The sequence below is a fragment of the Balaenoptera ricei genome, chromosome 6, assembly GCF_028023285.1.
Source record: "Balaenoptera ricei isolate mBalRic1 chromosome 6, mBalRic1.hap2, whole genome shotgun sequence".
Lineage (NCBI taxonomy): Eukaryota > Metazoa > Chordata > Mammalia > Artiodactyla > Balaenopteridae > Balaenoptera > Balaenoptera ricei.
In genome coordinates, this window is record NC_082644.1 from 38,120,105 (window position 1) to 38,264,283 (window position 144,179).

The window sequence follows — 144,179 nt, forward strand, 5'->3', positions numbered from 1 at the left end:
GTCAAAACATCAAGAAGACATAACAATTATAACATATATGAATCTAATAACAGAGTCACAAAATACATGAAGCAAAAATTTATATAAATGAAGGAGAAATAGACAATTCAGCAATAATATTTGGAGTTTTCAGTAATCCACGTGCAATAATGGGTAGAACAATTAGGCAGAAGTTCAAAAAGGAAACAGAAGACTTAAAAAATACTATAAACCAACTAGACCTAACAAATATTGATAGAACACTCCACCCAGCTACAGCACAATACACATTCTTTTTAAGCATTCATGGAACATTCTCCAGAATAGACTGTCTGTTAGGGGAAAAAAGGAAGCCTTAATAAGTTTAAAATTATTGAAATCATACAAAGTATGTTCCTTGGCCATAATGGAATGAAATTAGAAATCAATAATAGAAGTAAATTTGGGATTTTCACAAACATGAGAAAATTAAACAACACACTTTTAATAACCAGTGTATCAAAGAAGAAATCACAAAGAAAATTAGAAGAAAGTTTGAGATGAATGAAAATTAAGACACAACATGCCAAATTTATGGAATGCAGACAAAGCAGTGCTTAGAGGAAAATTTAAAGCTTTAAATGTCTACATTTAAAAGGAAGATCTAAACTCAATAACCAAATCTTCCACCTTAGGCTAGAAAAAAGAAGAGCAAACTAAAACCAAAACAAAAATAAGAAAGGAAACATTAAAGATTAGAGTGGAAATAGATGAAATAGAAACTAGAAAAATAACAAAAGAAATACAAAATTGACATGTCTTTAGCTAGACTGTTCAATAAAAAAAAGAGAGAAGACTCAAATTACTAAAACCAGGAATGAAAGAGGGGACATCACTATCAGCCTTATAGAAATAAAAAGGATCATAAGAAAATACTATGAACAATTATATGCCAACAAATTAGATAACCTAGATGAAATGGAAAAGTTCCTAGAAAGACAGAAACTATCAATACTGACTCAAAAAGAAATACAAAATCTGAATACAGATTCTGCTATAAAATTAGTAATTGAAACACTTCCTACAAAGAAAAGACAAGACCCAAATGGCCTTACTAGTAAATTCTACCAAAGAGTTAAAGAGGAATTAACAATGCTTCTCAAATTCTTTCCCCCCCAAAAAATAGAAAATATGAAACACTTTTAAATTATTCTATAAGGCGAGTATTACCCTGATACCAAAACCAAAGACATCATGAGAAGAAAACTACAGACCAATATACTTCATGAATATAGGCATAAAACCCCTCACCTGATACTAATAAACCAAACCCAGACATTTATAAAAAGAATTATACACCACCACTAAGAGTGATTTACCTTAGGGATGCAAGATTGGTTCAACATATGAAAATCAACCAGTGTAGTACATCACATTAATAGAATGAAGAGCAAAAACTACATGATCATCTTGAAAGAGATTGACAAGATTGAACATCTTTTATGATAAAAACACTCAGAAAACTAATACAAGAAAGTGTCATCAATCTGATGAAGGTCCTCTACTAAAATTCCACAGCTAACATCATACTTAATGAAGAAAGGCTAAATACTTTCCCACCAAGATCAGGAACAAGACAAGAATGTCTGCTCTCATCACCTCTGGTCATCATTGTACTAGAGGCTCTAACAAGAGCAATTAAGCAAGGAAAAGAAATAAAAGCATCCAGATTGGAAAGGAAGTGAAATTATCTCTATTCACAGGTGACATGATCTTGTATATAGAAAATCCTAAAGAATCCAAACAAAAAAAATATTGGAACTAATAACTGAATCAGCAATGTTGCAGAATAGAAGATTAATATACAAAAATCAATTGTATTTCTATACACTATCAATGAACAATACAAAAATGAAATTTAAAGAACAATTCAATTTATAATAGCATAAAAGATAATAAAAATACTCAAGAATGAACTTAGTAAAAGAAGTGTAAGAATATACCCTGAAAACTACAAAGCATCATTTAAAAAATTTAAAGAACACCTACATTAATTGAAACACATCCTGCACTCATGAATCAGAAGACTTAATATCATAAGATGCCAATACTCCCCAAACTGATCTACAGGTTCAACATAATCCCTTTCATAATCCTAGCTACCTTGTTTTGCAGAAATTGATAAGCTGATGATCCTAAGACTCAAACAGAAATGCAAAGGACCCAGAACAGCCAAAATAACATTGAAAAAGAAAAAATTAGAGAACTCATGTTTTCCAATTTCAAAACTTACTACAGGGAATTTCCTGGTGGTCCCGTGGTTAGGACTCTGCGTTTCCACTGCAGGGGGCATGGTTCGATCCATGGTTGGGGAACTAAGATCCTGCAAGCCATGCAGCAAGGCCAAAAAAAAAAAAAAAAACTTACTACAAAGATACAGTAATCAAAACAATGTGAGGGCTTCCATGGTGGCTCAGTGGCTGAGAACCCGCCTGCCAATGCAGGGAACATGGGTTCGAGCCCTGGTCCGGGAAGATCCCACATGCCCTGGAGCAACTAAGTCCGTGTGCCACAACTACTGAGCCTGCACTCTAGAACCCGCGAGCCACAACTACTGAAGCCCATGTGCCTAGATCCCATGTTCCGCAACAAGAGAAGCCACTGCAATGAGAAGCCCACACACCACAAAGAAGAGTAGCCCCTGCTCGCCACAACTAGAGAAAAGCCCGTGCACAGCAATGAAGACCCAACACAGCCAAAAATTAATTAATTAATTAATTAATTAATTAAAAAGAAAACCAACAATGTGAGATTGGCATAAAGCTAAACATATAGGGCTTCCCTGGTGGTGCAGTGGTTGAGAATCTGCCTGCTAACGCAGGGGACACAGGTTCGAGCCCTGGTCTGGGAGGATTCCACATGCTGCGGAGCAACTAAGCCCATGAGCCACAACTACTGAGCCTGCGCGTCTGGAGCTTGTGCTCCGCAACAAGAGAGGACGTGATAGTGAGAGGCCCGCGCACCACGATGAAGAGTGGCCCCCGCTCGCCACAACTGGAGAAAGCCCTCGCACAGAAACAAAGACCCAACATAGCAATCAATCAATCAACCAATCAATCTTAAAAAAAAAAAAAAAAAAAGCTAAACATATAGATCAATGGGATAAAAGACCCATACATCTACGGCCTGGTTTATATACCAGAAATAAATCCATATATCTATAGCCATTTGATTTTCGACAAGAATGCCAAGGCCATTCATTAGGGAAAGAATAGTCCCTTCAACAATGATCCTGGACCACCAGATATCCATGGGCAAAAGAATAAAGTTGGACCCCTACCACACAAAATACACAGAAATCAACTAAAAGCAGATCAATGTCCTAAAGAGCTAAAACCATAAATCTCTTAGAAGAAAATCTTCCAAGAGGGGGACCCTTCATGACCTCAGATTTGACAATGCATTCTCAGATATGACACCAAAAGCATGAGCAACAAAAGAAAAAGTAGATAAGTTGGACTTCATCAAAATTAAAAGCATTTGTGCATAAAGGACATTATTAAGAAAGTAAAAGACAACCTGTAGAATGGGAGAAAAAAGTATATATATACACATCAGATAAAGGTTTAGTATGTGGAATAAATGAACTCCTACAACTCAACAGTAAAACAACAAACAACCTAATTATAAATGGGCAAAGGACTTGAATAAACAGATTCCTAAAGAAGCCATGTGGCCAAAAGGCACATAAGAAAATGTCAACATCATTAGGCATCAGGGAAATGCAAACTGAAAGCACAAAGAGATACCACTTCACATGCACTAGGATCACTATAATCAAAAAGATAGATGATAAGAAGTGTTGGCAAGGATGTGGAGAAATTTGAACTGTCATACATTGCTGGAGGGAATATAACATGGTGTAGCCATTTTGAAAAACAATTTGGCAGTTCCTCAAAAATAAAACACAGGGTTGCCATATGACCCAGGATTTCCACTCCTAGGTATAAACTTAAGAGAAATCAAAATATATTTCCACACTAAAACTTGTACACAGATGTTCATAGCAGCATATTCATAGTAACCAAAAAGTAGAAGCAATCCAGTTGTCCTCAACAGATAAATGAATCAACAAAATGTGTACACTATTCATACAATGGAATATTTTTCAGTCATTAAAAGGAATGTAGTATTGATATGTACTACAACATGGATGAAAACATTATGCTAAGTGAAAGAAACCAGACATGAAAGATCATATATTGTTCTTTTTAAAGATATTTTGGCTGTCCTGGGTCCCTTGCATTTCCATGACTCTTAGGATCATCAGCTCAGCCATTTCCACAAATAGAATAGATTTCATAGAAATGAAATCTATTTTGCAAATAGGCAAATCTATAGAGATAGAAAGTAGATTAGTGGTTGTCAGGGGCTCAATGAGTTGTCAGGGGGAAGAGAAAATGACCACTAATGGGTGCAGGATTTCCTTTTGGGGTGATGAAAATGTTCTAAAATTAGCTACTGGTAACGGTTGCAGAACTCCGTAAATCTGCTTAAAACAACTGAATTGCAGACTTTAAAAGAGTTAATTTTATGGTATATGGATGTATGGTACATTTCAATAAAGCCGTCATTTAAAAAAATCCAGTCCATCCTAGAAAACTGGGATGGCATAGTTATTATATTCATTTTTCTTTCTAGCCCTCACAATTTATAGCAAGATGCCTTGTACATAGAAGTGCCAAAAATACATACATGTATGAATGCATATTATTTTGCATTGTTCACAAAATGCTCCAAATATTAGTTGGAGTTTCTCAAGTGATTCAAACTCCTTGAAGCAAAGCCCATGTCTTAAATTTCATGAACATTCACCACTATTAGACCTTGAATGATTACACTTAGCCTGGAAATAGTTACAGTGGGTAAAAATGCTCAGCATCTTAATCCACCTGTAACTCATGATTGTTCAGGAGGCCATGCTGTCATGGGAGGACTCTGAAGTCAGACTATCTAGGTTTAAATCCAACTTCTATGACTTAATAATGGTATGATCTTGGATGAATAACTTAACCTCTGTGAGCCTTATTTTCCTCATCTGTAAGGACAGGATTAATGATAATATTGATAGTAACCACCTTCCAGGGCTGTGTGAGGCTTAAATGAGGCAAGGGGTGTAAAGCACTAATATGGCCTTATTATTCATTCATAGAGTTGCTCGACATTCACTGGGCACTGATTTTAATGCTCTGCTCTCAGAAGACAGAAGTAGGAGAAGACAAATCAATGCAGTGAAGTGCTCTCGCTTGGAAAGACATCCAAAGAACACAAGAGTGATTCCCAAGGGGTGAGAGACTCTGTGTGTATGTGGATGGTCAGAGGCACAGGGTATCAAGAAAAGTTTTATGGAAGAAGTACCACTCGAACAGAGCATTTATATAACTTTAAAAAAAGTATTCATTCCCCAGGTTGAGAGAAACAGGGAAATAGGACATTCCAAATGGATGGAGTGGTAAAAGGAAATCATCATTTATTCAGGGGGCTGTGATTAACTCAACACAAGAACAGATCCAAGGTGAGAGCAGTCACAGAAAAGGCTAGGGAAGCAGGAGCCAGATCGTAGAAGTCATTGTTTTCCCCCTCACTAGGGCAGACTGTATTTCCTGGCAAGCGGGAATCACCCCTCCCCTACTCCAGCAGAGTCATTTTCTTTGGTTGGTTTTCTTTCCAAAGGTCATAGAGAAAAACAGAGGAAAGACTGAACCTTTGAGACAGCTTGAGTATTTCCAGAGTGTTCTGGTAATGTCAATGCTGACAAAGCCAGTCATTCGTTGGCTGATCATCACTGAGCACCCAGAGGCTGCAGGACAATTATCAGGAGTGACAATTTTCCTTGATAAATGCATCTGTACTTTGCACAATTCCCAGTTTCCCTTGCATGCTCCCAGCATGCACTACTCCCACATTGGGCACCAGAGGTTGAAACAAGATGGCAGCTCCCAGAGGAGTGCCTTCAATTACCCACAACAAGCATCTGGGCATAAGCCCCCATCATAGGTGATTATGGCCACAGGTTAATCCAGCAGTTCCTCCTAATTAATAGCTTGGAGTATTGAAGAAGCCAGAAGTGACCACAACTCTCCACGTTTTTGGAAAAGCCCAGCTGGCTGAGTGTCAGCTTTCCGTTAGACCAAACCTTGGTGTGTTGTTTAACCACATCACCCTTTCCTGGAATCTGGCCCTTTGGCTGACACTCCTCTGTGGAGACAGAGTGTCCCTTTTGTGGTTCAGAAATACCATGTAGGCTTTTCTTCTGCCTCAGCATTCCCATTTCTCATTCTTTCGACTTCTTCCAATCTGTTCTTCACTTCTCTCAGAAATATGCTCAGTCTTTCCTCACTCATTTTTTCAGTTTATTTTCTTCAGACTTGTTTTATTTTTTTCTTTTTCTTCAAAAGACCTGATGTCCCTTTCTTTTCCTGCTCCTTGATTTCTCCATTTCTCTCTCTTTCCCTCTGCCCTCCTCCCTCCTTCTCTCACTTCCTGTCTTTCTATTTTTTTCTAAACTGACCTCAGATGAAAACAATAGATTACTCATATTGTATATTTCATAACACTCTCAGCAGGTTCCATGCATGGCCCTCTTTTATTTGGTTCATGTTTTTTCTAATTTCTTGTTTTTAATAATGTAACAAGCACCAATGAATCTAACAACTATTGAAACAAAAAGGGGGATCTCACAATATCCTACAGCAAAACATTTGGTAGCCTTCTAGCCTAAGCCCTGGCTCCCCCACCCAGGGTATCCACAATGCCGAATCCTGGCCATCATTCCTTCCTTTATTTTAATACAGTTTTATTGTTTCTACATGTAGTTCTAAAAAATGTCTTACTCTAGTTTTTTAAGTTTATGAAAGGTATGGTGCCGTTATCTACTTCTTTCTTTGTTTTAGCCTTACTTTATAGATTTCTTTTTTACTTTTTATTTTGAAATAAGTTCAAAGTTACAAAAAAGTTTCAAGGATAGTACATAAACCCCCATAGAGCCTTACTGATATATATTATTTATATTTTATTTATGTATTTGTTTGTTTGTAGAGAGAGAGTTATTATTCTCCAACTCATTTGAAAATAAGTTGCATATGTCTTGCTTCTTTAGCCCCTAACACAGGGGTCCCCAACCCCTGGACCATGGACCAATACCAGTCTGTGGCCTGTTAGGAGCCGGGTTGCACAGCAGGAGGTGAATGGCAGGCAAGTGAACGAAGCTTCATCTGTATTTACAGCCGCTCCCCATTACTCGCATTACCGCCTGAGCTCCACCTCCTGTCAGATCAGCAGCGGCATTAGATTCTCATAGGAGTGCGAACCCTACTGTGAACTGTGCATGCAAGGGATCTAGGTTGTGCGCTCCTTATGAGAATCTAATGCCTGATGATCTGAGGTGGAGCTGAGGTAGTGATGCTAGCACTGGGGAGTGGCTGCAAATACAGATTATCATTAGCAGAGAGGTTTGACTGCACAGAGACCATAATAAATCAATTGCTTGCAGACATATTAAAACACTATCAGTGAGTGGCAAGTGAAAAGAAGCTCAGGGCTCCCACTGATTCTGCATTATGGTGAGTTGTATAATTATTTCATTATATATTACAATGTAATAATAATAGAAATAAAGTGCACAATAAATGTAATGTGCTTGAATCATCCTGAAACCATCTTCCCCCACACACCCCTTCCTGATCCATGGAAAAATTGTCTTCCGGTCTCTGGTGCCAAAAAGGTTGGGGATCGCTGCCCTAACACATCAGTGTGTATTTCCTAAGAATAAGGAAAATCTCTTACATAACCACAAATGAGGAAATTTAACATTGATACTGTGCTTATATTTTAGCAACAGTCCATTTTTAACTATCCCAATACAGTAAGTCCCCCACATATGAACCTTCAAGTTGCGAACTTTCAAAGATGTGAATGTGCATTTTCATGTCTAATCATGTAACTTAGTTCAAGCGTCTGGCATTATCTGTAAAAGTTGGGTACCTAGGCTAACTTTATTGGATTTATGAGCAAATTGGACTTGCAAACACACTCTCAGAACGGAACTCGATCATATGTAGGGGACTTACTATAACAGCATTTACAGCAATTTTTTCAAGTACAAAAATCTGTTTCAGATTTGCACATGGCATTCAGTTGTGTGTCTCTAGTCTTCTTTAATCTCAAACATTTCCTCCACCATTCTTTACTCTTCATGACATTTAATATTTGTCTGGTATCTTGTTAACATCACTCAATTTGGGTTCTCCTGATGTTTCCTTTCTATTGCATTCAGGATACACTTTTTTGGCAGGAATACCACAGAAGTGATGCTATGTGCTATGTTCTCAGTAAATCACATCCAGAGGCCCCTCATTAGTGACTTTAGCTTTGATCCCTTGATTATGGTGCTACCCTGTTTCTCTAGATGATATATTTGCATATATTTTTTGGAAAATTACTATTTCACTTAATATCACACTGTTAAGACTCACCCACATTGATGCATGTCACTTTTCTCTCTCTTTCTCTCCCACACCCACCCACAGACACACACACCAACCTACACACACACACACATACACACACATTTGCTTATCTTCTTTCTTCCTGTCTTCAATTTTCCAGCCACATTCTTACTCAAAATCAATTTGGAAGTATACAACTCTTAGCTGAAGTATGTACCATCTCTTGTTCAATTACTACAGACTAAATCTCCAAAGATTGGTGTATAACGTGCCAAAGATATGTGCTGTTATGAAGATAGGTGGCTTAGCAAAGAAGCAGATACCAAAGAGATCATAAAGGGACCCTTCACCTTTTACTCACCCACCCAACTAACCTGTCGACGTTTATTAACTGAGTAACTATTATGTTCCCAGCACCAGGCTTGACTAGAAGGGGGCATATAAAGTACAAAACCACAAAGGGCTTAGAAGCCCAATATACACACACACACCCCACCAGCAGTTCACCGTGGACACCTCTCTCACGCTTCAAGGCTCAGCTCAAAAGTCACCTTCTCCATAAAGCTACCCATCCCTGCACCAACCCTAAGTACCTAACTGAGAACCTACTACTTGCCAAGCACAGTATTACATGCTTTCCTCACAGCAGTTCAAGAAGGCTCTGCCTTCTCATTTCAGCTCTCCTAATACAAACTATGTCCTTTCCGTGGTCTATTTAGTGCCACATTTTTCACAACTTTGTGCTTTTTATTGATGATTTCACTGTTTAAAATGACCCCCAAGCGTAGTGCTGAAGTGCTGTCCAGTATTCCTAAGTGCAAGAAGGCTGTGATGTGCCTTACTGAGAAGGTATGTGTATCAGATAAGCTTCCTTCAGGCATGAGTTTTAGTGCTGTTGGCTGTGAGTTCAATGTTAATAAGTCAACTATATATTAAATAAAGTCTCCTTAAACAAAAACATACATAAAACAAGTTTATGTATTGACCAATTTACAGAAATGTTGTGACCAGAGACTGTTAGGACCCTAATTCTGTATTTTCCCTAAGAGTAATGCTTTAGTGTCGGTAATTCAGTGTTCCTGGTGACTGTAGAAAATAATAATACTGTGAGTAATAAGAATCAACTGTAGTAGGTGACAAATAAATATATGATGAAAAGATGAAGGAAAGAAGCCATCTGTTGGAAAAATGACATTAACAGATGAAAAGTTGCTTCGTGAACCCACATGAAGCCAAATATACATAAATAGATTTTATATTAATATGATAAAGAAGTGCCAGAAAGTAGATTATCCTATAATAAGGAGAACATGCAAAGGGGAAGGGGTAATACATGTACATTTCCTACTCAATGGGAAGAAAATGTTCTGTGACAATTTCTTTCCAAAAGAATGAATATTTATTATGCAAATTCAAGTACATCTGGCTGCCGTGAATTTAACACTCCATAATTAATAACTTTCTGTATCTCACTGAGCACATTAAAAATCTGTATGTTTTACATTTGCAAAAATATAATAGCACCACATTTTTTAACCACAAGGGTTTTCAAGGGCCCACTGTAACTCTTTTCCAAAATTTTATTAATACTTTTTCCTTACTAAAGAACACAATGTGATTATCTCCATTTTAAAAAAATGCACTAGAATATTTATCTTTGACCTCTTCATAAAGCAAGGAGAAGAGAGCTTTCAATTGACTTTGTAAAGCACATTCTACACTGTTGCATGATGGGAGAGGACCTGACCTGACAGTTCCTTATCCACATGATTGTGGTAAAAGTAGACATAACATTATGGCTCAAACAGAACAAAGATGAGCTTACAAAGTACATGGTTTAAATAATTCCAGAGCTTTGGAACACAGATCTCTTTTTTCAAGACACGAATCTCATGTAACCATAATCATGATTGGCGGTGGGGAAGTTTAAAAACAGTGTCCCCCAAACCCTCCAGACTTAGTTATACCACAGCTAAATCAGGTGATTCCAACACATGATTCACATCCCACAAAAAATGAAATGTTTACAAAAACAAGGCTCCCAAAGGATGAAGTAGCCTTTTCTCAAAATCCATTCAAAATTTTAAGCCAATCTTTCTCTGTTTTGCTTGCCATAACTACCAGGTCTCCTCTTCTAAAATAAAAGGTTCATACAAACACACACACAATTTTCACATCTAAGTTTTAGCATTCTGACATATTTTAAAAGCAACTTTGCCTTAGCAGATACAGGTCACAAGTCAAGACTATTACTGTAGTGATTTGTATATACATATATATTTTTATTATGGAAATTTTTAACCATACACAAAATGGTAGAAGAAATAGTACAGCAAACTCCCATACACCAATCACAGAGCTTCAGAAATTATTAGAGATATTAGAGATATTTTTAAATGCAAAGAAAAAATTACACAGCATCATACCTTTTCCTGCCTACAACTACAGAAACAATAATATGACCACCAACACTGAATGCGTTACAGAATATGAGGTGTTTTACCTGCAAACACATTAAATTTTGACCCTGAAATGCCCAGGGGAGTAGCTGCATAGAGCAATTTTCCTAAATCCCTTGTATAATAAAATTGATGCTAAAAATTCACGTTGACTATAACATCTGATTTTTTAAAATATTTTTATTGTTATAAAGTTATGCATTTTTATTTTGTAAAGTTTGCAAACACAGTCACACAAATTTGCATATGGGTGGGTATTTTATGGTATTATGAAATAACTGTTCATTTTTTTTGGTGAGATAACAGTATTATGTTTAAGTAAGAGTATTATTTTTAGGAGATGCATTAATGAAGTAATTGAAGGAGAAATGTTATAATGTCTGCAACTTGCTTTTCAAATGATTCAGCAAAAACTGTATGTGTATGTGTGTGTGTATGTAGATCCAGGGTTGGCAAAATATTTCTGTAAAGGGCCAGACAGTAACAGTTTTAGGCTTTATAGACCAAAAGACAAAATCAAGGATATTTTGTAGATAACTGTATAACTAGTTATGATGTTGCTGCTTAAAAATGTAAAAACCCTTCTTTAATTTATCAGTGTTGTACAAAGACAGGTGACAAGCAAGATTTGGCCTTGGCCTTAGTTTGCCAACTCTAAATGTAGATAGACAGATACATAGATACATATAGATAGACAGGGTAAATATGAGAAAACTAACAACTGAGTCTAAGTACAGGGCACGTGGATGTTCATTGTATTAGTCTTTCAAATTTTCTGAATGTTTGAAGAACTTCATAATAAAAAGTTGGGGAAAATACAAATATATAAAAACACAATGAAAGTAAATATCATCCACAATACAAGTACCTAGATAGAGATTAACATCTGGTAAAGTAGATTTTATTTTTAGTTCTTGGAAGGTGTGTTTTTTCCTATAATGAGATCCTACTCCGTATAAAGTTTTATAGCCTGCCATTTTCATTCACCATTTATTCATAAGCATTTTCACATGTCATCATCATATAATGGACATATATATTCCACTGAACAAATGTTTTAAGATGTCTTAACTACTTCCTAATCATTGAACATTCAATGTGTTTCCAGTTCTTCACCCACAAAAATAAGAATTTTTTAGCTTTTCTTCCATTTTCTATTTTTTACTTTGAAAACTTTTAAAGCTCTGGAAAAGTTACAAGAGCAATACCATGAACACCATACACCTTCCACCTAGGTTCACCAATTGCTAACAGTTTAACACATTTGTTTTATCTCCCCTCTGTATATTTATTATTTTTATTGTTATTTTGAGAATCTTGATTATATTACTCTTAAATTTCTTACTAAAATATTTGAAGACCACTGAAAAGCTGATTTCCTCAGGGTTTCCAGTTTTCACAGTAAATGTCCTCTGAGACCTAACTGATCTTGAGTGGCAGAAAAAAGACTCAGAAATGTACATATATATTAACAAACCTAGTAGCTATTTTTAAGGACAAACTCAAATTAAAATGTTCACTTTGCCAACAAAAAGTTACATCATGTATTATTAGGAGTTAGATCTCTAATGCTTTACTTACTCTGTAAAGAGACACAGCCCCAAACACATTTTTCCAAAACGAGAATGTGACGTGTTAGTGTCATATTACACCTCTGTTGTAGTTTAATTTTCTCTTTATACAGATTTTTGCTCTGTCTCCATCCTCGTCCAGCTTTGTGGGAAAACTCACCAAAGCTGCTTTGAATGTTTTTCTTTGACTCCACTGCCACCTAGTGTGGAGAAAAAAGAATTCTGGGCTCTGTAAAAAAAATTGAATGTGTACTATCAATATTTGCTTACTTATCTGGATTCAAAGCCTGTTTTATTGCAGAATAAACTCTTGGGAACTACACCCACCATGGTCTTCTTGCTTTGCATTAAGCAACAATTCTACGAAAAACAATCATACTTCAAAAATTAGACTATATTTCACGTTATTGTGAAACAAGGTAGGAGATAAGGCTTGGTTTTCCCAATGTCCCTGTGGCCCATGTGGCTCTTTCACGCCAATCACATACTCAGGTCGTTAGGTGGTATTTTCCTTCTTTCCAGTGTGATAGGTTGGAAAGAGGGTGGAGAAAAGAGGGAAAGAAGGAGAAATTCAAAGGAAAAGAGGAGGAGAATGAGAGAGGGTCATAGATGATGGGAAAAATAATAATAAAGACACTAAAAAGACTAAAGACAGGATATAGATACAAGAAAGAAAATGGAGAGGGAAAGCAGTGCAATGTTAGAATAAGAGACACAGGAGCCTAGAAAGACAGGGAAATATAGGGGAAGATGCAAGGAACCAAGGCAGAAAGAGGAAAGAAAAGAAAAGGGGAAGGTGAAGGGTGCCAGGGTCAGGTGGTCGTTCATTGATCAGCCATGGGAGGGACCACCAGGCCAGGCCCGCACACCTTGGGAAGTTTAGAGATCTCAGTACCCCCTGACCCCACATCTCACCCCATTGCACACACACTTCTGCTCCCCGGCCCTGCTTCGTCCTTTCCCTGATGCCCACCGCCTCCTTTCCCACAGGACAACTGGGTTATCTGTTGCACAAGCTGTCCACCAGCACTGGAATGTAAGCTCAAGGAGGGCAGAGATCTTGGCCTTTTTTTTCTTCCTGTTATGTTTTCTGATGTATCCCAAGTGTTGAGAGCAATGACTGGTACATTATGACATGCATTTAATAAACATTTATTGAATAAACGAAGGCATGGGGGGCACTCTAGAAATGGACAAGAAGATGTATTTGTAACGTTTGTTTTGCTTTATGACAGTGATACCTTTTCTCCTGGGCAGATCACATTTTCATTCGCAGGTTACCAGCTGGTTTTCAACACATCCTGCTACAGACTGAATGTTTGTGTCCCCCTCAAATTTATATATTGAAACCTAACGCCCAATGTGATGGATGGTATTAGGAGGTGGGGCCTTTGGGAGGTGCTTAGGTCATGAGGGTAGAGGCCTCATGAATGGGATTAGTGCCCATATAAGAGACCCCACAGAGCTCCCTCGGGCCTCCTACCATATGAGGACACAGGGAGAAGTCTGCGACCCAGAAGAGAGCCCTCGCCCAACCACACTGGCACCCTGATCTTGGACTTCCAGCTCCAGAACAGTGAGAAATAAACTTCTATTTTTCATAAGCCATGCAGTATTTCATTACAGCAGTCTGAATGGACTAGGACACTTCCCTTCCGAGGAGACAAGCACTTCTTAGAAATTACTGGCACTCAACTCAACAGTGGTTCTGAAAGTCAAATTCTGACATCAGAAACAGAGATACCGATAGGAAACACGTAATAGAATCAAATCACCGTTTTAGAAACGACAAAGCAAACTAGAGAAGAGATAGGTCCTCACTTCAGGCTAAATCTTAGAAAGAATGTTCTAGAGCAAGAAAAGCAAGTTATAAAAGGTTGTTTTGTTTCTTGCTATTTAATATGTTTAAAATTTCTCCTTTTCCTACATTTTCCTCCTTGTAAATTATACTAGATGTCTTATCTTTCCAATACCAGGCTCAAACAGACAAAGTGATAACTGAATTACTGAACCTTATCAGTATAATAAAAGACTCTGAAAAGCTCATTTAAAAAATTGCTTAGGGGGGCTTCCCTGGTGGCGCAGTGGTGGAGAATCTGCCTGCTAATGCAGGGGACACGGGTTCGAGCCCTGGTCTGGGAAGATCCCACATGCCGCAGAGCAACTGGGCCCGTGAGCCACAACTACTGAGCCTGCGTGTCTGGAGCCTGTGCTCCGCAACAGGAGAGGCCGCGATAGTGAGAGGCCCGCGCACCGCAATGAAGAGTGGCCCCCACTTGCCGCTACTAGAGAAAGCCCTCGCGCAGAAACGAAGACCCAACACAGCCAAAAATAATAAATAAAAAAAAAAAAAAAAAAAAAATTGCTTAGGAGTTAGAAGATGACATGAAAAGACAGCAAAATCTTTAAGAAGGGCTATAGAAAGGGAAAGCTTAAGGAAGATGTTTTTCTATGTGAAATTTGAAAAATGTCGGTGTGACACTGGCACACTTCACTACACTATTTGGAAACATTAGTGGCAGCTGAATTCAGTACCCAAAAATCAATGAAAAAGAATGTTTTCAAGTATCTCGTGGATGGGTCTTCACTAGATGGAGATACAAAGGCTGATTTGAAAATCTGGTGCTTGAAGCATGCTTGTAAAATGATGCTGATTCTACAAGTGCTCACACAAATAGGTCTTGCCAGCCAGACACTAACATTGCTTTCAGATCGCACATCAAAATCTTCCAAGCATTCACACATACGTTATCTAATTTGGTCCTCCCAATATGTCTGTGGTATAAATGGGACCAGGTATTATCTTCAACTGCACCATTTTGTGGCTTTAAAGGAGGGAAGCTGGATTTACCCTATTTTCCCATCTCAGCCTCCCATGTCATGGACATGATAGTCATGGCAGCCCAGGACCAGAGGTCTCTCCCACCTTCCACCAGACCACTGTGTGTCCTGGAGCAAATATCATGGTGCTGCACATCCTAGTGGGTGAATGCACAAGGGGTTCTACAACTCAAATGGGACTTCTAAATAGTTTGGAGGAAAGAGCTGGCACAGTTTGGTCACCGTCTGTGACCATGGGCAAGTTAAGTAAACTCTTCGGACTTTGGATTCCTCATTTATAAAGTGACCATGTAGTTCTGTGTGGTCTTTAAGGTAGTGGATTCCAGACAATGAGTCCATGGGTCAGTTTGAAAAAAAAATTTTTTTTAATTTTAAGGATTAACATAGGCTTGCCAACCCTTTATGTGCAAAATAAATTCAAGATGTCGACAACTACAACCATCTACTCACCCCACCCCTCCTCTCACCCTCACTACAATCAGTGAAGAATGGACACAGAGATCCAAATGAGGACCCAAAACAACCAAAACAACTTTATTACGGGGCTGGTCAAGTGCCAAATGCTCCACAGAGTAATAGGGTGCCTCATAAAGCTGAATAAGGAGATGCTAGCTGGCATCTCTGGAGGAGCTGGGTTTAGCAACCACGCCTGACGCCAGTCAGATGCAGCGCAGCCTGTCAGGGAAGGTGACTCCTCTGCCTAGATGAGCTGGGCCCGTGCTCCCCACACCTGTCCTGGTGGCTGCTTCTGGGGGCAGCTCAGCTCCTGCCCCAGAAGACTCTGAAGCAGGTCAAAACAGAATGTTAAGATAACTTTAACGCCATATACATTATAGGCCAAAATTCATTGCTTTTTCTGTTTTCCATTCCAAATGATATTCCATTCAATACTCAACATCACTCACCAGAGATCTTGCAATGAACACCAGACAAAAGTCTAAAATACTCTAAATAACACAAAGCCAACAACACATAAATGCCCAAATTTTAACCTAAACTTACATCAACGATTACATTTCCAAAGAGGTTGAATTCCAAACAAACATGAAATCCTTTTACCTGGGTCAATTAAAGTCTGAAGACATTAAGGTTCAACATTTTCTCTCACTCAGATTGCTGTATGGTACGAATCTTCTCAAGAACACAATCCTGACAGCAGAATTGTCTCTTTCATGAGTGTTACAGACAGAAGATCATGGATCCCAGTGGCACAAAAGGCACTTTTAGGAGCAAGCCAGAGGTTAGAGGTACCATCCACATGCAAGCTTCCAATGGGATGGATCCTGAGAGAGGAGCCATGGAAACTGTGGGACTCCTGTATCTCCTTGATTGCCCTATCTGTGCTTCTCAGCTGAGGTGAAGAATGTATACCACATCTTCTTCCATTCCCCAGCTCTACACTCATGAAGATGCTAGGACACTCTGTGCATTTTTAGGCCATTCCCAGAACTATTGGTACAACAGATACCAGCTGCCACGTTGAGGGTCTGGCTCAAGTTCCCATAGAGAACAATCAGTTATATACATACAGTGGAATTATTAGCCAAGCTTAAAAAAGAAGGAAATTCTGACACATGATACAACATGAATCAGCCTTAAAGACATTATGCTAAAAGTGAAAGAAGCTAGTCACTAAAGGATAAGTATGATTCCTCTTATATGTGGTACTTAGAATAGTCAAATGCATAGAGACAGGAAATAGAATGGCGGTTGTCAGGATCTGGAGGGAGGAGGGAGTTATTGTTTCATAGGTACACAGTTTCAATTTGAGAAGATGAAAAAGTTCTGGAGATGAATGGTGGTCATGGTAACCCAGCAATGTGAATGTACTTAATATCACTGTACTGTACACTTAAAAATGGTTAAGATTGCAAATTTTATATGTATTTTACTACAATTTTAAAACTTTTAATCATAAAAAATCTCTTAGCCTGCTTGTGGAACTACAAACACCGTTGTACTATTCTCTTCCACGATTCTCTCCAGCCCTTAGCTATGCAGTGATGCCAGAAACAATGAGACCGTCAAAGCACCGAGGCTCTTCTGGTAAATTCTATAGCCAACCCAGCCCTTCTGAACTCTCCATTTTGGTTCATAGAGGAAGGCTCTTCCTCCAACATTTCCATGTCTAGGCCTATGCTGGGAAGAGAGCTTCCACTCCATGCTCTTGCCATCCAAAAGGAAGAGAAGCACCTAATCTGATGGATGAGCTGACATGCACAGGGTGTAGTTCACTGGTGGGCAAGGTCTGGGTGAGGGTTCACTGCACCTGTATGTCTCTTTGTGCAGTTAAGCAGGCTAAGCCCAGCCCACTCTAGCAAACCATAATTCTATCTCTGCTCCACCTTCTCTGCCTCTGACTGGGTGTGAGTCAGATCAGCCTTGTGGAGTGGACCTGGTTGAATTTGGTTGCAAGGGATGGAGAAGACTGCCCTCCGGACTGGATTTAGAGTGTTGCTGAGCCCTTGCCCAGCCCAGGACCAAAGTGATAGTTTGATCCCCATCTGGGTCTCAGTTTCTTGAGCCTCTTCTCCTCCGACAGGTGCAAGAGAAGCAAAACTTTACCTTTACCTATCTTAGGCTTTCAGCTGGGGCTCTTAACAACAACAAAAGAAAATTAACAGGAGAAAAACAAAGCATGCAGCTCACATCAGTCAGGACAAATCTAAATGAAGAATAACTCAAAGGGGTGGCTTAGAACCCTAGCTTATATAGCATCTTCAACCAAGAACAATAAATCTCTAGAGAAATTATAGGACAAAGGAAAGCAGTTTTAGACTTCCAAGAGTAGCAAACTGTGGGGAGGTAACTATATGGGAGGACACTAGTGGAGTAAGATTTGTTTGCAGATTCTTCTGGTGTCTCTGGGCTGATAAGAGTCTATCTCCAGTAAAAGGAGAATTTATAGGGAGTTCCCTGGTGGCCTAGTGGTTAGGATTCTGGGCTTTTACTGCTGTGGCCCAAGTTCAATCCTTGGTCAGGGAACTAGGATCCTGCAAGCTGTGCTAAAAAAGTAAAAAACTTTGAAAATTAAAAAAAAAGAATTTATACCCTGCCTTTAGGCAGAAAGCAGGGAGCTTTTCCTACATTTGCTGCTTCTTAATTGCTTTCAGCTCAAAACAACTTTTTCTGTCAAAGAGACATATTTTGGGGTGACATATTCTGGTTTCCTTCACAAAAAAGGGGGCAGCAAAGAAAAGGTAGAGAATGAAGGTTTCATTCCCCCCCAAATCAGAAAAGTAGAACAGATATTCTTTTTTAAAATCTCATTTTAAATTGACTATATTTTGCTTTATGCAAAAATCACTTTCTTGTTTCTTTGTTTTTCATTCTGTTCAAATGCTGAAAGTTTCCTAATTATCATCAGTCCATGAACATACATTTGAGGAACACTTGAGGAGTATTCCTCTGAGTACATTTTGCTCTAAAATTCTGTGATACTAATACTGTTGTCTCTGCTTCCACCACGCCTCCCAGAATCCCAGAAAATGAAGGGGTAATAAATTATGAGTGTGGAAACCAGGTTTTAATGCCTTACAAAATGCTTTATGCAGATAAATATTTGACAGATAAAAAAAATAAGGTCTTTTCTCCTGTGCCAGGGCAATACAGGACCTCATCTAAACAAACCATCTGTTTACCTAAATCCAGGGTCTGCTTGGGGGACACTCTTATGTAGATGGAAAAAAAAAATACCAGCAGTGACACAGCCCTGGGGCACACTGCATCAAAAATGATTTCAAAATAGGTACTCAGTTTATTTTTACTTCATGAGGCTGCCCGAAAATTCAGGTTTCTCTGGTTCATCTCCTTTGTGTTAGTATTTATTTATTAAAGTGAAATGATCATGTCTTTGTCATTTTATACACACCAGGAGTAAAGCTAAAAGTTACATTAAACTGCCTTCATTCCATGAAGTTCTCCAGGTATCTGGGTACGTAAGAACTCATCTATTTCTCTGACAATTTTTAGCTCATTCTCTCCACCATGTTCCCATGTAGAGAGGGAGAAAGAGAACTCTCTGTCCCCACCCCCACATGAAAAGCCATTCTCTCTTTGCAAGTAATTTTCTTTTCAGCTGACATGTCCTAGATTGTTCTAAAAAGAACAGCGGCATGAGAAAATACAAGAACAGATGATTCAAAGACTCCCTGGGAACTGCCGAGCCAGCTCCTAATTGCAAATGCAAGGGTAGGCGAAACATCTGTATTCTGAGTCACTCCATTTTTCTAGAAGGGAGGATGTCGTTAGCCCTCCCGCTGCATGAACCTCTGTGGTCTGTAAGTGGGCTCCAGAGCTGGTTCACGGTGTGCTAGATCTAGATCTAGAGACCGCAACTGAGCTCCCAACCCCCGACACACACACACAAACTCAACATATTTTGAAGTCATCTTAATTAATTGACCACCTGCCTCTGAGAGTTTTTAAGTCTGTATTTTTAATAATGAGTATGCAAAGCAACATGTGTGTGTCTGTGTGTGTTTGGGGAGGAGAAGGAAGTAAATAATCTTAAAAACCTACACAGGTTTCTGACCTTGATTCTCTAATGCCTGGAATGATACAAATTCAGGGATACGGCCTTTTGTGGAAAGAGATCCTAGGAAAAAGTGAAAAGGGAAGCAGATTTTTTTCTAGAAAACTATAAAAACAGTTATTCCAAAAGAGAGCTGGTTAAGGCTTTTTGATTAATGAATAACAAAAAGATGATGGCAAAAGAAAAGTAAGACACTGATGAGTGAAAACAAGAACTAACAGCAGTTAAGGCAGAGTCAAGTTCACCAATGTGTTTTTAGGCATTACTGTCTCTTCTGATGTGACTCCTATGGGGAAATTTCACTGTTTATACAGAGAGTATAAACAAATTTGTTGACCTAACAAAACATTGGTTTTCATTCCTCACACCTTCCTCCCCCAGCCATGGTAAACAGCTTGACATTTAGGCTCATGGGCTTTGGTGTGAGTCAGAGGTTCAAATCCTGGCTCTGCTATTCATAGCTGTGTGTCTTAGGACAAACTTACTACCCCCTCTAAGTCCCAGTTTCCACACTTACATGGGTAGGCACCAAAACCTCAGACCCTAAAGTGACAACATCACGAGACATGCTTGTACAAAATAGCTCTGGGTAAGGAAATGAAACAAAACCTGAAAGAAGAACTGAGGATGGCAGAAATACCTACTTTGAAAACTCTGACAGGCTCAAGTGATTGCAAGAGGAAGATGGCACATTACGATACGGACTCCCTGAATTGGCCACGGGCACTACCTGGTGATTCCAGATATTAAAATGGTCTGTCCTCAATCTGATTTTGCCCAAATGTCCTCAGAGGAACACTTGAGAATGTAATCTTTTCTATCTGATGGAAGAAATGGGGAGACAGATGGTGGCTGGAAGTAATTGTAGGAAGGACCTGAGATAGGACAGCAGTAGGAAGAACACGCCTTAGGAAGTATGAGAAAGTTATTCATTACCCTTGTTTCCTCTCATCCTCCCTTTCACCCATCTCTCCCCCAAGGCCATAGGCTAGAGCACTGGACAGTCTTCAAACTTGACCAGAAATGATACCATTCCAAAGTAACATAATAATGTATTATTTTGTTATTACTTACTTTTAGTAGCTAGTACTAGACTTCATCTTCCACGAGGTCTATCTTTGTTGGGAAAAGGCCTGGGTCAGTCCACTCAGAGAAGGGGAATACCTACGGGGTCACAGATGTTGGCTGGTACCATGGCTTCTGCAAAATTATCCTGCATGGGGTAAGATGCCTGTGACACTCCTGGAGTGGAAGAGGAAGAAGAGTCAGGAGAGAAGAGGAAATTGGAAGAGAGAGAGAGAAGAAAGAAGAGTCAGTGAAATGAAGGGAGGCTGGGTAGTAATGGAGGAGACAGCTCCTCAAATTCTCACGAATGCCACTAAACCCATGAAAGCTTACTGAGTTCAGAGGTTACAAAACAGGATACACATGCAGAATCAGGAGCTAGAGAGGCAATGTGATTAAACATACATGCATCTACTAAAGGCTCAAAATGTCATGAGCAGACATGGAAAGGTCAGAAAGACCTAGAGAAAATGAGAATGTATGAAAGTGGCATGCCAAGCCGAGGGAACTGCCTGGGTTCATGCATACCTGCAACCACGCACACCATCACTCATGCATCAGTATTGGTTGAACTCCTATTGTGTGCCGGGCACCGCACTAGGCTGTGGAACACCATGGTGACAAAACCAGAGTTCTTGTTCTCCTGGTGTTTGCACACTAGTGGGAGAGGCAGACATTGATCAAGTAATTGCACAAGGGACTTCCCTGGTGGTCCAGTGGTTAAGAATCCACCTTCCAATGCAGGGGATGCAGGTTCAATCCCTGGTCAGGGAACTAAGACGCCACATGCCACAGGGCAACTAAGTCCGCATGCCACAACTACTGAGCCCAGGCACCATGACTAGAGATTCTGCATGTCGCAACTACAGAACCCACGCACTCTGGAGCCTGCATGCCACAACTAGAAAGAAGACTGTGCGCCACGCACGTGCCACAGCTAGAGAGAAGCCCACATGCCACAACAAAGATCCTGCGTGCCGCAACTAAGACCCAACACAGCCAAAATAAATAAATAAATATTTGTTAAAAAGAATCCTCATAACAAGCTTTTAAAAAAAAAATTGCACAAACATTGGTAAAATTGTGATTGTGAGGAGTGCTATACAGAAGGAGCACATGATACTACGAGAGACTATAACAGAGAGATTGGCCCAGCCAGAGAGATCAGAGAAGCTTCCCTGAATAAGTGATCTTATTGATCTTACTGATCTGAGCATTGAGTGATGAGATGTTAACTGGGTGAAGAAAGCGGGGGAAAGCAGCCTAAGAAGAATATGTGTACAGGCCCTGGGGTGGCAGGTTTGAAGACTGAGAGAAGGCAAAGTGTGGCTGGGGAAAAGAGACCCCGGGGAGAATGGGCAGCATGACACTGGAAGGAGGGGAAGCAACAGGCCCCTCAGGGACTGCGGACCATGGGATGGCGTCAGTCTTTATCTTAAGGGCAGTAGGAAGTCATCATAGGGAAATTGACAGGAACCCCCAAGAAAGTCTGAAAAGGGCAAATGAGACCCCTGTTTACACTTTATTTCCACTTTCCTCGGCATCTCTACTGACTACCAATCAATGACAGCTTGTGTAATAGCATACCCAAAATCAGAAAAGTAAACATTTAATTAACTTTGTTAATCTAGTGATTTCATTTAAATAATTAGTATTTTAAAATGAATTTTCCATCAACATACAAGAAAAACTCCCAGTTCTGAACCACCATCAAAACACAAATGCCCAGTATGTAAATTCGTAATTCAGTATTTAGTCTTCCGTTACTTAAAGAATACTGAATTAGGAATCAAACAGCCTGAGTTTTAATTCTGACTCTGGCACTTATTAGTCACACGGCTTTGGGTTAGTCCCCAAACCTCTCTCAGTCTCAACTTTCCTCATCTATAAAATAGGGTAATAACCCTTGCCCAACGTACCTCACAGGTTAAAGTGAGAGCATTTTGTAACACCAAATAGATTATTATTAACCTTTCTCCAAATTGCAAAGGCAAATACACGACTTATCCAATCAGATAACGTTTTTTTTTAACCTCACATATCAAACTGTTTTGCAATATTGTTACAAAATGCTGCTTTATCTTGAAGGTCATTGCCCTCTAATACATTACAAAACTACTTGTGTACATAAAACCACCAAAATTCTTTGAAAAGTTTTTCCCTTATAGGTTATTACAAAATATTGAGTATAGTTCCCAATGCTATATAGTAGGTCCTTGTTGGTTATTTATTTTATATATAGTAGTGTGTATATGTTAATCCCAAACTCTTGATTTATCCCTCCTCCGTTTCTCCTTTGGTAACCATAAGTTTGTTTTCCATGTCTGTGAGTCTATTTCTTTTTTTTATAAATTTATTTATTTTTGGCTGCATTAGGTCTTTGTTGCTGCGCGCGGGCTTTCTATAGTTGCAGTGAGGGGGGGCTACTCTTCGTTGAGGTGCACGGGCTTCTTGTTGCAGTGGCTTCTCTTCTTCCAGAGCACGGGCTCTAGGCGCGCGGGCTTCAGTAGATCTGGCGCACGGGCTTAGTTGCTCTGTGGCATGTGGGATCTTCCCGGACCAGGGCTCGAACCCGTGTCCCTTGCACTGGCAGGCGGATTCTTAACCACTGTGCCACCAGGGAAGTCCCTGTGAGTCTATTTCTGATTAATTAGTATGATGATCTCTAGGTCCATCCACATTACTGTAAATGGCATTATTTCATTCTTTTCTTCAGCTGAGTAATATTCCGTTTTATATATATATATATATATATATATATATATATATATATATATATACACACCACATATTCTTTTTTTTTTTTGGCTGCATTGGGTCTTTGTTGCTGTGTGTGGGCTTTCTCTAGTTGCAGCAAGCGGGGGCTGCTCTTTGTTGTGGTGCACGGGCTTCTCACTGCAGTGGCTTCTCTTGTTGAGGAGCACGGGCTCTAGGCGTGCAGGCTTCAGTAGTTGTGGCGCATAGGCTCAGTAGTTTTGGCGCATGGGCTTAGTTGCTCCGTGGCATGTGAGATCTTGCCAGACCAGGGCTACAAACCTGTGTCCCCTGCGTTGGCAGGCAGATTCTTAACTACTGCGCCACCAGGGAAGTCCCAATGTACCACATATTCTTTATCCATTCATCTGTCGGTGGACATTTAGGTTGCTTCCATGTTTGCCTATTGTAAATAGTGCTGCATGTATCATTTATATTTACAAAAAAAAAAAAAAAGATAAACAAGAAGCAAATAAATTTGCTTATCTATGGGGGTTGGGGGAATGAAATGGAAGAGATGGAAAGGGGACAGGATCTGTCTGAATATAACTTTTATATAGTTTCGTATTTTGAACCATGTTAGCATTTTACATATTAAAAAAAATAAATTAAATCAACAAGAATGGGTGGGTAGGAGGCTCTGAAAGTGAAAGAAATGAATTAACTTGATTATAACCAAGTTAATAATACAATTACAAAGAAAAAAGAATTAATCCAAAAAACATCTGAACATAATAACAAATTATTCTGACTATACACTTTCAGTGGGATATATTCTAAAGACAAAAAAAATCTCAAACTTTACTTGGTAAGCTTGTTTTGGATAATGTTGGTGAAGTAATTCTGAAACTGTTTTGTGTATGTTGTAGAAATGAGCAAATGAGTAAATATATTGATGTTTTGAGGAAGCAGGGAGTTCACTGTGGGAGAACAAAGAGACAAATATGGAATGGAGGTAGAATTCTATACTACTGGATTGGATATCAATTAGAGTATCATTATGAACTCATGGATTTTAGAAAGTGTTTCTAGTACTGTCCATTGAGAGGACCTAAAAGCAATTTCACCCCAGAGCCATGAGCACACATGGCACCCAGGGCTTGTTTTCTAAACACCATTCCCCAAACCCTTTGGGAAAATGCATAATTTCAAGGTGAGCCTGGAACATTTTCTAGTGCCAGAAATTAAGGAAGTACTCAATACTGAGGAAGATATGTCAAAGAGATATAAGAACCTGTTTAAGGGGCTGCCACTTGCCAAATTTGGGACAATATGAGCATCAAAGTGAATAATGACAGGAATGGATTATAACACACTGAATAAAATAGAATCCATGAGTCTACACTGATTTTTTTTTTAATTTTAAAGTGATTAGGAGGAGAAAGGAAAGCCTTCCTTTACAGAAGAATGTTAACTGATAAACATAAAAGAGATGATAGAAATAGAAAGTCACTATTTCACAACTACCGTATTAATATTTGATTTCAGGAGAGAATCATCAGTGTATACTAAAACCATTGGGAGAAATATGGGGAAACAGGATCTTCACACAGTCCAAAATATCCCATCACAAGTCACTTATTAACTAAAAAGGGAAAAAATGAATCTTTATAATGGAGAAATACAGTAGATAACACCTTAATCAAATAATCCAACTGATCATCATTAAAAGGACATATTCACATCATATATCCTCTGTTGTGACAACTCAGATGTGTGATATATCACCTATTAGTATTCCTGCCAAAAATGTTTAACCTAAGTCTAACCATGAGGAAACAATCAGACATGTGCAAAAGAATGTGCTTGGACTCTTCAAAAATGTCAATATTATGAATGAAAAACAAACAAACAAAAGACCGTCAACCTGTGCTACATTAAAGAACAGAGACATGAAAATAAATACAATACGATGCATGATCCTTGCTCAAATCTAGAATACCAAAAAAAAAAAAAAAAAGTTAAAGGACATTACTTGGACAATTGCAGAAACTTAAATATGGACTGCATATTAGAAAGTAGTATTATGTCAATATTAAATGTCCTGAGTGTGATAATTGCACTGTGGTTACAGAGGAAAATATCCTCATTTTTAAAAGATACATGCTGAGAGTTTGGGGGCCTAGGTGTCTAGATATCTGCAACTAACTCTCAAATGGTTCAGCTAAACAATACACATATGCACAAAGGGAGGAAAAGAGGGAGGGAGGGAAAGGAAGAAAATGTGACAAAATGTTAAAATTCTTGAATTACGTAAATGGTATATAGATATCCATTGTACATTTCTTGCAAATTTTCTATAGTTTTGCTATTTTTCAAAATACAACGTGGTTGGGGGAGAAAGGGAGCTTTTTATATGGTCACTGCAAGAAGACAGCATAGTTGATATACTTAGATAAACTGAGAACCAGTTAAGTATTATTCAGTTGGGTGAATCATTGCCAAGAGTTCAAGCTCTAGCAGAAAGCCTCCATAAGATATTGGAGACAGCCAAAGTTACCAACAACAAAATTAATTAGTTAATACAGGACACCCAGTTAAATCTGAATTTCAGATAAATGAGCAATTTTTTTTTTAGTATAAGTATGTCCCAAGCATTTTATCTGGCAGCCCCACTCAGAGAAGCACTGTGGTCTGTTCCATGCCCAGGGGATAGAGTACAACAGTTCAAGAATACTAGAATAGTTCAAGATTAGAGCCATTAATATTTTTTATTTACTATTTTTATTTAATCAAACTCTACTCCATTTTCTGTAATGAAGACTACTCTTCAACCTATATTTTCTCCTTACATATGGTTGGTACAGCCCTAATTTAGGCTTCATTTTCTCTCTCTGCATTGTGAAGCTTTCCCCCACTTCCACCACCTCTGACTTCTAAATACTACTTTCCCATCCTCTTCACTACCTTTCCCCCTTCTCAATTTCTACCTGTTTGGCTCAGGAGAGAATAGTTTCAAAGCAATAGATGATACTTAGCTGGGATTGCTTCTGGAAATTTGAGCCACTGTGTTAACCCCACCCAATGTCATTAGTTAAATGCCTTGACCTAGGCTGGTTGGGGATCCTCCCCTCCCAACGGAACCCCTGGACGTCTTGACATAGCATTTTTGGTACATTTGGCATCCATCAGGCCAGAGCAGCTCAGACAAAAGTTTTATATATTACAATCTTTGAAATTCCCTCTTATCAGAAATGCAAATCAAAACCGCATTGAGGTATCACCTCACACTGGTCAGAATGGCCATCATCAAAAAATCTACGAACAAATGCTGGAGAGGGTGTGGAGAAAAGGGAACCCTCTTGCTCTGTTGGTGGGAATGTAAATTCGTACAGCCACTATGGAGAACAGTATGGAGGTTCCTTAAAAAACTAAAAATAGAACTACCATATGACCTAGCAATCCCACTACTGGGCATATACCCTAAGAAAACCATAATTCAAAAAGAGTCATGTACCACAGTGTTCACTGCAGCTCTATTTACAATAGCCAGGACATAGAAACAACCTAAATGTCCAATGACAGATGAATGGATAAAGAAGATGTGGCACATATATACAATGGAATATTACTCAGTCATAAAAAGAAACGAAATTGAGTTATTTGTAGTGAGGTGGATGGACCTAGAGACTGTCATACAGAGTGAAGTAAGTCAGAAAGAGAAAATCAAATACCGTATGCTAACACATACATATGGAATCTTAAAAAAATGGTTCTGATAAACCTAGGGGCAGGACAGGAATAAAGATGCAGACATAGAGAATGGACTTGAGGACACAGGGACAGGGAAGGGTAAACTGCGACGAAGTGAGAGAGTAGCACTGACATATATACACTACCAAATGTAAAACAGATAGCTAGTGGGAAGCTAGTGCATCGCACAGGGAGATCAGCTCGGTGCTTTGTGACCACCTAGAGGGGTGGGATAGGGAGGGTGGGAGGGAGGCGCAAGAGGGAGGGGATATGGGGATATATGTATACACATATAGCTGATTCACAATGAAACTAACACAACATTGTAAAGCAATTATACTCCAATAAAGATGTTAAAAAAAAAAATTCCCTCTTATCACTGAAGCTCCTCCTTTTTTGGTCTTCTTTATCAGCTTCTCTTATTTTTCTTAATGTCTAAATGTTGGACAGCCTCAGTGTTTAATTCTGGGCATTTTCTCTTCTCTCCCTTGGGTCCAGTGCTTCCCAAAGTTCAATAATATGTATATTGTCTTCATGATTTTTGACATCTCTCGATAATTATTACTAGTTTTCTTTAAATGGATATGTTTAAATTTATATTTTTTTAAATTAATTTTTATTGGAGTACAGTTGCTTTACAATGTTGTGTTAGCTTCTACTGCACAGCAAAATGAATCAGCCATACATATACATATATCCCCTCCATTTAGGACACTACAGTGCATTAAGTAGAGTTCCCTGTGCTATACTAATTTATATATTTTAAAAGATTTTATACCGCAACTATAAAGAGGAATTTAATATCATAAATAGAAGATAAATCTAAAAATAAAACCTCAAAATATATAAAATGTAATTTTTAACTTAGATTTAAAATAATCAATAAAACAAATTATTAATATATAAACAAATTATTAACATGCACACCCCAAAATAAATTACTCATGAGAAGAATTGAGCTTTTCAGGATCCGTCAGGAATAGTGACTGGATGTTTGGCATCACGTTCCTTGTCTTGGGCATACAGTTAGAAACTGAAGATCAGGAGGGAAGCGAATTTGCTGAAGATCAAAACAAAGTAGAGGCAGAGCTGGATCTATAGCCTGAGACTAATGAATCGCAGTTTCAGAGAGTGGTCTCAAAAATAGAGAATTCAGAAAGGAACACTAGCTCCTGATGGTGTGAGGGCTCAGTCAGGGGCCAGGAGTTTGGTGCATGGTAGAGTAAAAAGAATATAAACACTGAAGTCTAAAAGGCTGTGGTCACGTTGTGAATGAATAGGCCGGTAAAGCCATGTTACCATAAGCCTATGACTACTCTTTGAACCTTAGTTTTCTAACTCACAAATTGTAGAACTGCGAGAAGACAATCAGACACAAGTACTGAGTGCTCAGCCCAGTGGTTACACAATCAGTAGAAGTTTCCTTCCTTCCTCTCCCATCTTTGTATCACCAACACTGCCACAGACCTACCCACCACTAGCTGTATCTCCTTTTGAAGGAGATACAGATTTTTTTTCTTCTGAATAATCCAGACCTGATTTCTCTCCATCACTGCCCTGTGTCCAGTGCTGGGAGAAAGGACTTCATCTGTGCTGGGCTGGTTGGCAAGGAGAGATGCAGCAGCTTCCTGGTGTCTTTTGGGGGTTGGGTCTGTAAAGATGAAGATGGCCTAGAGATGACTTCTAAAAGCCTCAGGTAACCCTCAGCTTTCAGTTGCAATGGGAGGGCTGCAGGTTTTAGTGGGTAGCACATGAGCCCAGGGATATTCTCAGGTTCCTGATCCAGTGAATACTCAAAGGCCTCTTGGGAAGTTCGACCCCAGGAAAGCCATGGGGGGCAGGGCTGTGGGGAACCTAAAAAAGTCTAGAGTGCAGCATTTGATGATTGTGGAGATGAGAAGCAGGCAACAGGACCTAAGAAATAGCTGGGAGTTGGGTATTCAGTTTCTGTGGGAAAAGGGGCGGCTGAAACTTGGAAGTAGGGAGAGGAAGGAAAGATGGGACTGCTAGTCTCCATGGCAAGAGGGAGGGGAGCAGAACTTTCCATCACTCAGAGAGTGAGATTAGTTGAGGGAAAAGTTTGAAATATGTAGCCCATGTTCTCTTCGGTAGTAGACTACCGAAGAGAAACATGGGATGATTTCAGGAGTGTGAAAATAACAGCAGGACACAGTCAAGCAAAGGAGAGCTGAAATTGGCACTTTCAGGCATACCTGAGATTCCCTGTGTTCTTGAAAAGAATCCAGATGTTTCTGGATTCTTCTTGATGCCAAGGAAGACAGACAGCAAAGTAGCCAGGAGATTGCCAACTGGGGGGAAGTAGTGGACCACCCACAATGAAAATCTCCTGGGATTTGCAGCTAGATCCCAAGAGGGATGCACGATGCCATCATGTGTAGGATGGGTCCAAGCTGGCAACAGCGAACCACTGGAGATGGACTAAGCTGACAGAACTAACCACGAGTCCATGAGTCTCAGACCTCAGCATCCGATATCCAGCAACAAGGCAAAGAACAGAGCCTAGAAAGACCAAAGAAGCAAGAGGACTCCCTCAAAGAGCCTGTGGATGTGTATCTAGGGACACTTCTTTCCAATCATATGACTCCAGATCATCACATCTCTAGATAGCATGCAAAGGAAGTGGAGAAGGAAATCTGAACAATAGGGCGTATATCCAAAAGAGACCAAACCATCAAAGATATGATTTAAATTAGCAAAGACTTGAGATATGTTAACTGGCAAGTTAAATTTTTTTTCCCATAGTTCCCAGAGGGAAGTAGAGCCCCAGAGTAACACTGGCTCAAATTTAGGAGGAAAAAAAGTACATTCATCTAAGCAAAGTCTTAAATTTTCAATTTCAGGACATTTTTTACCTTTACCATATTTTTCAACACTTTGAAAACAGGCACTGTGACTATTTCTCTCATATATCAGGCACATATCAGGAATTCAACATTTGTTGAAAAAAATGAAACGGATGAATGACCCTAAATAAATGGCTGACTCTGGAACAGCACAGTCTAGGTTTTAATTCATAGCATATACTAGCTCACTGATTTTCCTAAGGTTTGAAAACAAGCACTGGAAATAAAATTCTTTTACTTTACACAACTTCTTAGGTCATAAATATAAGGTCCTGAAATAATTGAAACTAAGAGACTTTGCGGCAGGCAGAAATGGGAAATTCTGTTAGCCCTCTGTAATTTGTTAATGACCTCTAAGGCAGACAGCCCCCATATTTCTGCTCCAAATTGTTGGAAATATGTCTGGACCATGACGCAATCACCGCAAAGATTCTGAGAAAATCAGTATTCCCTCCAGTGACATCCAAAAAAGAATCAAACCAAACTTTTCAACTGGATTTTATGAACTCCATGACCAATTTAAATTCCCATTACAGTACAATACTGACAGAAAGAGGTATCTTACCTGTCAATATCTTTTGATTAGTATTGCATCTTGTTTTAGAGAGCCTCATTTATCCTCAAGATGAATCTTAAAAGCACATTTTGAATACAAGTTAGGCTTTGGGAAACACATTGAAGAAAATGCAAATAAAAAATATTTTAAACCCTTAAAAAGATGTGTCCTCTACTGCTCCTCAAGAACTCTAGACAGTCAAGACTGACTTCTCCTAAACCGGTTGTTCCATACAGAGTTACTCGGCTGGGTGTGGTGATGCTTCTCTTCCATATAATAAATGTAATAATGTATCATCACACTCCCTTTGGACTCTATAAAAGGCCATTGTCTGCCTGTCAGATTACTGGCTTGTCATGTATTTTCAGAACCAAAGTATCTAGATAAAGCATTGTACAAAAGTTGTACCTACCTGTTTTAAATCACCTTTAGTACAGACAGTGGTTAAGAACAGACTCTGCCTCATTAGGGTCTGGATTCCAGCGGTTGCATTTACTTCACCATAAACGCTATTTCGCCCGCCGTCTTTAAAAGGGGGATAATACTATTCTCCTAGTGGGACTGTTGTGAGGATTAAATGAGTAATTATTTGTAAAGCCCTCAGAACAGTGCCTGGCAACAGCCAGTACTAATGTGCTCATTTTAAGACCATTATCCCCACAGAATCTCACGGACTTAAATTTAAATACCCTTAAAGAGAAGAGAAATCAAAACTGTTGCATTTTCTCAAAGCTCCCTAATTTTATTAGTTGCTCGAGGCTTTCCAAGCATTTAGAACACGGCAGATAGCAAGGAAGGTAAAGTCAATGGAAAAGAGAGCGAGAAGAAAGGAACCCAGTTGTTTGCTAGTTGCATTAAAACATTCTCCGTTTGAAAATTCGAGTATGAATGCCCTCCTTGGTCATCCTTTGCGTTTACACATTTTCTGCGAAACCAGATTTTGTTTTTAAGAGAAACAAATCCGTACACAATCTAAGAAAAAAGCACAGCATTTCTTTCTCTGAGCCATACTGTGATCTGGATGAACAGCGGAGGCTTAAAAGCTAGGGTCGTCCATTAAGACCTCACTGAGACGTTCAATCACTCGAATTATCAGAAAAACAGCACGAGCGCCACGAGGCCTCAGACCCAGGCTGAACTTGCCCTGGAGGTAACCAGGAGCATCCAGGGGCAAAGCGAGCCTCCGAGCGGACCCGGGCACGCGGCTACGCCCCGACCGCCGGCTTCGCTTCTCTCGCGGAGAACCAGAGGCTTCCTCGGCACACCTCCCCGGTGCTTTTAAAGCCCAGGAGAGAGAGGAGCCCAGGCGAGGACAGCTCCGAGCGAACAAGAGCGAAGAGCCCGGAGCCCGACCCAGACCCGACGCCCCACTCCCGGAAAACGCGCCCGCGCGGCGGCGGCGGCGGAAACGGGAGCGGCGCGTGGCGGGAGTTTCCGGCGTGCGCGGCGGAGCGCTCGGACGGGGGCACGGCCGGCTCCCAATAGCGCACAATGAGACAGCGCTGAGCGCCGGAAGTGGGGCTGGAGGAAAACACGGAGAGGGAGCCCGGCCGGGACAGGAAGAGGCGGGGGGCCGCGGCGGAGGTGGTGAGTGCTCACGGGCACCGTTTCCCCCCGTGTCCCTGTCAGACTCGCGTCCGGGGAGGGTCTTGGGTGGGTTCTCCGGTCTGCAGAGTCGAGGGTAGGCCCGGCCCGGGAGATACGTTGGCTCCATCCTCCGCCGGCCTCCTCTCCCCAGTTGCGAGGTCCAGGGAACCCCCGAGCCGGTGGGACCTGAGCTCTCGGGCTCGAGTCCTAGTCTTCACTTTGTGTCAGACCCTGCGGGGACTGGAGAAGAAGGGATCTGGGTGGAGGCACTCGGCCCCAGCCCCCTGTCCGTCCGGGGAGACCCCGGAACCCTATCGAGGAGACAGGTCACTTCCTGCTTCCTGGCCCTACGGTGGCTTCTCGGCCAGGACTGCGGAGACGCCTCCTGTTTCTTCGCCTCCGACCCAAAGGGTGGAAACCGAGGCAGATCGGGGGTGGGGCGGTCCCATGGGGATCGAAGAGGGAGAACTGCTGTTCGTGACAAAACCAAACTTGTTTGGGGTGGGAGGATGAGGACTGGGGGCGTTAGCTTGAGTTGTCCCTTAGTCAGAAAGCCAGCCCCACTGAACAGAGCGGAGCCTTGCTCGGGAGCCCTCCGTAGCCCAAGAGATCGAAGCCTGTCGTTCTGAATAGTCACAAGCGGAGCCGAGGTGCCGGGGTACGTAGAAGGGTCTGAAAAGTGGAGTTGAGAGATGTACTGCGTTCACAAAGTTTCGGTTACTTTGTAGTAACACTTAAAAGTAATTGCCAGCTTGTTTTTAAAAGACTGGGGAGTTCTCTAAAGTATAGGCTTGGGGTGAGGTATTTGGTTTTGGGGGTTTTTTTGGGGGGGTTCTGAAGAAAAGAGCTTTTGTTATATCTATATAATATCTATGAAGAATATTATAGAATTAAGCCTCCGAACTTATAGCATAATGCACTAATTATTGGAACGTGATGGAAATTAGGAAAAGAAGGGTTTCTTACAAGCTTTTGAGCATCTGTGCAATAAATGTGTGGTACTTTGTCAACTTAGTATGATACCTTGTTATAGTTTGTCTCCAAAATGTCTTCTTCCAGGTGAAGAGTAAGAAAATTGAAGTCAAAGACCATGGGAGATGCCGCAAAACCTTATTTTGTGAGGCGTGCTAAAGAGCGAGGGACTACAGATGATGAGGATTTCAGAAGGGGTCACCCCCAACAAGATTATTTAATAATGGATGATTATGCTAAAGGCCATAGCAGTAAAATGGAAAAAGGCCTTCCAAAAAAAAGAGGAACACCAGGGAACTATGGGAATACTCCCAGAAAAGGACCATATGCTGTTTCTAGCAATCCATATGCATTTAAGAACCCTATTTACAGTCAACCCGCTTGGATAAATGACAACCACAAAGATCAGAGTAAAAGATGGCTATCTGATGAACTTGCTGGTAATTCAGACAGTTGGAGAGAATTCAAACCTGGACCTAGAATTCCTGTTACAAACAGACCAAGAAAAGACTCTTTTCAAGAAAGTGAAGATGGGTATAGGTGGCAAGATGGAAGAGGGTGCAGAACTGTAAGACGACTATTTCATAAAGACCTGACAAGCCTCGAAACTATGTCAGAAATGGAAGCAGGAAGCCCTGGTAATGTTTCCAACTTGTCAAGTTACAACCCTGATGTCAGCAATGTCTTTTATTTTTCATTCAAATGAGTTTTATTATTTTCAGCAATGCAGTTCCAAGTTTTCATAATTTCTGCTTATTTAATGTGATTATTTTAAGGATTGTAATCATGTTATTTGGGCAACTTCAATATGTTGCATGTATTTCCCTTTAAAAGTTTACTTTGCCACAAGGCTTATTTTACTTTAGTAAAACTATATTTCCCATTGGTACTTTTTACAGAAGAGGGTGATGATATCCCCCTGGGGATATATCGTAATTTCTGAGGGGTATGTATGTGTTTTTCTAAATTATGTATTATAGTTTTATACTTGAATAATGAATATATCTGTGATATAAATGACAGAATATAAAGCTTAAAAAAAACTTATTCTGTGTAAAAACACGATATAGACTGCATATATCTCCTGCTACAGAGCGACAATGTGTCTTTTGTGTGGAGCATCAATCTCTAGAGAAGGATAGTGCAAGATTTTTTTTTCTCAAAAGTGAACATGGTAAACAGGTTGAAAAACATTGTTTAGAAAGTCAGAAATTCAGATAAGATAAAAGCTTGTCCTTTTAGTTTCAGTAAAACCAAAAGCCTTCTAAGCACCCTATGTGCTTGATAATAATTGCCCCAGAGTTATTATTTATACCTTTTTCTAAAAGGTGAATAGATTTTGTCCATGTAGCAGAAGAACAGAAGAATCAACCAGCCTCGTAAATCTTTAAGCTAAAAAGAACTTGAAGGAATTGCAGTGCTCTGTCATGGTGTATCAAAGGTAGAATCACAATTTTATTCAATACAAAGCAGGTAGCTGTGTCTCTGGAGAGGTTAAATTTATCCAGACTTGTTTATGCAGAGTGGTAGATGAGGAAGTGGAACTGAAATCATGTACTGTGCTGCTCTGGCCATGAACTCGGCCTGGAATCTGACAGAGGGAACTGAACACGTATTCATAATTTCTGGCCTTTCGATTCTAAAAGTTTGTGTATATTTAAGTAGTTCTTTATTACTGTGTCCAGGTGAGACATGGACATTCTAATTTAGTTACCAATTGTTGGTCTTTCAGAAAAGAAAAAGTTGATCTTAAGCAGCATTACCAAAAGAAAGATTTATAGGTCAAAAGTTTGCAACCAGATAGATATTAAAAGAGACTTTACAGACCAAAAACCTCTCATTCTATATTCCTGCCTAGTCTTAAAAGCAAAGCTTAAGTGATTTTGAATAGGACCTGCATTTTTACTATCTTTTTGTTGAAGTCAATCCAAAACTCCTGTGTTTGCTCTGTATGAAATTACATGTGTGTGCTTTCAGTTTCCAAATGAAGGACTGTTCAGTTTCTATCCCTTGAAAAATCTTCATAAAGAAAATATTAAGCTTTGGCATAACATTGCTTACTGTAGCGAGAAATTCAGTTTAAAGTATAAACTTTACACTATGCTCAGAGGATCCTAAAAAGGATCTCACTAAAGGGACTGAAATTTTCCTTAAATCAAACTTATATCTTAATAAGGAAGGGTCTTATTAAATGATGCAAGAAGATGTAATGAAAATTATCTTAGAGTTGCTTTGTTTTTTAATACTAACTTTCTATTTTTCAGTTCTACTTTACTGCCCCTACTTCACTCCTCATATATCCTAGATTGCCAATTTAATATATTTGAGACAATGCCATTAATGATCTTAGCTGGAAAATATCCACTCAAATGCACGTGTCCTTTGTGAATGGAGTAATGGACCATATGCAAATAAAATATGAGAAACTTGGAATACTGTATATAGAGAATTCATATTACTACAGAAAGCCTGGGATGAGCCAGGTAGTCTTCCTCTAAGTAATTATGGGAATTTTTTTAGCAATACCCAGCTTTGCCTTTCTAGATTCCCTCCAATGAGATTTTAACTGTTTTTACCATGCAGGCCTATGAAACTCAGTTCAGAAATTTGTATTGCCTTGTCAGTTCCTGCCTTTTTTTTTTTTTTTTTAACAAAGTAAGGGGTGGGGAGTTCTGGTCTATTTTAGGTGTGAATGGGTTTGCTGCAAGAAGAGATTTTTCTTATACTGTTAGATAGAAAGATGACTTTCAGAATTCCATCCATGCTCTAATCTCTGTTTTAAATCCCTTTATTTGATTTAGTCATGTGTCCCTGGACCAGTTACTTATTTTCTTGGACCAGCATGTTCCCTATCTGTATAATGGGGATAATATTAGCATCCATGACAGGATCATGGGATTAACCTGAGGCAGTGCACAGAAAGTGCTTACATTGCCTCTGTCACATGATAAAATACTCAGTATTGGTAGCTGCAGTTATTGTCAGCATCAGACAGAATTTGTGCAGCCATCCACTTCTGTGTACAAAATGAGTTAACTGTGCTCTTTGGAGGGAAATTAAAGTCACTCTTTCTAGAAAAATGATAGCAAATATAGTGAGAAGCCTTTGTGATCAAGAGAGAGGAGATGAAAAAAGGAATTTGGTTTCATATCAGTTTTTGTTTTGTGAACTAACAATGGACTTCTCTGATGGTGTTGCACATGTTAGTGTAAACCTTTAATGAGTGTTTGCCTAAGAAACTTTGCCCTGAAAACTGAAGTCAGATGCAGTTATTTAGAGTTTGTAATGATAAGCAAATTAAATGAGAATAGACACACCTCTGAGTTAAAAGAATTGTTTATCTCAAAGGTTTATTCGGACCAGGAGTACTGTCCTTAAAAGATTGTAATAATTTAATTGGGCATAGGGGGAGTGTTAAAAAGCAATAGACCGTTTTTGACTACTTACCTTTTAGTATTCTATTTGTCCCATTTTGATTGCTTTAAAAAAAAACAACTGTATTTGTCCTAATACTTGTTTAATTTTTTTAAATTGCTGCTGTATTTGCAGAATTTCATTATATTCATCTTAGGGTAGTTTGAGTACAGGGCTTGCTGCTTTTCCTTTAGAGCTGTTGGCGATAGCTATTTTTAAAATTAGAGGTCCTATACGTCCCTTTCCTGACATAATTTCTTTTCAATCATACTTGCTATACAAGTAATGAGTTGCACTGAAAACTTGACATGGCAGTTGCCTCATGCAGAGCATTTCAGTAGGTTTATATTTTCAGAGAGTAATTTTTGGTAAGCCATTTAAAAACTCCTCAATCCATTTATCACAATTTTAATTGAGGAAGTGAATTTCATTTTACTCTTATGTGGTACTAGTAGCTTCATTTTCAGAACTTGATAGAAATTACCAAAGCTATTAAAAACAATTTTTTGTAGATCAGTCCCACAAGCATCTTCAGTTTTACTGAAGTTGAAAAGCTATAAGTTTAAAAAAGGAATAGATTCATTTATTAGTTATAAGGACTATAGAACTAACAGCAGGGTTTATAAACAAATGAATTAGTCTGTACTTGTAGAAAACTTTTATTTCAACTGCTAATTGTTTTTTTCCTTTGAAATGTGCTCAGTGTGCAGGCTGTTCAAAGAAGCTAAAATGAAAGTAAAGATAAAATGGGTAATAGTTATCCTCGGTAAATACAGTTTTGGCTTGGACTTCTTGATATTAATGTGGGGGAGGGCCCAATTATGTGAATGCTAAATTTACAATTTAGTGATGGATTTTCACTCCAGATAAGAGTGGAGTTGATTTCTGAGTTCTTTGGAGATAGACTGTCCATCTTTGCTCCATTGAGACTGTTCACCGATAAAAAATGAAAACAGATGTGGATAGTTTTCGTTAGAATACCAGGTATACTTACAGGTATACGAGGGAGCGTTAGATACATGTACATCATATATTATGATATATTAATTACATTAGAATTACAGGTGTACTTTCCTTCAAAGGATAATTTTTACTCTTGCTTGAGTATGCTCAGCAGTGTACCAGGAAGAGATGATAAAATCAAATTTTATGGTTGAAGTAGAATTCTTTTAAGTTTTCCAAAAAGATGGTTTCTGTGGATTGGTGTATCCAGATGTGAGGAGCTTAAGAGCATTGAAGCATTTTATCCACGGGAGAGGTATACCTTTCCTTTTGCTCTGTGTTCAGATGTCATTCAGATATCACATGATTTCATTAATAAATATGCAAGTTCTGCTTTTTACTCAGAGTGGTGTTATTCAGTATTGCCAATAATATTCTCCCCCTGACTTAAGAAAACAAGAAGCAGAGGTCCAGACCTAGGAAGCCAAGGAGGACTAGAAATGAGGAAAATGAACAGGACGGAGACTTGGAAGGCCCTGTGATTGATGAGTCTGTGCTTTCAACTAAGGAGCTGCTGGGCTTGCAGCAGGCTGAGGAGCGACTGAGAAGAGACTGCGTCGACAGGCTGCAAAGGGTAACAGCCTTCATCTGTTAGTTAAAATCCTTGTTTTGGTTTAATCTGTTAGTAGTCATTGGGAACATGTGCTTTGATGAACTATATATCCTACTTTGGCATTTAAGCACTACAAGTCAAAAGTGATACTGTTTGATTTAATGGAATTCCTTTTTTTTTTTTTTTTTTAGGAATTACTTTTAAAAAATGATTATTAGCATAGTGATAAAGAGGGATAGTACTATATTAACAGTTTTTAAAGTGAATGAGAAATCATCTTCTGGCCAGTTTTTGTTTACCTGTATTTTGTCTCTGTACATCTTTCTCTCTCTATGTCTCTATAAATATGTGCTTATGTGTATGTCTCTATACATCTCTTCAAATTGTAGCGACCGAGAAACTACCCTACAGCAAAGTACACCTGCAAACTCTGTGATGTTTTAATTGAATCCATTGCATTTGCTCATAAGCATATCAAAGAGAAGAGGCACAAGAAAAACATTAAGGTAAGTTTAACCCAAACAAATATGTTTACTTGTCAGTTATTACTTGTCATCTTTATGACTTTCCTTAAGATTATGGTATTAGTAATTTTGCTACTTATATTGCTGAATTTATTTTGACCAAAATACTTTATACTGGTCAGATATGTTCGCTGAGCAGTCTTGTGAATTTCCTTAGGACAGTATCAGGATGAATGAAGCCAATGGTAGGACCTAGATATATGTTCTTAGGCCAGTAATAATAAAGTAAATAATTTGCCATTGCTGTTTCTAATGTTCTTTCTTTACACTTTTTCCTTATTCCTGTCTTCCCTCTATTACTGTATGTGCATAAAGAAGTGTGTGCATGTTTGATAAGATGAAGACTAAAACAGCTAAAGTGACAAGGAGGGCTAAGAAAAATATTCCAGAATACTGTACAGGGTGTTGTCTCTGTGAATGGTAGAAGGTAAAAACTGTGTAAGTCATTTTTAATCTCAACATTGATCTTAAAAGGAGAAGCAGGAGGAAGAGTTGCTCACCACGTTACCCCCGCCTACACCCTCCCAGATAAATGCGATTGGTATTGCCATTGACAGAGTGGTACAGGAGTTTGGCTTACACAGTGAGAACTTGGAACAGAGACTAGAAGTTAAACGTATCATGGAAAATGTGTTCCAACACAAGTTACCAGGTATTTTCTAGATTTGTTTTTCTTTTTAGCTACCTAAAAGTACCCCATTCATTTTTCCTACCAGTAGTAATTTTTGCCTAATAGAAATTGATTTGCCATGTCCTGAAGCTCTCAATTTTATTGTATGTTTTTGTTTCTCCTGGCTTACCCTAAGGTAACAAAGACTTTTACATATGTTGTCATTAACCTGTCTTCATTGTGAGTTTCATTGTGTCTGTCCATTTACATGCCCCGTATTATTAGAGCACCATGGGACTCTTGTATATCTGTTTACCTTTCTATTTATTTATTTACTTTCCATCTCTAAGTTCAGTTTCTTTTTTTTTAATTGAAGTATAATTGACTTACAATATATTAGTTTCAGGTGTACAACATAGTGATACAGTATTTTTTATCATTACAAAATGATCACCACACCTTTCTACCTGTTTACATTGACACAATATTTTGAGTTAAAATAAAGAAAAGTATCCTGGAGTCATTTTCAGGTTATCTGTGTCCATAGAAGTTTCTGTTTAACCGCACTTAAAAGAATTGCACCATCTAAAATGAGCTTTCAAAACTAATTTGTAAGAGATTTTGTACAGTGCAGAATTGATTTTTCCAAGTTATGTCTGTGGAGCCATGGAAAACTATTTTTTTCAAAAGCTCCACAAGTGATTCTGATCCACAGCCAGGGTTGAAATCACTATTTGAATTTATTGCCGTACCACCCATAAAACTGTTTGTTCTACTGAAAGATCATTCATATAGTATATGATTCATATTAATATATATCTGTTAAAAAAAATAAAGGGCAAGATTCTGTTCATCCCCCCCCTATATAGGTGTCTCATCCTTTATGCTGTAGACAAGTTCCTGAGAAGTCATTTGTAATTTTGATTTTTGCTATAGATTTTCATTGTAAAATTGAATGTGCTTTGTCATGGAAAACCTGTTAAAACCCAAAGGAGTTGTTTGACTTAACAAACTTGAAAGAAAAAAATACAAAGTCCCCTGATGAGAAGGGGTAATTTTTTGGCACAACAATAGTAAAACATTGGGAAAAATGCCGTAAAATAAATATAGGTGGTACACATACACACGTCTTCCTCTGAACTGTGAATCACTTGCTGCCTAACATTTTAAGTTATATCGGTGATATTATAATTATTTTCTAAACTTTTCCTAAAGGCATTATATTATGTTAAATTAAACTTTTTGTTCATAATACAGTGCGTATTCATATTGAAAAGTAACTTTATGCTGATTTTTGTGATTATTGTTTTACTGAAACATGATCTTTATAGTAAATTATACCTATGTACGCTTTCAAAAAGGTGAAGTGTTTGCGTTACCTCTTCAGTATATACTATCAGGTTTACAAACGTAGAACAAAGTTAGGCATCCCTTTTCAACTTCCACATTTTAAAAATCATTTCAAATAGTATTTTCTGCACAAAACACGAAATAGTAAAGTAAGTTTTAACGTGTTTTACAACTGATATGAAAAGAGTGGCTATTAAACTAAACTGCAGTCAATGCGGTGTTCCCTTTTTTTTTTTTTTTAATTTTTATTTATTTATTTATTTATGGCTGTGTTGGGTCTTCGTTTCTGTGCCAGGGCTTTCTCTAGTTGTGGCAGGCGGGGGCCACTCTTCATCGCGGTGCGCGGGCCTCTCACTATCGCGGCCTCTCTTGTTGCGGAGCACAGGCTCCAGACGCACAGGCTCAGCAGCCGTAGCTCACGGGCCCAGTTGCTCCGCGGCATGTGGGATCCTCCCAGACCAGGGCTCGAACCCGTGTCCCCTGCATTGGCAGGCGGACTCCCAACCACTGCGCCACCAGGGAAGCCCAGTCTTCCCTTTTAAATAAAATAAAATGAAGACAAGAGCAGAGTCACCCATTCCTGTCCTTTGCTTATGCCAGACTTGAACAGTGTTTTTCTTTTGTGTGTAGTTCTAATTGATGGTTCCATTTCTGAAATAGCAGTGTCTTGTAATAACTTTTGAGAAATTTTACTTTATTTATGACTTTTATTTATTCAATTTTTTTTGTTTTAGATTGTTCTCTGAGATTATATGGGTCATCCTGTAGCAGATTGGGTTTCAAAAATTCAGATATAAACATTGACATTCAATTTCCAGCCATTGTAAGTACAAAGTGAAATGTTAGAATTTTCACAGTGGTACAGAAATTCTTTTTTTTCCCAAATGTGAGCTATATATGGATATATTTTAGATATTTGAGGACAGTTTAAGTGTGATTTTTTTTTCTAAAACTGCATTGTTTTTAAAAGTATAATTTTTTTCCCTAAAATTGCTGTTTTTATGTTTTCCTGCATGCCTTCAATTTTAGAGCATTTCTTTTTATTCTACAGATCTTTCATACTTTCTTCAGACACTGGTCTTCTAACCATGTGAATCTGATGGGGTTATTTAGGTCTGTTAACTTGAAAGGATTAAATTATCTTGACAAATCAACTTTCCAATGGCAGGAAAGGATTTCAGATTTCAAATTGTGTATCTATATAAACATTTATGACCTGCAAGCTTAATTTGTTCTTGAGTCTCCTCTTATATACACCCACCTTGTAAAAATAATTATGCTTTTTTTTTTAAACCATCTTAATATGGTTTTTTTTTAAAGGCACAGGCTTTTTTTTTTTTAAAGATTTATTTATTGATTGATTGATTACTATGTTGGGTCTTCGTTTCTGTGCTAGGGCTTTCTCTAGTTGTGGCAAGCGGGGGCCACTCTTCATCGCAGTGCACGGGCCTCTCACTATCGTGGCCTCTCTTGTTGCGGAGCACAGGCTCCAGACGCGCAGGCTCAGTAGTTGTGGCTCACGGGCCTAGTTGCTCCGTGGCATGTGGGATCTTCCCAGACCAGGGCTCGAACCCGTGTCCCCTGCATTAGCAGGCAGATTCTCAACCACTGCGCCACCAGGGAAGCCCAATACTTATGCTTTTAAAGAACTACACCTAGCCTAGATTTCTGGTTTAAACATGGTTCAAAAAGATGTTGATGAGTCAGAAGTTTAAAACTGGAAGGCACTTTGGTAGATTATCCATTTACTTACTGGTGGTTCCTGCAGGCCAGTTTGCAAATGGTTTATGCCCATTTACTTGGGTTGCTACTTAAAAATAAAAATGATTCCTAGTTTCCTCCCCCAGATGTTCTGTTTCACAACCTCTCATTCCTTGCCATCCCTGACTGCTATAGCTACCTGGTCAGCTGACCAATGGATTTTACTGTTCTTTTAACCTTAAATTCTGCTTAATAATTTACCAGCGTAGCAGTTATTTTGATTTCATGTCATTCATTCATTTAGCAAATATTCAGTGAGTTTGAGTATATGTCAAGCACCATACTAGGTTCTAGAGGACAAAACAGATATCATTCCTCCCTCCAGGAATTCATACGTAGGGAAGGAGATAAGTAATTATGTTTGTATAATTAATTATAATGAGAGCTATGCAGGGAAACAAGGTTCTGTGAGAGAAAATAAAAGAGTGTAGATATAGCTGCCCTGAAGGCCCCTTTGAAGGGATTACATTTAAACTGAACTCTAAAAGATGAGAATGGGTGGGGACAGTGAAAGGGTAAAAGAGTGTTTCAGCCTAAGGGCACATCATTTGCAAACAATGAGTTTGGCCTATTCAAGGTGCTAAAGGGAAAATTGTAAGGGCTGTGGTGAAGGGACCTAGAGGAAGAATAGCTTAAGATTAGGATAGAGGGGTAGTCTAGGGCCCAACATACAGGAAGCCAGAATTTCATTTTGACCTAAGGGCATTAAGAAGCCAGATTGAGAGTTTTAAGGAGGGTCACAACTAGATCTAATGTATGATTTTAAGTGGTTTTGGCTCCTGTGTGGAGCAAGGATTAATAGAGAAAGGCAAGACTAAAGTGGAGACCCCGGTAAGCAATATGTTGAAGTAGTCTCACAGAGTAAGAAGTAATATTGTTAACAGTTTGACAACCTCTAGCCACAACTTTGAGATTTGCTGAGAGGCTAATTACCTCAGGAATTAGTGAATCAGGAGTTAACTGCATAGTAGGTCTCTTTTTGCCCACACTCATCCTCTTTTTGCTCATCTCTCTGTGTCTGATGTGTGCACACAGCACAATGATTAATTCCTTTACTCTGATAGCAAGGTGCTTTCTAATTTGGAAAGGAATTTGGGTAACTTCAGATGACTGTGTATTATCTCAGTGAAGCAAAAGTACTTATGGATTATTTGATATATTCACTGATTTTATTTCCTAGATGTCTCAGCCAGATGTTCTCTTACTTGTCCAAGAATGTTTAAAGAACAGTGGTAAGGCCAAATTCTTTCCACATTTTGCTCTTAAATTTTTCTTTTGTCTATAATTTGAATATATCTTATTTCTCAAACTTTGAAAATAGGAAGTCATGTTTTTTGATTTACTTACATGGGTAATATCCAAACAAAAAACTAAAGCAAATGCCCATGAATTATTAGCAAGTTAATTAGAGTCTTGTTAGTTGTCTTACTATGCAGAATAATTATTTTGTAAGTAAAGCTTTTAGCTTGGTGATAATGTCACAATTTATAAAGATTATATTTGCCCTAGGCTGAGACTAAAAAGAATCAAAATATGTAAAATTTACTCTTGAGGGTAAAAAACTAAAAGATAATCTTTTTTATTCCATGGTTTAAATTAATACTTTACAAATAATAAGTAGTGTGGCCCAGCCCAGATGAATGAATCAACAAATAGTTGTTCCCAGTTAGGTTTATCAGTTGTCCAGAGTAATGTCCAACTGGGGCTTGACGGCTTCTGTGCTTTCCGTAGGCCTCATTAAATTGTCTCATCCCTTGAATTAGTCTTTCCCATCCTTTATGTTTTGATTGAATGAAACATTTAAACATTTCTTCTTACTTCAGTCAGTATGCATTTTGACCCCACGTATTTTAGTAGCTTTTGAAGCAATTTTTTTAACGTCCTATTCATATTTCTAATTATGTTACCCATGTAACATTTAAATGTTCTAATTCAATAATGTAGTCATTTCTAATCAGACATTAGTTTTTCAAAATAAGGGTTTTAAATTAATGTGATTACTTGATTCTTGAATATAATACTTTTTTCCTTTTCAAGTCACTTTTATTTTGTAATCATCTCTTGAGAACCTTATTTTGTAATGGTCTTTCAAAAGGCTAAACAGATAATTCACAACTGGTACTTGTACTTTATCTAGCTGTGCTTTTAAACAAAGGCTTAGTTAACTAACCTATCTGATATTCTTTTCTTTTTCCAGACTCTTTTATTGATGTTGATGCAGATTTCCACGCTAGGGTGCCAGTGGTGGTGTGCAGAGAAAAGCAAAGGTCTCTGCTTCTTTAAGCTGTTTATTAAGTACCAACTTGCCAAAAGCACTTGTACTTTACTCCATCTTAATGTCCAGTTTCTAGAATTGTAAGCTCCTATGTGGTTAATTTCACAAGCTTCCTGTTAGCATTCTCCCTCTACTGTTGGTGTTTAACGCAAGAGGAAAAAAGTGTTTTATTTTTAAAAGAGTAAAATTAGTTAAAAAGAAAAACTGTAGGAAGGAAGCATTTTGACCCATTTCAGTAAAAAACAACTCTGTCAAATAGTTACTTGCTCTAATCACCTTTATTTGCCATCCTTTTTAGAAGCATTTTAAACAGTGCTGGAAGCATTACCATTACCACTGTAAATGGGTAGTTTGTAGGCTGTAATGATTTGCCATTAGGCAGATTCCTCCAACTAGGGAAAACACTCTTGCCCTTATAAAGATGAATTCATACTCCCATTTGAAACATTTTACAGTATTCTCCTTACTTGCATTTTCCCCCAAAATAGTTTTATTATATGAAAACATGAAGTTTTAGTTCTTGAAAAATAAAGTTTACTCAGAAGACAGCTGCCCTATCTTTTTTAATCCAATATTGAGATGACCCATAAAGGTTTAGTGAGTTAGAAGTATTTATTATTAGTGTAAATTAGTTGGTGGTGGTGTAAAAGACACCTGATACCTGTATAATACTTTCTCTTTTTCCTTCCCATTCTCACCCTCTACCCCTACCAGTGGTCTTCTTTGTAAAGTGAGTGCAGGAAATGAAAATGCTTGTCTGACAACAAATCATTTAACTGCCCTTGGAAAACTAGAATCAAAGCTGGTTCCTTTGGTGATTGCATTTAGGTACTGGGCAAAGGTAGGTTTGAGTTCTTTAAATGAATGCACATTCTATGTGTGCATAAGCAGTATGCTTTGATTTTTACATGGTTCATTTAATCTTAAATGTTTGGATGCATATTTATAGACATCAAGGGAGTTGGCATCTGAGTATTAGAACAGAAATTTTAATGTGTACAGAAAGAAAAACTCAGTTTCTATTTCACTATGACATATTGCTCAAAAGATCAAAATGCTTTATGATGCTTATTAAAAATTAGTTTTGTAAGTCAAATCCCAGAGTTATGGCCCAAATGTTTACATTTTTTTTTTTCTTTTCTTTGTAGTTCTGATCCCTCACCAAACAAAAGTAAAATTTTGATGGTTTAAAAAATACCTAGAAAGCTATTTCCATATATTTGTTAGTGGAAGCAACCAGCTGGCATTTCAATGATGTGTCCTAAATCTAACATTACTCTCATCAGCTGGAGGCAAATTCAAAAACACATAGTTTGAATAACAGCAGAAGAGAATTCTGTCAGTCCCTCTCCCGTTTCCCCCTTTCTAGTGGTAGAATGGCACTCCTATTACCCTCAGAAAAATGCAACTCTCCCAGAATCTTATTTTTTTGTACAAGTCTATCTCAAACCATAATTCTTTCCATGTTAACTGTGTAGCAGGGATTTCTATGGATTTCTCAGCTGACATCCTTGGAAGCAAGTTCACTTTATTGCATGAATTTATAAGGTTGTCTGTGCTTGATCAACTTCACTAGCTAAAGCCCCCCATCCCTTAGTCTCTGTTTGGGGCTGGATCTTGTTCACATTGTCCTGCTCAATTAAGAGAGACAAAATTATGCTGCTTAAAGATTCTTGATGTAGGTTGTCTGGAAAACCTGATAAAAACGTGTGTGGATTAAGGGAAATTATGGCCACCAGTGAAAAGTCAGTTTAGAGCGCAGGACTCCCACAAGTGGGTTAAGAAATCATTTTCTGCAGATCAAGAAAATATACTCATCACAATATTCCTACCTTTGTACCATATGAATCAAATACACTGTAAATAAACCAGGTCTTTGCTGAGGAAAAAACAATGTCTAAAAGCATTTATAAATGAAGCTGCAGCTTCATAAGATGAATCTCATCAATAGTAAGTACATTACTCTCATGTGACCCACCAAGTGTTTACATTTTAACTAGTTCCCGGAAGTGATTTCTCAGGCACAGGAAAGTTTGAGATAAAGCTTCTCATACCATTTCCAGTAATATACCCAGAGACTCCCAAAAAATGAAAGCCACTATCTAATCTTGCTTTACATTTCTACAGTGTTTTAAATATGGTATCCTATTGAAATGCTCAAATAAGCATGAGAGCATCTAACACTTACCCAAAACGTAAGGTCCCATCATGATTATAAAATTGAGATTCTGTGTAGAGAAAAGCCAAAGCTTTACTGATTAAGACATGGCAATAACAATACGTAGTTCCTGTTGCTTGGGTCCAGGACCCAGCAGGGACAGAGGATGTCCCACTCTTAACTGGGTGAATTGATAATCACAATGTGCTATCCTTTGAAAGCAGCCTCCTACTTCATCACTAAGTAGGCCATGCTTTCTAAGTTGTTATTTCTGCCAGCGCTAATGAGTTTGCCTACATTCTCCCCTAATCACCTTTCTGACCAAAGCATGCATTTTCAAGGTAGTAGCTAAGGGTGAGGGGACCGTTAAACTGAGCAAAGCCAGTTGGCTTACAGTTGGAATTGAACCATCATTTTGACTTCATTAACAAGTTTTTGAACCAAGTGAATGGATTTACCATGGATATCAAAAAAATAAAACAGCAAATATTATTTTTAGGGCCCTTCACAAATGAGTTTAGTTAACAAAATGAAAAATTTGAAATTGAAACTGTCACTCAAAACCACAGTATGTGGTTACCCCAAAAGTACAAGGAAGTACTTTGTCACTGTGGAGTTTTATTTGGAGGGGTAAATCATTTGACACACGGAAATGAAGTAACGGGTTTTAGACCAAATTGCGTAAATGACAAGTTTACAAAAGAATGTACTTTTAGACAAGTACAAAAGAATGCTTATCCTCTTTTCTCTCATTTGTAGCTTTGCAGTATAGATCGCCCTGAAGAAGGAGGTTTGCCACCTTATGTGTTTGCCCTGATGGCCATTTTCTTTCTTCAACAGAGGAAAGAACCCCTTCTGCCTGTTTATCTAGGATCATGGGTATAAAACTTTTTTGCTTATATAGCTGATACTGATTTTATTACAGGGCCACAATCCCTTGTGTATAATTTCAGAGTCTAAAAACCTAACCAGAACTGACATGAATTTATTTATCCTACTATTGTGAATATTCATACCTTTCACTGCTGAAATATTAATGTATTTGACTCAGGATGCTGCCCTGTACTCTGCTTAGGGACACTGTTACTTTTCTAAACTGAAAAAACTCTTGATTTATGGAACACATGATCTTGAGGTTTTCAGACAAGAGAATGTGAACCTATATTATCATTTGGTACACACTTTCTTTGGGTACAGTTTTATAATTTGATACTTGAATTTATATATCACCTCCAGACAGACTGTAGGAAGCTTTTGGTTCTCTATCACTTACTTTCTATTTCTAGTCTTTTACCCTGTTCCCTGTGAAACAAAAGAAAATATAAGTGCTGAAATTGCTACCTATACCACAAGATGCAGAACTTAGTAGTCACCTCTTGAATAATATTTTGCTATAATCTTTAAGATGAATTAGACTTCAGTAATGTGACCGTTCTTTCTTTCTGGATAACTTAAAGTTGAGCTGATTTATTCAAATAGTAAGATTTAAGAAGAAGCCATCTCAAAATCAAAATGAAGTTATTCTCATTCTCTTGGAAACCTCACTGTTAATCCCTAGGTGTTTATCTTGATAAAAATCTTATGTGTACACTTACTTTATAAAAAGGCTCACTGGGTGAAAGCTTACTTTGGTACATCCAGTATTTTAACTAGTCTTCTTAGCATACGCAGGATTCTCGTCATTTAAGGAGAAGATGTTCTAGAGCAGTAGCCCTTAATTATGGGTCTATAAAAAAAAAAATAAGATTTTAAGGAATTTTTTCTTTGTACTTAGTAAGTTGAGAATTAAGCAGGGACCTTTGTCTGCCAGGCCCTGAGAATAAAGACTAAAGCAGAATAAGTCCTATATAAACTCTGTCTTGGCATTAGGGATTGCAGTCCGCTGTGCTGCGACCCAGTTGCCTAAAGGGAGCTCTCTTTGTGCTTGTGATACTGAAATGAAAAAATTCAGGGTATCCTTGCTAGTCTATTCTCCTGGTAGAAAAAAGGGTGAGAGAACAAAGTCAACCCTTTGTTGATAAATAACCGTTTTCATCAGAGCCAAATAGGATTCTGTGAAAGTCTTTGAAGTTTTCTTTTCACTTTGATCCAAGATAGACAGGAGTTTAAGATGGAAGCAAACCAGTTGGACTCCTATGCCAAACAAAAAGCCTTAGAAGAGGTTGGATGCATTGCCATACTCACTAATGTCTTAGTAAAATCTGCCTTTTCTTGTGCCCTCATCATCTCTAAAGTAGGCATCTGTCACTGATGTGAGGATGCAGTAAAAATAAATAAATAAAGTGCTTCTATTCTGGTGATGGGATTCTCCTCAGGATTTGCTTAAGAGTAGCATGAATACCCTTTCCTACGGCCAGTGTATTATTTCCTCGGCAGTAGTACTGGAAGTTCTCTAAGGTGACACAGAATTTGGTTTTGATTATACCATTTATTTATTTAAGATTTAATAACAGAACAAGTATGTGGTGGCCAAATACTAGATTGAATTCTGTGTATCAAGTACGGCAAACTCTGCTGCCTGAACCAAAGTGATCTGTAGCTTTCAGCATTTTAAACTAGTCAAGTATCAGTGTGCTGGCTTCTGCTAGGGTCTTTAAGTCAAAAATATGAAGCAAGTGAGAGAAAAGAAATTCAGTGCCTTGTTCATGCCAGATATTTTATATCACTATTTCTGCAGAAAATCTATTGAGAACCTCCAAATTCTGTGCATGAAAGTATCTAAACTGTTAACTCCTTCAAAATTTTTAAAGCACTCTGTATGTTAGTCATTGTACTAGGCCCTGAAGGTAATACACAGATGAATAAGACTAAATTCTCTGTCAAGAAGTTTAGAGTATTGTATCTCTGTGCTCAGATCTGTGTTTTCAAAAATCTTTCAGCCATTCTCTCCCAACCTACTCAGATGTCTTCCATGTTGGAGATTAGCTCTCTGACCTTTTACTCCCAATTAAAATTCCCATTTATTATCATTAGATATTGATATGTGAGTTGTGAATGATGAATAGGCTTAACCCTGTGTTCTTAGCATCTTTTATCCCCTACAACAATATTTTACTAGTCTCCTAGTAGATATTATTTGGAATCTTCCTTATTTTAGATTATGTAAACGTAACCCTTAGGAAACAGTTATTTACACTTTAAAAATGCCAGATAATATAGTAGAAAGAAGAGTAGTGTTAAAGTTTGGCAGCCCTGAGATTCACCCAGGATTTGCCAGTTAAATCCTTGTGACCTTGAACAGGTTATTTAATCTCTGAGCCTTGGTGAAAGACTCATCTGCAAATTTTTGAAATGAGATCAGGAATGTAGAGTTCCTGGAACTCTACAGGTAGGAGAACAGATGTAGTCCTTTTCCCCTTCAATAGAAAGGCAAGTTCCACTTACGGTATGTAGGCGTGAACTCCTAAAACAAGTGATCCTTCTGGAAATAACAGCTATAAATTCTCAACAAAATACATAAAACAACAACGTGAAGGCTCTGGAGACTGAACAAATGCAAACAGACTTTGGAAAGAAGTCAAAACCTGTAGCAAGTGACCAACACAGAGTGAGTTTCTGTTTTTCAGTGGCTTTACCCCTGAAGGCAACCCTGGTAGAAAAACCAGTCCTCTTTCTGGCCAGAGGAACTAAGGCCACCAGATAATAAGGGGAAGAAAAAACAGAAAGGGAAGAGATAGAGAAGTGGAACCCTTAATTCTGTGTGGGAACTCAGTACATCACTGACTGACTTCTGAACCAGTCCAGCGTGCCATATAAGGAGATTGGAAGTCATTACTCTACCCTCACAAAAAGAAAAAAACTGAACATGCTGAAAATCAACAACTCTTTTTAGATCCACCAGAGAATTGAGGTCATGGGGAAAACCACTGCCCCCAAAATTGGAGAGACAGGCAAATATATAACTTGTCAGAGCAGAAGCCCAGGAACAGAATCCTGCCCATGGAACGGCCACCAGGATAGGAAAACATGGACTCTGATTCTGGAGGCTCAGTTTGGATAAGCTTGAAAGTGAAAAACAATAGGGGGGCCAGTCTTAGGGGGCTGATTTCATGAGTTTTATCTCCAAAAATGCCCACCAGGTTCTCAGAGTAAAGATGTAAGAAAAATCCCCTTTGAGGGAAAAGCTAGCCATTTTGAAATTGCCTGGAGCATTCTGCTGTTAGAAACAAAAGCCTGCCCTCAAGGGAAACTGTCTTACCAGAGCCTAACCACCTTGAGTTTTATCAGGGCCTAACTGACCTGGGGAAAGGAAAAATACCAACTCCAACCCTCTGTAGTTTCCGGTCTCACCTCAGGTGGGCAGGACTGAGAAGCACTTTGTGAAGGTCACAGCCCAGGACCACAGTCTCACTACAAGACTGAGACCTGAACATAGGACTATAGACTGCTTCCCCTCCCCTCACACCTTACTACAGCATCATTAGGCCTCCAGTGTAATAATGGGATTACAACAGACAGACCTCATATAAGAAGAAATCTCTTGGGAAACCCAAAAGCAATACAGGAGACAAAAAACAAGGATACCAGCATAAGTTATAGCCCCTTGACATCTACAGCTACAACAAACAGTACATAGCCTGACTCCTAGCCAGGTAAAAGAAAACCTCACACCACAGGCCTATCTTTTACCCAGCTTTCCACAAAAAAATAACAAGGCATACTAAAAGTCAAAAAACATAGTTTGAAGAAACAGAGCAAACATTGGAATTATCAGACCAGGAATTTAAAAAACAAGAATATGCTAAGGGCTCTAAAGGAAAAAATGGTCAACATGCAAAAACAAATAGGTAATATAAGCTGAGAGATGAAAACTCGAGGAAAGAATCAAACGGAAATACTAAAAATCAAAACTAACAAAAATGAAGAATGCCTTTGATGGATTCATCAGGAAACTGGACAAAGCTGGGGAAGAAATCAGTGAGCTTTATCCAATGGAAACGTCTCAAACTGAAAAGCAAAGAGGAACAAAAGAATGAAAAAGAAATGGAACAGAATAGCTAAGAACTGTAGGACAATTACTAAGGGTTGTAATGTATGTATAATGGGAATACCTGGAGAAGAAGAAAGAGAAAGAAACAGAAGAAACAGTTGAAGTAATAATGACTGAGAATTTTTAAAATAAATGACAGACCTATAAACCATACAGGTGAAGCAAACTGGAAACAGTTAGGAGCCAAGGCTTACTAAACTGAGCTGAGGTTGGAGCTGCTGTCTACCAGAGATGTGACAATCTGCATTTTGTCTAAGCGAGTTAATTACCTATAAAACAAAAGTAGCTACACGTATTGGAGTAACATAAAGAATCCAGAATTTTCACAATACATTATAGTATCACAATATCCAGAATACAATCCAAAAATACTCAACAATACAAAGAGCCAAGAAAATGGGACACACGCTCAAGGGAAAAGAAATCAACAGATGCCAAGCCCAAGGTAAGATACCAAAGACTTTAAAAGCAGTTATTATAACTGCTCCATGAGACAAAGGAAATACACTTGCAATAATTTGAAGAGATAGAGAATATCAGCCAGAGAATTAGGAAATGTAAAGAGAACCAAATGGAAATTTTAGAAGTGAAAGATACATTATTTTAAATTAAAAAAATTTACTGGATGGGCATCATAGCAGAGTGGAGGTGACATAGGAAAGAGTCAGTAGATATGAAAATAGATAAGTAGAAACTAAAGAAGAAAAAGAAAAAAGTTTGAAAAAAAAAAATAAGCCTCAGGGACTTGTGGAACAATTTCAGAAAAATCTAACCTAGGGGTAGTTTGAGCCCCAGAAGGAGAGGAGCAAGAGAAGGGGATAGAAAAAAATAAAGTTTCACAAATTTGATAAAAAGACAAACTTACAGTCTCAATAAGCCAAGTAAACCTCAAGTAAGATAAATTCAAAGAGAAGCATGCTTAGCACATCATAGTCAGACTGCTGAAAACCAAAAATAAAGAGCAAAACTGAAAAGCAGCCGGAGAAACACCTTACATAAGATGAGAAAGGTAAATAAGTACATGTCAAGTGGCGGTAATTCTCTGAGGAAAAATAAACCAGGGTAGGCACGACAGAGAGTGAAAGAGGAGGAGTTATTTAGAGTCAAAGATATTTGAGCAGAGCCTGAATGTGTTCCTCACTGCATGGGTTAGCTGATTTAGGGAGAAGAGCCTTCCAGGCAGAGGGAATAGCAGGCGTCAGCTCCAAGCCAGGAGGACAGATCGAGAAGATGAGTCAGAGAAGTAGCAAAGGACCAGATTCCCTAGGCCCTAGAAAAGACTGAATTTCATCCTGAGTAAGAAGGAAACTGTCATGAGCAGGGGAGTGACATGATGTCTTCTGTTTTAGGACTGCTCTGTCTGCTAAACCAAAGAAGTAGTCCATTTGATGTGGAAATACATTGGGGAACTGGGGCTACCACAGACACACCCCACCCCACAATTCATTATGTACATTAACCTGTCTAAAAGGCTGTGATAAATCCCTTTGTACCTACAGTAAAGAAATCTGTTCACATTTGTTCCACATTTCTTAGACCTTTTGAGCCTAGACTTTTCTTTAGCATCTTAACAATGTCAAAAGAGACACTTTATATTGATTAAACACTTACTATATGCCATACCCTGTATCTGAATGCTTTGTGTCCATTATTTTATTCCATAACTATCCCATGAAGGAGATTCTAGTGTTATCCCTTTTTACAGGAGCCTGAAACCTAAAGAAAATGAGGACCTTACTGAAGGTCTCACAGCTAGTACATGAGGGAGTGAGATTTGGGCCCAGGTGGTTTTATTCCAGAACCATGACTTTAGGCCTAGGCCATATTGCCTTCTCTTAGACTATTTACTAAAGAATTATTTCCAAAAATCACCAATTCTTTTGCAAATCAAAACCGTGATTTTTCCTTTAAATTTACAGATGTCTCAAAGATACTCCTTTTATAAAAAAATACCTTTTATATTTTCAGTGAACTCAAGTATGTTACTTTTCATTTCTTCCAGGATTAATATGCTCTGATTGATATAAAATCGTCTCTGCCTTATAATAGTATGTGTCTGATTTTTCCCAGATTGAAGGATTCTCGTTAAACAAACTGGGGAATTTCAACCTTAAAGAAATTCAGAAAGACTCTGTGGTCTGGGAGTACACTGATAATGCTGCAGGGGACGCAGCCTCAGCAAAAGAAGAGGCACCAAAAGAAATGCCCTTTAAAAGGGGACAGGTCTGTTCTCCCTTGTTTCTAGTTTTACCGTCTATTTTTAATTTGTTGTTAATTGTGGAGTTTATGAGTTACTCAGTCTTCCTCTCTTCTTTCCTCAACTATCTTAACTATTTCGTGGCTGTTTCATTTCCTAGTCTATTCAGTCCTTTGAATAGACAAGTAATGAGAAAAGGTAAAATTCAAATCATTGAATCCACAGTTATTTATGTGGTTTCTTCTGTGTGCAAGGAGCTATGAAAAAGGCTGGGAATTCAAAGGTAAATTCCCATCGGTCCTCTAAGAGCTTAGGTCTTAGATAGTATTATGAGGTTTAAATATCTGAAAAGTTAACTAACCTCAAATTACTAAAATAACAGTGACTAAGTCTGTGGTCTAGTGTACTTGTCCATATCCATACCATTAGGGGTGGGCAGGAGAATTTATGCACAAGGAAAGAATTGCCATTAGAATTTCAAACAAAAATCTGAACAATGTAATTATACTAGCAATAACAATAGGATTCTGACCCAAATTGGTAAATGGTCCTTGACTCCATGAGCTTCCCCATAACCCTTTGGGGTAAAATGACAGTAATACCCACAAAATGCTTCTGAGACCTGGATTCTAATCCTAGCTCTTCACAAACAGGTCACGTCACTCTTTTAGTCCTTATTTACTCATGCCTAAAATGAGGAGATAACGGTGAATCATACGTTCTCCAGGTGTGTTTTCTGGAACCCTTGAGAGTTGAGGGGAAGAGAGTGGGGGCGGCACTCTACCCCTGCTGCTGCCGGCACGCGCTGCTGGCACCAGTTTTCTGTTGGGTTCCGGGAGTGGCTGAAAGCACAGGCTGTGGAGCCGGGATATTTGAATTGACAAACACAAACGCAGCTCTCCCACTTCCTAGCTGTGTGTCTCTGGGCAGGTGACTTAATCTTTCTGTGCCCCAGTTTCCTCACCTGTGAATGGGGATGATATTGGTACCCTCTCATAGAGTCACTGATCTATAGAATGCTTCACTCAGTGCCGAGCATGTGGTGAGCACTCAGTAAATGCTAGTTGCTAGTCCTATTTTATTTGAGAAAGAAAGTGTTCTCTACGTTAAAAAAGCAGAAACAATAACAACAACAACAACAACAAAAAGTGTAAGTACCACTAGTCTAGATATGCCAAAGGTCTCTTAAGTTCCATGTTATGATATTATCAAGTCATTTCAGTGAGATGCTTAAAAATCCGTAGTAATGCTGAATATATGGATAAAGAGGTGAGATCTAATGAAGCTTTCCATTTCTGGGGGTTTCTTTGTGTCCTCAACTATAGTGTGTGGGACCTAGACAACTTCCATTTTTAATCAGTTTTGCTTTGTAAGTCCACCTAATAACTTTATCTTATTCCACAGAACCTTTGTGGTTAAGATTTAGTGAATAAGTGTGTGGCATTAATAAAATACCATACCACTTGTTTTGAAGCTTGATATAATAAAGTACGATTGGAAACAAATTTGTATACCCTAGAAGGAAAAGCTATTGCTGAAAGTCCAATTAAATACTTTATCTTTACGTTTGAATGCTAATTGGAGAGATAAATCATGCTGCCCCTTCTGAAATTGAGACCTCGACAGCGTCGAAATTGCGTGGTGTGGTGAAAGAACACTGGACTGGGATCTGGAGACATTGTCCTCATTTTGCTCCTGACGAGCATTGGGACCTTTGACAAGTCACTCTTTGGACTTCAGTTCCTTCTCTTGTAGCATATGGGAGTTGAACTAGATTACCTCGTAAGAGCATCTTACAGTTGTGACGTTGTTTCAATGGTATATGGATTTCTTGTATTTAAAAAGACTATACCTAAATGAAAAAATACAGAGAGCAGCCAGTCTGCCAGATGCTTTCCCTTGTTTCTGATTTAATCCTCATAACTATCCTGTGTTATAGGTGGTATCATCCCTACTCTGCAGATAATGGTAGCGACCATTTTTTGAACATGTGTGCCAGGCACTGTGCTAAGCTCTTAACAGACACTCTCTCACTCAGTCCTCCCAACAACCCTATGAGGTGGGTACTGTGATCCCCATTGTTCAGATGAGGAAACTGAGGCTTAGTTAGACAGCTTATATACCTTCACCAGGATCAGACACAGCCAGTAAATGGCAGAGCTGGATTTGAAAGCTAAGCATGTCCCACTCCAAAGCCAGTTCTCTTAGCCTCTGTGCTATACTGCCAATCCAAGAAAGAAGAAGCTAAGTCACAGAGCAGTTAAGATCTGTGAAGTGGCAAAATTGTATTTGGACCCATTTTTTTCTTTTCCAAGTCCTTTGTACTTTCCACTATATTCCATCACAGTATGTCCCAACTTGTCATGAGTCTGTGAGTGGAAAACTTAGTATTAATTTCTGATATCAAGAGTTATTTATTTGACTTTAAAATCAGTTGCTACTGGCAGATTCAATGAACTTAATGTAGCTTCTCAGAGCAAGTGAGAGGAGTGTTTTTCCTTTTGCTCTGTGCCTCTAGCTGCAGCCCGTTTCTGTGTGTAACTGTGTAAAGGCACCCTCCAGAGGCAGGAACAGGGAGAGCTCAGTGCCGAGAGTAGTAGCCATCAGGGCACAGTTCTCTCCACCTGCCCTTAAGACTTCAAAATAAGGAGTGCTGCCTGGTTACATAAAACTGCCCGTCTATTCCTATGACAATGACTAGGTTTTAACATACTTTAATCCTGGGAGTTCAGTGAAGGAATGCTGCTTTCCCACAATCAAAATAGAACCTAGAATGTGGTTATCTAGATAGGCTGTCAAATTCATATCTTTGCTAAGGTTTTTCAGATTTTTTTAATTTGATGCTTGAATGATCTCTTATTTTTCAGATTGTACTGACATCTGAAATAACCTGTATGTTTTCTCTTTGCCGTTAATAGGTATCATTAATATTTGATTTAAAACACCAGCCTTCAGTACCAGTTGGGCAGCTCTGGGTGGAATTGCTTCGATTCTATGCTTTAGAATTTAATTTGGCTGATTTAGTGATAAGCATCCGTGTCAAAGAATCGGTATCTCGTGAATCAAAGGATTGGCCCAAAAAGCGCATTGCCATTGAAGGTACCTCAAAATGTTTATCTTTAATTTCCCCACCCCACCTTTTTTTTAAGGTGTCAGTCTAACAGCATGCTTTTTATTTCAGTCTTTTTTCAGCTCCTACATGTAAGGTAGGCCTGACCCCAAAAGTGAAATAGATAGCTAGAATCTTGCATGTGTTACAGTGAGTCATTCCAAGGGACCAAATTGTTCATCCTGGGTTTTTTAAGTGCTGCAGTAAAACATCTTAATCACTTAAGCAACTAAAAGAATGGCTGGCTGTGTCCTTATTTTCTTTGTAAATTGCTTAACAACTTTAAATGCTTAAAAAGTCTTTTCCGAGTGATGTGTAAATCCCGCTTTCCTCTTTGCTGTTCTCATTTCTGGATTTTTAGATTCACTCCTTTCATGGATTGTTGTTGATGTTGCTTAGTTTTACAAAGGTTGAGGAAAAAACCTTTTCTCATGAAAAATAACATTCTTCATTGGATTCCTCTCCATAGAGAAAAAGGATAGTTATTTTTGGAATATCTGCAATAACATTTAGAACTTATTCATATAAACACCTTTTCTCTTAAAAAAAACACTTAAACTCTTAAATGAGTTAAGGTTCATGTAACTGAAACCATTGTATAAAAGACATACTGATGTGCCCTGTAGATTTCATTAAATGTACGAGATCTTCTCAGCTTTACAAAGTCAGGAGGTGGAAACCCCACTAGAAATCTTAATTCTCCTCCTTCAGATAATTTAAAGAACCTCCTAAATGGAATTCTCTTATTTTTGCTTGATTTTTTTCAAGCCTTATATTGCATAAGAGGGTTTTTTGCATTTTGCATAAATTCTGTGTGCAGTCATGGGGATCTCACATTTTTAAACCCTCCCCTGCAGTTTCTCTGGCTCAGCTCTTCTGGCCAATTGCCTAACCTGCTGGAGTTCTAGGGGAGGAGAAAAGATTGAGAGAAGTGGTGTCTCCTCCTGGTGCCTCCCTCTCGCCCCTGAATTCAGTCCAGCCAGTTCAGTGATGGGGCTTCCCAGGGCAGAAGAGTGGAGGTAAGCTCTACAAACCGCAGGGCCTGGCTGAGTGGGGAGGCTGAGCACTCAGCAGAGCCTGGCGGGAAGACCTCGCTTCCCGAGGGCACAAGAGCCACACTGATGACATCTTTTTTTTTTTTTTTTTTTTTTTTTTTTTTTTACCTCCGCAGTCACAGAACAGAATAGGGAAGGGGTACTGGTTCTGAACAGAATGGGTTCTCTTCAGAGAGAAGATGTTTAAGAAAGCATTTCTTTTCGTTTTTAAACTGTATCTTCTTACTCCCCATCCCCAGTTTTTTAAAAAGCATATGATACATGATAAATTTTACTGCTGCTTACTTGTTGTCTTTATCTATAGCAGGCTAATTTTTAAAACATGAAGTGTATGAAGTAGCAGATTTTTTTTTTTCATTACAGATCCCTACTCTGTTAAAAGAAATGTGGCAAGGACCCTAAATAATCAACCTGTGTTTGAATATATACTTCATTGTTTAAGGACAACGTATAAATATTTTGCTCTTCCACACAAAATTACAAAATCCAGCCTTCCAAAGCCTCTGAGTACTGATACCTGTACTTCCAAACATTCTAAAGAAGTAGCAAAACGTGATCCAGATGTACAAGCAGAAGGTGATAAACTCAAAACCTCAGTTTTGGCTCAAGGTCCTGGTGCTGCCAGTTTAACTGCAAGCACCTGCAAGGTACAGTCACTGACTCTTAAAGAGACCGCTGAAAGCTTTGAAAGCCCATCCACAGGGGAAATGGGAAACACACACGTCAGTGTCCACCTGGAAAACTCAGACTGTATCAAGGCAGAGGTCACTTGTGATGACTCTGAGCATGTTAAAGTACATCATCAAGAAACAGGAAGTAAAGATGAGAAAGAAAAATGTGGACTGGAGGGCAAGCATCCTTTGACTGCTGGTGATCAAGCTTTAAGTAGTAGCAGATGTGGAGAGCTTGTCGTCTGCGGCCGCCCAGGAAATAACGAGACCGATGGCACTTTGGATTTAAAAGGCTTCGAAAATCCTACAGCTGAAGAGTCTGACGAATTTGCTACTGTAGCTGACAAGGCTGATGTTGATGAAGAAAGCATTGAAGGTACAGATGAACTCGGAGATGCTCTAAGCCACTTTACCCCTTCAAGACAGGGCCAGACATCAGGAGTCACTCACTCTGATGAAGAAGAGGAGGAGGAAGAGGAGGAGGAGGAAGAACCCAGGCTCTCCATTTCCCGAAGGGAAGATGAGGGTGACGTGGCTAATGAAGATGAGTTAGACAACACCTACACTGGATCAGGGGATGAGGATGCCCTGTCTGAAGAGGACGAGGAATTTGGTGGATCTGCTAAGCGTGAAGACTTGAAAGAATGTGGAAAACACCAGGTGGATGGAAATCTACTAATGGAACTTAATAAAATCAGTCTTAAAGAAGAAAATGTATGTGAGGAAAACTCAACTGCGGATCACTCTGATTTCTTCTATGAATTTAGTAAACTCACCTTCACCAAAGGCAAGGTAATCAGTGCCACTCCTAGACATGGCACTAGGAGACTTGAAAGAGTTTTAATGCATGTACTTTCGATTTTTGTGTACTAAAATAGGGCTCTCCCCTGTTGGTAGTGGTTAACAAGTTGCCACTTTCACTCCAGTGCAACCACTAGGTCCACTTCCCTCCTTAATCTCTTAGGAATTTGCAGAGGAGAAAAGTAATGCTGTTGGTAGTAAAAATAACTGCCTTTTTCTCCTGAGTGTACCAAAAGGGTGTCCCCATCTCAGATACTTTGGAGTGGCCACACCATTATATTTTCATTCCTTTGGAATGTGAGAAGTAGAATGTGTACTTTGGAAAAAAAGATTCAAGACCCCTTTATTTGGTAAATAAAGTTTTATCTTAAATCTTATATTATTTGCTTTGCTGTCTTCCTGCAGTCTCCTACAGTAGTATGCAGTTTATGCAAACGAGAGGGTCATCTAAAGAAGGACTGTCCTGAAGACTTCAAAAGAATCCAGCTGGAACCTTTGCCACCATTAACACCCAAATTTTCAAATATCTTAGATCAAGTTTGCATTCAGTGTTATAGTAAGTTATTAACATTTCTTTTGATTTGTCAGAATAGTAAATTGGCATTTTCTCAAGAGTTACCTGAACCACTAACCCGTTAGCTTCATTACAGATAGGGGCTAAGTCTGCTCCATTCTCCATCGTGTCCACAGTGCTCTGTGTATCCTGTTCCATTTGGGACATGCAATAAAAAATTGTTAAAGAAAGACACGGAGGGAGAATCTTTTAAGTCTTAAGACTGGAGTACTGTCATTTCCTGACTGGTATTCCCTGAAATGTTTTTCTAGGTGCCTGCCATTAATCGTATTTCGTCACAGGAAGTATTCCATAGGTCAAGTAGGGAATAACTATATCCTGCCCCCTCCCGTAGAGGTTTTCAGGGCACATTAGCATAATAAAGTCTTCTGAGAAATGCTATGGTAAAGAACTTATTTAACTCTTTAGTCTTATGTAACTCTTTTCCAAAATTTGAGCGTAGAATACTTTTCAATTAATGCTAATTAATAACCTTTATAACAGCCCTTTAAGGAACACCAGTTTGGGGAAGTGTTGGTATACAGAGATATAAAGTTCTACAAGAAAAAAACATTCGATGGAGAGGCATGGCAGCTGCTTAGAGTGGAAGAATGTGATACATCACATTGCTGCACCTTGAGATTTCTGTCTGTGCCAGAAAACACTTATTCTTAATTAGGGATTTCTTTTTTAAACCTCTTCAGAGAGTGTACGTGATGAAAGAAAACTATTGGTTCTCTTTAGAAAAAATACATAGATATGCACATGCTCACAAACTATTGTGTTCACCCTCTGGGAGAGTTCCCTGAAGGCTGCCTTCATAGGGCTCTGAGTCTCTGTGAACCCAGGAGCAGAACCCTTGTTCAGACTGGTTTACATCTCAGGAGCAGTTCTTGGTGATAGACTCTTTCAAAAGGCATCTTTATTTTACATTGCTTAATGCTGTCTACTGAGAAGACACACAAAATTTAGAGTTTTCTTTATTTTCTTTTTAAAGCCAGTTAGGTTTTATTTAAAAATATAGTCTTTCAGAGAATGTGAACAATCTTTGTTTCTGAATGTATCTGTTTATTTTAAACAGAGGATTTTTCTCCAACTATTTTAGAAGATCAAGCACGTGAACATATTCGGCAAAACCTAGAAAGTTTCATAAGACAAGAGTTTCCAGGTAAATAATTTTTTACCTTTAGGAAAAGAAAGTGTGACTTTCCTTCAGAATGAGTACACGTGTTACAACAACATTAATTTTGAGACTAAGAAAGCAGTCTTGCAGTGATGGTGGGGACAGGGCTTCAGTTGTTTTGTGATATACCTAGGGTGGTTTTTGGTCTTCCCAAGCCTAGTTTGCCAATAGAAAAGACAGACGCAGTGTAGTATTTTGCTTAGCAGGCACCACAAGTGAACTTCATTTAGTATTAGGTTTAGAGTCAAAGTTCAGACCTGTAAAAAGTGAATTTATTTAGAAAGTAGTAAGCTTACATTATTTAATGTGCTGAGATGATCCACATTTTCCTTGAAATGTCCTTGCATTTAAGAAGAAAGTGGCATTTGATAATCTTTCATGTCTTCTATAGCTTGTATTTATTTATTTATTTATAGTAAATTTTGAGAGAAAGTAATTTATAATAAATGACTAGTTAATAAAAGAACATAATTATAATGAGATTGTTATAGGACAGTTAACAACTGGGTATTTTTGATTCATGAGAGAGTTGTTTCGATCAGAAAATTAAATGTACTCAGGTAATTAGGTATGACTTTTCATATATCCCTAACAGGAACTAAACTGAGCTTGTTTGGCTCCTCCAAAAATGGATTTGGGTTCAAACAGAGTGACCTTGACGTCTGTATGACAATTAATGGACTTGAAACTGCTGAGGTACAGTGACCACGTAAAACTTCCATTTGCTGTGGAGTGTGATTTGACAATCTTGACTGACAATACAGCATGGTATTTTCCAAATTTATCAAGGTGTATCATACGGAGTATGCCATTTGGCACAGTCTGTCTGGTCAAGTAACTTAGAAGTTGAGAAGTGAATGTGAGGAGTAGAAAGGCTTCTGCTTGCAACTTGTAGTACAAATTAGATTTGAAAGCAACATCTGGGAATTCTACAAAGCCAAACCAGCCTGTCTAGTGTCCCATCGGCGTAGCCGCTAGGCTGACTCAGGTACATAAATATACCAACGTAAGGTTTTCTGAGAAGTTTTTTAGTAGGCAGGCAATGTGGTACAGTGATAGGAGAGTGCTAAACTGAATTCAAGACAGACCTGGTTCGTCAGTCCTTAAACATGTGGTCTTTGGTTGATCATCTCTAATATGGAAGTGAGATCCTCTTGCCTCAGGAGACTGTTGTGCTCATCAGCTTGGATCATGTATGTCAGGAGTCAGGGAACTGTGGCTCGCTGCCTGTGTTGTCAGTATCAGTTTTTATTGGCATACAGCCACACCCCTTCATTTATGTATTGTCTACATCTGCTTTCACTCTGTAACTTCAGGGTTGAGTCCTTGCAACAGGCCATATGGTCCACAAAGCAGAAAAGATTTGCCAGCCCTCATGGATATGAAGGCATTTGTAAAATGTGAAATACTTTTGAAAAGGTGTGAAGTCTGAGAAGTACGGAATTTGTTATCTGTAACGGTCCAAGTGCTGTGTGTCCAGAGGAGCGATGCTGCTGCCGCTCAGGATCTTTTCATACCTGTTTTGAGTTTCAAGTTCTTATCCTTTGAGGATGTATCTGATTTGGGAAGATAGTCGAAAGTTACCTAGCATGACTGTGGTGAATACGGTGGGTAAGCAAGATTGGGTCCAATATAGGGAATGACCTGATTATATCAGGGTGGCCAAGAAGTTCGTTCGGGTGTTCCTGTAATGTTATGGAAAAACCCGAACGAACTTTTTGGCCAACCCAATACATATCACGATTGGATTTTTACATGATTAATAAACTAGTCTTGAGGGCATTTCTAAATTAAATTCCAAATGTATTCTGGGAAGTATATAGCCATCAGAAGGACTTAATGTTTCAGCCCAAATGTTTTTAAATGTTTGAAATATTATTCATATTTCCTGTATGACTTTCTTTTTGTGCATTATATTTTTTACTAGTCCTGTGGAGAAATAATCTGAGCTTAATTACTCTCCACAGCACTTCCTCAGCTCTTAATTAAAGTATAATGAAGGTCTACCCGGAATGAATAAGACGGGCCACAGAAACTCCCTCTTATTAATTCTGTCACGTAGAGAGTACTTCTGAGTGACATAATTACATAGGGGGGAAAAATGGAGATCCTCGCTGGTTCAGAGACTTTTCTGGAGACACTGATTTCAGCCTTTCTTGTGCCTCCAAGAGCAACCCAATGAGGGTTTCCATATCCTTAGGATATTCCTGTGAATGAGGATTAACACTCACCTAAAAGGGAAAAATGTATGTAGAATAATTTGAAGTTAATTTTGTTATTTCTGGAGGAAATGGAAACTATAACCAGGTTAGGAACCTGTCTTCCATTTTTGATTCAGTAGTTTGTGCCTTTCTTTGTTTGTTTGTGCCATTTTTGTTGCAGGGCTTGGACTGTGTAAGAACTATTGAAGAATTGGCAAGAGTCCTCAAAAAACATTCAGGTACCTCTATAAGCTTTTTCTAAAAAATATTTTTGTCTTTTTTATTAGTGTTTTGCATACTTAGAATTTATGAATGCCAATGAAACAGTGTAGTGGCTCATATAACATTTATCGTATTGGTGTCTTTAAAAAAATCTTATGTGATTAAGTATGAAAAACTGAGGAATTGGTTATAATATGTGTGTGCATGTTTTTGCCTCTGTCAGTTTTATTTCAAGACAAAGTATATACCACGCAAGAAATTTTGGGAATCACTTTGCCTTATCAGCATTGTGTACATCAAAGTGTAGGGGCTGCTAGCAGTGATGGGAAGTGTAGTGGAAAGCACCATGGACTAGGGTGATGGATTGTACTTACAGCTGTTAAGCTGTGTGTGACCCTGAACTAGTACTTACAGCTGTAAAATGTATAGATTCTGTAAATTGTGCGCAGAGCTGAAATGCCATTAACATATTCTCCTGCCTCTCTTTGTCAGAGGCAGCTATGGATGCTGTTAACAGTGAGAGTCTTCTTTTAAAATGTGGTTCATCAAACTTCTGTGCTAAGAGTTGAAAATGAAAGTGAGCAAGATATTGTCGTTGCCTTTGTGGAACTTAAAATCCGTGCGCCATCCATGAAAAGCTTTCTTATATCTTAGTCAAGAGTAGACTTAAATTCACAGCGTGGGCATGCACACATACATACATACATACATACATACATACATACACATAAATATGCACCTGGAATGCCCCTTTTTGTTGCATTCTTTTTTTTAATAAATTTATTTATATTTTATTTATTTATTTTTGGCTGCATTGGGTCTTCGTAGCTGCACGTGGGGGCTACTCTTTGTTGCGGTGCACGTGCTTCTCATTGTGGTGGCTTCTCTTGTTGCAGAGCACGGGCTCTTAGGTGCGTGGGCTTCAGTAGTTGTGGCGCATGGGCTTAGTTGCTCCGTGGCATTTGGGATCTTCCCACACCAGGGCTTGAACCCGTGTACCCTGCATTGGCAGGCGGATTCTTAACCACTGCACCACCAGGGAAGTCCCTGTTGCATTTTTTTATTTCCAGGAGTTTAAAGAGGATAGCGTGTTATTTAAATAACAGGGGAAAAAAACTTAATTTTGGTTTATTCCTAATGAAAACCTAGCACATCAGTATTTTTTTTAATATGCTTTGATATAATTTTTTTGGTCATTGAAATAAGCATTTGGGGAATTTTACCTCTAAAGATCATATGCTTTTTTATTTTTATTTTTGAAGATTATGCAAAGAAACTAAATTGCTAAGCTTCCGTGACTATTAGTTATTTAGTACTGAGCTAGGTTTTGACTTTTGATTTTGAAATAATTTCAAAGTTAAAGGAAAGCAGCAAAAATTGTATGAAGAACTCTGTCTATCCTTCATTCAGATCCACCAGTTGTTAACATTTTACCACATTTGATTGATCATTCTGTCTCTTGCTTGCTCACAATTTTTTTCTGTACCATATGAGATTAAGCTGCAAACATCACGTCCCTTTCCCCTAAATACCTGTGTGTATTTCCTAAGAATGAACCATGTTAAAAATAGGTCATTTTTAGACTAGAAATGACTGTTACATACAGATTACAATGTAATGCAGATTGCATGGAACAAAAATGGAATAATAGCTATAGGACTATGATTAAGAAAGCAGTCTCCCCACGTATTTTATTGGGTACCTGTTATGTGCTCAGCACTGTGTTGGGCACTTAGGGGTGGTAGAAGAATAAGTCTATACAGATCTTCGACAGCTTTCAGATCTCAAAGGTAAGATAATCTCACAGGCTATGTAACAATGTGTGGTAGTATTCATTTATTAAAATGAGTTGTAGAAACTACAGCAAGTATTAAATAACTTCTCAGGAGAGAGAGATTCTGGGAAGAGAGTTGGGTAGGGGAGGTTCATGGAAGAGATGGGCTTTTTCTGATCTCAGATGATGATGAACATGATTTGAAAAGGATAGGAAGAGAAGTCGTTTCTAAGATGCATGGATGTGAGTGCGAGAATCACTGTAATATATTTTGTAGGACAGTGAGAAGATTGGTACATTTTGAGAGGAATTTCAAGTGGGAACTATTAGGAGATAAGGTAAAGTCTGTAGATATTTGGAAGCCACTGAACTTTCTTCAGAGGGGAGAAACCCGATAAAAGCAAAACTTAAACTTTTTTAGGGAGCTGATATACTCTTAGGGAAGATATAATCTAAGTGACAGGGCAGAAGGACCTTAACCAGATGCCAGTGATCCTAAAAGGAAAAGAATATGAGAGATTCCAAAGGGAAATTTCCTAGAATTGGAACCTACAAGTAGGAAATAAGGGTTCAGGCTGATGTCTGGGTACTTGAGAAGTGGGAATGTTTGCAGAGAACACGAGCGTGCCATGAAGCTATAATCTCCAAGAGTTAACAGTACAGCAAGTAGTTAGAAATATGGAGTTGTCAGTTAGGATTGAAGAACAAAATGAAACAGTTTTGTATTGAAATGCTTGAAGGAAGAAAGAGAGACAGAAGCCAAGAATAAAACAGAATTCCATGGGATCATTTGAGAGAAGTTGAGGACCAAGTTTTAATTCTTGAGTGTAGAAATTAGGGAAGGACACTGAAAAAGGAGCTATTGGAATGGTAAAATAGGAACCAGGATGCTGTGCTATGAATAAATCCTAGAGAACAGGCTTAGAAGTGTCATACTGGTTAACAGGGTCAAATTCTAGAATGGGAAGGAGATTGAGAAAAAGGATATCTAATTTAGAGCCAGTATAGCAAAGTAGTTAATGGGGCTTCTAGAATCAGACTCTCTAGTTTTAAACCTTGGGTACCCGCTTTCTGGCTGTGTGATCCCCAAAAGTCACTCAACTTCATTATGAGCACTCAGTTTCTCATCTATAAAGCAGGAACAACAGTAATAGCATTTAAGATTAAGAAAGGCAATACAGGGCTTCCCTGGTGGCGCAGTGGTTGAGAGTCTGCCTGCTAATGCAGGGGATATGGGCCCTGGTCTGGGAAGATCCCACATGCCGCGGATCAACTAGGCCCGTGAACCACAACTACTGAGCCTGCGCGTCTGGAGCCTGTGCTCCGCAACAAGAGAGGCCGCGATAGTGAGAGGCCCGCGCACCGCGATGAAGAGTGGCCCCCGCTTGCCACAACTAGAGAAAGCCCTCGCACAGAAACGAAGACCCAACACAGCCAAAAATAAATAAATAAATTAATTAATTAAAAAAAAAATAAAATAAAGGCAATACATTAAACTACAGGGCCTGACATACGCTAAGTGTTCAGTAAGTACGAGCTTCCTTGCCTCTCCTCCCTATCGGTGTGTTAGACTTCTTCTGTCTCCAGCACAGACCTTTTTTGCTGAAATTTCTTTCATCTGTGTACTTTTTTTCTAAATTCCAGACCACTAGGTATCTGCCCTCTAGCTATCACCACTTAACTCTCTCAGAAGGAGCTCAAACCGCAACATCTCAGGATGAGCTCATCTTTCTCTTTACTGCCTCCCTTCTGCTACAGCCACCACTATCTGCTCGTCCTTCTGAATCCTCTTTCTTGCTTATTGACATTGGCTTCCTTGGAATCACCAAAATGAATGAAGTGATAATTAGCCTGTCCTAGACTAGGTTCAGTAGATTCAGTCATACCTAGATTTGAATCCCAGCTCCACAATTCACCAACTGCACATTCCTAAGCACGTTCATTTCTCGGGGTCTCTGTTTCCTCATCTTTTGGGTAAGGGTGAATGGTCTGAGGAAGTAATGTTTGTAAAGGAATCTAGGTACTCAGGAAATGGTCTTACTGTTACAGCCCTCCTTCTCCCTTATCACCCCTACTTCTACTTCCCCAACCCATCCAGTTATGGATGCTCTCACACATGTCCTACTGCTTCTCTGCCAGGTCAGTTTTTATAATGGTCACTTAGTCTCTCTTCCGGGTGCCTCCAGTCTATCCATTGCCAGGGACCTTGTCTAAATAGATGTGGTCAGTGATTCTCCCCAACTTATACCAGTTCATTGGCATTTCTTTGCCTTTAAGGATGTATATGTTCCCTATTTGGACTCTTCCCAGTTTTTACCACATCTCCTATTACTCATTATTTCTTTCCCTCAAGTCCACTCTGTAGCCTGAACAATTCCATGGAAGTTCCCTGAACATGCCGTTCTATTTCAGGCATCTACCCTTTCCCTGTGCAGTTTTCCTTGCCCGGTAAATCCCCTCAGCCTTCTCTTTTTTTGCCTGTTCTTTTTCAAAGCCTAGCTCAAGCAATTTACTTCTCTGTTGAAGTTGATTCCTTTCTTTTACTGACATAGCTTCTAGCTCCAGGATGAGTAATTTTTGTTTTGAGGATTCTGATGATTACCCCTATGGGCTTTTCTCCATATTATATGTGTAGTCATATGGAGAGAATAGGCAGGGCCCACACAGTCCAGATTCTGTAGTAGTTTCCTCTGTTGTGGTGTTAATCAGACTGACAGCCCTATGCACATGCACATGATCCATTGAGTTCCTGAAGAGCAGTGACTGCCTTGTTCATTCTTGTTACTTCAGATATTGATGTGTTTAACAAATGTAAACTTTGCCAGAAGAGTCTTCCCAGATGTTTGTTAATAACAGAGAATTCTTTGACTAGTCTTAGTGACCCACATTAACATAAGAGCAACTTAATATCCCCTGCTGCTGTATTTAATGACACTATCTTATTTCCCAACCTAGGGCTGAGAAACATCTTGCCTATTACAACAGCAAAGGTGCCAATTGTAAAGTTCTTCCATTTGAGAAGTGGTCTGGAAGTGGACATCAGTTTGTATAACACATTGGTAAGATTTTCTTTAGACTTTTTCTTTATGGTGATTAAGGGGAACAAGTATCTCTTAATTTACACAGTCTTTCAGTAAAATTAAGCCATTCATTTCATCCAGTTCATTCTTTCAGTAGTTATTTATGAGTGCTTGCTAAGTGCCTGGCAGTGTTCTGAGACTGGGGATATAACATAGAATTGAGTTAATATTAGTATTCATTTAAAATGAGGTCAGAGTGGCAAGTGCTTTTTGTTTGGCTTGAACTTTGTTTTAATTTTGGAGTGTGTGTGTGTGTGTGTGTGTGTGTGTGTGTGTGTGTCTTTGGTCTCATACCTGGTTTGTTTCAGGGCTTTATGGGACCTCTCTGGCCCCTAAGGACATTTAATTTGAATAATGGGCATGGAGGGGGGGGTTGCAGATCTTACACTGACTTAAATGGAACTGATTATTTTAATAGCCCATATTTTCTAGGAATGTTTAGACTAAGGAGGCCTGAGATCAGATGTCACTTATAATTCTTATCTAGTAAGTTAATGAAGTTTGTCTTCAAACTTCAAAAAAATATTAGTTTCAGTCTAAATGTCTTCATCCTAGAATGAAGTACAGTGTAAACCTTTTCAGAATATTCCATCTTAAAACTTTTTCTTCTAACTAGTAGACTTATAGTGTAATTTCCCTTTTAACAGGCCCTTCATAACACAAGGCTCTTATCTGCTTATTCAGCCATTGATCCCAGAGTGAAATATTTGTGCTATACCATGAAAGTATTTACAAAGGTGAGTATGCTTCCTCTTGTGATTTATCAGGAAATTTCATTACATCTTCAACCTTGTTGAAAACATAAGTCCGTAACAGAAACAGACTCAGTGATATAGAAAACAAACTAGTGGTTACCAGTGGGAAGAGGGACGTGGAGCGATAGGGGTATTATGGGATTAAGAGACACAAAGTACTATGTATAAAGTAAATAAGCAGCAAGGATATATTGTACAGCACAGAGAATATAGCCATTATTTTGCAAAAACTTTTTTTTTTTTTTTTTTTTGGCCTCACCACACGGCTTGTGGGATTTTAGTTCCCTGACCAGGGATTGAACCCGGGCCCTCGTCAATAAGAGTGCAGGGTCCTAACCACTGGACCTCCAAGGAATTCCCTATTTTGTTATAACTTTAAACGGACTATAGTCTATAAAAATATTGTATCACTATGTTGTACACCTGAAACTAATATAATATTGTAAATCAACTATACTTCAATTAAAAAAAGAAAAAGAAAAGTGTGTATTTTTAAAGAACCATAGCCATGTCAAATGCTTCTTTTAACTATTTGAGAAGCCCTACTCAGCAAGCTAAAATTTTGTGGCTTAAATTTTACATGGTAACCTAATATTGTTTCTGGCTGATAGTTCCACAGCTTTGTTGGGGTTTGTTTTGCTTTGATTTTTATTTATTTATTTATTTTTTTGGTTGGTCTTATTTGGTTTTGTTGGCATATTTTAGCATTTGAAAATGTAATTTTTATATTAGTGCCCTCTAGAAGCACCTTACTCTTAGTGACAATAGAATAGATGCAAGTGTAGCAGAAGACATTGGTGGTCTTTCCTTTGTTCCTCCTTTTCCTTCCCCCCAGATGTGCGATATTGGCGATGCTTCTAGAGGCAGCTTATCGTCATATGCATACACGCTTATGGTGCTATATTTTCTCCAGCAGAGGAACCCACCAGTCATTCCTGTCCTTCAAGAGGTATTAGTAAAAGAAATTGTATTTCTCATCTGTAGAGCTGGGTGATCTTCGAGCCCTCTTCCTTCTCTAAAATTCTGTGGTTCTGTAGTTAAAATTTTTACTATTTTCCTACAAGTTTTTGTATCAATGCATTAAGTTTGTAATCCATACTAATAGTTTAAAAATTAATTTCAGATATACAAAGGTGAAAAGAAACCTGAAATATTTGTTGATGGCTGGAATATTTATTTTTTTGATCAAATAGATGAACTGGTACGTATTTTAATAGTAAAGACTTTTTACATCCTTGACTGAAAGTTACCTATACTATTCTGTAGTGTAGTTGGTCAACAACTATATTATCACTTGTAATATTTATTTATATTATGATAGTAAAAAACAAATAGCATATACAGATGATTCCTTTGAAGTTGAAAACATTTTTTTTTTAAGCCAGGTGAGTTTCTAGGGACTATATCCAGGATTTCTTTAATGCCTAATAATTCCAAATGGGCAAGTAACTTTATTCCAAATGAACAAATATTTGCTCTGTGGTTTCCTACGGAGAGTTTGGAAAGACTCTTAGTTACAGAGATATAATAATCAGGTGTCACCAAGGCTCTTAAAATTTATTTCCAGATTCTTCCACAAACATGCATTCTGAGGTTTGGCATTTAAAACCCTGAGGACTTTCTGTCTCCAAGTCATAGGGTAGAGATTAATAAACTCATGTAAATGATATTTTAAAATAGAAAAGTTATATAATTGTATTTTTATGTATTTAAACTCTAGCTAATTAAAATAAATCCAGATTTACTCCCTAAGATACAAATGACTGTTGATATTAACACTTTACTATAGAGCATGATATCTCTTGTTCCTTCTATTTCTAGCCCACCTATTGGCCAGAATATGGAAAAAATACAGAATCTGTTGGGCAGCTATGGTTGGGACTTCTTCGTTTCTACACAGAGGAATTTGATTTTAAAGAACATGTTATTAGCATCAGGAGAAAAAGTCTGCTTACAACTTTTAAGAAACAGTGGACATCAAAATACATTGTTATTGAAGGTACAAATAAAATCAGACTTAAAACTGAATAGAATATAGAGATGGAACTGTGAGGGTGTTCCTCCTCCTTGCAGAGCTCTTCCAGAGCAGCCATGAGCCACTGATCGGGGTGCACCTTGCAGCCATCCCGTTACTGTCCACGTCAGGCAGACTTGTCTGTTTCCAGCTTAAAGATCTATTTTTAAATGGCTGATGCCCTCCCGTGGGGTCTCTCACAAATCCAAAAGTCTTTGTTCACCATGACAAGTCCTTTACCTATGTTTAACAGGTACTGGAGAATAAGGTTGCTATAGAGGTAAGCCAGCTTCAAAATAGTGGGACTTTTAAAACCTTCCTAAGTGGGGGTTTGAAGAGTGCCACCGAAAGTCAATTTTCAAGATCCTTATTTGCTGTTTATCGATGGAGGAGTTTACCTATAAGTAGTTATATATAAAATTTGACATTTATTTCACCCATGCTGAAGCCTTCCTTGAATGCTAATAAGATCCATGGGCCATTGTGTTTGTATTGATATTTGATTGTTTATTTCCACTTTGGGAGATTTTTGTTTCTATCTTTGTAGATTTTTTTATTAACTATATATATATTTATATATTCACCGAATTATTTTCAATGGTTGCTCAGTACTGGGTTTTTTTTATTGTTGTGTACTTGTTTTACAATATTATATTAGCTTCCTGTGTATAAAATAGTGATTCAATATTTTTATAGATTATTCTTCATTTAAAGTTATTATAAAATATTGGCTATATTCCCTGTGCTGTACAGTATATTCTTGTTGCTTATCTATTTGATATATAGTAGTTTGTGTCTCTTAATCCCATACCCCTATCTTGCCCCTCCTCATTTCCCTTTCCCTACTGGTAACCACTAGTTTGTTCTCTGTATCTGTGAGTCTGTTTCTGTTTCGTTACATTCGTTTGTTTTATTTTTTAGATTCCACATAAAAATGATCAATTTGTGGGATTTTTAGTTTTAAAGACAAAATGGAGTTTAAATGCTTAAAAATGAATTGAGAAATGGCTTAAATATTTTGTTGATTTTGGTCTTTTTTTATTTAATATAATCATATCACCTAAATAATGTGTTACTTTAGGTTATGCTTTTATCATTACTTCTGCTTATTGACAGTATTAAAATACTGGGAACATTTGTAAAATTAAATTCAGATGACAATGGGTTATACATACAGTTTTAACTTTTTGGTATCTGATATATCAAAAACATAGAACTCTGTCTTAAACCTTTCCATTATCACAGTGGGTTCTTATGGTCTGCCAATTATTAATATTTTTTTCTTAATTTTTTGAAGCCTCATTATCTTTTGCTTTTAACTTTACGTTATTTACAAAGGAGCCATTAGCAATAGGCTATATTAGAAGGAAGACTTTTAACTAGTTATTCTAGAATTGAGAAATCTCAGTGGTGGTAGTTTGTAGTGTTTGTACAATAGCTAACATCGTAGTATCTCTGCTGCACCAAGCAAACAAACAAAAATACTTCCACATAGCACACACATAAAAATCACCAGAAGAAAGCATGACCAAACCTACTAGAAAGGTAACCTTCTCGTAGCAGTTATTAGTATAGGGTTAAACTGAGTGAAGGGTCCTATACGCCAGTAAACTCTTAGTGGGTCTAAATCCCAAATGGTATACCCCAGTTATTATACATTAGAAGCATAACAGACAGCCATAAGGAATGCCTCTTTTTACTTCTTTACTCCTTTTGTATGTACCATATACATCCTCCATTTTCTTAATGAGATGATCCCCAAAAAAGGTTTTGGGTTTTTTTATTTCCTTTGCTTTCTTGAATATGTTTTTAGACATTTATTGGAAATAATTAAATATCTACACATAATGGTTAAATTGTGAATTATTCTATGTATATTTATTTTAAATCAAATATAGTATTTTGACTTAGAAATAGTGCTTTACCTGAATTTATTTCATGAACCAGTTTATTCAGATCTCACATACATCTTTGACATCAGCATTTTTTTCATCATTTCTACCACTTTTTGGATCATCTAACATAATATTTCAGATACATCATGTATATATACCTATCTAAGACGTTTGAGATGCAGACATTTCAGATCACATGGGAGGAACTTCCCTGGTGGCGCAGTGGTTAAGAATCCGCCTGCCAACGCAGGGGACATGGTTTTGAGCCCTGGAACGGGAAGATCCCACATGCCGCGGAGCAACTAAGCCCATGCACCACAACTACTGAGCCCACGTGCCACAACTACTGAAGCCCATGCACCTAGAGGCTGTGCTCTGCAACAAAAAGAAGCCACCGCAATGAGAGGCCCGTGCACTGGAACGAAGAGTAGCCTCCGCTCGCCACAACTAGAGAAGGTCTGCGCGCAGCAACGAAGACCCAACGCAGCCAATAAATAAATAAATAAATAAATAAATAAATAAAATTCTAACACAAACCATTTGATTAAAAAAAAAAAAGATCATACGGGAGTCTTTTTTTTTTTGGCTGCATTGGGTCTTCGTTGCTGCGTGCAGGCTTTCTCTAGTTGTGGCGAGCAGGGGCTACTCTTCGTTGAGGTGCACGGGCTTCTTATTGCGGTGGCTTCTCTTGTTGAGGAGCACGGGCTATAGGCGCGTGGGCTTCAGTAGTTGTGGCTCGCGGGCTGTAGAGCATAGGCTTAGTAGTTGTGGTACACGGGCTTAGTTGCTCCTCAGCATGTGGGATCTTCCCAGACCAGGGATCAAACCCGTGTCCCCTGCATTGGCAGGCAGATTCCAACCACTGCACCACCAGGGAAGTCCCAGGAGTCTTTATATAAAGCTTTTACTGGAAATTGAGATCCGGATAGCCATTGGTATGCTACTGGGACAGGTGTGTGTGTCTGTGTATGTTTTAATTTATCTTATGTTTTATGAGCTTCATGATAAATTATTTTCTAAAATGATTTTTTAAAGGCTGTTAATTAGCAGGAACATTCAGTACTAAAATGTTTTAAATATATTTGTGACCTCTATATGCCTCTAAAACTAGCATGATTAGGTAATATCAGACTAATATGTCTTCTCCAAACAGTATTTTGTTGTTCAAAATGAAGCACCTTCTCATAATATGAAGGACTCTTTAAGGATTCAAATGTAAAGCAATACCCTCTTTTCTGATGGATACTTTTGGGGGAAAACTTGCCTTATATTTAGGAATATATATATTAGTTAGTTGTATTATAGACTTAAAACTCATTAAAAAGGCAGTCATTTAATACTTTTATTAATGATGAAGTATGTAACACTTTCTTGTTATATAGACCTCACTTAATATATGAATACTGGTATTTCCTATTTGATTATCTTTTTTTGTTTTCATTAATTTTCTTTACTTAGATCCATTTGATTTGAATCATAATCTTGGAGCTGGATTATCAAGGAAAAGTAAGTTACTTTGTTTATAAATATTAATGCCATCTCTTTTCCTTTTAATTCCTCTAATTGAGCCTTTACTCTTCTTCTTAGTGACAAATTTTATAATGAAAGCATTTATAAATGGGAGAAGAGTATTTGGTATTCCAGTCAAAGGATTTCCAAAGGACTACCCCTCAAAAATGGTAAGTGTTGGAAACACAAAAAACCAATTCGAAAAGCCATTTAAGCACCTAATTTGTATACATTACTTCAGTAATAATCTAAATACTCTGGAAGTTTGGTGAGTCTAGCCAAGATAAAAACCTTTTAATAAACATCCCTGTTTTGAAGCCATTTATCAGGAGAACAGGAAGAGAGAGCCAGAAGTGGAGTTTGGGTGGGAAAATTAATAATTTTGTTGCTGCTGCTTTTCCTCGGTAACACACATTGGTGGCACTGCTGTCCCAGCAAGCATTCAGCTCCATACCAGCCTCTGCAAACCCAGTTTGCACATATCTACGGACATCCCCCACCCCCTCATATGACATCTAGATTTTTCCAGTCTGCTTGCAAAGAGTAATAAATCCCTTAATGGAACAAGAGAGAGTCAGTGCTGCCTGTACTAAAGATCTGTCTGTTCTCATATAACCTAATAATCAGGTTTTTATGGAACCACACTCATTAAAAACAAAACGAAATTGCATTATAAAAATTCATTTCAGTGAGAGAAAACGGGAAGGGGTTAGGAACTAGAGAGTTTTATGTTAAAAATAAAGGGGTTTTTTTCCTTCATTAATTTTCTTAATAAAGACTTTTTAAATGATCCTTAAATTATTGGGTTGTATAAGCATGTTCAGCATTTGATTACATCTCTACGTCTAGTTTTTGCTAGATACTGCTGTGGTGGTCTTCTACACCAGTGCTTTTGAAACTTGTTCAAACAAATCACCTGGGGGTTTTGTCAAAATGCAAGTTCTGATTCAGGAGGTCTGGGGTGGGGCCCAAGACTGTATGTCCTACAAGCTCCCAGGTGATGCCACTTCTGCTGGTACCCACCTTAATTTTGGTGGCAAAGAGGCTAGAGTCCAGACCATTGTCATTCCTTTCCTCTGATATTTTCCTTCAGAAGCCACAACAAAGCAACAGCACATAGCTTCTTTCTTTTTAGGTCTTAGCCTTTTCATTTTATGAGAAAATGAAGTCTTTGTACCTGGCCTCAGCTTCCCCCAAGTCCTAGGAAGCTGACTCACAGGGATGTGTAATGCTTTTGTTTAGAAGTGTGCAAGGGAACAAGCTACCTTTATGGTTAAACAGTGCTCTGCATGATGAATAGTAATAAACAAAAATGAATTTAGGTAAGCCTATCCTTAATTAGACCTCTTAATGGTTTTAGATTTTGGAATTAAGCAATATAATAATAACTATTAAAATTAATATGTCGATGTTGGTGTGTCAGTGAGATTCCTGATTGATATTGGTTAGTTTTTGTGTTTGGATCTCATATTAATAGTTCAGATTTTTATGTATTTATATTCTGCTAGGAGTACTTTTTTGATCCAGATGTGCTAACTGAAGGTGAGCTGGCCCCCAATGATAGATGTTGCCGAATATGTGGGAAAATTGGACACTTCATGAAGGACTGTCCTATGAGGAGAAGGTAAGCAAGTATTCAAAAGGGGTGGTTTTGTTTTTGTTTTCTTACTGTACCAGTTTTTAAATGAGGTTCTCTTGTAACATGAAATAAACTTGTATTAAATCCAGCAGTTCTCAGATAAATTTGAGCTTTTTTTACCATGAAAATGAAGTGATTTAAAACATGGCTTTAAGTGCAGATGACTAGGATTAACTAGGGTGTACAGGTGACAGTCTTCCAGGCCCGGTCACCTTTCCTAAGTTTGGGCACAGCCCTAATCATCACTTGATCATTCGGTTATCACACTCTCCAACAGGGATGTAAGAACAAAAGAGGAAACTGAAATCCTTCCCTTTTACAGCAGTGAGAAGTTCAGAATCATTTCAGTCAATGAAAAGTAAAATGGGTTTTTTTTTTTAGGATCTCAATTACCCTTCTATGTACAATAACTGGGGTGTACTCTGTGGGAATTTAGACTCATTAATACTTTAGGGTACTGTAGTACCCTTCACTTGTATGCATTTTAATTCTTAATAATTGCTATGGTGACCTACTCAATTTGGTCACCGTGCTTTCTTAGGATAATGATTGCAGGAGGGCAGAGGGGGACATGGTTTTGGTTGCTTGTTTGGGACATATTCTTGTTTTGGAGTGGTGGTGGTGTTTTTAACTGGATGGTAATATTCTCATTTAAAAACATGCCACTTAAAATAAGTCACCATCTGGAATTCAAGGCTCTTATTTAGTACTTTATTTTTATTCAGATAATAGTCACTGATCATGTAGGGCAAGGAAGAAATAATTTTGACAGTTTAAGAACACAAGTCTCCTTATAACCGTTGTTTCCTTGTGAACCTAAAGTTTCATGTCTCAAGTTTCCAGTGCTGGTAAAGAATGCTCATGGGCCAGAAAGGTTTAAGAAATCACTCCAAGGATAATTTGAGTTTCATTGCATCAGTATCAGAGTAGGTATTAAATTAAGGAGTTCCACTAATTGCAAAAACTGGTTTTACAGCACTAGAGTACTTGTGAAAATGAAAAAAACTACACCCTTAAGCCCTGAGGTTGCTTCTTAATAGAGAAGATGAACTTAAATTGTTAAATTCTTGTTTTTCCCTCTGATGCCTTCTATATCTGGTTGTCTTCTAAACCTGGAGTGGTCTTAGGAATTTATTTAGGTTTTTGTTCAGATTTTTCTTACTAATATTATATCTTCTACAGAGTGAGGCGACGGCGAGATCAGGAAGATACCCTGAACCAAAGATACCCCGAGAACAAAGAGAAAAGAAGCAAAGAAGACAAAGAAATTCAAAACAAGTACACAGAGAGGGAGGTATCAACAAAAGAAGATAAGCCCATGCAGTGCACACTTCAGAAAGCCAAGCCAGTGAGGGCAGCTGTTGACCTGGGGAGAGAGAAGATTCTCAGGCCACCAGTGGAAAAATGGAAGAGACAAGATGACAAAGACTTAAGAGAAAAACGTTGTTTTATTTGTGGAAGAGAAGGGCATATTAAAAAGGAATGCCCACAGTTTAAAGGCACTTCAGGTATGCACACCCATCACACCTTGATGTTTGCACTCACATCTCAAGGGAAATCTCTTTTTTAGAGTTCTTAACTATTTTATTTATATTTATTTCTTTAACAGATCTATTTACTGGAAAAGATTTTGTTTTTAAGAAGGTGAACCCACCTCTCCTGCCTTTACTTCTGACCCTCTATATGTCTTGAACACTTATTGCTGGTTTTTTGAGAGGCTTATCAGAGTCATTCGGTTGACTTTTCTGATAAGATTATCAGTGAATTGAAGACCTGGTAATCCCCAGTACCTAAAAAAATGCAACCTAAGCGACCAGAAAACAAGCTGCCACTTGAGCCTTGCTACTCAGTGTGTGTGCTTCTGAAATGGAAGCAGTGCCGGGCCATGGGGGAGTGACCTCAGGACACCACACAGTGCGTGCAGGAGCCGCTTGTATTGTTGTTTAAATACATGGGCGCACAGGCCTAGCAAGGGGACTAGAAGTAGAAGGGTTACGCAGTTAATGGTGCCTCTACCTGCAGAGGATTGTCTGCATTTCATCATTTTAATAATTTTCTGCAGTGAGCATGATTATTCTTATGACGAGGAAAAATATGTGGATACTATCAATCAGTCCATAGTTGAAAATCATCCACAGATCTTGCCCCTTTGAGTTGTCAGATCTTAATCCACTTTTTCTATTAAATGGGTGAAGTGTCCGTTATGGGCATCTTTTTAACAGACTATTAAGAGTAAGGGTTCTTTGTGTGGGGGGGATAAGTTATGGTTTACAAAGCAGTTTATACACTCTCACTTTCTTTTCTCAGAACAACCCTGTGAAAGTGGATGAAATTTGATTAGCATGGAAATGAAACCCTGAGAAATAATGTTTTTGATTAAAGTGGTAACCCTCTTCCTGTCCTCAGTTGTAAATGTTTATGTGCAGCATAAAGAAATGTCAGCACTGACAGCTTCCTTAAAGTACTCACGCTAGTCCTTGTCGTTCCTGCAACACTAATACCTCTCTTCCATTGTATGATATCATATCAGCAATATAGTATCTCTTTTTTTTAAGGTAGAAAATTTTTAGATCAGCTATCCTTATTTTTTTTTAAATGAGCTTATATGAAAAGAAGTATATTTTTCAATTGTTTTCATTACTGATTTTAAAATAGGACTTAAATGTTTATGAACGTTACAGCTTCAGCTTGTCCTAATTCTAAGGAATTCAAATTCAAACTTTTTTGCCCTAACAAGGGACATATAGCAGAATAAAATGATCTTCTTTTATAATTATAAGAGGTAAAATGTTTAAGAGAAATTAAAAGCAATAGCTAACATTCATTGAGCACTTACGATGGGTAATTTCATCTCATTTTCACCACAGCCCCATTAAATGTGGTATTATTGATGTCTCCAGTTTACAGATGAGGAAACTGTAAACAGTATAGATAAGATGTAATACAGTCTCACCAAAATTCCTTTTGTAGGCTAACCTTCAGAAAACTCAGGTTTTGTGTTTACTCAGAGCAGGAGCATTGCGTTCCTCTTTGGTACAACAAAGTGGTGAAGGAATGCCCCTGTCCTCCCGCAGCTTGGATGGATCTCTTCTTTCTAGCTAGTAGCAAGTTTTAAGTTGCCTACTAGTGAAGCTCTCAAAATAGTTAGAGCAGGGAATTCCCTGGCCGTCCAGTGGTTGGGACTCGGGGCGCTTTCACTGCTATGGGCCAATCTGTGGTCAGGGAACTAAGATCTGACCAAAATTTTTTTTAAAAAAGTAGTTAGAGTGGTGATTCTGGCTGCCTACAGGGCAGTAGCAAATCAAAGAGAGATGGGATATCCTGGGGCAGGGATGGGGTATTATCAAAGCTACGGAAAGCACTAGAATCTTGGTTTCTTCAGACTGCAGTGTTTTCACATTAAATCAAGTAGTCATAATATAAAAGTAAAATAAAAAGGGGAGGAATGGGGCTAGAGTATGGTGAATTTCCTCCAAGAGCAAAATTAAAAATAATCAGCTTCTTTCTGTCTGAAAATTATGTTGCTCCCACTCATTTCTTCCGGTACGTTATGGTTTTGTCCACACAGTATACTGAGTAGAGTTTCTGTCATATCAACAGAAAATCTTTCTGTGAAAGTTTGAAACAGGGCTACTACTTTCAATTTAAAGTAGGAACAAAAAGTGCTGATTTCTTTCTCAGGTCTGTCTAAATCTGATTGTGTATTTGGATCCCCTTCTTCACCTAGCCCTTTGAGACCAACTGGCGCATTTGTTCAGGTAAACCTAGCTCAGGCCTGAGCAGGAAGCCCTCCCATCCTCCGTCTCTCCTGCAAACACGTACTGAGTGCTAGCAGCTCTGTGCCAGGTGCTCAGAGGCGCTGGGCTGCCCCAGGCCCTGTCTCCATCCTCGTGGCTCCTCTGCTCTGCCTGAGGCGCAGGGTGCGGTGAGCTTGCTGTGCACCAGCTCGCCAGGTGTGCTTTAAGGGGTCCTGCAGACAGATGTGTCTTGCTTGTTGATTAACTTGCAAAGTTCTGCCACCCACATGCCTAATTTCAGCTCTCCTTGGATTTGGTTACAGTTTTCAGGCTGTTTCGGATGCTGTTCCTTTCGACTTTGTAAACCAGTCTATTTCATTTTTTAGGCAGTGCTTTTACATGAAGACCAAAAGAAACAAAAAACATCTATATTTTTGAGTCCCCAGTCAGGTATGTGGGTTTGAAAAAAAAAAAATGTGTGTTATTTTATTTACTGCATAGTGTACCACATGCCTTTTGAGGCACTTCCTGTGAATAAGTGGTTTTAACAGGGATTGGACATCAGAATCACTTGGGGAACTTTTAAAAATACAGCTGCCCTGCCCCCACCTTCATTTCTTAAATCAGATGCTTCAGGGGCTAGGCTTAGGCCTGTGTATTTTTTAAATGTTCTAGGTGATTCTTATACAATCCTTGAGTAGGAACCATAGTCTAGTTATTTGTTCCTCTTCTAACTTTTTGTTTCTGCTTTGAAATTGCCACTGTCTTGTCAGCAGTGTATTCTCCTCATGGAGATTATTTACCATGCACCAAAGTAAGGAAAGAAAGTAATCATGACCTGAACACTCTCTCTCTCAGCTGCGTCATTTATTCATTCCTTCAACAAATATTTATTAAGCCACACCTCCCACCCACCCACCCCCTCTAAGTTCAGGGTGTGGTTCTAAACACTGAAGATACAGCAGTGAACCAGCAAAGCCCCTTCTCTCATTTACTCTGCATTCTTGTCAGAAGAGAGAGAAATATTTCATGTGGGACAGATGCTAAGAAATATAAAGCAGGAAAAGGGAAAGAGAATTTTGGGAGGGAGGAGGCCTCTCTGATAAAGTAACATTTAAGCAGAGAATCAAGTGAAAGAAAGAGGCAAGTCAAGAGGAAATTGGAGTTAGACTCTTACAACAGAGCTGAGAACAGTTTTGTCCTGGGTGGGTGACACTAAGTGGGATGAGGGTAAGGAGGGTTGGTTGGAGATGAGGTCAAGGGTATACAACTGTGGGTCATGCAGCTCCTTCAGCAGTGGTAGGGATGGGATTTTTTTTCTCTACATGAGATGGGCAACTGTTGGAGGGTTTTGAGCAAAGGAGTGGTATTATCTGAATTGTTTTAGAAGGTTCATTATGCCGTGAGGAGGCAAGGGTGAAAATTCAAACCAACAGGGAGGCTCCTGCTATATAGTTCAGGGGAGAGCAGAGGACGGCTTAGATGTGGGTAGAAGGGGTGGAGGAAGTGAGGACTGCTAATGTTCTGGAGACTTTAAAGGTAGCGCCAACATGATCTGTTGATGGGTTAGATGATAAAGCATGACAGAAAATCATGAGATTTTGAGAATCAGAGCTGACACTGTGATGTTTGCTCTGAGCAGCTAGAAGAATGGAGTTTGAATTTCCTGTGCTGGGGAACCGTCAGGAAGAACAGATCATGGGGAGAAGTAGAGTTCGGTTTTAGACATGTAAAAGTTTTAAGAGACCTGCTAGATATTGGGTAGAGATGTTGAGTAGCCAAGTAGATATAGGAGCCTGGCATTTAGAGCAAAATCCAGGCTGCAGATACGAATTTGAGGATGCTCAGTGTATAATAGATGGTAGTTAAGCCCTGTGTCTGACTGCGATCACTTAGAAAAGAGAAAAAGCATATAGAGGATCAGGCAAAATAAACCAAGGAGACACAGGAAAAATGGTTCATGGGGGAGGAGAAGCAGCAAGTTGGGTCCTGGAGTCCAAATGGAGAAAGTGCCTCAAAGAGGGAGAATTGACTTCGTGCGAATTGCTGCTCATAGGTCTGTGCACCGAAGACTGAGAATTCAGCATTTTATTTGGCAACACAGAAGTCACTCACTGTGACTTGGAAAAGAGCCATTTCTTTGGAGTGGAGGACAGAAAAACCTGATTGTAGAGAGTTGTGGTGAGAAGTGCTGGAAGAACTGTAGGCTACCTAACTTCAGCTGTGGGTTAGTGCCAGGTGGGGTTAGTGCCCCGTCCCCACCCAGGCCCCAGGCCTAAGGAAAGATGCTAAAAGGGAGGGGGAAATGGGAGGCTGTGAAGGCCTTCTCTTTCCCTTTCTTTCTCTCTCTCTAATCTTCAATAAAGTAGAGTTAAAGGAGGAATATTATATAAGCAAATAGAGCCTGTGTACTCTTTTTAACTCGATTGTATTGTTGATGAGAAAAGTTAAGTTTTTGAAATTTTAAAACTTCATTGATATAACCTGACATTTTTATATATAATGTAAAACAAGCCACATATTTTATGCTCAGCTTTTACATATTGTGTCTTATTGCTAATGTGCAAAGAATGTTTGCTTTTAGATTGGAGAGGTGCCTGTGTTAGTTACAGAGTGTGAAGAGGCTAATCTGTATCTACCATCAGGTGTCGGTTTCTGAGAGAGAGCGCTCTCAGAGCCTCAGCAGCCTAAAGAGTCCCACCATAGAGAGAGCTCTTCCCAGCTTTCACCAAACCAGGCTGAAATAAGCCAGGGCACAGTGATCTCACCCTGAGAAAGCTGAGAGCTCCAGGCGAAGAGTATTTGGTTGTTTCTACTTTGAATGTTAACAAGAGAAAAATTAATTGACTTATTAAATTATTTAAGTACTTCCGTTTCTGTCAGTACCACGATGAATTATCTCCAGTATATAAAATGATCTACATAGAAGTAGGCATTTATTTTTATGATATGCTAATTTTACAGTTGGGTTTTTTTTTTTTTAATTATTGGGAAAAACATTTGAAATGGCATCACATCTCTTTACAATCAAAATTTAAAAGGCCTGAGTATTGAGATTGGTATGCAGAGTGAGGTAGAACAACTCAAAGAGAAACAGAAATCTTCAGAGAATTGCCACCCTTACCCAAAAGGGGAATATGGTGTCCATGAAAGGTAAAGACATAGGAGACTCTGTAAGAACAGGCGAGAGCAGCTCTTTCCTGGGAAGGTCTTGTAATTGCTGTCAGTGGAACGCATGGACTTAAAAATAAGAAAGGTTCTACTGGGAAAACCCTCAAAATGAAATTGTGTGAAAAGAGAATGGGGCCAATCGTGAGAGGATTTGATTGACAATGGCAGCATGAAAGATGGATGAGGAGATTGACAGGCTGCCTCTGAAAGCTACTTCAACAGATGAAAGTGTTTGGGAAACAGACTCCACTGCAGTTTGTGGGATTGTTTCCCATAGATCCTCTGAGAGTTTGAGGATCACATAGTTACCAGATGTAAACAAGGCAGAAGAGTGTTGTTTTTACAAGCTTCAGCCTTGAACAGGCATTTCCAGAACATTTTACGTAAGAAAATACTGATCCTTGCTTAGTTGAGATATTTGTTTTGCCAAGGATAAGGTGTTTCTGAATATCGGCTTTGCCATCAGATTGCATGGTGTGATTTCTAGCTTGTGATCTTATCCTCCACTTCCTTCAGTTTCCTCATCTGTTACAAGGGGATAATAGCACTACTATCACTTGCCTGGTACGGCTGTTGAGAAACCCTTGTAAAAGCACTTAGAATGGTAGCTGCATGCAGCGAGGGCGGAGGTTGGTGGGGGGACGGGGGGTACTGATGGGGTTGATATTCCTGCAGGGCGTCTGTCGGCATTGCTTCTGCTAAAGGCTTTGCACATCTTGAGAGTAAAACTTTATATTATAATTGTATAATTTTTTAAGTGGGGGAGAAATACAGATATTAGACATATGCCTAGAAATGGCATTACCAATTGACAGTAAGTTAGGATTTCAATAAATTGTCTTCTGAGTAAAAGAATTACATATTTATAAATCATTTGAATGACTGTAAAACTTAACTTTTTTTTTCTGTAGTAAGTTTATTACAATAAATAGGTTTACTTTATACCAGAAAAGAAAACATAGGTGGTTAAAATTTATCCTTTCCAATAAATTAAACTTCAAGTTTAATTTATTGACAACTGTTAATACTGTCAAATTTACCCATGATAAATTTATACAAGTTATCTATGTTGTTATAGATGTGAATGAAATATGTCTCAACTGTAAGTAGTAGTAAGTTTCCGAAAAGCTCTTCCTTTTCACAGGCTTATTTATCTGTGATGCACGGGTAGTTTCCTAACAAGAGCCTGCTGGTGTGGACAGCCTCTGCTCTCACACATCAGCTATATTGACCTTAGAAGAGATTAGCTTCTCTGAGCTCCAGATGTCACATTTATAAAATTGGCAGTAGCACCACCTGTGTCATCGGGTGCTGAGAAGATTAAAGCACCCATTCAGTAGTAAGCACTCAACCAAGTTCTCTTTTCCTCTCCTGATACCTCCCTCCATTCCTTTCCACTAGGCTATGTATAGTTCTTAACTCTCAAATGTGATAGTAGTAGATAGAAAATTCCATGAATTTCCTTGATCTTCATTGTTTCCTCCCTCCCCCACATACACACAGCCAGCACAGTGCCTTAGATGTTCAGTAAGTTTGGAAGAATGATCAAGAATACGAGCGTTAAAATCAGACTTAACTTGAGTTTGAAATCCAGCTCAGTCATTTACTAGCTGCATTACCTCTGTCGAGTTATCGAACCTCTCAGTGCCTCAGTTTCCTTGTGGATAAATTGGGGCTAATATCTCACAGGGCAATTGTAAGGATTAATTTCATATATGTAAAGCCCTTAACACAGCATCTGGCACACATCACTCAATAAATTATTACTACTCTTATTACTGTGGTTAACAGAAAGTCTCCAACCAGGATGTAATTCTCTCTAACTTCTAGGACAAATATATAATGGAAATTTTTAACAAAACAGGAGCATGTGGAGATTGGAGAACCATAGTCATAAACTGTTCGGTATGAGAATCTCAAAAAACTAACATTTTTCTATTTCTTAATCCTCTACCGTTTTTGCAAAGAAAATTACTTTTCAAAAGAAACTACCTCTGTCTCTTCATTTATTCCATTTTAATCCCAGGATTTGAAATCTTAAGAATTGGAGATACTATAAGAGATTGGTGGATATCTTTTCTCCTTCATGCTGATGTATACTTTTTTCCTTGACCAGAATGTTAAAGCCTACTTATTAAAAACAAAAACACAGTTCTCTTTATGATAGTAAATTTAAAATAATAGAAGCACTTTTTAAAAACCATATGGGGAAATCTTAGTATCAGTGAATATAGATCATTCTTTTTCATACCCTTCTTGATATTCCAGTATATGAATATACATTATTTATTTAAACATTCCTTATTAATGAACTAGCTCTTTTCAAACATTTGTTATGTCAGTGTCTTCAAAACTTTTTTGCTCGCATACTCTCCCCCAAAATGTTGACCCACCAATATATCTCCTTGTATGTGTTTTAAGTTTTGTTTTTTTTTTTTAAGGAAGTCCTTTATTTTTATTTTTTATTTATTTATTTATTTACTTTTGGCTCTGTTGGGTCTTCGTTTCTGTGCAAGGGCTTTCTCTAGTTGCGGCAAGCGGAGGCCACTCTTCATCGCGGTGCACAGGCCTCTCACTATCGCGGCCTCTCTTGTTGCGGAGCACAAGCTCCAGATGCGCAGGCTCAGTAGTTGTGGCTCACAGGCCTAGTTGCTCCGCGGCATGTGGGATCTTCCCAGACGGGGGCTCGAACCCATGTCCCTGCATTGGCAGGCAGATTCTCAACCACTGTGCCACCAGGGAAGCCCCTGTGTTTAAGATTATATCTCAGTTTTTCATCATAATTGCAAAACATGTAATTTCTGGTGGTTTTTTGTAAATATTGGCATTTTAAAAACAAAACTTTTACATCAGCCTTAAATGTATCAAATGAAATATAAATATTATTGCAGAAATTTTACATCTTTTTTTTTTTCGCCTTGAATTCTTGTTTCACTTCCATGGAATTTTATCTTAAGATGATACCTTTTTATCATATATATTTCAAGCATTTTATTGACCAGCCTATCATACTTATCTGCAACAGAAGTGTTTATATAAATTGGATTTTTTTATATAAATTGAATTTTTAAGCTTTTTATTAAATCTCAAAGTGTAAAAATTTCTTCTAAATTATTTTTATAGTTATAAGAATAATATAATTAACCAAAACAAATGTTACAAATTTTGATTAAAAATTGCTTTTTATGTTTACTTACTGAAAATGACTGTCCTTTAATTAGATGGAATTTTTTTTCCCCATGCATTCATTTATCTTTGGATCAGTACTACTTATTGCAGGAATGAAACAGTGAATCATTTCTATTCCTAATCTTTTTGTTTTTATACTTGGTAAACATTGAGAAACCTCATTAGTCTTCATGATAGCAAATTAAAATAAGAAATACCTTTAGGAGTCTGGGAAGGGAAGATGTATTACAACAGTGCCACTCAGTTATTTTCATTCCTTTTTAATTAAATGACCAAAAATCACATAGTAATGCATCATCAGAAATTATTTTGATGGTCATCAGCTATCAGTATAATTTCATGAAAGCTAAAAATTTGGGTTTTTATTAGAGGCATTCACATTTTGTCACAGATACCAGCATTTTGTGTGCCTCCCTGCCTCCCAAGGCTTTCTTTTTCACCCTGGGGCAACGTACCACATTAAGAGGTGGATGGTTAGAAGGTATGCCTCTCTGTCTTGTGAAAGGGGAAAGAAAAAGTGGTGTGATTCCTGAGAACCAGCCCAGAGCCCGGGCCACAAAGGCATTCTCAGGGAGAACTCAGAAATTGAAGCACTGTGGTCAACTCTCTGATTGCCCAACGAATACATTAAGCACTTGTCCTGTTAAGCTATTCAGGAATACAAGTACCCAAGGTTGAAGACCACTGTTTAAACATTATAATGTATATTTGCATGTTTGTCTAGTTATTTCCTCAGGATAAATACCCGCTTAGGAGGATAATAGGTTTAAAAGTATGCATGTTTCGGGGCTTCCCTGGTGGCGCAGTGGTTGAGAATCTGCCTGCCAATGCAGGGGACACGGGTTCGAGCCCTGGTCTGGGAAGATCCCACATGCCGCGGAGCAACTAGGCCCGTGAGCCACAACTACTGAGCCTGCGCGTCTGGAGCCCGTGCTCCGCAACAAGAGAGGCGGCGATAATGAGAGGCCCGCGCACCGCGATGAAGAGTGGCCCCCACTTGCCGCAACTAGAAAAAGCCCTCGCACAGAAACGAAGACCCGACACAGCCATAAATAAATAAAAATAAATAAATAAAAATTAAAAAAAAAAAAAGGCTCATCGGCCCTTTAAAAAAAAAAAAAAAAGTATGCATGTTTCGACAGAGATACAATTAATGCCACGTTGTGATTGTTGACAATCTCAGAGAGTCATTCACAACCTTTCCATACCCTCACTTCATTAGGGTAGTCTTTTTTGCCAGTCTGCTTGAAGTTCTACTGTTACCATTGAACACTAACATTTCCCACATTTTCATTTGTATTTCTTCATGTTGTATCTTTGTATTTTCGTTGAGGATTCATTTTTGTCTTTAGTTCTTTCTACTTAGAAATTCATTCATGCTTTGTCAAATGTGTTACAGTAGCCTTCGCCACCACCACCAGTTTATTATTCTTTCAGCCTCATTTATGATTTATTTTGCCATACATACATTTGTTTTGTTTGTTTTAGTAGTTTGATCTAGCCAACTTTAGGGTAGTTTCAAGTCATGCTTACACAATTTTAAGAATTTCATGTGCTTCCCTCAGATTACATACAAATTCATATTTTATTTCTAGCAGTTTTATCTTTTTTTCTGGCCGCACCATGCGGTATGCGGGTTCTTAGTTCCCAACCAGGGATCGAATATGTGCCCCCTGCACTGGAAGTGTGGAGACTTAACCACTGGACTGCCAGGGAAGTCCCATAGTTTTATCTTTTTACATGTGAATTTTTTATATGAAGTTTCTTCAGGTATGATGAGATTTTATATATATATATATGGGATTACATGTTTAAGTGATGCAGTAATAAAACTATAAGTACTATTCTTAGAAAAGAATGGTTTCTTAACATTTTGGGGAAAAATTTTTTTAAAGATACAAATAATATAACAACTACCCATCTACTAGAGAATTGGCGTTATTTTTTCACGTTTTCTTTTCAATCATTTGTTAATAAAAGGTTAAGATGGTGACTACCCCAGGCCCATTCTGTCTGTCATGTCCCCCTCCATCCCAGAGGATCCATTATTATGACTTCAGGTAGCCGTTCTTTTTAAGCCCTTGTATATGTATCCTTTAACATATGTATCCTTGGTGAATATTTAAATTTAAATGACATATCACACTGTATAATAAGAATGTTCTACAACCTGCTTTTTTATATCTATTTAACGAAATTATTTTTAAATTTATATATGTTATTGTATATAGATTTAGCCTCTTTCTTTACAGTATTGCATCATACGAATACAGAATATTTTATGTAGCCATTACCTAGTACGTGAACATTTAGATTACCTCTGATTTTTTCCTATTATAAACAGTGTTGTAGGGAACATTCTTGTGTGAGTCTTCTTGAGCATGTTTTAGAGATTCTATAGGGTTTGAGTACCTAGAAGTCAAATTGTCGGTTCATAGCACATTTTCATATGTGCATATGTGCCTTTTCAGTTTAGTTAGATACTTTCCTATACCCTCTTATTGGTTGAAACAATTGTCACTCCCATCAGCAGTGTTTATTCTTACAAATCTGATGAGTGAAAAATACTTTGGTGTTGTTCTAATGGGTATTTTTTTGACTCTGGTGATGCTAAGCACCTTTTTCTATGTTTACTGGCCAGTTGGAGTTCCTCTTCTATGAGTTGTCTGTTCAGATCATTTGCCCATTTTCCTGTTGCATTATCATTTCCTTAATAATTTACAAGGGTTCTTCATTCTGAATACTGAGAATTTATTATTATATACTTCCTTAATATCTTCCTCCAGTATATCTTGTCTTTCACCTTGTATCTATTGCCACTTCAGTTTTTAATTTTGAGATAATCAGATGATTGGTTTTCCCTGATTAGTTTTCATGGACATGTGATTCATGATTTTAGGGTTATCTTTCAGAAATTCTTCCCTAGCCTGAGGTTATAAAGATATACGTCTGTATTTTTTTCTAATAGCTTTAAAACCTTATTTTTCCTATTTAGATCTTTAATCCATCTGAATTGTGTATAGAATATGAGGTATAGTGATCTAAATTTTTGTCCCTCGAGTGAAAAGCCTGTCCTCAATACTTTGTGCAGTTCAGAATATCAAAGATGTGTATTTTTGACCAGTAGACACTCTGTGGTATAAATATGGTATTTATACACAAGTAGAGTGCTTTGAATCTTCCTGACAGCACTCATTTTTCACTGTGAGTTGACTATCTAGATGTCCTGCTTTGAAAAGTTTGCTTTTGGGGGGCATAAGTTTATATGTGCATACTTAATATTTTGGCTTTGGACATTTTAGAAAGTATAGTTTAAGCAAAATGAAAATAAAAGCCATTTATACTTGTCCTGTTCTAGAGCATTAACTATTATTTAGGTTTTAGAGGTAAAATCTTCCCATCTTTTTACATCAGTGTAATGATAATAGTTAGCATTTATTGAGTACTTTCTATGTGCCAGGTACTATTCAGTTGCTTTACATGTATTAATTAATTTAATCGTCACAATAACTCCAAGGGGGTAGGTGTTATTGCCCTTATTTTACAGATAAGGAAAATGAGGCACCAAATATCTGATTGGTAGGGTTTTTCCTTTTTCGTTTTTTAATTTTTAGTTTTAATGAAAATATTATTCATGTGGTTTTATAACCTGCTTTTTTTCATGTTATTAATTATCCTTCTCTGCATACCTAATAATCCTATTGTGTTCATGATATACTTAGTCATATCACAAGTTCTGGACACTTGAGTTGTTTGCATACTTAAATTATTGTAAGGTTTGGATGAATATTCTTTTACAAAATTTCTACCCACTTCCCTGTCCTTCTCATCTTCCTTCAAACAATTTGGTGGTTAGGAATTGGTATCTTGTTTGCATTTCTTTGATTACCCATTGATATTGAATATTTTTTATATACTTATGTGCTGTTTTTTTCTCTTTCATATATTGCTTTTTCTTTCACCAGCTATCTATTGGTGTTCATCTTTTCTCTATTGATTTGTAACTTCTTTAGTACTAAGCATAGAAAACCTTTTTCATAAATAAAACATAAAGTGATGTACTTAGGAAACTCTTTTCCCACCCCAAGATTGTATAAATATTCACTAGTTCTTATACTTTGACTCTCTTATATTTAATTCTATAATTCATTTGGAATTAGGTGGGGAGGAAAAGTACGATGTGAGGAAGGAAACTTATCTAACCCTTTTCTTCCAAAATTACTTATTTGACACAATACCAGTTATTGAACAATCCATACTTTCCCCCATTGGTATATGGGGGAAATGTATATAATCAATGTGTATAACCTTTGTTATATACTACTTTCTTACAAGTAATCACTTAAGAATTTCTCAATTTTCTTGCTTTGTTGATCTATTTGTTTAGACTCCAGAACAGAATTTATTAACTGTTCTGTGGTATGCATTTAATTAGCAGTCTTCATTTCTGTCCTTCACCTGTAAATATAATAAATTTCCCTTTTTTCTTTTAAATCAATGAGTTATGGCTACAATATCACCATTCACAGCTTCGTGTCTTCAGAGTAATGATGCAAGATATTTATTTCTGACCAAAGTATTCTTTGCAATCTGTTCTGTTTGGTTGCAGATGCAGAGCAGAGCCTTTAAAAGTTCACCTGGCCTTCTGTACCAATATGTAAATAGTGAGCATGCAAATGTATTAGAATGATGTCACTCTAGCAACTCGTCTGCATTTAGAAAGACTGTGACGAGGCTTATGTTTAATAGATAATGTTCTATATATACCTTTTTACAATATATCTAGCCAAATTACTTGATTCAAAACAAGTGACCAGTATGAAAAGTTTCTGTGAATAATTAACAATAAGAAGTAATTGTATGGCGTTTACGATAAAGTGAGGCTTGTTTCATTTATGTTGGGTTTTGTTTTTTCCCCTCCTCTAGGTAGCCTTTCCAGTAAATATATGACTCAGGGAAAAGCCTCAGCGAAGAGGACCCAGCAGGAATCATGAGGGAAGGAAAATGCCGCACTCTAAATGGCCACTCAGGCGTTCCTATTCACTTTGAAAATTAGGTTCATTTCACAGGACACAGCAGCATAGATCAGGCTTCAACTTAACATTTAAGGGAAATGTCAGATTTTTTTTTTAACTTAATGAAATTGTTAATGAGGAAAAAAATTTTTAATATAGTCTTACCTACTACAAATCCCTGTAGATTGAAGGATTTTAATAGAAAGCCATGATGTATGTATTGAAGACAGGTTTAAAAAAAAAAATGTAACTATGGGCCAGTATTCAGGAATACAATTTCATGCTTTTTAATTCTTTCAAAGCACACTAAAAATGGTGTGCTGATAAACTCCAAGTAAATTAATCCTTTTTTCCCCTTATAAATCCTTTTTGTTTGTTTGTTTTGAAGAGGGGAAATTATATTTATTGTTGTTGACTGAATCCTTGTGTGAAAACGTGTCAAATATGTGTGAACTGCCACTACTGTATTTACGATTTACAAACCTTACTTTATTGATATTTGTAGAAGAAGTGATAACGTGAACATGAGTACCTATTTATGTGAGCCTTCCGTGGATGAGCAGTGCCACTGAGGGGCTTTTAGTTTTTTTGCCTCTCTAATTTTAAGTAAGTTAACATATAACTACTATGGTCATAAAAATGAAGTAAGGAAAACAAGAGTCCTGTTTGCTGCTAAAAACATTTTCAAAGGAAAAATGACAGAAGTAATTTTTACTTTTTATGATATTCAGAAATTAGGGTGGAGGACTTTTAAAATCCCTGATTATTAAAGAGGCTATCTCTGCCAATCATGAGTTTGATTGGTATCATTTTGGTCTGACTGGAGCCCTCCTGGAACTGTTTCTCTAATTCACAAGCCCTTCAGAAGTAGTACATGGTCTAAACTATGCCTCGGTTTATTTATCATTTTGAAATAAACTCAGATTTTCAACCTGTAACTCTATCCACATTACTTTCCACTGAGAGTCCTAAATTTCCTGAGGAAACTAGGTCAAGGATTAAGGGCAGTACAGATCTGCTCCTCTTTATCCCATGTTCCCTTTACATGTGCTCATTCGATCTGGTGTTTATTGACACCCAATGCCTGCCAAGTCCTGGGAATGTGCAAGTAAGAGGCACAGATTTAGGTGGATGAATGCATAGGAAGGGCTGCAGGGGGTGCTTGCTGGGCAAACATTCCCAGATAGAAGAGGGTTCAGAAAGTAGCACACCTTGTGTGCCCTTCTTTTAAACAAATTACTTGGAGACATTTTCCAGCTAAAAAAGAATCGTATCAAAATTAACTTTAGAGGGGAGTCCCCTTTGGCTTAGTGGTTAGGATTCGGGGCTTTCACTGCTGTAGCCCCAGGTTCAGTCCCTGGCCAGGGAACTGAGATACTGCAAGCCACGCGGGGCAGCCAAAAAAAGAAAAAAAAAATTAACTTTAGAGTAGGGAAGTGGTGGTAGAAAGAATTAGGGATTATTCCTTACTCAGTTTTGAATGAACAGAAACTCATGAATTAACAAGTGAATTAAGCACCCTGGGCTAAAACTGCTCTACCTGACTTTCCTCCGCTGCTCCTCTTTTCTTCTCTTGCCTTCGCGCGTGAAAGTCGACTGGACACGTAATTCTTGTCACTTTCTTTGGAAAGACTGTTGATGGCATTCTGTTGTCTTCTGGCATAGTAATGAGATTGGGGCCAACCTGATTTTTGTTCCCTTATAGGTTTTATTTTTCTGCTTGGATGCTTCTGTGTTTATTTCTCCCTGTAACTTCTGTATCAGTGACTTTTGTCTGAAACAAAAGTGAATCCAATGTCTCTCCCCACCTAAGGTTTTTTTTTTTTAATTTGAGAGAATATCTAAATTCATAATTTTAGTTCTCAAAAATACTTTTGTCTATTCTCAAGTGCCTCTCCCTATCATCTCTTTCCTTTCTGGTTAGGAAAGCTTGTCAAGTTTAACCTCCACGTGACTGGCTTGATTTTTAGTGTCATTCTGCTGTTTGCTGTTTCTAACATGAAGTTTGTTATTGCACTTTTAACTTTCTTGAACTTATACCTAACCCACCACCTTCCTTTTCCTCTCATTCTTTTAGTTTGTTCTTATTATCTTCCTTTTCATAGAAACCATATTTTCATATATCCTTTTAAGAATGTTGAAAGTTTCCTACATTTTATTCTGATTTCTAAAGTAGATTCTGCCCAATATATTTGATAGCTTTTTGATTTTCAGTTCGTCACTCTGCATCAGTGGGACAGTGACCAGTGTTTGCCAGCAGACCTGGATAATGTATCGCCCTTGGTTCTCTTCACTCCCTTTACTTGGATGCTGGTCACAGCCCCTTCTCAGCACCCCAGCTGGGGGACAGGAACATCTGCTCCATGCTGAGTCCAGTTTCCAGGGCGTGGCTATCTTGCAGATGCAGCTGGTCTGTCTCTTTGCAAGCTCCAAAAATGCCCCACTACCAGGGTTCTCCCTTCCTCTTTTTCTCAGGAACGAACAAAAATATGAAATCCATTTTTTATACCCCCAATCTACACTTTTTAGCCTCCTGCTCAGTGTGTATAGTAGCAGCAATGTGCACACTTCGAGATGTTATTAAATGTTCTCAGATAACTTCAGTTTATTTATTCAAATATATATATATATTCCCCTAGTGGAAAAAATCCTGGGTAGATAAGTCAACAGGGTTCAGTATTATGGCAAAAAAAAATGTTGAAAAGCAAACAGAATTTAACAAACTTCCCTAAAACTGCAAAGATGTGCTTGGTACTTTTTTTTCTTTGAAAGCAGGCTTGTTTGGACAGCAGCAGTCAAGAATTTAGCACACTTTCCACTGAGTGGAATTCTAGGCTTAATTAGGTTCTGGCTCTGCCATTTTTCCAGCTGAGAGTGTGGCAAATCCCCCTGACCTCTTAGCAGTTCATTTTCCTTGCCTGTAAAATGGAAATCATACCTGCCCTTCCACAGTAGTGAGGATCAAGTGCGGTCTTACTAAGAAAACACTTTTTTTTTTTAATGTCTAGAACCCTGAAATTAAATCCTGAAGTGCAGTGCTGAACATTTCCCTATTGTAAGTTTTTAACTTATTAGTGGAAATCTAGAAGTGGTTACAGCTTGTGACCACTTCAACAGTCCCCATACCCACCTAACTTCAACACCACACAACAGCTGCTGCTCTGAGATAAAGGAGCACACATTTTTTTATATAGTCATGAAGACACTTTCTTCTGACATGCCAATTTCTTTCAGGGATCTGCACCAGTTTCAAGTAACATTAGGTATGCCTGATCCACTGACGAGTAGATTACGTGGCTGAGCACATACATGCAAAACAGCCAACAAGTTAACAACTGAGTAGTGTGTATTAAATAGAGGAAAGAAAGCTATTAGTCATACACAGGATCCTCAATCAGAAAATTTAGGACTACATTTTTTAAATAGTGTCTAAGGCACTTTACTAAAGGGCTTGAGTTTAAGCATCACTTATAAAATAGCCATGCCAGCGCTCCTGCTCTGTGTGGCTCAAAGTAGTGAGGCTCCAATGAGATAATGTGCTCAAGGGTTCTTCTGAAACCTGAACAGTGCTACACAACTGTATAACATTTTTTCAATAATTGATTAAAATGATACATGGCATCTTTTTTTTACATTTTTATTAATAAACTTTATTTTTTAGAGCAGGTTTAGGTTCACAGCAAAATTGAGCAGAAAGTAGAGAGTTCCCTTATGGCCCCTGCAGCACACCAACCTCCACCACTGTCCACATCCTGTACCGGAGTGGGACATACATGGGCACATCATTGTCACCTGGAGTCCATTGTTTACGTTAAGATTCATTCTTGGTGTAGCACATTCCGTGGCTTTGGACAAATGTATAATGACATTGTATCATATGGAGTATTTTCACAATTTATGGCATCTTTGAATATCTATTACCAATTAGCACCCTTTATGGAGCGCTGCTGTGTGCTGTGCAGTCTTCCAAGAGCTTTTCATTTAATCTTCACCGTATCTTTAGGAGACAAGGCATGAGAAGGAACGTGATCACCCACCTAGTCACAGATCACCACCTAGTCAAATCACCCACCTAAAGATGAAACCAAGAGACAATTCCACACTACCGTTGCCTAATCCCAGTTTCTTCTGTGCACAGCGGGGCTTGGAAAACAACTGTTCTCTTACTGTCAGTGCGATTGCATCTCAGTAGCAGAGAGAAAATTACTTAACGAATTCTGAACTATCGAATCCTGTAGGCTCCAGGGGATGAAAGATAAACTGGGTTCTAAGAAACACTTCACACTCCGCCCCGTGGTGGTGCGCGTGGCGGGGGGTGAGGGGGAGCCCTCGCCCAGCCCAGCCCAGCATTTTAAAATAAAAATTAAAAACACTTCACTGATTAGTTCTTCCCACGTCAAAATACTGAGCAAGAATCCATCCTCCCCAGCGAGACTCCACAGAACCGCCTCCCTCCTTTTTCCCTTTAGCACTTCGAAATGCCGCCTTTCTTCATGTTCTCCTCCCATCTGCTGGCCCTGCTGCCCTTCTCTCCTACTAGGATCTCCAATTCTTCCTTGGACCTTCCGTTTACCAGGCTTCCTGTGTATGCCTGTGTATAATGCTGGCTGCACAAGCCTGGGGCTCAGGAATGTTTGCCGAATTAAAGGACAGAAGTCCCTCAGCAGCCACAAGATCTGACAAGCAACAGGTATTCCATCAAGCTATCGACTGGTACTCGCTATAAAGGTATTCCCAGAGCTGCCCAGTCACATCTTACAGTAAAGCTGGATTCCAACCTAAAGCGAACATTGTGTTAGTACCATATTTCAACATCCCAAGCAGCTTGGGGAAAGGCGGGGGAGAGAAGGAGGATATTTATTGAGAATCTGCGGTAATTCTACGGTCTTAAGAACTGCCTAGCTGGACCAAAAAGGAAGACGGAAACGTATGTAGCTGTCCGGGCCTCGAATCCATTCTGCCCTTGAGAACGGCACCTCCCCGGCCGGTAGACTCCTCTGAGTTCTTAAGCGGCGGGGCAGCACCTTGCCCAGAAGGCAGGGCGTGGAACGGCGCGCCTCCAGAGTCCACAAGTCCGAGCTCATTCCATGTGCCCCAGTCCGGCTTGAGTCAGCGCGCGGGGATCTGCCGCAGAGCGACGACCTTGCCCTCGACCCCTGTGCCCCACGTCACATGACCACGGCCCGGGCGCCACGCCACGCTCTCCGCCTGTCACTCATACGGCCCGCCCCCCGCCCGTCACTCATACGGCCCGCCCAATGGCGACGGCGCGGGCGGGCCCACGAGGGGCGGGGCCTAGGCCGCCGTGCGCCGGAGCTTGTGGCGTCAATGCGTCCGCCGTGTCCATGGAGAGAGGCTGAGGTGGCCGAGCTCCGGCCCGAGGCATCGGGGCGCCGGGACGGCGAGGATGTCGGCTTCGTTAGTCCGGGCCACTGTCCGGGCTGTGAGCAAGAGGAAGCTGCAGCCCACCCGGGCCGCCCTCACCTTGGTGAGTGGCTGGGGCGCGCGACCGGGCCCGTTATATTGGTTCACCTTCGCCCCCGCGAGGGGGTCACGGTGGCAGGGCACAGCACGGCCGGGCGGCGGGACCCCTGACCTGCTCCGCAGCCGCCGCATCATCCCCACCCCCAACTCCCCTCTGCTGGGGAGATAAACAAGCGCGGGCGGGGCTGCTCCTCGGGAGCCGAGCGCCCGGGAACTACGTTTCCCAGCAGGCTGCGCGCCGCCGCGTGCGGAGGGGGGAGGGGCGGCGCGAGCGCGGCCCCTGGGGGTCAGGCACGGCTTTTCCGGAGCTTGGGGCCGCGGAGGGTCTTGCCGGCGCAGCAGTGCTTGAGGTCGCGGGTTACTTAGAGGTCGAAGTGCCAGGTGCCGGGCGTAGCTGGGTGAATGAACCAGGGTTCCTACCCTTGAGGCGCTTGGGGAGAGCCGAGCCTAGCCGAGCCTGGCCGGAGGACCACAGTGTGATGCGGGAGCGCCGGTGAGAGCGCGGAGACAACAAAGCCCACCCCCTTGCGGAGATCAGGGTTGCAGTGCACAAAGGGTTACTTCCTGGTGTCTGGTGTGGAAGAGGCTTTGAAACGCACTCTGTGCCTCCAGCCGTCCTAGGCCGTGGTGGCTCTAACAAAGGACAAAGAAGGATAAATGTCCACCCTGAGTGAGTTTACAGTGTTCTCTGGGTGAAAGGTCAAACACACTCAAAGGAAACTTGCTGCAGATACTTACAGAATTTACTGCGCATGCTGGATCCCCGACGTACTGCACAGTTTTGTTTTGAGTTTTAAATTAACATAAAATTAACCACTTCTAAGCGTTCGATTCGGTGGCATTTAGTACATGCACAGTATTGTGCAACTGTCACTTCTATGTAGCTCCAAAACACCTGGCCCCAAAAGAAAACCCCCTGTCCATTAAGCAGTCACTATTTGCAATTTTGAAAGATTGATTTCATAGGAAATCTTATGATCAGTTCAGCATTCTTCTCACACACACCCCACTCTTGGTAAAGAAGCCTTTGTGCAAACACTCAATTCCTGAAGACTGGGGAAAACAGATTAAATTGAATCATGGATTCCGTTCAATTTAATGCCATAAGAAGGCCTGTTGCCGGAAAATTCGTTTCAGCAAAACAGGAGAAAGTCATGATCAGGTGGGAGAATATATTTTTATAATGGGTCACTGTTTTAGGTGCACAAGGAGGTTATCCTGTTTTTATGTGATACTGTATTCTACATTCCCTTTTTCTGTACCATCAAGCCCATTTTCCTGTCTGAAAGATACACTGTCAAATCTTAGAATTCTCCAAGATCTTGAAATCATAAGAACTAGAAGGCACTACTCATACTTTGTGTCTCCTTTCAATCTGAGTAAAAATTATTCAGAAATCAAAAGAACTCTGCCACTGGTACTGATAGAGCCAGGAAGAGTCAGAAAGTGTGGAGACACTTTTTTGCCTTTTCTTTCTCCACCATTTGGCGTGGTATCAATACCTTTTCTTCAAAAATTGAGTCATACCCTTTCTCTCCATTCCTAGTTAGTCATCAGACATTTAAGACCTACATTTCCCACCCTCTTGGAACACAGTCATGGGCCTGGCCTTTGGCACCTCTAGAAATTACTGGGAACAATAACCCAGCCCACTTTCTCAGACCTGGGCTCTCAATCCGCATTTGCTCCTTTATGCTTCATTACCTGTCCCGGCTTACCAGGCCAATTCTGCTACCAGCACTGCTTTGTCATGTCAGTTCTCAGTTCACAAGGGCTCTGTGTTGCCTTTGATCAACATTTCCAATTAGCATGCAGGAGTCCATTGTCTGAATTTTTCCTACTTAACTGTCTAGCAGACTTTAGTCCCTTTCCCTGTGATCTTAGCTGGTGCCAAAGCACATCCCTGTTTCTTTCCACCAAAGGTCTGTGGTAGCAGGCTTGCAGTTATTTTAATCCTGGCATGTGTTCCTAGTTTTAACACACTGGCATGCATGTATTGATATCTGTGCTTAATTTTTAAGTGTTTTTGCAAACGTTTAGTGCCATGTTCATTTAAGTGCAAAAGCAGTGAAATCATCAAAGGACTAATGAGTGAAGACAGATGAGAGCAAATGAAATGAGACAGTTGAATGAAATGGGTAAGAAGAGATGATGAATGTTAGCTAAGTATATAAATTTTGACATCAGGAATTCGACATGTTGCAACCTTTGAGAAGTGCTGTACCTGTGCAGTCTAGTCAGTGAGAGGTTAGGAAAAGGTATTGATGAAATAAAAGCATGATTCCATGTTTTCAGAGCCAAATTACCTGTGTTAACTGATGTTAATCCAGGAGAGGATTGGTGGTTTGCCGGAGAGAAAGACTTCAAAGACTGGTCACAGGCACTTTTATGCAACCAGGGGTGGGTCCTTGATAGAATACTTTAAGGTTTCAACCCACCACATCAAAGTCAGTACCCTTCATCCAAGGAGGATGACATCCCCCTTCCCTACTTCCCTGCAGGCCCAGGAATTGCGAATGGAATTGTATGTATAGGAGCCAGAGTGAAATATGACTGAAGAACTTGAAGATTTAACACTATATGGCAGGCAGAGGCCTTTATTTCCATTGTACAAAGCAGAATCATTGCAGCCCTAATTAGGGTTAGGGATATACCCACAACTGGCCTAAAACTCAACCAAAGATATGAAGATTAATGGTACATAGCCAGCATCATTCTCGATGCATAGGAGAGAAGATAATTCATTACATACAGTGGGTGCCTTAGGGCTTAATTTCTAGCAGCTCCTGGTTGAGAAGGGTATGGAAGCAATATGATGTTAAATACATGGGAGCTCAAGGAGGTGTTTATTCATTGAAGGAATAGCCCCAGAAGTCCTTCGGAACAGTGACCAAGCTGTAAGATTGGTATATGGAGGCAATTTAAGGGGCATTACACAGGAAACAATTGGAAGTAGCCTGAATGTCTAACAGTGAAAGGCCAGTTAAATAAGTAAGAGTAAATCTTGTTGGTGAGATATGTAGTCATTGTAAGTAATGATTTTTTTTTAAAGGTTTGGGAGTCATAACTTAATTCTTTGACTTACTAGCCCTGTGCAAATTATTTAATCTTTAATACCTAAATCACAGAACTGAAAGAATAAAAAGATGATGCATATAAACCATTAAGCACCTAGAAAGTACTCAAGAAACAGTGAATATATGTATGTTACTATGTATCAAATGAGTAGCATGTTAAACTTTCAAAAGTAGGCTACAAAATTGTGGATGTATACTATGATTACCTGCATGTACAGGAATAGGCAAAGACAAAAGGCAAACAGCATCATAATGCCATAGCTGTTAAAGAATGAGTCAAACAACATATACTGAAATTTATTCATTGGCTGCCCTTTATCTACCATCTTTTAAACCTTAAAATGCCAGATTTACAGTGAAACGAAAGTAGGTTGTAGTTGTTGGCTCATGTTTAGTATACATAGTCGTGGAGTTAACTTTGGGTTTTAATCTTGTTTCCTTAAACAGCAAAAAATGAAAATTGCCTGGGGAATGACTAAGGAAATGCAGTATTGAGGATGGAAAGTTTCTGCTACAAGGAATAGAAACGCTATGGCATTGAATAAAGTAAAAGTATGTTGCTATGAAGTAGTCAAAAAATTCGTTTATCTACAGTGCCTTCTCCCATAATTTCAACCACAAAAACAGACTAGAAATCTTTTTTTTTTTTAAGACCAAAATAATCTCACTCAAAGATACTCTTTCACTTGAAAGAATGTCTTGTTCTGTGATACACATATGAGAGAAATCATTATATTTTATTGAGTTTCAAGGGCCTCTTGAATTTTATTTCACTGGCCAAATCCCAGGTGACTTAGACTCATTGATTATACATAACTTTCTTGGGTGGGTGTGGGTAACTTAGTTGTTTGGGGGAGTATGTTGAAATTGGAGGGCCGCTAGGCTTCCAGCATGTTGTTTAGTTGAAGTTTTTATACTATTTCCCAGAATGATCTTAAGTCCCAAATGTTCCCCTGTTTAGTCATTCTGACTTGTTCTGAAATTCAGATCCATTGCTTGGAAAGTTCTAATAACCATATCTTTACCCCGAAATGGACTCTCAGCAGGGTTATACAGCATCAGTAACACTCCTCCCAGTGGGGTATATTTGATTATTGCCTGACACTAGAAAATTAAGACATGTTTTGATTCCTGTAATGACAGTCCCCAGGCACGCAGGCAGTTTTTCTCTTAAGCCCCTTTCAGTGTGAAATGTTGAACATCAACCACTTTGTGGTAAGTGGACCACTCTCCATGAATTGCTTTTGTTTGCTGTTTAAGTGTTTTCTATTAAGAGTTGAGAAAAGAAGGAAATATATTGCTTTTGTAAAAAGCAAATTAGATAATTTAGAAAGTCACATGGGACTCGGGAGTTCCCTGGTGGTCCAGTGGATAGGATTCGGCGCTTTCACTGCCGTGGCCCAGGTTCAGTCCCTGGTCAGGATGAGAAGAAACACTTGGGGCAGCATAGTACGTGTGCCCTGAGCTTACACCTCCCATCTGCTGGCAATAAACCAAGGCTCCGCATCAGGTTGGACTTCCAGTCAGTATTTTCCCATGGCTGTGCCTTTTTTTTTTTTTTTTAATTTACCGGAAATCTTTTGATTGTAATTTGACAGTAATTAGATTAATTTCTTCAGGACTCACATGGGAAATATCACCATGAAAATCAGGAAAGCTGGTTTTTACTGGCAATCACTTAGAAGGGTAACTAAGCATTTTAAAAATCTTTTTTCCATTAATATCTCTCTATTTGAGGTTAACATACTGTGATCTTAAAAAAAAAAAAAAAAAAACCGTAATTCTCTGCAGAATTTCCTCCTTCCCCCACCCCCCCATCCTGTTCCCTGTCATTGATCTCCTTGGCTCGTGTTCTGATAGAACTGTGGGAAACGGCCTTTATAAACCACCCACTGGTAGTGATTTATTTAACTTTTTTTTTAAAGTAACACACAATAAGAAACACATACACACCGTATGTTAATAACTGAATCAAAGTTTCACTGTTTATCAAGTGCAGTGCACTATTCTGTGATTTTTGTTTTTGTTTTTTGGCTGTGTTGGGTCTTCGTTGCTGCGCACGGGCTTTTCTCTGGTTGCGGCGAGCAGGGGCTACTCTTCGTTGCAGTGCGCGGGCTTCTCATCGCGGTGGCTTCTCTTGCGAAGCACAGGCTCTATGCGCGCGGGCTTCAGGAGTTGTGGCACACGGGCTTCAGGAGTTGTGGCACACGGGCTTCAGGAGTTGTGGCACGCGGGCTTAGTTGCTCCGTGGCATGTGAGGTCTTCCCGGACCAGGGATCGAACCCATGTCCCCTGCGTTGGCAGGTGGATTCTTAACCATTGCGCCATCAGGGAAGTCCCTGTTTTTGTTTTTGTTTTTTTAATGATAGTCTCAACCTTCTACGTTGGTTTCATGACTTTTCTAAATTGGGTCCAGACTCTGCTTCAGCATCTTCATCTGGCCAAGCCCCCACCAGACAAGGTGAAAGAGCACACTCGGGCCATCCATCAGGTCTGTACCCCCAGCACAGGCTTGAGTTCTGGTTACGATTACTACCTAGTTGTAGGTCCTAATGTCCACTCTGAGATTTCACAAACCAGGAAAATGCCTGTAGAGAAAACTGGAGAACCGGCTCAGCATTGCCAGCTGGAGGAGCTAGTAAAACAAAAAGTAGGAAGGACATGATCTCTTCATGATAAGATATTCTCATTGTTATAATAATAGCTGGCTTATGTTGAGCTGTTCCTGGCACTATTCTAAATGCTTTTCATGAAATCGTTCATTTAATCCTCACAAGAATCCTCAGGAGGAGGGATTTTTATCCCTGTTTAAGCCAGGTAATGGGCTGGGACACAGCTAGGAAGTGGACCAGGAATGCCCTGGGACAGGCTTTCTCCCTAACAGCCTCCTCAGGAAGTTGGGGTTTGTAATGCTGATCTACGCATGAAGTACATTGAGACGTTTTATTATTTTTGAGGACAACTGGGCTTGGTTAAACAGCATTTCTCCTGAAAACTCTTCCATGTTCTTGTTTCTATTATTGACTAACTTAGTTCTGGTCATCTTGATGCTCAGATGCTGATGTAATAATCTCTGTGAATAGGGACTTCCCTGGAGGTCCAGTGGTCAAGACTTTGTGCTTCCAATGCAAGGGGTGCAGGTTCCATCCCTGGTTGGGGAACTAAGATCCCATGTGCCACGTGGCCGAAATCAATCAATCAATTAATCAGTCTCTGTGAACATTTGGTGTGCCTGGCACGAGAGGCACACACTGGGTTATTTGATGCTAGTAACACTTTTTCCTCTAGGTGTGCATTTTGATGGATCTGAAATAGATTTGGGGTAAACAGAATGAGCAATAGAGTTAATAATGATCAATAGGAAAAATTCCTGAAGGTTGGCTTTCCCAATGTGGTACTTGCTATCATTCATTGACTGTCGAGTGCCTTCTGTGTGTCAGGCAATGTGCTTGTTGCTGGGCGTAAAGTAGGAATTCGAAATAGATGCTGACTAGAAAAATTACATTTGTGATGTGAGTAGATAGTACCATAGAGATTATGACAGGGAGCTGACCTTGACTGGGGGGGTGGGGGCAGGGGATGAAGAGGATGTTGCTAGTAGATATTTTAAAAAATGCTTTTAATTGAGTAGAGTTCATATGCTTGTGTATGAAATCCACAAGGTGCTCTGGTGAGAATGGAACATAAATTCACCATGTGAATTTGCTAAAGGTAGACTTGAGTAGTCTTAAATACTAGGAAATATAAGGCTGAAGAATGCAGTCTGTAACTAACAACTTAATAACCTTCCCTTTTTTCAGACACCTTCAGCAGTAAACAAGATAAAACAGCTTCTTAAAGATAAGCCTGAACACGTAAGTAAAACCAATCAGACAAATATTTAGTAAAAAATTGAAGTTGTATTTTCACAATGAATTTATCTTGTGATAAACAGTGTGCTTTCATTATTTAGGGGTTTTTATTTAAAAAGTAAAAAATGCTCATGATTTTTAAACGCAAGTAACACAACAGGGTATGATGAAAAGGAAGTCACTCTCTCACCCCACATTCTTCATTCATTCTCCCTTCCAGGAGGCAGCCTCTTCGTGTCCTTGCACAGATCATCTGTGCATTTTATTACCTAGACCAAGGTTTCTCAGCCTCAGCACTGTTGATGTTTTGGACTGGATAGTCCTTGTTGGGAGTGGATTGCAGGATGTTTAGCAGAATCTCTGGCCTCTGCCAGAGTTGTGACAACCAAAACTAATTCCCTGAGGGGAACCACTGGCCTAGACTTTGCTTGTTACATTTGCGTGTGTGTCTCTTTTCCTACTTAGGTGAGAACATACCACACACACTGTGGTTGCACTTTGCTTTGCCACTAATAATATAGCTTGAAGATCTTTCCATATCCTTACATAAAGATCCTTATTCTCCTCATGGCTGCATATACTAGTATATTTCGTTGAACAAGTTTATTTAGCCAGGCTCTCGTATTAAAGGTCTTTTGGGTTGTTCTCTTTCAGTGCTTCCACAAACATTATTCAACAAATATTTAGCATCTGTAGTGTGCCAGGCCCATTGTTCTAGACCTGTAGGCATAGCTTATTTCATCTACATAAGCTGTATTCTTAGATGTAGAATCGTTGGGCAAGGGGTGTGCGTACCATCTTAATCTTAGCACATTGTTCATTGCCTAAGGGATACTGTAAATGACTTCCAAGACTATTAATATTCAATAATTATACTACAGAGTAGTTTCTAAGTTCCATTGTACAACCTGTATTACAGTGTAACAGGAATTCGATCATCTTCCCCCTAAGAATTATTAAATCTAAGTATATCAGTGTTCCAACTCAATTCCAACTCAATTTGGGTAGACTAATGACTAGAGTATAAATTGACCAGTTGACACAATTTCACTTTTGTAGAGTTGAGAGATGTTTGTTCATATTGACATGAAAAGGCTTGAGCAAACACTTCATCAGGTGTCATTTGTGGCATAAGCAATCCCTTTTCCAAACTCCAGTTACCTAAAGCTGTATTTTCACATACTCTTTAAGTGTCTCTCTATTCCTAATAGTTGGACTTCCTGCTTGTTTGAGTCTTCCTATTTGCAAAGATAAAAACTAAGTTAAACAAGTATTTATGACGTGTGCTCCAGAATTTCAGCCAGGCAGTTTATTATTTACCATGTTGAATATGTGAAATTCCCTCACACATTCTCTAAGCTGTCGCTCTGAAGGTGAATAAAGCTATAGTTCTGTCTCCTTGTTTGAAGACAGAAGAGAATACTCTGAATGCTTCAACTCATCAAAACCACCAAACAGCTTAACATCTAACTCACGCTCTTCATCAGATGTCTTCCCACGTTATGTTTGCTTTCCTGGAGCAAGCACATGTTACTGCTTTTCAGGGAATCAGGATCTGCTTGCTAAAATGATACTTCTTATGATAATGCTGTATACGCATACGAAAAAGCAGATAGGACTCAAGAATAGATAGAAATTGGGTAGATATTGTTAGAAAACTACATTGAGGTAGACATTGGTATTTTAAAAGTGCTGTTTGGTCACTTTTTAAACTTCTTAACGTCTGTGTTGACTGCAGTCTTTTGCTTTCTGGTACTTGAGAGTGTTTACAGAATTAAGGCCCCATGTCACATAGAGGCAATACAATTGCCAGGTGATGACCTATGATGAACCTTGGTGAACCTAACCATAGGGAAGTATCCTGGGAACATCTCACATGGTGAGGTGGAGCAAAAACATTTTTGAGAAAGTCCAGTTTTCTTAGGTAGTCGTCTCTGCCATCAGATATTTTTTTCCTTTTTTTTTTTTTTTAAAAAAAAAGGTGATTATTCATTTTTGGAATTAAAACTCTTCCCTTAAAAATGTTATTCCCAGACAAAATGGTTAATAGTAATGGTTAAGTAATAAACATGCTTTAGGTGTAGTGGAATATTACGTAGGCATTAGTTGCAAATGATAATTACAAAAGCTAATTACATGGGAAAATGATGTCTTAAGTGGGAAAAAAACAAAGCAGAGAATGAATTTTTTATTTCTGCTCTAATAAAAACTATGTTTAGGGAATTCCCTGGCAGTCCAGTGGTTAGGACTCTGAGCTTTCGCGGCCAAGGGCATGGGTTCAATCCCTGGTCAGGGAACTAAGATCCCACAAGCCGCATGGCACGGCCAAAAAAACAAAATAAAAAAACCCATGTTTAGATTATATATGAGACAAAGACTGAAAGAAAATAGGAAAAAACATACAAGCTCATTTTTAGGGTACTGGTGACTGTAGTTTTGGGGGGCAGTGTTCCCTCTATATTGCTTTCTTTGTATATAATTGGTTTTTATTCTTTTTGGATCCCTGCCAATGTTGTAATGATATTTGTACAGTAGTTAAATTTTTAAAATGCTAGTTTCCCATTCTGCTTATACGTCCTAAATTTTTTAAATGCTAGTTTCCCATTCTGCTTATACTTCCTTTTCCATTCTGCTTATACTTCCCTATTGCTTAGCTTTTGAGGAAATGAATATTATCAAATAGGGCTTTTATTAATATAACAGTTTAATCTGTGCTACTTTAAAACTAAGTTTATTTTTACAATGCCTTTTCAGGTTGGTGTGAAAGTTGGTGTCCGAACCAGGGGTTGTAATGGCCTTTCCTACACTCTGGAATATACAAAGACAAAAGGAGACTCTGATGAAGAAGTTGTTCAAGATGGTGAGTTTTAAGCAAACTTTTTCTGGACACTTTGTTCTCCCTAAAATGTTTAGCCTTGTGTAGCATGGAGAGTAATGATGATAATAGTAGGAATGGTGTATATAGTGCTCACTGTGAGGGAGGCACGGTTTGACAGGCTTTCATATATTAACTGATTTATACACAGCAACTAAATGAGAATGGTACTGTATTGTCCCCATTTTGCAGATGAAGAAACTGAGGCACTGAGAGATTAAATATGTTTGCCTAAGGTCACATAGCCAATAAGTGGCCTTATGAACATTTGAACCCAATCAAGTTCACTCCAGAGGCTGTGCTCTTAGTAACTAAGTGATAGATTATTGGATGAACTTGTTTATTTGTTTCAGTTATGAAAGGTTATCATTGTGTGCAGAAAGATTTTAAGATGATAAAACTTCAGAATGAACCAGCCACTTTGGTGTGAAGCATCTGTGTCAAATAAGTAATGTCATCTCCTGCTTTAGAAGAGTCTATTTCCAAATTGTATTAAAAATTGCAGTGCTTTAATTATATTTTGCCCCTCCCCCACCCCAGTCCCTGCCCCTCCCCAATACTCTGATAAAATCTATTTAAAACAAAATAAGTACTGCCACAACCTCAGGGGAGTTTCAGTGTGCATGGGTTCTGCAGCACTGGCTTTGTGTGCGCCATTAGCCAGTTTTCATGGGTTCTTGATGTGTATTCTTTTTATTGCACTTAAGTTACTGATCAATAAAGACATTTGTTAGTATATTATTTTTAAAATCAATACGTAAAAGTATCTTAAACCTGAAACTTTTCATCTTAAAGAAGAGATCTAATAAAGATAGTTCATATTTAAGTAATGATGCAGTTTTTTATAAGGAAGAAAGCTTTCTTAATCCATTAGTATTTATGAAGGTGCCCACCTCTACCAACTAGGTAGGTAGAGATAACTAGGGAGTTATGTTATTATCAGTTTTCCGGTCCATAAGCAGAAAAACAGAACTGCTTGTACTGATTTATGATTTAGTCTTATTAAACTAGCCCATTATATCATAGTCCTTTGTGTTTCTCTAGGCTTGGCAGTGTGTTGTGTGTACAAATGTCATTTCGGGATTTTCATTAATCTTATTGACTTCATCTCTACAGAACTCTTACTGAGAATATACACATTTTCTTCATGTAGCAAATTGAAGTATAGCGAAGAAAGGCAAATTCTAGTTTTACACAGAATTGTCATGGAATTTGCTGTATACAACTGTCTAGCCTAATACAGTTATTTTTGACATAGATTATTGTGTAGGAAAGGAGACAGAAAACTGAGCACTGCATCCCTTAAAGGAAATACTGAGACAGATTCAAAGCCTCTTGTTTGACGTTTGTTAGTGGATACTATTTAAAGTTCAGTTGTGCTTTGAATCAGCAGGTTCCATGGGATGGCAGGCTTTATATGACTCATGTTTTCTTCTCCCCCAGGAGTCAGAGTGTTCATCGAGAAGAAAGCACAGCTAACACTTTTAGGAACAGAAATGGACTATGTTGAAGACAAATTATCCAGTGAGTTTGTGTTCAATAACCCAAACATCAAAGGAACGTGTGGCTGTGGAGAAAGCTTTAATATTTGACTCCTCAGGACTACTCGGGCTGTAGGCCCCAGGAGAGCTGTGGAAGCTCTAGGGCTTACTGAAGAAGTCATAGGACTGTCACATGCTTAAGGTTTGTAATGTATGGCTGCCTTACAAGGAAAATAAACTGATGCATTTGAAAATGAAGCCAGTGTGTTAGATTCCAGAAGAATTGATACTTGTGTTCTTTATAGGGGACAGAAAATGAGAATCTATTGCTCTCTTTGTGTCGTCTTTCTGATCTGTAAAGAAAAAAAGTTTTACCCTGCAATTAACTTCTCCTTCCTGCATCCTTTCTGTTAGAACTAGTTTCATGGAAGTTGCCTTCCTGGGGGGATTTCAGAAAACATGTTCTTAATAGGTGTAGATTGGTAGATCTTTTGAAAGGATTGAACGTACATCTCCCAACAAGATGGATGGCGTTTAACATTCAGAGGCAGGAAGTCTTGACTGCTGGTGTGGTGTGGTGCTGCATTGTTTTTCTACCCAAACTGGACACAGCGTTTCTACATTTTTATCTAAAACTTCATTGTCAGATGCCTCATTTGCTTACCCTGCAGCATCCCCAGCCATTAGAGTACTGGACAAAGATTTCCTTGAACTGTAGTGCAGAATAGTTCTGAGTGATGGGATCAAAAGGTAAATACTTCACCCACCTGTTTTTAAGTCCATTTCTTTTGCCCACCCTAAGCGTCTGCTCGGATATGGGATCTCAAGCGGACTTAGATCCTTTTCGTCAGAAGGTCTCTTAAAAGCCACCTAGCCCATCCCCTCAGTTCTATACCCGGGGAAACAAAACCCCAGGGAAGCTGAAGGGCTTTTGTCCCCCCTCACACTGCAGGCTGGGTAGGGGCAGAGCCGGGACCACCCACATCTCCCCCTCTTGAAGGTGACACGCCCGCCCTGCGCTCCGAGGCAGTCAGTGAAGGTAAACGGGTGATCTGGCTTCTTTATCTGGTGAACATTTGGATAAGATTTCTTTGTAATTTGGAGAGCATATTTAGTTTTATTTTATTTGGGGTGAGAAGAATCTTATTTTAAAACCCATTTATGTGAATTACCATCTTGTTTCACCAGGACTGTGGAACAGTCGTTTATACTAGCAGGGAAGAAGACATTGTAGCCACCCAGAACTGTTCTTTTGGAAGGTAGTAATTGTGAAGCAGAACATGGGGATCTTTTCTTATAATTCCCAATATGATGTGTACACTCTGGGTCCTAAGTCCAATTGCTAAAATTTTTAAGCCTAATATTTTAACCTGACATTTTATCACCAACTTTTCCTTAACAGTATTCCTTTTGTCATTTAGTTATTAATTTTCCTGGGTTTGACATATTAAGTGTTCTGTGAGATGACATATTTGCTTTTTTTGAAAGCCGATTCTTATGAATTGAAGTGGCTGAGTTCCTTTATGTTTGTCATATTTACTGAAGTACCAGGCACAAAATGCACCAAAACCAAGAGCAGTAGCTTTATGTAAATGCTCATGAATTTGTATTGTTAATATAACTGTCAACCCACTTATAATTTGTGCAATACTGTATATATGTAGATTGAGTTGCCAATAAAAAAAAAAAAGTAGCCTCTTTGTGATCATAAAGTTGCCTTTTCTTTTAAGAGAGCAGGGTTTGTGAATAGCAGCCATTGTTGCTACTAATAAGTAATGTTCTGTTTTCCTAACCAGTCTCCCTGCCGCCAGGATTTTCCCCACCCGATTCTGTTGCATCCACTCTTTTAGTTGTTGGGGTCCCCTTGCAGCCCGTTGACAGACCATTTCAGATTGCTCTGGGCTCCAGAGTCCTCATTCCCTTTCTCCTTCTGTATTGTCTTTCTCCCTTTTTCACTCTAAGGGTCATTCACCTCATCCAAGCTGCTTCTACAGCCTCCCACGCAAATTTCATCCTTACTTTCTCACACGTTGTTATTCCCGGTAGAGAATGCTTTTTCCAGCTCTGTCGTCTGAGCTTTATGTTCATCTCCCTGCGGTAGTTACCTTCAGGCATATTTGTGAGCACCTGCTCTCCGCCATCCCTTAGGCTTCACAGATAACCAGAGACCATCTCTGAAAGATCTTAGCGTTGACAAATGAGACAGACACCAATGAAAAGAATAGGGTAAGTGTTGCTAATAGCATTTATTCCATACTTGCTACATGCCAGGAACTGTTCTAATTAACAGTCTTCACTACAACCCAGTGAAGTGGGTCTGATGACTGTCTTTTTCGTAGATGAGAAACTGAAATATGGCGTGGACAAAATAGTTGACCTAAGGCAACGTGGTAAGTGGCCAAGTCAGGATGACAACCCACACCATCTGGCTCCAGCCCCGTGCCCCTCGCAGTTAGGCTGCTCTGCACGTCACGATAAGAACCGAGATTGCAGGTGCCCTTCTAAAAAGGTACCTAAGAGGTTATGGCACCTGAGCCGAGTCTTAGAAGAGTTTTGGGGAAGAGGGAAGAGAATGAACAAAACTGAAGAGGGTTAGAAACACGCTAGGAAGCTAAGCACTCAGAAGACTGTGAGGCACGGCAGGGGCAGGAGACAGGATGGAAGGCAAGGCAGGGATGGGATGTGGGGCTCGCTCTAGGTTCTGTGGGTACCGAGAGCCGCTGAAGGTTTTCACGAGGGGGTCATCAAAACGACTGCACTTAGAAGTGTCACCCTGGCTGCCCTGTGGAGAGGGAGAAGGCTGCGTGAGGAGGGCGGACAGGAGGAGGCTACTGAAAAACCCCAGTTAGGACCTGAGGGAGGGACCGGTGTGAGGCAGGCTTAGGTGAAATGGGCGGGACTCAACACAGCAACCGCGACAGGCCATTATTTTGTGGCTCTTGGCTGGTCACACTAGCAATGCTTGTACTGGTGTTTGGGTTTTGGTTTGGTTTTTTGCACAATATTGAAAGGTTCTTGAAGACAAGAGCACTATCATTTTCTCTCATATTCACTTAGCACCAGGCACACGGTAATTATTTTTGGCAATATAACCCCTACAGCCATTTGGTGTTCTGTCCGTTCTGCATCCTATAAATCCAAGCTCCGCTCCATACCTCGGGCGTCCTGTGAGGTCACTTCGCAGTGCCCCTGTGTGACGTGTAGGCCGTCAGCTGCTGTGGAGGGAGCTTCACGCAGAGGCAGAGCCGATGGTTGATGATGTATTAGAAGATCACGTTTAGAAGCCGGCTCTTCCACAGCAGGATGCTAGCTGGGGCCGCTCAGGCCACTGTGACTGAAACACCCCTTGGAGAATTCCAGGAGCCGAGGGCATGGGGGTGCCGTGCTGCATGGCCGCAGTGCGCCTCCCTGCTCTCTGTCTCTGCACCCACAAGAACGATTTCTTTTCTCAAAGGGGAAAGGGTGGAATGGGATTGGAAAAACCCTTGGAAGATCAGATGTCCCTTAGGTTTCCAGTACTTCCTAGATTTCATTCAGCAGGAAATACTTTTACAAATCAGCTTTTCTTACCTTGTTTTGGCGGCTGAGAGATCAGGGAAATGCAAAAGCCTGTGGTGGTAAGCCGCCTGGTAATTCCGCTGCCATCTAACCATCTGTAAGGACCTTCACAGCCTGCAAAGCTCTTTAACTACCAGTGTCCCATTTGTGCCTCAGGGCAGACGTGCCCCGGGCCAGGGAGACAGCTTCAGTGTGGAGTAAATACAAATGCGATGCCGACATTAGTGCGTTCGTGGGAGGCTGGTGTGCGAAGGGAGAGGTTGGGGGTGAGGTGCACCTGTATTGAATCACGGGTTCTGTCGTTTTGTAACCTTGAGACCTGGCACAGACTAGGTAACTTCCCTGAGCCTGTTTTCTATTCTGTAGAACAAGCTCAGAATTGGGGAAAGTTGAAGAGCTAACCGCATATAAACAGCATCCAGCTTAGAGTGCACACTCGGTACGTTATAGTTCTAGCCCCTTTGACCCACGGATTATCAGTCAAAGCAAGAGTTCACAGAAATGAGAGTTTCCACGCCATTAGGGAGTTAACGTCCCGTATTAAAATCTGGGGGAAGTTTGCTGTATTTCTTTCAAATGACCACAGTAGCTTGTTTGAAAAGAACTAAAAATGCAATCGTACAGAGAAATTGTATTCTCTTAGTAGCTGATTAGCTATAAAGAGAATTCCTGTGTAGAGAGCAACCTGCCTTAATCGAGGAGCAGCAGCTGAACCCCCTGGGCCCGGGTAGAGGCCACACCAGCCTTCAGAGGGAGAGCAGGTCTGGAGGTCCCCACCCTACCCTCAGCCTCTTTCGAGATGTGGAACCCATGTAGGGGGTTAAATCTCTGTGGAATGTGGGATGTCAACATCCTCCGTCACTCCCACAGAATCTTTGGTAATCGCATGGAACTCAACCTTCCCAAAGGCAAGGGCTTTGTCCGGCAATAGTCCCCCAGCTTAAAACTCTCCTTTTTTTGATAGCTTAGTGAGTTACTTCATGGTTTTACTTCCATGAACAAGTAATTCCCAAACTGTTCACCGTAGAGTACCTTTTTATCGTTCTTCGTGGAGTCCAGTCTTGAAGCAATTCTTCTCAAGCTTTAGGATTGTATGTAAGTCACCTGGGAATCTTGTCAGAATGCAGTCCTGATTCCAAAGGTCTGGGGTTCTGAACATCCAGCCAAGCAAGGCCCAAGTGGAGCCCATGCTGTTGCTCTGCAGACCACCTTTGAGTGTCAAGTTTTAAAATTAATTATCTCTGGAAGAACCTGGTGTATTAAGTGATAATTCATGCCCATGTTTGTTTTTACTAAACACCCACCGTAGTGCTCAGGGTTTCCAATTAGCATGAAATACCCGTGAGGTGACAGAACTCAAAGGCTAGGACAGTTCACCTGGCACTTTTAACTCTATAAGTGCTGACTATGATTTCCTTAAGGTATTCTGAAACTCTAAAACTATCTCAGAGACCCCAGCCTCATTTCTTCTTAGTAGCTTCCTTGGTAGCTGGCATCTCCAGCTCGGCCACCACTGCCTAACCAGCAGAACTAGGTGACCTGGAGGGTCCACAAGTCATTTTTATCCTAATGCACGTGACCCAGAACCTTCTCAAATACAAAGACCAAATATGACATCTCAGGAAGACTAAAAAGAAGGGAAAAGTATGGCTCTTCTTTGGCCATATAAGGTGGCACAGGACATTGCCTTTTTTTTTTTTTTTTTTTTTTTAATTTGGCTGTACCGGGTCTTAGCTGCAGCACTCGGGATCTTTAGTTGCGGAGTGCGAGATCTAGTTCCCTGACCAGGGATCGAGCCCAGGCCACCTGCATTGGAAGCACGGACTCTTAACCACTGGACCACCAGGGAAATCCCAGGGCCGTGCCTTTCTTAGGAGATTTGTTTTGTGGTAAGATATACATAACATAAAATTTACCACTTTAACCATTTTTAAGTGTAAAGTGCAGTGACATTTAGTACGTTCACATTGTTGTGCAACTATCACTACTATCCATCTCCAGAACTTTTTCATTATCCCAACGGAAACTGTGTACGCATGAAACAACTTTTCAACCCTCCTCTCCATGAATTTGACTAAGTGCCTCGTATAAGTGGAATCAATTTGTCCTTTTGTGCCTGGTGATGTTTTTTAATCTTCTTTGTCAGCATTAGATGTGGCCTAAATATACTGACCAGTTATTACTGTTGTCCTTTAAGCCACGATGATAAAATCTTATTCAGCTGTGAAATTGTCTTTCGATGGTGTGTCTATTGATGGTTATTTATGAACAATTAGGGACAGTTTAAGAAAAGCATCAAAAGATTATACAGTCCACTGACCTAGTTGAAACTCTTCATGAGGACTCTGGGGCAGAAACCGTATCAAATTTAACAAAATAAGTTAAATTTGTAGGACTTCCTTCACTCTTGTGAGGAAATTAAGTCAAGTAGACTAATTTGATGCTGCAACAGATCTTTTCTTATTCCTTATTTTCCAATATTCAATCCATTTATTTGTTCATTCTATCAAACACCAAAAACGTATTCCATACCTACACTATACTAGGACTTTTTGAGGCCCTGGGAATTCCAGAGTTGACAAAACCTATATGTTCGCCAGATCTCACACATACAGTTTACTAAAAGTAAGTAAAACGTGTTGTGGAAAAACGAGTAAAACATGGTATGTGCCCTCTAGCAGGCAGGCAAAGAAGGCTGTAACAACTGGGGGGGCTGCCACAGGGGGAGGGGCAACCCCAGGTACTCAAGTGGAGATGGATGGGCTTCTCCAATATTTCAGAAGAGGTTTATACATGATGAAAGGGTGGCATTAGAGTTCTCCCTGCCTACAAATTTGAGAGTCTGTACTTCTGAAATTCCATGTTAAAAGATAAACCTCAGGGTAGAGAAAGATAGCACTTATTTAAAACAAAGCAATTTGGCATTAAGCCAATCTACAGGGGAGAAAACCCAGATTACTGTAGGAAATTATGTTTTACTCTCAACATAGCAAACTTCTCTCTATATAATATATACTACAAAAATTCAGATATTTTTCCTCTTCTCAGAGGAAGACAGCAAACACAATATCAAGTCTGTATTTCAAAAAATCAATAAGCTTAGGCACATAAAATCCACCTGAGGCACTGTAGAGACCACGCCTGTCTCACCGCACCTTGTCTGCTGTCACTCATGGTCATTATTAACACCACCAATACGCCACCCCTGAACAGCCACAGGTAAAGCTGAGCCTGTAGCCTGGTTTGCCCTGACAGTACCCAGAACTCAACCACACCTGAGTTGGGTAACAGTGGAATATTGTTCTGCCTCAAAAAGTAAGGAAAGTCTGGGAGAAGCTTCAAGATGGCAGAAGTGTAAGAGGTGGATATCACCTTCCTCCCCACAAATACATCAGAAATACATCTACATGTGGAACAACTCCTACAGAACACCTACTGAACGCTGCCAAAAGACCTCAGACCTCCCAAAAGGCAAGAAACTCCCCACGTACCTGGGTAGGGCAAAAGAAAAAAGAAAAAGCAGAGACAAAACAATAGGGACGGGACCTGCACCAGTGGGAGGGAGCTGTGAAGGAGGAAAGGTTTCCACACACTAGGAAACCCCTTCTCGAGCGGAGACTGTGGGTGGCTGAAGGGGAAGCTTCGGAGCCACGGAGGAGAGCGCAGCCACAGGGGTGCGGAGGGCAAAGCGGAGAGATTCCCGCACAGAGGATAGGTGCCGCCCAGCACTCACCAGCCCGAGAGGCTTGTCTACTCGCCTGCCAGGGCGGGCGGGGCTGGGAGCTGAGGCTCGGGCTTCAGTCGGATCGCAGGGAGAGGACTGGGGGGTTGGTGGCGTGAACACAGCCTGAAGGGGTAAGTGCGCCACAGCTAGCCGGGAGGGAGTCCGGGAAAAGGTCTGGAGCTGCCGAAGAGGCAAGAGACTTTTTCTTGCCTCTTTGTTTCTTGGGGCGCGAGGAGAGGGGATTCAGAGCACCGCTTAAAGGAGCTCCAGAGACGGGCGCGAGCCGCGGCTATCAGCGCGGACCCCAGAGACGGGCGTGAGACGCTAAGGCTGCTGCAGCCACCAAGAAGCCTGTGTGCAAGCAGAGGTCACTATCCACACCTCCCCTCCCGGGAGCCTGTGCAGCCTGCCAGTGCCAGGGTCCCGTGATCCAGGGACAACTTCCCAGGGAGAACACATGGCGCGCCTCAGGCTGGTGCAACGTGACGCTGGCCTCTGCTGCCACAGGCTCGCCCTGCATGTGTACCCCTCACTCTCCCTGGCCTGAGTGAGCCAGAGCCCCCGAAGCAGCTGCTCCTTTAACCCCGTCCTGTCTGAGCGAAGAACAGACGCCCTCAGGTGACCTACACGCAGAGGCGGGTCCAAATCCAAAGCTGAACTCTGGGAGCTGTGCGAACAAAAAAGAGAAAGGGAAATTTCTCCCAGCAGCTTCAGGAGCAGTGGATTAAAGCTCCACAATCAACCTGATGTACCCTGCATCTGTGGAATACCTGAATAGACAACAAATCATCCCAAATTGAGGAGGTGGACTTTGGGAACAACGATATGTTTTCTTTTTTCCCTTTTTCTCTTTTGGTGAGTGTGTGTGTGTATGCGTCTGTGTGTGATGTTACCTGTATAGCTTTACTTTTACCATTTGTCCTAGGGTTTTGTCTGTCCTTTTTTTTTTCTTTTCTTTTATTACATAAAAAAATTGTTTTTTCTTAATAATTATTTTTTATTTTTTATTTTAATTATTTTATTTTACTTTATTTTATCTTCTTCTTTCTTTCTTTCTTTTTTCCCTCCCTTTTATTATGAGCCTTGTGGAGGACACGCTCTTGGTGCTCCAGCCAGGTGTCAGGGCTGTGCCTCTGAGGTGGGAGAGCCAAGTTCAGGACACTGGTCCACCAGAGACCTCCCAGCTCCACGTAATATCAAACGGTGAAAATCTCCCCAAGATCTCCATCTCAATGCCAAGACCCAGCTCCACTCAATGACCAGCAAGCTACAGTGTTGGACACCCTATGCCAAACAACTAGCAAGACAGGAACACAACCCCATCCATTAGCACGGAGGCTGCCTGAAATCATAATAAGGCCACAGACACCCCAAAACACACCACCACACGTGGACCTGCCCATGAGAAAAACAAGATCCAAACTCATCCACCAGAACACAGGCACCAGTCCCCTCCACCAGGAAGCCTACACAACCCACTAAACCTACTTTAGCCACTGGTGACAGACACCAAAAACAACGGGAACTATGAACCTGCAGGCTGCGAAAAGGAGACCCCAAACACAATAAGTTAGGCAAAATGAGAAGACAGAGAAACACAGAGCAGATGAAGGAGCAAGGCAAAAACCCACCAGACCTAACAAATGAAGAATGAATAGGCAGTCTACCTGAAAAATAATTCAGAATAAGGATAGTAAAGATGATCCAAAATCTTGGATATAGAATGGGGAAAATACAAGAAACGTTTAACAAGGACCTAGAAGAACTAAAGAGCAAACAAACAGTGATGAGCAACACAATAAATGAAATTTAAAATTCTCTAGAAGGGATCAATAGCAGAATAACTGAGGCAGAAGAACGGATAAGGGACCCGGAAGATAAAATAGTGGAAATAACTACTGCAGAGCAGAATACAGAAAAAAGAATGAAAAGAATTGAGGACAGTCTCAGAGACCTCTGGGACAATATTAAACGCACCAACATTGAATTATAGGGGTCCCAGAAGAAGAAGAGAAAAAGAAAGGGACTGAGAAAATATTTGAAGAGGTTATGGTTGAAAACTTCCCTAATATGGGAAAGGAAATAGTCAATCAAGTCCAGGAAGCACAGAGAGTACCATACAGGTTAAATCCAAGGAAAAACACACCAAGATACATATTAATCAAACTATCAAAAATTAAATACAAAGAACAAATATTAAAAGCAGCAAGGGAAAAACAACAAATAACACATAAGGGAATCCCCATAAGGTTAACAGCTGATCTTTCAGCAGAAACTCTGCAAGCCAGAAGTGGGTGGCAGGACATATTTAAAGTGATGAAGGAGAAAAACCTACAACCAAGATTAGACTACCCAGCAAGGATATCATTCAGATTTGATGGAGAAATTAAAAGCTTAACAGACAAGCAAAAGCTGAGAGAATTCAGCACCACTAAAACCAGCTTTACAACAAATGCTAAAGGAACTCCTCTAGGCAGGAAACACAAGAGAAGGAAAAGACCTACAATAATAAACCCAAAACAATTAAGAAAATGGTAATAGGAACATACATATCAATAATTATTTTAAATGTAAATGGATTAAATGCTCCAACCAAAAGACATAAACTGGCTGAATGGATACAAAAACAAGACCTGTATATATGCTGTCTACAAGAGACCCACTTCAGACCTAGGGACATATACAGACTGAAAGTGAGGGGATGGAAAAAATATTCCATGCAAATGGAAATCAAAAGAAAGCTGGAGTAGCATTCTCATATCAGACAAAATAGACTTTAAAACAAGCAGTATTACAAGAGACAACGAAGGACACTACATAATGATCAAGGGATCGATCAAAGAAGAAGATATAACAATTGTAAATATTTATGCACCCAACATAGGAGCACCTCAATACATAATGCAAATACTAACAGCCATAAAAGGGGAAATCGACAGTAACACAGTCATAGTAGGGGACTTTAACACCCCACTTTCACCAATGGACAAATCATCCTAAATGAAAATAAATAAGGAAACACAAGCTTTAAATGGTACATTAAACAAGATGGACTTAATTGATATTTATAGGACATTCCATCCAAAAACAGCAGATTACACTTTCTTCTCAAGTGCGCACAGAACACTCTCCAGGATAGATCACACCTTGGGTCACAAATCAAGCCTCAGTAAATTTAAGAAAATTGAAATCATATCAAGCATCTTTTCTGACCACAACGCTATGAGATTAGAAATGAATTACAGGGAAACAACCCTAAAAAACAAACACATGGAGTCTAAACAATACGTTACTAAATAACCAAGAGATCACTGAAGAAATCAAAGAGGAAATCAAAAAATAACCAGAAAAAAATGACAATGAAAACACGACGACCCAAAACCTATGGGATGTAGCAAAAGCAGTTCTAAGAGGGAAGTTTATAGCAATACAATCCTACTTTAAGAAAGAAGAAACATCTCAAATAAACAACCTAACCTTACACCTAAAGCAATTAGACAAAGAAGAACCAAAAAAACCCCAAAGTTAGCAGAAGGAAAGAAATCATAAAGATCAGATCAGAATTAAATGAAAAAGAAATGAAGGAAACGAAAGCAAAGAGCAATAAAACTAAAAGCTGGTTCTTTAAGAAGATAAACAAAATTGATAAACCATTAGCCACACTCATCAAGAAGTAAAGGGAGAAGACTCAAATCAATAGAATTAGAAATGAAAAAGGAGAAGTAACAACTGACACTGCAGAAATACAGAGGATCATGAGAGATTACTACAAGCAACTCTATGCCAATAAAATGGACAACCTGGAAGAAATGGACAAATTCTTAGAAATGCACAACCTTCCGAGATTGAACCAGGACGAAATAGAAAATATGAACAGACCAATCACAAGCACTGAAATTGAAATTGTAATTAAAAATCTTCCAACAAACAAAAGCCCAGGACCATATGGCTTCACAGGCGAATTCTATCAAACATTTGGAGAAGAGCTAACACCTATCCTTCTCAAGCTCTTCCAAAATATAACAGAGGGAGGAACACTCCCAAACTCATTCTACGAGACCACCATCACTCTGATACCAAAACCAGACAAAGATGTCACAAACAAAGAAAACTACAGACCAATATCATGGATGAACATAGATGCAAAAATCCTCAACGAAATACTAGCAGACAGAATCCAACAGCACATTAAAAGGATCATACACCATGATCAAGTGGGGTTTATCCCAGGAATGCAAGGATTCTTCAATATATGCAAATCAATCAACGTGATATGCCATATTAACAAATTGAAGGAGAAAAACCATATGATCATCTCAATAGATGCAGAGAAAGCTTTCGACAAAATTCAACACCCATTTATGATAAAAGCCCTCCAGAAAGTAGGCACAGAGGGAACTTTCCTCAACATAATAAAGGCCATATATGACAAACCCACAGCAAACATCGTCCTCAATGGGGAAAAACTGAAACCATTTCCACTAAGATCAGGATCAAGACAAGGTTGCCCACTCTCACCACTATTATTCAACATAGTTTTGGAAGTTTTAGCCACAGCACTCAGAGAAGAAAAGAAATAAAAGAATCCAAATCAGAAAAGAAGTAAATCTGTCACTGTTTGCAGATGACATGATACTATACATAGAGAATCCTAAAGATGATACCAGAAAACTCCTAGAGCTAATCAATGAATTTGGTAAAGTAGCAGGATACAAAATTAATGCACAGAAATCTGTTGCATTCCTATACACTAATGATGAAAAATCTGCAAGTGAAATTAAAGGAACACTCCCATTTACCATTGCAGCAAAAAGAATAAAATATCTAGGAATAAACCTACCTAAGGAGACAAAAGACCTGTATGCAGAAAATTATAAGACACTAATGAAAGAAATTAAAGATGATACAAGTAGATGGAGAGATATACCATGTTCTTGGATTGGAAGAATCAACATTGTGAAAATATCTCTACTACCCAAAGCAATCTACAGATTCAATGCAATCCCTATCAAACTACCACTGGCATTTTTCACAGAACTAGAACAGAAAATGTCACAATTTGTATGGAAACACAAAAGACCCCGAATAGCCAAAGAAATCTTGAGAAAGAAAAACTGAGCTGGAGAAATCAGGCTCCCTGACTTCAGACTATACTACAAAGCTACCATAATCAAGACAGTATGGTACTGACACAGAAACAGAAATATAGATCAATGGAACAGGATAGAAAGCCCAGAGATAAACCCACGCACATATGGTCACCTTATGTTTGATAAAGGAGGCAAGAATATACAGTGGAGAAAAGACAGCCTCTTCAATACATGGTGCTGGGAAAACTGGAGAGCTACATGTAAAAGAATGAAATTAGAACACTCCCTAACACCATACACAAAAATAAACTTAAAATGGATTAAAGACCTAAATGTAAGGCCAGACACCATCAAACTCTTAGAGGAAAACATAGGCAGAACAGAACATTCTATGACATAAATCACAGCAAGATCCTTTTTGATCCACCTCCTAGTGAAATGGAAATAAAATCAAAAATAAACAAATGGGACCTAATGAAACTTCAAAGCTTTTGCACAGCAAAGGAAACCATAAACAAGACGAAAAGACAACCCTCAGAATGGGAGAAAATATTTGCAAATGAAGCAACTGACAAAGGATTAATCTCCAAAACATACAAGCAACTCATGCAGCTCAATATCAAAAAAACAAACGACCCAATCCAAAATGGGCAGAAGACCTAAATAGACATTTCTCCAAAGAAGATATACAGATTGCCAACAAATACATGAAAGAATGCTTAACATCACTAATTATTAGAGAAATGCAAATCAAAACTACAGTGAGATATCACCTCACACTGGTCAGAATGGCCATCATCAAAAAATCTACAAACAATAAGTGTTGGAGAGGGTGTGTAGAAAAGGGAACCCTCTTGCACTGTTGGTGGGAAAGTAAATTGATACAGCCACTATGGAGAACAGTATGGAGGTTCCTTAAAAAACTAAAAATAGAACTACCATACGACCCAGCAATCCCACTACTGGGCATATACCCTGAGAAAACCATAATTCAAAAAGAGTCATGTACCAAAATGTTCATTGCAGCTCTATTTACAATAGCCAGAACATGGAAGCAACCTAAGTGTCCATGAACAGATGAATGGATAAAGAAGATGTGGCACATATATACAATGGAATATTACTTAGCCATCAAAAGGAACGAAACTGAGTTATTTGTAGTGAGGTGGATGGACCTAGAGACTGTCATACAGAGTGAAGTAAGTCAGAAAGAGATAAACAAATACTGTATGCTAACACATGTATATGGAATCTAAGAAAAAGAAAAAAAATGGTCAGAAGAACCTAGGGGCAAGATGGGAATAAATACGCAGACCTACTAGAGAATGGACTTGAGGATATGGGGAGGGGGAATGGTAAGCTGTGACAAAGTGAGAGAGTGGCATGGGCATATATACACTAGCAAACGTAAAATAGCTAGCTAGTGGGAAGCAGCAGCATAGCACAGGGAGATCAGCTCGGTGCTTTGTGACCACATAGAGGGGTGGTATAGGGAGAGTGGGAGGGAGGGAGATGCAAGAGGGAAGAGATATGGGGACATATGTATATGTATAACTGATTCACTTTGTTATGAAACAGAAACTAACACACACACACACACACACGCAAAAAGTAAGGAAATTCTGACTTATGCTATGACATGGATGAACCTTGAAGACACCATGCTAAGTGAAATAAACCAGTCACAAAAGGACAAATATTGTATGATTCACTTATATGAGGTCCCTAGAGGAGTCAACTTCGTAGGGACGGAAAGTAGAATGGTGGTTGCCAGAGGCTGAGGGAGGGAAGAATGGGGAGTTAGTGTTTAATGGGGACAGTTTACGTTTGGGAAGATAAAAAAGTTCTGGAGGTGGATAGTCGCGATGGCTGCACAATATGAATGTGTTTAGTGCCACTACACTTAAAAAATGGTTAAGGTAGTAAATTTTATGTTATATATATTTCCCAACAATTTTTAAAAGTTGGTGACTCTCAATTAACCAGACTACTTAATTACCCAATGGTGACGGTCAATTTTATGTGTCAGATTGACTGGCCAAGGGGTGCCCATATTAAACATTATTTCTGGGTGTGTCTGGAAGGGTGTCTCAGGACTCAGTAGATCGCCCTCCCCAATGTGGGTGGGTATCATCCAATCCAGTGAGGACCCAAATAGAATAAAAACAGCAGAAAGCACATTTTGTCCCCCTTCTTTCCTGCCCCACTGTAGAGCTGGGACATCTCCTTTCATCTCCTGTTCTGGGACTGGGATTTACACCACCAGCTCCTCTAGTTCTCAGGCCCTTTGACTCAGACTGAATCACACCACTGGGTTTCCTGAGTCTCTAGCTTGCAGACCAAAGATTCTTGGCTTCTGTAATTGCGTGAGCCAGTTCCGCATAATAAATCACCTTTTATGTATACCTTCGTCCCTCTGTATCTGCAGGGGGTTGGTTCCAGGACCCTCCACGAATACAAAAATCCTCAGATGTTCAAGTTCCATATATAAAACCTACTTACACCCTCCCGTATACTTTAAATCATCCCTAGATTACTTACAATACCTAATACCGTATAAATGTTATGTAAATTGTCATAAATACAATATAAATGCTATGCAAGTAGTTGTCAGCACACAGCAAATTCAAGTTTTGCTTTTTGAAACTTCCTGGAATTTTTTTTCTTCCAATATTGTTGATCCACTGTTGTTTGAATCTGTGGATGCAGAGCCCAAGGATATTGAGAGCCGACTGTGTGTGTGTGTGTGTGTGTGTGTGTGTGTGTGTGTGTATCCTACTGGTTCTGTGTCTCTGGAGAACACTAATACACCAGCAGAGTCCATTCCGGGGAGATGGTCGCTGGGCAGAATTTTCAACGATTGCTGTAACAATCTCCTGAGCAGGGAGCCATTTAAGGGTGAGGACAGAGTCCAGAGCACGGCTACCTGGCTCATGTAGAGAGTTAACACGACCAACCCAATCTTCTGGGCAGATGCAGGGAGCAAGGGTCTGCCTCCTATTAATTAGCTGCCTTGACATCTCCTTTGCCCTTTGTTCATATAGAAGGGAAAACCTGACTGATTAGAAATTATATTCACAATTCAGCTATTTAATGTTCACTTTTTAAAAAAATCTCTCCATCCTCCACCCATTACCCTCAAGCGGGAAGATAATCCCCTGACCCTTAGTGTCACACAGCTGTTTTTGTGACCTTGAGGCTGTCCATATGTCACAGTGGGCAGTTACTCATCTACTCAGCACTAACTAAGCTGGCTTGTGCCAGGTGCCGGGCTAGGCCTCGGGGCTACATGTGAATGCGACCCAGCTCCTGCCCCCAGGCGCGTAAATTCATGAAACAGCTGGCCACCTAAACGGAGAATTGTAAAACAAGTGGTAAGTGCAGAGCTTGATAACTCACGGAGCATAATGAGAGCACAGAGGAGTGAAAAGGAAGCCAGTCCGGGCTCAGCAAGGAGGGGTGGGGTGAAGTGGGAGGTGGAGGGAGAGACGGAAAAGAGCAGAGCCGGGAGACAGATGGCGGCTGGGCCCATGTCTAGGAATCAGGTCGGGAGACTTTCAGCTCCTTCCAGGAGTCACGGGAAGCTGGCCGCGGTAGTGAGGACTGAGCGCACACGGTCTCCCCCTCCGTCTCCGCACATCCTGCCTTCTCCACCACATGCCCACTGATTGCTCTGCCCTCACCACGCCTGGTGTCCTTTCTCCTCCCTCTCCCCACATCCAGCCTTGAGAGTTACAGCCTCGCTAGAGATGAGAGTCTGAACGAGGAAGAGATCAAAAAAAAGGGCAGAGAACTTTCTCTCCCCTTCTTCAGAACCAGCTCACAGGGACAAGCTGTCTCTTGCGCCAAAACTGAGTGATGGAGCTAAATGAACTAGTCATCCCAAGGCTCCCATCCACAGCTGCCGGGTGTTCCCTCCTCCTCCTGCCCCAGCAGGCCTGTCAGTCCTCAAGGCCACTGTCCATCCAACCAGGGAAGGTCCTGAGCAGGTCAGTTCCCTGGGGACTCAGAACAGTCAGCACAGGCGGCTGTCCACGGCAGTTCTCTTGGACGGGATTGCACTGTTCCTGATCAGCCCCACCCTCTCGTACCCCTGCTGCTCCCCACCCAGCACCTTTTCTTCCTTCTTTCCTGCATGTGTGCGGCCTTACGTTTCAGGTGCTGGATCACCCATAGGCGCATCGTGGTACTGTGAGTGGCACACAGGCTAAGGCTGCTGACCCCTGGGCAGTCTTTCCAGAGTGACCTCGAATCCCGTTCAGTACATTTGCCAGTTCCCTGGGGAAGAGGTGGGGAGGTAAGCCCTGCCACAGCTGCACGGCTTTTCTTTGGTAGCAAAAGAAGTAGAGTAGAAAGGGTTGTAGGGGCAGAGATAGGTGGGCACGGTTGGAATTAGAAGATACACCAAGGAGCTCTGAGCCTCCTCCCTCTTCTCTGCGTTTCCATCTTTGCGAGCCTGGCTCCTTCCTTTCAGGATTCCAGCCTGTAGGCCGAGTGCTGCTGCCTCTACCAAGCGGACCAGAAGCAAACAGACGGCTCCCCTGGAGCCTATGCCAGGTACTGATTCTCTCCCATTTCTGAAAATACTGGCACCCTCCACTGCCCTTTCCTGAAGCTCGCGAGCTGCCCCACTGCCCCATCCCCTGAGACCCTGTAACACAACATACTGAACTGCAAGCATCACAACAAGATGTTCATGACCATTTTCTTTCTAATGGGCTTGGGGAGGATAGGGAATGGTTTGTTTGGAGATTGCTCGAAGAATCGCCACCGTCACCACGTGGAGATCTGTCTTATTGGTTTGTTTTTTAGACTTGCTTTTCATGTGTGACTGCAGGGCTCCAGCTATGTAATCATTAAGCATCTATTGAGCCTTGAGTTGTGGAGGACACAGAGATGAATGTGACAGGCCCTGGGCTCCCAGGAACTTGCCCCCCAGGAGGAGCGTGGTGTGAGGACAAAGGTAGGAGTAGCAATTAAACAGCTAACGATGGTGAGAGCACTTCCTGGGGGCCAGACTGTCTTGTCAACACCACATGAATTAGCTCATTTAATCTTCACACAACTCCAGGTAGTTCACACCATGCAAATCGTCCTCATGTTACACATGTGTATACCCGATACCGAGGTCAAAGGCCAGCAAGAAAGGCCTTGATTCCAGAGCATATTCTCTTATCCACTCTGCTCAACTGGGGAAAATAAGACAACCAAACAAGTTGCAAAATGATACAGGCAGACCTTGGAGATGTTGTAGGTTGGGTTCCAGACCCCAGCAAGAAATCAAATATCGCAATAAAGTGAGTTACACAAATTTTTTTGGTTTCCCAGGGCCTATAAAAGTTATGCTTACCCTATACTGTAGTCTATTAAGTGTGCAATAGCATTATATCTTAAAAAAGACAACATACATACCTTGATTAAAAAATACTTCATTGCTAAAAAATGCTAACCATCATCTGACAACGCAGGGTTGCCACAAACCTTCAACTTGTAAAACATGCAGTATCTGGGAAGTGCAATAACGCAAGGTCTGCCTGTGAATGCCATTGAGGAGACAGAGGGACAGTGTCAGGGAGGCTCCGAGAAGCAAGAGACGACTCCCACGAGGGAACGGAGGATGTCGTGGGAACAGCTCCTGAGATGGTCTCTGAGCGACTGCAGCTCTGGGGAGAAGGCCCCGGGCCCTCGAGTGGGGAGACCGGCATAAACAGGCAGGGAGTGGAGAGGTGAGGGGCACATGTGGGGAATGTCAAAAAGCAGTGGCAGGAGTAGAACCACCTGGAAGGGAAGCAGTGGTGGACACAGGTGAGGTGTTGCTGTGGCTGGATGGTGAGAAGTCCAAGTGCTAACAAACCTGTACTTTGTGGGCCACTGGGCAGCCACTGACGGCTTAAGCAAGAGCAAATCTTCATCAGAATTCTCTTTTAGGAAAGCTAACCCAGTGCGGCTTATAGAAGGTAAAAAGTAGGAGCACAGGATTTTTAGGGCACTGAAATTGTTGTGTATGATACACAATGATGGGTACATGTCTTTATACATTTGTCAACACCCATAGGATAAAGTCAACACAAAGAATGAACCCTGATGGAAACTATGGACTTAGGTAATAATAATGTATATTATTGGTTCATCAATTATAACAAATGTATCCCACTAATGCAAGGTGTTAATGATAGGGGAAACTGTGTGTGATGGGGAGAGGGCATATGTGAACACTCTGTACTTTACAATCAATTTTAGACCTAAAACTGCTCTAAAAGACAAAGCTTATTAATTATAGAAAAAAAAAGAAGTCTTGTATTAAATTAGCAATATAGTTGCATTCCTAAGAAAACTCAAGTTTTTAAAAAGCAATTATTTCGGGTTTCCCTGGTGGCACAGTGGTAAAGAATCCTCCTGCCAGTGCAGGGGACATGGGTTCGAGCCCTGGTCCAGGGAAGATCCCACGTGCTGCGGAGCAACTAAGCCCGTGCGCCACAACTACTGAGCCTGTGCTCTAGAGCCCGTGAGCCAAAACTACTGAGCCCACTTGCCACAACTACTGAGCCTGTACTCTAGAGCCCGTGCTCCGCAATAAGAGAAGCCACCGCAATGAAAAGCCCGTGCACTGCAATGAAGAGTAGCCCCCGCTCTCCGCAGCTAGAGAAAGCCAGTGCACAGCAACGAAGACCCAATGCAGCCAAAAATAAATAAATAAAATAAATAAATTTTTTTTTTAAAAAAAGCAATTATTCCACTAAAAAAATACAACAAACCAGTCGGGGAATTCCCTGGCGGTCCAGTGGTTAGGATTCCTCACTTTCACTGCAGAGAGCATGGATTCAATCCCTGGTCCTCAGGTCCCTGGGCTCTCACCTGCCCCCCAGGGAGGCTCCCTCGCTTAGAAGTGTCCCCACAGCAGGGTACGCAGAGATCTCTCCTGACACCACAGGGGCTTTGGGGGTTTCAGAGGAAAAAGCAATGAAACAGTTGTGATCATGCCTCATGAATTGTAAATGTAATATTGTCATGACTTCACAGAAATCCCATGTTGTTCTCAGTAACGATTGTTTCTTTCAAGGTGGAGCATTTCCCACAAGGACTCCATTGATCAGATTGACGTACATAACATTCAGCTAACGAGGTTCATCATGGTTAATGTATTTTTCACACCATTGGCTTGTTTATGTTGATCAAATTTGTAATCTATGTTATTGCTTTTGGGTTATAGTCTACTCAAGTTCACTTTTTAAAAAGGATCAGTGGCTCAAAAGTGTTCACTGAAGCATAAAATAGTGACGGAAATAGTGACATATGTCCTACAGATAAGAATAATCTTATGAACACACAAAGTACCTATGACTCCAGATAATGTAGAATGTCAGGATTTACTGAGTCAAGCAAATCTGCAGGTGTGATGATTTTACACAAAGTGGTTGAAAATTGAAACGGAATAGGAGGTGCCACAATGAATATCTGACAACTGAATTTGATTAGATCAAAGCTCACTGCCCAAGACCTCCCTGCAAAGTTATAATTCCTGCTTGGAGGATACCGCTGAGGCTTTTGAGTCATTCAACAAGCGAAGACAGTGACATTCTTATCAACCAGTGGAATTTTCCCAGAACAAGTACAAAAAATGCTTTTCAGGACAAAATTGATTAGTTTCATTGGTAAACACAGAGTAACTGTTATTCAAAGTTTTACTTATTGAAGAAAAAACAGGTACATGTTACATTATTGTTAAGAATCTCATAAACCTACAAGTTAATCACATATTCTATGCTCAGAGAGAAACAAAACGAACTATTAACAAGAGTTTTATCCAGGATCTTATTGTACAAATATTAACAGTCTACCATGTGACAGAGCATTTTCAATTGCAAAGGTGAGCTGTTGATATACATGTTGTATACATACACCAAGAAGAAAGCCACAGAGATGCTTCGTTCTCTGTGAAAACAAAGTGAAAAGACACTTCAGGGGGTGGGCTGTTGACTGAATAGATGGCCAGGTATCCACACTGAAGGAAACGTGGGGGAAGCAGTGAGGAAGGCTATTGCTCTGGAGATGAAGGAACTGTCTCTGAATGTCTGTCCACGCTCCATCTCCTTCCCAGGGAGCTGCCTCTTGGTTTTGCTTTGGTTTGGGAAGATATAGTGAAAACCACACACACAATCAACTTGTGGCCACTGCATTTTCATCCTGCCATGCAAAGAAATGGGGAAAGAGTGAGATTCCTGAACTTCAGACAATGGATTGAAACCTGTAAGTAATTTCATGACTCTTGACAGCTGAACATAGCTGAAATACAAGGATTTTTTTTTTTTTTAAAGACATAACACAAAGATGCGATCTGGAGAGAAGCTAACATCAATAACATTTGCAAGCTGGAAGGCAGATGGATGAGGCGTTACTGGCTGGAGGACCTGAGGAAACTGAGGCCTGGATGAACTTAAGCCTCAGGATTCTCAGAAGGCTGCACTTACAGGTGACTCGGGTGTTCCTGGAAATAAGGGTGAAGGGAAAGTGGGCTAAGAGGGCAGCTGAGTGGGCACTGTACGAGAAAGACGATCCCTAGGTGCCCTCCCCACTCCATGCCTCCAGCTGAACCCAAAGGTTGTCTCTGTGGAGAGGCTAAAACAGGATCTCCTGGGGGAGGCCAGGTCCAGCAGAGGGTGCGAGCACCATACCAAAAAACAACCAACAGACACAACCAAAACAAGAGATTTTGTGAATATACTTCTAATAAGTGCGGACCAACAGCCCCTTCCACCACTCTGCATTCAACGTTCTCCAGCAGGGAGACTCTCACCTCCATGCCAGAAAATGGAAATCTTCTCTAGGGAATCTTACCAGCCCAGGAAAGACCTGGATACTCACGTCAAGGGATTCTCCCCAAATGGTCTACCAGCCCCATCAATGCATGCAGGGCTTCCTGCCAGCTTTTTGGGACTTCATTCTTATTCGTGAGCAGAAAGTAAAGATCACCAGACATGGGAACCCTGCCTCTATTTTGGAATTTAGGGACCAAAACAAACAGAAAAAGGGGGGGGGAGGTGTATGTTGGGAGAAGAAAACTTCATAAAAACAACCACACTATCTTCAGAGGGATAGGAGAAGGTATCATAGGAGAAGATATCATATCATGAAACAAGAAAGAAGGACATGAAAAGGAACACTCAGAATAAGAACTGTTCATATAAGCTAAATCTGTGTGTGTGCGTGTGCACACTCACACACACACACACACAAGCGTTAAAAGATAAAGTGAAGGAAAATGCTCCAAAACGCATATGAAAAAGACAGCCAGATAAAAAACAAGAGAGAAAAGGTGAACAGAGGGTATGTACTGCATCCCAAAGAGAAGTTCTGTTTTGACCCACTCTTAAGATTTGAAGGTTGACCATCGTGAGCAGAAATTGCAGAAAATAGAAAAAATGCAGAGCAGCGCCCTGCCCTGACCATATTTCGCTGGATTGCCTTCTCTGGCCCACGACCTCGTCCTACTAGATGCCGCACCTGGGATGAACGCTCCCTTACCCAGGACTTGATCATGACTTTGCCTTTGACTCCCCCTAAGTGTTCTTGAAATGCACTGGGAAGCCAAGGCTGGACAAGGACCCCAGCTCTGTGCAGGTTGTTTCCCGCTGAGCCTGCATCTAATGAGGGCAACACCAGTTTTTCCTTTCACAGGTGCCTTGCCATTCTGTTTTCAAAGGGGAATACTACTGTGTTAGAGATACATGAATCTGTGTAAAACCACAGAGAACAACAAGAACTGAGGTGATGGTCACTCGAGGCTGGAGGAGGTGGTCCGTTTGGAGAGAGCCATCCACGGGTTTCTAAGGTTCTGGACACGTTCTGTTTTCACCTGGGTGTAAGTACATGCTGGTTCCTTTTATTTTTATTCTTTAAATAGTACACATAAATTCTACACCCTGTTTTCACACTCAAGAATACTAGATGTTGAAAGAAAATTATTTGTAAATGTTTTTGAAGTGAGAAGATTTTTCTGTCTTCCATGTGTTGATAATGCCAGTTTTACTGCTTTAAGTGGCTGCTCGCAGGGTGTCCTTGCTGTATAATCAGTCCCTGCACAGCTTGAACGTGTACATCAGGACTGAAAACTCAGGTTATACATGAGGAACATGCAGTATAGGCTTAAGTCCAAAGTGTGGTACAATTGGCTAAATCGCTGAGTTGTTTTACTTTTCCTCACTTTTTCCTGAAAAAGTGAAAGAAATCAATGGGGTGTATTTTAGTATCCTTTAAAATCACATCCAAGAGAACATGAAGAAATGCTTCTCAGAGTCAAATACAACTGGAGCATGTATTGGCAAGTTGTTTGTTCTCCTTGGCTGAGATGGTCAACTGTCCAGCTCTGGAATGTGACGTGGCAATAGGAGGAGCCTTCAGAGGGATGTCGCCCCATCTTGCTTCCTAAGATCATAAGCCACCTGACAGGACCCGCAAACATGAGCTGTCATTTCACAAGACCTACAACTGGGAGCCAAGGTTTTCTATTTAATAGAAATATTGTCAAAGGAAATCTGTTGGATGGAAACAGACCTAGTGTCCAAGTATCATCATGATTCCTGGGGGAAGATTAGAATAAGAGCATCTCCTCTCACACATAGGAAAAAATAGTTTTTAGGTCATATTTTTGCTTTAAGAATTGTGATAAATATTTTCTTTTCATTAGAATTGTGTGATGACCCCCCTGAATGGATCAGTCAGAATGACTTGGAGGCAGGTTAAGAAAAAATTTCCAACTGACACTAAACACGGAAAGTGTACACGTATGTTCATAGCAGCATTGTATAGCCAAGAGGTGGAAGCAACCCAAGTGCCCATCAATGGATGAATGGGTAAACAAAATGTGGTATACACAAATGATGGAGTATTATTCAGTCTCAAAAGGAAAGAAATTCTGACACATACTATTACAACATGGATCAACCTTGAGGACATTATGCTCAGTGATATAAGCCAGTCACAAAAAGACAAACACAGTATGATTCCACCTATACGAGGTAGAGCATTCCAATTTATAGAGATAGAGAGTAGAATGGTGGTTGCCAAGGGGTAGGGGAAGGAGGAGATAGGGAGCTGTTTTTCAATGGGTACAGAGTTTCAGTTGTGCAAGGGTGAAAAAGTCCAGGAGATTGGTCACACAACAATGTGAAATTCTTAACACTACAGAACTGTACACGTAGGTTATGGTAGTAAATTTTATATTATGTATATTTTGGTATAATTAAAACTTTAAAAAGAGGGAAGCAAGTTGCAGGAGAAATCTATTAGGATGCTTTCATTTACATAAAGTTCAAATACATGCCAAAAAGACAATATGTCATTTAGGGATGCATGCACATATAAGAAAACTGAAGTAAAAAAGAGAGAGAATGCTAACACAAAATTCAGGAGGTTGGTTACTTCTGGGAGTGGGGAAGGCAGAAGATGGAATTGAGGATGATACAAAGGGCTTCAGTGGTGTTCCTGACATTCTATTTCTTAGGCAGGGTTTTGGACTTGTGGAATTTCATAATTATTCATTCCCATTTAACTCTGACATGCTTTGTTATGACATAATTTTTATATTATACCTACTCTCTTTTAGAGAAGAGCTCTTTTAGACTGTTTAGACATTAACTTGTATCATATATCTGCTGTTCTTTTCAGAACCTACCTGTGATCATTACCAAATCAGTGTTAATTTTTAAATCAGTGCTGTCCAATAGAATAAGAATGGAAGTCACTTATGTGATTTTAAATTTTCTAGTAGCCGTATTAGGAAAAGTAAAAGAAACAGCCAAGATTAATTTTAGCATATCTTAATTTAACCCAGTACATCTAAAATAGTATACTTTCAGCATGTTACCAACATACAAATCCTGAGTGAGATATTTTTGTTCTGTTTTTCATACTACAGAACATCTCAATTTGGACTAGTTACATTTTAAGCACTCAATAGCCACACAGAGCTAGTGGCTACCCTATTGGAAGGCGCAGATTTAGAAAACACTTCAAAGAGCAACTAAGTTCAACCAGTACTACCCATAACACATGTACCTAGGAGAATGGATGGCACTGTCAACAGCCATGTCTGATTTCATGCAAACACAGGCCATGAGAATAGTTTTGACGGCCGCTGGGCCAATGTCAACTGTGAGACCAAATCACTGTTGATTATAGAACGCATCCTACTTTTCAATCATGTTAAATCATGAAGTTGACACAATGTAGTAGTTGTAATGCAATGACCTGTGGTGTGGGGACTAGTTATTATTACAAAACCTAAGGATGCTGTAGGGAGATAGTGATGGAAGCATGGAAGAAAGTGAACCTGGATTTTGAATGTTAGACTCAGGGTGAATGGCTTACCAAAGGCTGCTAGAGCCTGTGGGAGCGTGGGGAGGGTCTAAGAGGCTTGGTGAACCCAGACAGCAGGAGAGCACATTCCCGCGAGGAGGCTGGGAGGCCTGAGCCTAACGGCTTCTGGTATTCTGATTTCATCTCTTCACGTTTTACCCCTGGAGGGTATATGTGTTGGAGAGCAGTTTGCAAACCTTCTCTCTGTGAAACCCCTTCCTGGCCCGCCCCCTAGGTTTTTCCTTTGTTGTTTTGTTTTAGTAGTAGTTTTATACTTAAACAAGTAATTCTTTTACTGTCACTATATTGTGTTCAAGAAGGAGAGAACTCCCTATGACCAGTTTTCTATATCAAAAAATATTCTTGAGAGTAGGAATTGTTTCAGATGTTGCTTCAGTATCCTCACAAGGGCCTATCACCGAGTACATTAGTAACTCCATTGATACACGAAGACATAGGTTTATCTTTCTTTCCCATATACACCACTTTCTCTTCAAAGCAGGAAGTCAGCCATGTCTCTAACAATGTCTAATTGTTTTGACATTACAAAAGGGACACATGCTTACTATTAAAAAAAAAATCCAAGCAAAATGCAAAACGTTAATAAATAGTAAAGAACAAAAGCTCCCCATTCATTCCCTTCCTACTCACTCCCTTCTGTTGAAATTTTGTACATGTCCTTCCAGATGATTTGCTATGAATTGACATCTATGTATATATATTCACTTTAAATGCAAATATATTTTCTCTCCTACAAAAAATACACATACAGTTCTTTTTTTTTTTAACATCTTTATTGGAGTATAATTGCTTTACAATGGTGTGTTAGTTTCTGCTTTATAACAAAGTGAATCAGCTATACATATACATATATCCCCATATCTCCTCCCAGCTCTTTTTTTTTTTAATGTGTGGAATCATATGACACAATTAGCATTATATGGATAGAATATATTTTAACAATATGTCTCTCCACATGGCTGCCAGAGTGCCCCTTTAAAAATGTAAGTCAGATTCTGTCACAGAGGCTGCGATGGCTCCGGGTTTCTCTCTGAGGAAAGCCAGCTTCCAAAACCCTGAGGACACAGAGCCCTCCTCCCCTTCCTCTCTGCCCTCTTCCCCTCACTTCCTCACTCCCGTTTCTCTTGAAACCTGCTCTTCCTCCAGGCAGCCAACATATGGCCTCTGCCCTGGCTTCTCTCCATCTGGAAGGTTCCCCCCAGTTTTCCTCAAGGCTCACACCCCCTACAAGTCTTTGCTCAAATGGTACCTCAATGAGCTCTCCCCTGACCACACTATTAAGTTACACCTGGCCCCCCAGCACTCTCAATCCCCTTGACCCTGATATATTTTATTTCCTTTACAGCACTTATGACTTTCACACTTATTAATTCATTTATTATATATATGATTTTCTGTGTGTATCCCCTGTATGTAAACTTCCCAAGAACAGAAGTCTTTGTTTTCTTTGACAATGTATACCAAGGACTTAAACAGTGCCTGGGGCATAACTGGTGTCCAATAAATACTGGTAAATGGGGCTTCCCTGGTGGCGCAGTGGTTGAGAATCTGCCTGCTAATGCAGGGGACACGGGTTCGAGCCCTGGTCTGGGAAGATCCCACATGCTGCGGAGCAACTAGGCCCGTGAGCCACAACTACTGAGCCTGCGCGTCTGGAGCCTGTGCTCCGCAACAAGAGAGGCCGCGGTAGTGAGAGGCCCACGCACTGAAGAGTGGGCCCCGCTCGCCGCATCTAGAGAAAGCCCTCGCACAGAAACCAAGACCCAACACAGCCATAAATAAATAAATAAATAAATGCCTTTCATTAAAAAAAAAAAAAAATACTGGTAAATGTCTTAGAAATCTTTCCTTATTATATGCACACACAGTTACTTCATTTGTCTTTCCTAAGGCTTAGTCCAGTACCTGACACATTGTAAAGTATTTGCTGAATTAAGGCATACCATAAATTAAAACCAAACAATCAGTCAAGAGAGGAAGGAAGGAAGGAAGGAAGGAAGGGAGGGAGAGAGGGAAGGAGGGAGGAAGGAGAGAAAGATATTGAAAGAAAAAGTTATAGGAAACATTGGAGGCAAACTTCCAATGAGCGCCACCTGGTGGCACAACAGTACAGTCAGTATCCCTGGGCAAAAAAGGATGTTTAATTGTGTGAATATGATAGAGTAATATTGTTAAAGCCACACATTAACACGGTCATTATAAAGGGATTTCACGTGAATATTTTTTTAAGAAGCATAGTCTGTGGAAGAAGAATTACTCAAGGAAACAAGACAATTTTATAATAAAAATTTTCCACACTCTGGAAGAAAATAAAATATGGGCTCTGCGAAAAAGAGATCAAAAAAGGGATAAGGCAACAGAATATATTGAAAACAAGAACAAAGAAGTCAAGATTATAAGAAGATGATATAGAAAATAAGTAGTAAAGAACCAACATACATATACTAGGTGTTACTAAAGAAGAAGACAGAACAAAATACTAAAAGGTATAATAAACTTTTAAACTTTGAGAAATTAAAGGCCCATAATAATTTACTGGGACTCTGAAGAACTAATAGAAAATAATGGAGGTGGGCTTCCCTGGTGGCACAGTGGTTGAGAGTCCACCTGCCACTGCAGGGGACACGGGTTAGAGCCCTGGTCCGGGAGGATCCCACATGCCATGGAGCAGCTGGGCCCGTGTGCCACAACTACTGAGCCTGCACTCTAGAGCCCGCGAGTCACAACTGCTGAGCCCACGTGCCACAACTACTGAAGCCTGCACACCTCGAGGCCAGTGCTCTGCAACAAGAGAGGCCACGACAGTGAGAGGCCCATGCATCACAACGAAGAGTGGCCCCCACTCACCGCAACTAGAGAGGGCCCACACACAGCAGCAAAGACCCAACACAGCCATAAATTAATTAATTAATTAATTATTTTTAAAAAAAGAAAAAATGATGGAAGTGGAACCATATATCATCAAGGGAAGAAATAATAATTGCAAACATTTATAGTGCTTACTATGTGCCAGATGCTGCTCTGAGTCCTTTCATATATTAACTAATTTGGTCTTCATAATAATTCTATGAATAGATGCTATCATTAGCCCTGTTTTTAAAGTAAGGAAACTGAGACATAAGTAGGTCAAGAAGACAGTTAAGACTCCAGAATGGCAAAGATAAAATCATTAAAATTATTTCATGTTAATAGAGCTGACGGAAAAAGAGGCAAGCCTATGGGCTTCCCTGGTGGCACAGTGGTTGAGAATCTGCCTGCCAATGCAGGGGACACGGGTTCGAGCCCTGGTCTGGGAAGATCCCACATGCCACGGAGCAACTGGGCCCGTGAGCCACAACTACTGGGCCTGCGCGTCTGGAGCCTGTGCTCCGCAACAAGCGAGGCCGCGATAGTGAGAGGCCCCCGCACTGCGATGAAGAGTGGCCCCCGCTTGCCGCAACTAGAGAAAGCCCTCACACAGAAACAAAGACCCAACACAGCCAAAAATAAATATAAAAATTAAAAAAAGAAAAGAAAAGAAAAAGAAAAAGAGGCAAGCCTATATAGAACATTTGGGGGAATACCCATTGATTTTCTTTTTTTTTTAATTGAAATATAGTTGATTTACAATGTTGTGTTAGTTTCAGGCATATAGCAAAGGATTCAGTGTTATATATTGGGTGGGCCAAAATGTTCATTCGTTTTTTTTCTGTAAGATGGTTCTAGTAGCACTTAGTTGTTTTTAACTTCATTCGAAACAATTTTGTTAGATTGTATGCGACAGCTGTCATATCAGCGTGCATTTTTAAAAAGACATCAAAATTGATGAATTTTTGTGTAGCCATTTTAACATTGAAGACGGAAGAAAAAAAGCAACATTTTCAGCATATTATGTCCTTATTTCAAGAAAGGTAAAAATGCAATTGACACACACAAAAAGATTTGTGCATTGTATGGCGAATGTGCTCTGACTGATCAAACGTGTCAAAAGTGGTTTGTGAAGTTTCGTGCTGGAGATTTCTTGCTGGACGATGCTCCACGGTCAGGTAGACCAGCTGAAGCTGCCAGCGACCAAAGCAAAACAATAACTGAGAACAATCAGCGTTATACCATGCGGGAGACAGCCGACATACTCAAAATATCCAAATCAAGCGCTGAAAATCATTTGCACCAGCTTGGTTATGTGAATCACTTTGATGTTTGGGTTCCACATAAGTTTAGAGCAAAAAACCTTCTTGATCATATTTCCACATGCTATTCTCTACCAAAACATAACGAAAACGTTCCGTTTTTAAAATAAATTGTGACGGGCGATGAAAAGTGGATACTGTACAACAATATGGAACGGAAGAGATCGTGGGGCAAGTGAAATGAACCACCACCAACCCCACCAAAGGCCGGTCTTCATCCAAAGAAGGTGATGCCGTGTATATGGTGGGATTGGAAGGGAGATCTCTATTATGAGCTCCTTCTGGAAAACCAAATGATTAATTCCAACACGTACTGCTCCCTATTAGACCAACTGAAAGCAGCACTTGACGAAAAGCGTCCAGAATTAGTCAACAGAAAACGCATCATCTTCCATCAGGATAACACAAGACTGCAATGTTTCTTTGATGACCAGGCAAAAACTGTTACAGTTTGGTTGGGAAGTTCTGATTCATCCACCATATTCACCAGACATTGCGCCTTCGGATTTCCATTTATTTTGGTCTTTACAAAATTCTCTTAATGGAAAAAATTTCAATTCCCTGGAAGACTGTAAAAGGCACCTGGCAGAGCTCTTTACTCAAAAAGATAAAAAATTTTGGGAAGATGGAATTATGAAGTTGCCTGAAAAATGGCAGAAGGTAGTGGAACAAAAGGGTGAATACGTTGTTCAATGAAGTTCTTGGTGGAAATGAATACTGTGTCTTTTATTTTTACTTAAAAAGCCAAAGGTACTTTTTGGCCCACCCACTATGTATATATATAAAATTCCGTGTGTTATATGTATATATAGAGAGAATTGTATATATTCTTTTTCAGCTTCTTTTCCATTGTAGGTTATTACAAGATAGTGAATATAGTTCCCTGTGCTATATTTGTTGGTGGCTATCTTTTTTATATATAGTAGTGTATATCTGTTAATCCCACTCTTAATTTATCCCTCCCTCCACTTTCCCCTTTGGTAACCATAAGCTTGTTTTCTATGTCTGTGAGTCTATTTCTGTTTTGTAAATAAGTTCATTTGTATCATTTTTTTAGATTCCACATATAGGTGATATCATATATTTGTCTTTTTCTGTCTGACTTACTTCACTTAGTATGATCATCTCTAGGTCCATTCGTGTTGCTGCAAATGGCATTATTTCATTCTTTTTTTTATAGCTGAGTAATACACACACACACACACACACACACATATATGTACCACATCTTCTTTATCCATTCATCTGTCGATGGACATTTAAGTTGCTTCCATGTCTTGGCTGTTGTAAATAGTGCAGCTTTGAACACTGGGGTGCATTTATCTTTTCAAATTAGAGTTTCTGTCCAGGAGTGGCCCATTGGTTTTAATTTTGATGAAATCCAATTTATCAATTTTAAAATGTTTCTGCTTTTGCTCTTAGTGTTGTATCCAAGAAACCATTGCCTAACCCAAGATCATGAAAATTTACTCCTATGTTTTCTTCTAGTTTTACAGTTTTAGCTCTTACGTTTAGGTCTATGGTTCATTTTAAGTTAATTTCTGTGTATGGATTGAGGTAGGGGTTCAACTTCATTCTTCTGCATGTGCATATCCTGTCGTCCTGGCAACATTTATTGAAAAGACTATTCATTCCCCCACTGAATGGTCTTGGCAACCTTGTAAAAAATCAGTTGACCATAACTAGACCCTCCCTAAGTAAATTTTAACTTTTTCTTTATTTCCATTTCCTGTTCTACTTTTTGCTTTTGTTTCCCACAAAAGCTATTGAACGTTGTGCTTCCTTCAATTTCATCTTCAATTCTATTACATATTTTTTGAATTATATTTTTATTTGGATTGGCATAAAAGAGAAGGAATGTTAAATCAACATTCTGGCTGATTATGTGGGAAGTCAGAGTGAACAAGCCTCAAGGAAGAATGCATGGAAGCACAGAAAATTGTTTCAGAAATAAGTGAATTGGCCCAGCTGCCTTATAGTGACACAGAGATATGGTTTCTAAATGATGAGAAAGTGTTAGGAGAAGATTGTAGATAGTCTTTGTAAATCTGGTCAGGAATTTTATATCTTATCCTAAAAGTAATAAGGAGCCAAGTTTGAAAAATGAGCTAATGAATGGCTGGATAAAGAGGTGATTTAGGATACGTTATAAAAAAGTAAAAATAAAAAATAAAGTAAGGGCAAGGAAACCAGAAGATGACTGCAATAGTCCAAATCTGAAATCAATCAGGTGTTTTACTAGAATCATTACAATGCGTTTGGAAAGAATAAGGAAGATATTTTTTAAAAATCATTTTCAAAGCGAAGGGGCAGTTAAGAGTTGAGATGGATGAAAATGAGGACTGTAAAAACAACATTAGAACTGATGATTAGGAAGTCACTTTTGCCTTCAAGTATTCAATTTTGGTTCATCAGTCAGGGTGGAAGCTAAATGTCATAATTGTGAAGATTAGATCATGAGAATATTAAAAATAGCAAGTACAGAGAGGTAAAAGAGAGAGAAAGTTTGAGGGTTAGTGGTAGGATCGGAGGCAAGAGAAGTTGTGTTTTTTCCCCCAAATGGAAGAGATTTTACTTGTCTGTAAAGAAAGGAAGGAGCCATTGGGAAACATGAGACTGAAGATAAGAGAACAGTAAACAAAGAGGAGAAAAAGTTGTTTCCCCGTTGAAGGGAAGGGAGGAAGGGGAACAATTTCAAGAGTTAGGAAGAGGATAAAATATACCACTCTGGATGGGATAGACAGTTACCACTAGATGAGCAGAGAGAAGTTGGGTATGATAGCAAGTGGAGAGGAGGATACCACTCAAGAGTTCCTGTGAGACGCCCTTGATCTTGGCAAAATTAGAAATGACCGTAGGAATTTCCGGGAATAACAAAAGATGAATAGAAGTGCTGAAGAGCCCCTGCAAGGGCTCCCTCCAGTGGTGTGAATCTGTAACAGGCCGTTGGCTATGTTTTCATGGCTTTTCCAGGAACTCTCTTCATGGGAGGCTGCGTTAAATGGCTAATCCAGGTTTAGGCATCGACTTGGCTCAGGGAAAGAGTGAGAGTATGTTAGTGAAGTCAGCATTCAACTGGATAAAAGCATCGTTGGCTAATGTTCTGTTGTAGCGTTCTGTGTCCTGACCCTTCAATGAGACGGAGAGGTCCTTAACAGCAGTTGGGCAAGAAAACGTCTTGTCTGTTGGTAATGGGAGAAGGCAGCTCTCCCGTGGTGGGCGACACCCCGGAAGACAAGTCATGGCTGACCACGAGACCCCAGACGTTTTAGACGAAGCAGGTTAGAGAAATAGTTTCCTTTGCAGGAATTGTCGAAAGGAAAGCACAGTCAAGTCGTATTTTAACTGGTTGGGGATGGACACGTCTGTGAAGCCACTGCCCAAATGTAGAAAAGGGGGGTAGGCGTGATGCATTATATTGTCATTGTTTCCCACCCCACCTCCGGCAGTGCCGCGAGGCTTGCAGGATCTTACTTCCCAACTAGGGATGGAACCCGAGGCCTCGGCAGTGAAAGTGTGGAGTCCTAACCACTGGACCGCCAGGGAATTCCCTGATTTAAAAAATAGATAAATAGATAGATAGACAGACAGATATAGTGGACTCAGTAGTGACAATAATATATTTAGATATATATGTATATTTTAGACATACAGATATAGATAGGTATTTTCAAACAATAAATAGATATCCCAGAATGAGTATATATTCAAATATATATGTATATATTCATTCTGGATTTTCCCACTTTGCTTGGGAAGGATGAAGAACCTAGTTGTTTTTGCTTCATCCCCAAACACCAAATGAGCATTCTGGGTTCATCTCTGATACTCATCCCAGTGACCACAGTCACCAATCAGGATACAGTGATGCCCAGGAAGATCTTTTCCCACATACTTTCCCCTATCTACCAACCCAGATTCACTGGAATAATTCAGACCAAGAATGTGAAATATCATGGGGTTTATCTGTTATTTATTGCTATATAACAATCCACTCAAAATTCAGTGTCTAGAAACAACTGTAATTCACTATGTGCCATAACTTTGGAGTTGGCTGGCTCAGCTGGGTGGTTCTTCTCCATCTGGATTCATCTAGAGTTGCTCATGCAGTGGAGGTCATCTGGAGGCACCAGTGGGGCTCGTGATCCAAGATGGCCTCATTTATGTGTATAGGGACTGGTGCTGGCTTTTGACTTCACCTGGTTTCTCCAGAAGGGTAGCTGGACCTCTCTTCACCGGGTGGCTCAGGCTTCCCAGAGTATGAAGTGAAGCTGCAAAGCACCTCAGTGCCTTGACTTATGCTGTCAGTCAAAGCCAAGCACAAGGCCAGCCTAGGGTCAAATGTGGAGCAGACTTCGAAGACGCCAATTGTAAAGGTTCTATGGCCATTTTTAATCTCTCACAAAGCGATTAAACAAAAATCCCATCTGTAAAGTGCTTACTGATATAGGTGGCCCAACGCAAATTATTTCAAAACATTAATTGTTTTTGTCATTATTGTTAGCCTTTTTCTCCTGAATAAAAAATACTTTTTCTGGATAAGGAGGTAGGTGAGTTGTTCTTCAGAGGAACTGAAAGTTGATCAAAAAAATATATATAAGACCAAAAAATATAAAAAGTCCATATAGGATTCTTTGAACCAGTATTAAATGCCTGAACATACATGTCATGTAAGAATTTGAGGTGTTTCAGAGAAAAGGTTTGGTCGAAATGTGATTAATTTGACTGACAGAGTAAGGAGACAACAAAAGAAAAAATTTAAGGGTATAAAATTAGAAAGTGTCTTACAACCTTCCAAAGACTTAAAGAGTGTTACCTTTCTCTCTTGTATTTCATCTAATTTTTGATCTTTCATTTGGTCTTCCCTTATTTTGATCTTTTAGGAGTCAGAGAATAAAATCCCAGTACAATGTTCCTCAATAGAGACACAGATCCAAGTAAAGATGACATGGCAGCCGAGCCTCGGACATGTTCGGTATGTATTCAGGGTACAGCACACTTTATATTCAAGAATGGTACAAACTCCAACTATTGAATACACAGTGGCATGGTTGGGGGCCATCGGAAACACAAAAATTTCACTCCGGTGACTTACCCTTTGTTGTTACAGCAAAATGCAGCACTTCCCGGCAGGTAAGCATGGGTGCTAAGGTGTTTTCACAATGATGGCAATGTCTTTGAAGGAGCCCTGTGCCAACTTTAGCTCCCTTCCTATCTGCTGCTCTTGGAATAGAACCAACCATGACTGAAGGGAAACTGCACTTGGGTAAGCTCAAACGCCCCAGGTGTGGGATCTCACTTTGGCCTCCTAGGCCTTCCAATCAAGGGCCTAAGAAGCCTGTTAGAAGTAATAGGATTAGTAGGCAGAATACTCTAGAAATAGGATTTTATTCCTTCAATACAGGATTTTAGACAGAGAAGGGTACTCTGAGGGAACACTTCCTGTCTTTTCTGCCAGCAACTATTTTCAAACACTCCACAAACCTATTTGCTTTGGTAAAATATTCCAGGGAATAAGGACAATTACAGCTTCCTTTTGCTGCATTCCTGAACATTCAAGCCCTTTGGACACCAGGATGAAGCTTTGATATCTAGATTAACTGGCTCCCTTTCTTCCTTAAAAGAAATGTAGCCTTACTCAAAACAGAGGTCGCAAACTGCCACAGCGGTCTCTCTCCATGGTCACTCATGGAATTTTAGAGTTGGAAAGATCTTTAAAGACATTAGACTCCAAGTCTAACGGAATCCTTTTATAATGCAGGCTTAATGATGTGACAAAATAATACCCTTTGGGGGAATGTATCTGAGATCCGACCCTCTGTTCTCTGTTCCACATTGCCACGATTGATTTGGTTTAGTTAGTTAGGCAAAGATATCTTTCAAAGATATAGATGTTTCTGTTTGTATCGTTGTTGTCCTATTTGTTCTAGGATTTGTGGGTCTACAGACAATGACATTTTCATCCATATCATGACTTCCCACTTTTTTTCCTATAGCTGCCAGAATTATTTGCATTTGTTGAGCATTTTAATAAGGAGAACAAGAAATCGAATCTCCTAAAAACCCACTGTATTTCACCTAGTGAAGCACAGAAAATCCTCAGCCAAAACCTGAATGGAACCAGCAGAACTGATGGGAGAGGAGAGGATTCCCAACCTGTTTTCACGTGCAAGGTGGTGAGAAAAGAAGAGAGGCCAGAATCTATGACTGAACTCCTACACCACAGCTTGCTGACCAGATCCCTCTCCCCAGTGGAGAGACTCTCCAAATCCCAGAAGAGAATCTCTCAGTATGGGATCCCTCCGCCCGTGCACACTTTTCCTTATGAGATTCTCATGGATCACTCCAAATCGATGTCACTGGTCGCCATACGGAAGAGGATTCAGAGCACCGAAATACTGTGCAGACTGGGCATTCCGACTATCTCGCCAGAAAAGTTTATCTTTGAAGATAAAGTTCCTAAATACTTATTAGTCGATCCAGGTAATCTAAACAGATGAGGCCGCATGGAAGAAAATGAGTGAAATCTGACTGCAAAATTTACCTAGGTTCCTAGAGCCCTCGACCCAGGGGAATCTTGCAGTTCTGAGGTTCAGGGCTGATGCCCTTGCTGCCTACAGTGACAAGGGGAAATAGAGAATAGGGAATCAAACACTTGAGGGCCAAATCTCAGATTCATCCCTGAAAGGGTGTATTATTTATACGCGGCACTTAAGCATTTATAAAG

General features: G+C 39.6%; 3 protein-coding genes across 9 annotated transcripts in view; all 3 read left to right on the plus strand.

Moving 5' to 3' along the window:
- The first annotated feature begins 32,273 nt into the window (after positions 1-32,273).
- Positions 32,274-92,706, plus strand: TUT7 (terminal uridylyl transferase 7). Of its 5 annotated transcripts, XM_059924492.1 has the most exons (30): positions 32,274-32,389; positions 32,936-33,047; positions 33,449-33,999; positions 38,170-38,351; positions 38,720-38,836; positions 39,329-39,506; positions 41,549-41,637; positions 43,756-43,807; positions 44,773-44,842; positions 45,565-45,691; positions 47,768-47,887; positions 54,069-54,221; positions 57,114-57,294; positions 58,723-59,822; positions 60,237-60,387; positions 61,466-61,552; positions 62,163-62,263; positions 63,950-64,007; positions 68,720-68,823; positions 69,492-69,581; positions 70,435-70,548; positions 70,723-70,800; positions 71,421-71,598; positions 74,967-75,014; positions 75,096-75,187; positions 76,526-76,641; positions 77,839-78,164; positions 80,338-80,414; positions 80,780-80,843; positions 91,680-92,706. In XM_059924492.1, exons 3-30 carry the CDS (start codon positions 33,480-33,482, stop codon positions 91,745-91,747), a joined length of 4,641 nt encoding a protein of 1,546 aa, XP_059780475.1. In that variant the 5' UTR covers positions 32,274-32,389; positions 32,936-33,047; positions 33,449-33,479; the 3' UTR covers positions 91,748-92,706. The 5 variants fall into 5 exon arrangements, with proteins under 5 accessions (XP_059780475.1, XP_059780474.1, XP_059780478.1 ...); XM_059924491.1 differs by lacking the exon at positions 32,936-33,047; XM_059924495.1 differs by lacking the exons at positions 32,274-32,389; positions 80,338-80,414 and having other exon boundaries at positions 32,399-33,047.
- Positions 92,707-97,043: 4,337 nt separating this feature from the next.
- Positions 97,044-108,794, plus strand: ISCA1 (iron-sulfur cluster assembly 1). Of its 3 annotated transcripts, none has more exons than XM_059924496.1 (5): positions 97,044-97,256; positions 102,746-102,820; positions 104,130-104,183; positions 106,935-107,040; positions 108,499-108,794. In XM_059924496.1, exons 1-5 carry the CDS (start codon positions 97,176-97,178, stop codon positions 108,645-108,647), a joined length of 465 nt encoding a protein of 154 aa, XP_059780479.1. In that variant the 5' UTR covers positions 97,044-97,175; the 3' UTR covers positions 108,648-108,794. The 3 variants fall into 3 exon arrangements, with proteins under 3 accessions (XP_059780479.1, XP_059780480.1, XP_059780481.1); XM_059924497.1 differs by having other exon boundaries at positions 102,758-102,820; XM_059924498.1 differs by lacking the exon at positions 102,746-102,820 and having other exon boundaries at positions 97,047-97,256.
- Positions 108,795-142,420: 33,626 nt separating this feature from the next.
- Positions 142,421-144,179, plus strand: part of C6H9orf153 (chromosome 6 C9orf153 homolog) — a 5,453-nt gene continuing 3,694 nt past the window's right edge. The window contains exons 1-3 of the mRNA XM_059926660.1: positions 142,421-142,427; positions 142,563-142,585; positions 143,449-143,618. Coding sequence (XP_059782643.1) covers positions 142,421-142,427; positions 142,563-142,585; positions 143,449-143,618 — 200 coding nt within the window. The remainder of the gene's footprint in view (positions 142,428-142,562; positions 142,586-143,448; positions 143,619-144,179) is intronic.

What these genes read in the sequence shown, in the direction of transcription:
- ISCA1 (XM_059924496.1), top strand. Translation starts at nt 97,176, where the DNA reads ATGTCGGCTTCGTTAGTCCGGGCCACTGTCCGGGCTGTGAGCAAGAGG. An exon ending in ACACTCGGGCCATCCATCAG is followed by an intron (nt 102,821 to 104,129) that starts GTCTGTACCCCC and finishes CCCTTTTTTCAG; the next exon opens with ACACCTTCAGCAGTAAACAA. An exon ending in TGAAGAAGTTGTTCAAGATG is followed by an intron (nt 107,041 to 108,498) that starts GTGAGTTTTAAG and finishes CTTCTCCCCCAG; the next exon opens with GAGTCAGAGTGTTCATCGAG.
- TUT7 (XM_059924492.1), top strand. Translation starts at nt 33,480, where the DNA reads ATGGGAGATGCCGCAAAACCTTATTTTGTGAGGCGTGCTAAAGAGCGA. An exon ending in GCGTCGACAGGCTGCAAAGG is followed by an intron (nt 38,352 to 38,719) that starts GTAACAGCCTTC and finishes TTCAAATTGTAG; the next exon opens with CGACCGAGAAACTACCCTAC. An exon ending in CATAAGACAAGAGTTTCCAG is followed by an intron (nt 61,553 to 62,162) that starts GTAAATAATTTT and finishes TATCCCTAACAG; the next exon opens with GAACTAAACTGAGCTTGTTT.